The sequence below is a fragment of the Aethalodelphis obliquidens genome, unplaced genomic scaffold (assembly GCF_003676395.1).
Source record: "Aethalodelphis obliquidens isolate GAN/ISIS:26980383/991018 unplaced genomic scaffold, ASM367639v1 scaffold88, whole genome shotgun sequence".
NCBI lineage: Eukaryota > Metazoa > Chordata > Mammalia > Artiodactyla > Delphinidae > Aethalodelphis > Aethalodelphis obliquidens.
Genome location: NW_020838032.1, coordinates 3,782,891 through 3,927,069, shown reverse-complemented (window position 1 = coordinate 3,927,069; position 144,179 = coordinate 3,782,891). Strand labels below are relative to the sequence as shown.

Sequence of the window (144,179 nt, the reverse complement as noted above, 5' to 3'; positions counted from 1 at the left end):
AAATTTATATGTTGAAACCTAGCCCCCGAGGTGATGATATTAAGAGGTGGGGGCCTTTGGGGTTATTAGCTCATGAGCATGGAGCCCTCGTGGATGGGATTAGTGCCCTTTTAAAAGTGGCCGGAGAAAGCTCCCTTGCTCCTTCCACCATGTGAGGATAAAATGAGAAGTCAGCTCTCTGCACTAGGACGAGGGCTCTCACCAGAACTTGACCATGAGGGCACCTTAATCTCGGACTTCCAGACTCCAGAGCTGTGAGAGAGAAATTTCTGTTGTTTATAAATCATCCAGTCTGTTATTTTGTTACGGCAGCCTGAATGGACTAAGACACAAGCCCCAGTGGCCTTACTGGTGAATTTTAAAAAGGATTTAAGGAAAAAATAATAAAAATTCTACACAAACTCTTCCTTCAAAATTGAAAAGGAAGAATAAGCAATACTTTCTAACTCATTCTACAATGTAAGGCCAGCATCACCCTGATCCTGACACCAGTCAAAGGTAACACAAGAAAAAAAAAACTGCAGACCAATATCCTTCATGAATATGGGCGCAAAAATTCTAACATTTTAACAAGTTGAATCCAACAATATATTAAAAGAATAATATAACATGACCAAGTGGGGGTTATCCAGGAATGCAGAGTCATTTTAACATTTGAAAATCAGTTATTACAATTCACTATATTAGCTAAAAAAACAAGAACAAACAAATCATATGATCATCTTAATAGATGGAGAAAAAGTGTTTGACAAAATCCAACATTCATTTCTTACAAAAACTTGCAGCAAACTAATAGTAAAAGGGAACTTCTTCAATCAGATAGAGCACACCTGCAAAAAACCTGTCTGACGTCATACTTAATGGTGAAAGACTGAGTATTTTCCCCCTAAGACCGGGAATAGGACAGGGATGTTTTCTCTCACCACTTTTATTTAACATTGTACTAGGGGTACAGTTGGACAAGAAAAATAAATAAAAGGCATCCAGATTGGAAAAGAACAAGTAAAACTGTCTTTATGTGCACACAAGTGCATCTATCAGAACATTCCATCAAAATATCAGATGGAATTTGAAAAAAGAAATAAACAAAAAAAAACAGTAGAACCAAGAATTTGGCCATTTCTTAAAAAGTTAAACATATATCTACCATATGATCTAGCCATTCCACTACTAGATATTTAAACAAAAGAAAAGGAAATATTCATCCATGCAAAGACTTGTACACAAATGTTCATAGCCACTTTATTTGCAAGAGCCCCAACCAGGAAACTACCCCCATCCGTGGGTAAATGGATAAGAAAGAATGTAATATATCTACAGAATAGAGTACTCCCCAGCAATAAAAAGGAATGAACTATTGACACACACAACAACATGGATGGCTCTCAATTTTTCTGAGTGAAGAAACCAGACAAAAAGAGAATAAATATTTGTATGATTCCATATATATTTTAAAAGTCTACATTTTTTAGAATTGGAATTGTTGAAAGGTGATCAAAAGGTACAAACTTTCAGTTACAAGATAAATAATTACCAGGGCTGTAATGTACAGCATGATGACTGTAGTTAACACTGCTGTGTGATATGTAGGAAAGTTGTTAAGAAAGTGCATCCTAAGATGTCTCATCACAAGGAAAACACGTTTTTCCTTTTTGATTTCTCTTTTTGTTGTATCTGTGTGAAATGATGGATGTTAACTAAACTTATTGTGGTGATCATTTCACAATATATGTAAATGAAACCATTATGCTGTGCACCTTGATGAAATAAAATTTATATTTTAAGACTGGACAAGAACAAATTAAATATAAAATTCTCTTTGTGTGTCTGTTTGGGCCTCCTCCCTCCCTGATGTGCAGTGTGCATCTGCATTACACATTAACCAGCGCTCCTCAGAGATGGGAGAGCCTGCTCAACCGTAAAGATCTTTTTTTCTTCTTTCTTCTGATGCTAGTAATATAACTTAAAGAATAGCGTTCTTTCGCAGCTCTGTGGGGGGTCATGGTGACTTGCTGCTTGCTTTGTACGTGCTTACCTGGACTATGTATCCTTGGTGAACTTTATGTAACATATCAGTATGTCATTTTGATGTATGACCCTTTGTCTCAAAAAGTGTATTCGACTTCCAACAGGTGGAAGAGTTCTCAGAGCTTTCTGAGAATCTGCTTCCTCGGTTATAATTCTCAGTTTGGTTCTAATAAAATTCCCTTTTTTTCCTCTTAACTTCATAGTCAATTGAATTTTCTTCAACAACCTTAAATTTATACTGTGATGTGGGTCAACTCTATCTCAATAAAACCGGGGGAGGGAGTCTCGGAAATGCAATTTATATGGACAGAAAGCACATCGGTGGTTGCCTGGGGTTGAGGAATGGATGGGGAGGGTAGGGAGGGCCTTTTAAACATTGAGGTGAAAACTAAATTAAATTAAATTAAATTAAATTAAATTAAATTAAAAAGTAAACGCCAGAGTGAACTAAGGAGAAGTCCTAGAGGACATTAAGAGATGTGATTAGAGGTAATGCCCATTCCAGGCAAAGGTTTGCCTTTCTTAGCATTTCCTCATCCTGACGTGTTTATTAAAGAGGATGCTAAAAGCTGAGACAATTATATTAATGATAATTATGGGTGTATTTTCTACAAGCAGACGGTTTGTGGGCAAAACAAAAGAAGGGAATGGGAAATGAAGTTTCTCCCTCATGCGCTTCTTCCTAAAATAAAATTCTGCATTATTAATGTGGTAATGCATATTTTGGAGGGTAGCTAGTAATCTTTGCTTTAGTGGAATATGTATTTTCTAGGAGGTGTTTAATAGGAAGATAATTCTTGTAAGCTCCTTGCAATTATAATGCATCTTTATGAAAAATTAGAATTTTTAATATTCAAATACTTTAAATAGCTCTCAAAAAAAAAGAGAGAGAGATATGATTCTGCCACCTGTGTCTGCTAACTGGTGCTTATTGAAGTTGGTTCCTACCCTCCCACAAAGACTGCAAGACAGGGGCCTTATCCTTCTTGATGGTCACATTTCAAAGGAAAGGCTCCGTTTGAGAAAGACATTCCTGGGTTGTAGAAGATACATATACTTCTCAAAGAGACAGGACAAAGGACTTACAATTGCAAGTTTTCTAACATAAATGCTCTAAGAAAAGGGAGATGGGGGCTTATCAGGTCTTGGCTGGAACAAACAGTAAATTCTTTTGGCAGCCTGGGTTTTCCCAGGCAGGAACTTAGGGGGGCTGGGTCAACCCAGGGACACAGCATTAGGCTACTAGGAGCCAAGTTAGAGTTTGGTCAAGTCTCTTAGTGTTGGGGATTGGATGGAGTCTTCGTGTTGAGAGATTTTGCAATTTTCAATACATATGTCAAACATCAAATTATACACTTTAAATGTGTACAGTTTATTGTCTGCCAATCATACTTCGATAAAACTGCCTTAAAAAAGAAAACACAGCATTGTAAATTAACTATATTTCAATTAAAAAAAAGAAAAGGAAGGAAAAGGAAAAAGTCTTGTTGGTTGAGATCTCAGATGGAGGAGGGAACCAGAAATTCACCTTCTTTCTTGATAAAAGAGTTTCTTTGCTTTGGGACCAGACGTGACCACGGCATAGGGTTAAAAAATACCTTGCTCAGATGCAACATTTCCTAATGTTCTCAGAAATAACTTAGTGTCTTTGTAAACAACAATAGCCCCAGGATCCAAACCTTGGCTTAAATTGATCTGATGGACAATTTGACTTTTTTTCTTACCAAAATGGAAGATTTGCAATACTTCCTGATAATTTGCTCTCGAAATTTAGCATAAACTGTGCCTTAAGAAGCGGCGTAAGTGCTTTTGAATTTCATTTTTTGAATAGGTAATACATTCACATGATTCACACATTAAATATGTATAAAGCTCCCCCTCCTGCTCTTCATCTAACCAACTCCCAGCCTGCAAGAAGATAGTAAATGCCATTAGTGTTTTGTATATCCTTCTAGAGTTTTTCATGCATGCGCACTCTACTCTATACCACTGATCATTTTGTCTACCATTACGCCAATACCATGGTGTTTTAAATAGTGTAGCTATATAATATTTCTTGAAATCATGTACCGTTAGTTCTTCAACTCTGTTCTTTTCCAGACTTGTTTTGGCTCTTCCAGGATCTTTGCACTTCCATTTGAATTCTAGAATCAGTTTAGAATCAGAAAAAAAGCATGCTGAGATTTGGATTGAGATTGCATTGAATAAACAGACACACACACAGACACACACACACACACATTTTTGCTTCTCTATACCGCAGATGAAGAACGCTACTCATAGGTGTCTTAGAAATTATTTTAAGTTAAATTCAAAAGATACTGAAAGATAGTACGTTCATACTATAACAAATTCAAAAATAGTGAAAAGTATGTCCCATCCCACTCACCCCCCTCTCCAACTCCTAGTCATGCAGTGTTTGTCCCTAAAGGAAATCTCTGTTACCAGTTTCTTGGGAATGTTTCTGTGTTTATTCTCTGCATATTTATATCCTCTTCCTCCCCATTCCCTGCTTTCGGCATGAATGGGAACACATCATACACACTGTTCTGCTCTTACTTTTGTCAGTGTCCAGTGTGTTCTGGGCTTGCTCCCTGTCAGCACATATGGCTCTGCCTTGTTCTTTTTAATGGGTGCACAGTCCTGACCTCAGTGCTTTAAAGCCATGTATTTCTGTGATTCATCCTCTCTTTGCTTAGCTCTGGAGTTTGTGAGGACACAGGCTTGACTTTGGCAAGCTGGGTATCAGCTCAGTGCCACTTTTCTATTCCACCCCATCTTCTTGTGCACTTGAGGGTCCAAGCGACCGTGAGTTTACTGAGGGCAGGGACTCCAGTCTCCATAGTTATATCCTCCACCACAGGTAATGTTCTACAAAGAGCAGATACAAAGAGAGAACACAGCACAAAGTTTAGATCCAACCAGCTTCAACTTTGTAGAGCAAGCAAGAGGGACTCAGCAAGAATTAGCATCCTTTCAATTAGTGAGAAGGTGGTGTCTTACGGACAGAGTCTGCATACTTGAAAGGCTGCTCTGAGGTCGGTGATAACACCCCTCTGTTTGGGTGTTCATTTATACGGAGTGTTTGTCTTCTAGAACTTCCTCCCAACACCCTTTAGAAAGGATTTTGAAAGTAGTGGAAAAATCAGTATGTGCAGCCACTAACAGGGAAAAAAGCCAGCCACGGTTATTCATGGTCATTTTAACAATCAAGCCATGTTTGCCCTGTGGGTGAGGGGGAGAGAAAACAGGCCTGTGTGAAGCATTTTCCACAGCAGAGCTCAATTGACCTGTCAAAGAAGGCTGGGTCACTTCTCCCGCTGAGCCCCCTCTCTGGCAGTGTGTGCCTTTGTTGGGAGCCAGCTGGGCCCCCAGACTTTGGCAGTGTTCCTTTGGACAGAGTGATGGAACAGCTGTTCATTCATGAAGAAAACTGGCCGTCTCCGTAACAATCAGTGTTAACTTGACTCCGTTGAGATGTCTGAGTGGCCACTGGGTCTCCTGGCCTGGCTGCCATCATGCCTGTGGCTTTTAATTGGGTCCCTTGAGTGTTTGCAGGACCGTGAAATAGGCATGACCTGGGTCAGCTCCCCACTAGAGTTGGGACCCTTGAAGTTAAGGAACCTATGGATGAGGCAGGGCGGTTTTCTGAGTCTCTTCTAAAATGATTTTGAAACCGATGGTGTGTGTGTCTGTAAGATCTAGCCTGGAGGAAAGTGCTGTGTTCAGTTTGTGACTTACTCTCTTGGTGGCCAGCTTTACATGTTGTCTAGCTTTTACCTTTATTACTTTATTAAGTAGCTGTCACAAGAACGTGGACCATTTCCTCCATATTTGGAATCTTGTTTTACTTGATACCTCTAGATATGTGTCCTAGGGGCAGGACAGGAATAAAGACCCAGACATAGAGAATGGACTTGAGGACACAGGGAGGGGGAAGGGTAAGCTGGGACGAAGTGAGAGAGTGGCATGGACATATATACACTACCAAATGTAAAATAGCCAACTAGTAGGAAGCAGCCGCGTAGCACAGGGAAATCAGCTCGGTGCTTTGTGACCACCTAGAGGGGTAGGGAGGGTGGGAGGGAGACACAAGAGGGAGGAGATATGGGGATATAAGTATATGTATAGCTGATTCACTTTGTTATAAAGCAGAAACTAACACACCATTGTAAAGCAATTATACTCCAATAAAGATGTTAAAAAAAAAGAAAAAAATCATTATATGTGACCCAAACTGGAAAATAAAGTGAATAATAAAAAAACTAAAAAAAAAAAAAAAATGTGTCCACTTTAGAGATAAGAGCCTTGAGAATTAAAAAGTACGGACAGTTTTTACCCTTCAAACAAAACTGACATATTTAAACATTGGTAATCAGTAAGATTTGTCAGTATGCCTTTCAATAATCATCATAGTATTTACAATATTTATAAATCATAAACATAAATGCACATTGCATTAATTTATTGACAATGTCCTATAAACCTAAATGCACCATGAATGCAAAATAAATTATTAGAGTTCATGAGCAGTACTTGCACCTGTTGAATTTTTTATGACCTTCAGCATTCAGCCCCCTGTTCAAAGAGGAGAGCAGCTTTGCAGTAGAAGATTTTGCTCTAGCTGAGGACTCAGGTTACTGAAGAATTTCAGTTTAGGCCTTAGTGGATCCGCCTCTTCTTGGTTACTGTAAAAGTCCACAAGACTTTGTTTCCTTGATATGCTAGACATTTGTCTTGATAAAGCTCCGTCAAGGGGGCCTGAGAGAATCTCCCTGGAAAGAAAACTACAATTTGTTGATGATAAGGATGAAGGTGAGGGTGATGATTACAGTGATATAGGCGTTGTGAGATGGCCGTAGCTTGAAGAAGCTCATGGCAAGGGTGACAAGCCACAGCAGATTTATGGAACCTGTATGCACTTACTCAGTGGTATGGGCTGAGTTGAGTCCCCCTCCAACTTCATGAAGCTCTAACCCCCAGTGTGCTTGTATTTGGAGATGGGGGCTTTATGAATTAAAGTTAAATGAGAACCTATGGGTGGGGCCCTGATTTGATAGGATTAGTGTCCTTTCCTTATAAGAAGGGATGCCAAAGAACTCTCTCTCGGTCTGCCATGGGGGGACACAGTAAAAGAGGGAGAGAGAGAACACAAACCTGATCATAACCATACTGGTGTTTGTTTTTAACCAGTTGGTAACATTTTAGTGTTTCTTCTCTTTCTTTTTTGAGAGAAATAGGACTTGAATAGACATATGTCCAAAGAAGAAATACAAATGGCTAACAACTGCATGAAAATATGCTCAACCTCACTAATCATAAGAGAAATGCAAATCAAAACCACTGAGATGTCACCTGATACTTGATAGTAGGATGGCTACTATTAAAAGAAAACAAAACAGAAAATAACAGGTGTTAGAGAGGATGTGATAAAATTGGAACTCTTGCACACTGTTGGTGGGAAGGTAAAATGGTACAGCTGCTAGGGAAAGTAGTATGGAAGTTCCTCACAAAATTAAAAATAGCACTACCATATGATCCAGCGATCCTACTTCTGGGTATATATCCAAAAGAACTGAAAGCAGAGTGCTGAAGAGATATTTGCATACCCATATTCATAGCAGCACTATTCATGATAGCCAAGAGATGGAAGCAACCCAAGTGTCCATCAACGGATGGACAAATAGACAAAATGTGGTATATACAAGCAATGGGATATTATTCAGCCTCAAAAAGGAAGAAATCCTTGCACATGCTACAACACAGATGAACTTTTAGGACATTCTGCTAAGTGAAATAAGTGAGTCACAAAAAGACAAATACTGTATGGTTCCACTAGTTTGGGGTACCTAAAGTAGTCAAATTCATAGAAAAAGAAAGTATAATGGTGGGGCTGGGGAGAAGGGGTAAAAGGGAGTTGTTGTTTAATGGGTACAAGGTTTCAGTTATGCAGGATGAAAAAGTTCTGGCGATCTATTTTACAACAGTGTGAATACACTTAACACTACTGAATTGTACAGTTAAAAATGGTTAAGGTGGCACATTTTATGTATATATATTTTTTAACCACAATAAAAAATACACTTAATCCTGGATTGATGAGCATAATAACAGCTACCAAGGTACTGTGCAAAGTGCTCAGTGTGCAGAATCTCATTTAAGCTTTTGTAGCTCCTGCATAGGAGGTGATAATAACCCCACTTACTGGAGGGTTTATTTGGGGTTGGCATTGTTCTAAATGTTTTGTATGTAACTCCTTTAATCTTCACCACAATCCTAGGAGGTTGTTACCTCCATTTTGCAGATGACAAAACCGAGGCACAGGGAAATTCTCACTCAACCAAGGACACAACAGATGGTAAATGGCCGAACAAGGATTTGGGTTTGGGCTTCTCCTGTTATTTAACCCCTTTCATAGTTGTCATGTGGCTAAGAGAGATGTTGTAATTTGGCCAATGTCATATAGTCGTAGTGACAACTCTGGGATTTGAATCCAGGATTTTAAACCCAAAGCTGATCGCAACAACTTGGTGTTTGTTTTCAACCACTTGGTAACATTTTACTGTTTCTTCTCTTTTTTATTAAGAGCAGATATTTGATGAAATATGCATCCTCAAGAAGTTGATAGGTTGTATATAAAAAGATGTTTGATTTAATTGTTTTTTCTAGGCTTTGAGTTTGTGTATTAACTTTTTTCCTTTTTCTTTCAATGGTGAATTTACCTCATGCTTGTTATAAAACGTTCAATCAGTACTGAAGTCTGCAGGATGAAATTTCTAGTTGTCTTGCCAGCTCCTCCAAATGCCTGTTCTCAGAGGAAATCACCATTAACTCTTGTCCTTCCAGATGTTCTCTCTTCATTTTTCTATATATTAATAGGTAGAATAGGTTTAAATTTTAAGTTTGTGGTTTTAAGGTTTTTAATTTATTATTTGACAAATAATTAAAGAACAAAAAGTAAATATTCATCAATTACAGTACAACTGTAAACAATTATTAAAAGTTATATTTCAAAGTCCTCTTTCTTTCCAAGCAACACTTTTCCCCCAAGGTAACTGTTATTTAAATTCCGTGCATTTTATTCCTATTTTATCCACATGTATAGGGTCAAATTTCTATATCTATCATCTAACTACAAAATTTTATATTGATGAAATATAATTATGTTATATATTTTTATCTTCAACTTGCATTTTGCATGTACCAACCTGAGAAAATGTATTATAGACATGTTCTCAGGTTGGTACGTTTAGATTGAATTCTTCTTTTTTTTTTTAAACTACTTTAATAGGGACTTCCCTGGTGGTCCAGTGGCTAAGACTCCACTCTCCCAATGCAGGGGCCCCCCGTTCGGTTCCTGATCAGGGAACTAGATCCTACATGCCGCAACTAAAGAGCCAGTGTGCTGCAACTCAGACCCGGTGGAGCTAAATAAATAAATAAATATTTTGAAAAAGTAAAGTATAAACTACTTTAAAATAAATCCATAATATCATGTTATTTTACCCCAACATATTTCAATATGCATCTTTAAAACATTAGAACATTTTTCTATTAAAAAGCACGTCTAACAAAATAAGTGGTAATTCCTTGATATCGGGTAATACCTAGTCTATATTCAAATTTTCCTAATTGCATAAAAAATCAGGGATTGCATTAAAAATGTATTTTTATAATGTTTGTTTGAATCAGGACCCAAGCAAGGTCCACATGTTTCATTTCATTGTTCTGTTTCTTTAGTTTCTGAATCTGCAGCATATACCCCCTCCCCTTCTTTATACATGCCTTTGTCCCTCAGAATGTTCTATGACTTATCTGTTTTTTCAGGGTGTTATTTAACTTTTATTGCACCTTCGTATTTCCTCTGCATTGAAAGCTATATTTAAAACTTGATTAGATTCAGGTTCAGTGTTTAAGGTATGACTAGTTCACAGTTGGTGCTGTGCTGTGCAAATCATAATTGCATCCCCTCAGGAACACATAATGTCTGTGTGTTCCACTTTTAGTGATGCTGAGATTGACTGACAGACCCAGTAGCTGAAGGATAACAGGTTTGAAGACATAAACACTTTGTTCTTCTCTGACACTTAAGTTTTGGGTTTCCCTCTGACTTCCTGAGCATTGAATCAATGGTTGTTTGAAAGGCTTGACTGAGAGATAAAGGTCTTTACGAATTTCAAAAGCCCTCTCTTGAAATGGCAAGAACCAAGACCTGGTTGACTCAGATCACTTTAGCCATTGAGATGATATGGAAAGAATATTATGTAAAGCCATTCTCACCCGGCAAGAATAGGGGAGGCCTTTTTGATGAGGGAAGGACTAAGTAGATGGCTGCCTGTGTTAAGGGTGAGTGAGAGGGGATGGGGTGAGGTTGAGGTGGTGGGGAATAGAAAAATCAAATAGATCTGGGTCAATCTGAAGCCTTTTTGGTTAGTGCCCCCTTCCCCCAGGTATAGCCTAAAGAAGATTCAAACTTGGCATTCCACATATTCAGCACAGGAGATGGGAGGTTTCTATTGAGACAGGATTCAGTTTTCATGGTTCATGACTAGAGGGGATCCTGTACTGAGGGCTGGGAGGCGGGGTATGGAGGTTAAATTAAGCTATTTTTGGTTAATGGGAACCCTTCAAGTTGGCTTCTGGTCTTTCAGATATGACTCCTGTAGCTTTGATAACTTCCTTGCTTCCTAATATGATATGATGTTCAGGCTCATCTCGTACATTTCCTGTCTCAGACTTGATATCAGTGATTTTTCCAAGGAGCCCTGGTTCCTTTCAATGGAAGATGATTTGGAGAGTAACCAAGGTGCTGGAGGTCCTCACTGCTACTGGGGTTGTCATTTTTTTCAAAGCTTTTTCAGCAGAAATACATGGAAAAAAGTGGTTTATTTTGTTTTATAAAAAGTATATCATAGTCTCAAAGTGATGTTTCCAATTCAAATGTAGGGTTACAGAGTTTTACTTAATGTCTCTTATTTTACATCTCTATCCCTTCTCTTTTTATTATTATTATTTTTTTTTGCGGTACGCGGGCCTCTCACTGCTGTGGCCTCTCCCGTTGTGGAGCACAGGCTCCGGACGCGCAGGCTCAGCGGCCATGGCTCACGGGCCCAGCCGCTTGGCGGCATGTGGGATCCTCCCGGACCAGGACACGAACTCGTGTCCCCTGAATCGGCAGGCGGACTCTCAACCACTGCGCCACCAGGGAAGCCCTATCCCTTCTCTTTGACCCTGAGAATCCTGGTTCTTGAGAACACTGAAGATGTGGAATTTGGAATACCACAAAATTGCCTATTTGTTTTACCCACAGAGAAAAGTTTCAAAATAGAAACACTACCAACTATATGATATGTGAAAAAAGTTTAAAAATATGTTACAGTTTTCACCTAATTTCTTTAATTCACTCTCCTTCCTGGTCTCCCTCCTTCCCTGTTCATTGAGCTCCTCTCCTGCTTCCTGGGATTAATTGGCAGCATGTAAGCCTTTGCCTCTGGGCTCTGCTTTCTGGGGAATTCAAGCTATGATATTTGTCAGAGAATGTGTATTCTAAGAAACGGTGCCATTTTACATAGGAACCCTGAGCATGACCGAACCGTATCTCTGTCAATCAGATAAATACAAATAATCTCATTGATTTAATTTGCATTTCTTCAGTGATGAAAGAAATTGAGTAACTTCATATATATTTTTTGGTCACCTTTTTTTTTTTTTTTTTTTTTTTTTGCGGTACGCGGGCCTCTCACTGTCGTGGCCTCTCCCGTTGCGGACCACAGGCTCCGGACGTGCAGGCTCAGCGGCCATGGCTCACGGGCCCAGCCGCTCCGCGGCATGTGGGATCTTCCCGGACCGGGGCACGAACCCGTGTCCCCTGCATCGGCAGGCGGACTCCCAACCACTGCGCCACCAGGGAAGCCCCTTGGTCACTTTTATTCTTACTTTTTCTGGTCCTTTGCCCATTTTCCTATGGGGCTGTTTGTCCTTGTTTATTGATTTATGAGCACTTTTTATACTAAGGAAATTAGGCTGTCATGTGTTGCAAACATATTTTTTCAACTTGCATTTTTTTCCTTAGCTCTGCAAAGGATTTTAATTTTCACTTAATCAAATCTGTCAATTGTTTTACTTATTTATTTGCTGCAGGCTTAAATAGGTCTTCTCTCCAAGACTGTAAACATATTCTTAATGTTTACTTCTATTCCTTTATGGGTTTTAGTTTTTACACTTGAATCACTGATATATCTCAGTATTATTTTGATATGAGGCACTCTATAATTTTACCTATTGAGATGCATAAAGTCCAAACTGTATTAAAGAAAAATGTGCCTCAAGATAACACACTGTCTTGGTATAAATTAATTTCTGACCTGCAGTGTCAAAAAATTAAAAAATCAGTGATCTATTTCTTGAAAATTTATTCTAAAGTAATATCTTTTTTAAAAAATAAAAAGTTATATGCATGGGGCTTCCCTGCTGGCGCAGTGGTTGAGAGTCCGCCTGCCGATATAGGGGATGCGGGTTTGTGCCCCGGTCTGGGAGGATCCCACATGCCGCAGAGTGGCTGGGCCCGTGAGCCATGGCCGCTGAGCCTGCGCGTCCGGAGTCTGTGCTCCGCAATGGGAGAGGCCACAGTGGTGAGAGGCCCGCGTACCGCAAAAAAAAAAAAAAAAGTTACATGCATGAACACTTTTCTATACATTTTACTTACAATATAAAAAACTAAAAACAAACCATGTTTAATAATAATTGTGTTATTTTAACTTGAAATATGTTTCCTTTAAAATTTTAATTGTCAAACTATATAAAAATATGAAAAATACATATACATTATTGTAAAGAAAATACATTGTATTTATCCAATGATTTCAATATATAGTGCCTTTATATGAGGGAAAAATGAAAATGGACAGGGTTCACCCTGAAAGTCTGAGGGTTTTTTTCCTGTTTTTGATTTGCATTATTGTTACAATGTTTATTGATGCAATAGTTTTTTTTTAAATCCCATATTTATAATATTATAAATATCTGTAAATCATAACTGAATGAAAAGTTAAAAATGCCTTTTAGGTGACTGAGAAAAGAGTAACCACAATGAGAGAAGCAAGAAGAGCTACAATCCTGCAGCTTGTGGAACGAAAACCACATTCGCAGAAAGACAGACAAAAAGAAAAGGCAGAGGGTTATGTACCAGATGAAGGAGCAAGATAAAATCCCAGAAAAACAAATAAATGAAGTGGAGATAGGCAACCTCCCAGAAAAAGAATTCAGAATAATAATAGTGAAGATGATATAGGACCTTGGAAAAAGAATGGAGGCAAAGATCTAGAAGATGCAAGAAGTGTTTAACAAAGTCCTAGAAGAGTTAAAGAACAAACACCTAGAAGAATTAAAGAACAAACAAACAGAGATGAACAATACAATAACTGAAATGAAAAATACACTGGAAGAGCTCAATAGCAGAATAACTGAGGCAGAAGAATGGATAAGTGACCTGGAAGACAGAATGGTGGAATTCACTGCCGCAGAACAGAATAAAGAAAATAGAATGAAAAGAAATGAAGACAGCTTAAGAGAGCTCTGGGACAACATTAAATGCACCAACATTCACATTATAGGGGTCCCAGAAGGAGGAGAGAGAGAAAAGACCCGAGCAAATATTTGAAGAGGTTATAGTCAAAAACTTCCCTAATATGGGCAAGTAAAGAGCCACCCAAGTCCAGGAAATGCAGAGAGGCCCAGGCAGGTTAAACTCAAGGAGAAACACACTGAGACACATAGTAATCAAACTGACAAAAATTAAAGACAAAGAAAAATTATTAAAAGCAACAAGGGAAAAACAACCAATAACATACAAGGAAATTCCCATAAGGTTAACAGCTGATTTCTCAGCAGAAACTCTACAAGCCAGAAGGGAGTGGCACTATATATTTAAAGTGATGAAAGGGAAGAACCTACAACCAAGACTACTCTACCTGGCAAATATCTCATTTAGATTTGGTGGAGAAATAAAAAGCCTTACAGACAAGCAAAAGCTAAGAGAATTCAACACCACAAAACCAGCTCTACAACAAATGCTAAAGGAACTTCTCTAAGTGGGAAACACAAAAGAAGAAAAAGACCAACGAAAACAAACCCATAACAATTAAGAAAATGGTAACAGGAACATATATATTGATAATTATCTTAAATGTGAATGGACTGAATGCTCCAACCAAAAGACACAGGCTCGCTGAACAGATACAAAAGCAAGACCCATATAGATGCTGTCTACAAGAGACCCACTACAGACCTAGGGAAACATACAGACTGAAAGTGAGGAGAAGGAAAAAAATATTCCATGCAAATGGAAATCAAAAGAAAGCTGGAGTAACAACACTCATATCAGATAAAATAGACTTTAAAATAAAGAATGTAACGAGAGACAAGGAAGGACAGTACATAATGATCAAGGGATCAATCCAAGAAGAAGATATAACAATTATAAACATATATGCACCCAACATAGGATCACCTCAATACATAAGGCAAATGCTCACAGATATAAAAGAGGAAACTGACAATAACACAATAATAGTGAGGGTCTTTAACCCCTCACATACACCAATGGACAGATCATCCAGACATAAAATTCATAAAGAAACACAAGCTTTAAATGACACAATAGACTGTATAAATTTAATTGATATTTATAGGATGTTCCATCCCAAAACAGCAGATTATACTTTCTTCTCAAGTGCACATGGAACATTCTCCAGGATAGATCACATCCTGGGTCACAAATCAAGCTTTGGCAAATTTAAGAAATTGAAATCATATCAAACATCTTTTCCCACCACAACGCTATGAGATTAGAAACAAATTACAGGGAAAAAAATGTAAAAAACACAAACATATGGAGGCTAAACAATACATTACTAAGTAACCAAGAGATCACTGAAGAAATAAAAGAGGAAATCAAAAAGCACCTAGAGACAAACTACAATGAAAACATGACAATCCAAAACCTATGGGATGCAGCAAAAGCAGTTCTTAGAGTGAAGTTTATAGCAACACAAGCCTACCTCAAGAAACAAGAAAAATCTCCAAAAAACAATCTAACCTTACACCTAAAGGAACTAGAGAAGGAAGAACAAACAAAACCCAAAGTTAGTAGAAGGAAAGAAATCATAAAGATCAGAGTAGAAATAAATGAAATAGAAACAAAGAAAACCATAGCAAATATCAATAAAACTAAAAGCTGGTTCTTTGAGAAGATAAACAGAATTGATAAACCATTAGCCAGACTCATCAAGAAAACGAGGGAGAGAACTCAAATCATTAAAATTAGAAATGAAAAAGGAGAAGTTACAACAGACACTACAGAAATACAAAGTATCCTAAGAGACTACTACAAGCAACTCCATGCCAACAAAATAGACAACCTGGAAGAAATGGACAAATTCTTAGAAAGGTATAACCTTCCAAGATTGAACCAGGAAGAAATAGAAAATATGAACAGACCAAACACAAGTTTTGAAATTGAAACTGTGATTAAAAATCTTCCAACAAATAAAAGCCCAGGATCAGATGGCTTCACAGGTGAATTCCATCAAACATTTAGAGAAGAGCTAACATGTATCCTTCTCAAACTCTTCCAAAAAATTTCAGAGGAAGGAACACTCCCAAACTCATTCTATGAGGCCACCATCAGCCTGATACCAAAACCAGACAAAGATACTACAAAAAAAGAAAATTACAGACCAGTATCATTGATGAATATAGATGCAAATATCCTCAACAAAATACTAGCAAACAGAATCCAACAACACATTAAAGGATCATACACCATAATCAAGTGGGATTAATCCCTGGGATGCAAGGATTATTCAATATTCGCAAATCAAACAATGTGATATGCCATATTAACAAATTAAAGAATAAAAACCATATGACCATCTCAATAGATGCAGAAAAATCTTTTGACAAAATTCAACACCGAGTTATGATAAAAAATCTCTAGAAAGTGGGCACAGAGGGAAGCTACCTCAATATAATAAAGGCCATATATGACAAACCCAGAGCAAACATCATTCTCAATGGTGAAAAACTGAAAGCATTTCCTCTAAGATTAGGAACCAGACAAGGATGTCAACTCTCCACTATTACCCAACATAGTTTTGGAAGTCCTAGCCACAGCAATCAGAGAATTAAAAGAAATAAAAGGAATACAAATTGGAAAAGGAGAAGTAAAACTGTCACTGTTTGCAGATGACATGATACTATACATAGTTAATCCTAAAGATGCCACCAGAAAACTACTAGAACTAATCAGTGAATTTAGTAAAGTTGCCAGATACAAAATTAATGAGCAGAAATCTCTTGCATTCGTATACACTAACAATGAAAGATCTGAAGGAGAAATTAAGGAAACAATCCCATTTACCACTGCAACAAAGAGAATAAAATACCTAGGAATAAACCTACCTACACAGGTAAAAGACCTGTACTCAGAAATCTATAAGACACTGATGAAAGAAATCAAAGATGAAACAAACAGATGGAGAGATAGAACATGTTCTTGCATTGGAAGAATCAATATTGTGAAAATGACTATACTACCCAAAGCAATCTACAGATTCAATGCAATCCCTATCAAATTACCAATGGCATTTTTTACAGAACTAGACCAAAAAATCTTAAAATTTGTATAGAAACACAAAAGACCATGAATAGCCAAAGCAATCTTGAGGGAAAAAAAAAGGAGCTGGAGGACAGACTCCCTGACTTCAGACTATATTACAAAGCTACAGTAATCAAGACAATATGGTACTGGCACAAAAACAGAAATATAGATCAATGGAACAGTATAGAAAACCCAGAGATAAACCCATGCACCTATAGTCAACTAATCTATGACAAAGGAGGCAAGGATATACAATGGAGAGAAAACAGTCTCTTCAATAAGTGGTGCTGGGAAAACTGGACAGCTACCTGTAAAAGATGAAATTAGAACACTCCTTGGCACCATACACAAAAATAAACTCAAAATGGATTAAAGACCTAAATGTAAGACCAGACACTTTCAAACTCTTAGAGGAAAACATAGGAAGAATTCTCTTTGACATAAATCACAGCAAGATCTTTTCTGACCCACCTCCTAGAGTAATGGAAATAAAAACAAAAATAAACAAATGGGACCTAATTAAACTCAAAAGCTTTTCAACAGCAAAGGAAACTGTAAACAAGACGAAAAGACAACCCTCAGAATGGGAGAAAATATTTGCAAACGAATCAACGGACAAAGGATTAATCTCCAAAACATATAAACAGCTCATGCAGCTCAATATTAAAAAAAGAAACAACCCAATCAAAAAATGGGCAGAAGACTTAAAGAGACATTTCTCCAAAGAAGACATACAGATGGCCAAGAGGCACATGATAAGCTGCTCAACATCACTAATTATTAGAGAAATGCAAATCAAAACTACAATGAGGTATCACCTCACACTGGTTAGAATGGGCATCATCAGAAAATCTCCAAACAGCAAACGCTGGAGAGGGTTGAAGAAAAGGGAACCCTCCTGCACTGTTGGTGGGAAGGTAAATTGATACAGCCACTATGGAGAACAGTATGGAGGTACCTTAAAAAAACTAAAAATAGAACTACCATATGCCCCAGTAATCCCAGTACTGTGCATATACCCTGAGAAAACCATAATTCAAAAAGAGACATGTACCACAATGTTCACTGCAGCACTATTTACAATAGCCAGGACATGGAAGTAACCTAAGTGTTCATCAACAGATGAATGAAGAATATGTGGCACATATATACAATGGAATATTACTCAGCCATAAAAAGAAACGAAATTGAGTTATTTGTAGTGAGGTGGATGCACATAGAGTCTGTCATAGAGTGAAGTAAGTCAGAAAGAGCAAAACAAATACTGTATGCTAACATATATATGGAATCTAAAAAAAGAAAAAGTGGTTCTGAAGAAACTAGGGACAGGACAGGAATAAAGATGCAGATGTAGGGAATGGACTTGAGGACATGGGGAGGGGGAAGGGTAAGCTGGAATGAAGTGAGAGAGTGGCATTGACATACATACACTACCAAATGTAAAACAGATAGCTAGTGGGAAGCAACTGCAAAGCACAGGGAGCCCAGCTTGGTGCTTTTTGACCACATAGATGGGTGGGATAGGGAGGGTGGGAGGGAGATGCAAGAAGGAGTGTATATGGGGATATGTTTATACATATAACTGATTCACTTTGTTATACAGCAGAGACTAATGCAACAACATAAAGCAATTATACTCCAATAAAGATGTTAAAAAAACCAAAAAAAGACACATGCACCCCAATGTTCATTGCAGCATTATTTACAGTAGCAGGTCATGGAAGCAACCTTAATGCCCATCGACAGACTAATGGATGGAGAAGATGTGGTACATATATACAATGGAATATTACTCAGCCATAAAAAGGAACAAAATTGGGTCATTTGTAAAGATGTGGATGGACCTAGAGACTGTCATACAGAGAGAAGTAAGTCAGAAAGAGTAAAACAAGTATCATATATTAATGCATATATGTGGAATCTAGAAAAATGGTACAGATGAACCAGTTTGCAAGGCAGAAATAGAGACACAGATGTAGAGAACAAACGTATGGACACCAAGGGTGGAAATGGGGGGGGGGGGGGGGGGGGGGATGAACCGGGAGATTGGGATTGACATTATACACTAGTATGTATAAAACAGATAACTAATAAAAACCTGCTGTATAAAAAATAAAATAAAATTCAAAAAAAAAGTACAATGAGATCTTAGTTTAGAAAAAAATGACATGGTAGTGCTACTTGAGGCAAAGAAAATCACATTGATTTTAAGAATAAAATAAAAACACAAAATAGGGCTTCCCTGGCGGCGCAGTGGTTGAGAGTCCGCCTGCCGATGCAGGGGATACAGGTTCGTGCCCCGGTCAGGGAAGATCCCACATGCTGCGGAGCGGCTAGGCCCGTGAGCCATGGCCGCTGAGCCTGCGCGTCCGGAGCCTGTGCTCCGCAACGGGAGAGGGCACAACAGTGAGAGGCCCACGTACCGCAAAAAAATTTAAAAAAACACAAAATATTTTTTAAAATCTCATAAATGTGGAATAAACAAAGTTGTCACTGCCAGTATTCAATCTGGAAAAGGAATTGGCCACAGAGATAGAGAAACAATATGGTGAAGTTTATATTGTTGTCCTTAACTGGCAAACTTTTTTTAAATAAATAAATTTATTTATTTATTTATTTATGGCTGCATTGGGTCTTCGTTGCTTGGCTCGGGCTTTCTTTAGTTGTGGCAAGCAGGGGCTACTCTACGTTGCTGTGTGTGGGCGTCTCACTGTGGTGGCTTCTCTTGTGGTGGAGCACGGGCTCTAGGCATGCATGGGCTTCAGTAGTTGTGGCACGAAGGCTTTAGTAGTTGTGGCCTATGGGCTCTAGACCGCAGGCTCAGTAGTTGTGGCACAGGCTTAGTTGCTCCGTGGCATGTGGGATCTTCTTGGACCAGGGATCGAACCCGTGTCCCCTGCACTGGCAGGCGGATTCTCAACCACTGCGCCAACAGGGAAGCCCTTAACCGTCAAACTTAGTAGCCAAGGCTTTTTGTCCTGTACAAGGCAACACATTTCTTTACAATTTCCAAAAGAAACTGAATGAGTTGTTTTGTTCTGGTCTTAATAGACTGTTTTTTTTGTTTGTTTTTGTAGGAGTTTTAGATTTATAGGAAAATTGAGTGTAAACTACAGAGAGTTCCTATAACCCTCCCTACTCCCAGTTCCCTATCATTAACATCTTGTGTTAATGTGGTACCTTTGTTGTAATTGATGTGACAGTGTTGATACGGTATTATCAGCTAAAGTCCATAGTTTCATTAGAGTTCACCCTATTGTTCTATATTCCTTGAGTTTTGACAAACATGTAACGACACATATCCACCATTATAGTATCATTCAGAGTAGTTTCACTGCCCTAAAAATCCTCCGTGCTCTGTTTATTCATCCTTCCCTCCCCCCAAGCCCCTGGCCATCACGGATCTTTTTACTGTCTCTATAGTTTTGTCTTTTCCAGAACATCACCAAGTTGGAATCATACAGGATGTAGCCTTTTCAGGTAGGCTTAAAACTTAGTAATATGCATTTATGTGTCTTCCAGGTCTTTTCATGGCTTTATTATCTGGAAGTACCAGTTTGTTTATCCACTCACCTGTTAAGAATGTGGGTTTGGTTTTTAATCATAGGTTCAGTTTTAATCAACTTTAAGTGGTTAATGATAAACCTCCAGGTATGCTTGTACAATGAAGATCCGGGGTGAAAGTAAAGGGAAGCAACAACGAAGTGGATTAAAGGTTGGAAACAGCCTATTACCTTTGAAAGTACTATTCTGACTTTAAAAAAGAAAAAATGCCAAAACCAAAAAAAACCCTTCTTATTCCCGTATTCTTTCATCTTTATTATACAATGAAAATGATCAAATACCTGAATATGAATTCATTTTCTGTTTGAAGATGCACCAAATCCATTTTAATAATTACAATTCACGTGATACATAGTTATTATGAAAAAAACTAGAAAATGCACGTTGGCAAAAATAAGAAAATTTAAGATACCATAATTCTATTCATTACCTGTTTGTATAACTGTTTGTATGCCTGTGCATATTCTTGCATATTCTTTCATATTTTTCCATGCATCTGTGTATACGCATACATCATATAAAATTCATTTCAGTGGATGTACTGTTCAGTTGATTCTTATTATTCCCAGTAGTTATGTTCTACAAAGTAACCACCAACACTGAATTCTAGAATACTGAACCATTGCTCCTAGAGGAAATACAGGGTTGGGTTCCTGGGAGCCTTTCATCACCACATTTTCACCAACGGATCAACACATAATTTAGAAGTTACAAATCAATTTTAACAAGCAGGCAGACTCACAAGTAGGGAATCTTCAAATAATAAGGATTGACTGGATGTATGCCAAAATCAAGCACGCTGTTTTTTTTTGTTTTTTTGCGGTACGCAGGCCTCTCACTGTTGTGGCCTCTCCCGTTGCGGAGCACAGGCTCTGGATGCGCAGGCTCAGCGGCCATGGCTCACGGGCCCAGCCGCTCTGCGGCATGTGGGATCTTCCCGGACCGGGGCACGAACCCGTGTTCCCTGCATCGGCAGGCGGACTCTCAACCACTGCGCCACCAGCGAAGCCCTCTTAGATACCTTTTTAGAAGGGCACCTGCAATCTTGGCTCTTATCGTGACGTGCAGTGCAGCCTAACTGCGAGGGGCACAGGGCTGGAGCCAGATGGTGTGGGGTGTCATCCTGACTTGGCCACTTATCACTTTGCCTTAGGTCAACTATTTTGTCCATGCCATATTTCAGTTTCTCATCTACGAAAACGACAGTCATCAGACCTACTTCACTGGGTTGTAGTGAAGACTGTTAATTAGAACAGTTCCTGGCATGTAGCAAGTATGGAATAAATGCTATTAGCAACACTTACCCTATTCTTTTCATTGGTGTCTGTCTCATTTGTCAACGCTAAGATCTTTCAGAGACGGTCTCTGGTTATCTGTGAAGCCTAAGGGATGGCGGAGAGCAGGTGCTCACAAATATGCCTGAAGGTAACTACCGCAGGGAGATGAACATAAAGCTCAGACGACAGAGTTGGAAAAAGCATTCCCTACCGGGAATAACGACATGTGAGGAAGTAAGGATGAAATTTGCCTGGGATGCTGTAGAAGCAGCTTGGATGAGGTGAATGACCCTTATAGTGAAAAAGGGAGAAAGGCGATACAGAAGGAGAAAGGGAATGAGGACTCTGGAGCCCAGAGCAATCTGAAATGGTCTGTCAGTGGGCTGCAAGGGGACCCCAACAACTAAAAGAGTGGATGCAACAGAATCAGGTGGGGTAAATCCTGGCAGCAGGGAGACTGGTTAGGAAAATAGAACATTACTTATTAGTAGCAACAATGGCTGCTATTCACAAACCCTGCTCTCTTAAAAGAAAAGGCAATTTTATGATCACAAAGAGGCTACATTTTCTTTTTATTGGCAACTCAATCTACATATATACAGTATTGCACAAATTATAAGTGGGTTGACAGTTATATTAATACAAATTCATGAGCATTTACATAAAGCTACTGCTCTAGGTTTTGGTGCATTTTGTGCCTGGTATTTTAGTAAATATGACAAACATAAAGGAACTCAGCTACTGCAATTCATAAGAATTGGCTTTCAAAAAAAGCAAATATGTCACCTCACAGAACACTTAATACGTCAAACCCAGGAAAATCAATAACTAAATGACAAAAGGAACACTGTTAAAGAAAAGTTGGTGATAAAATGTCAGGTTAAAGGGCGTCCCTGGTGGCGCAGTGGTTGAGAGTCCCCCTGCCAATGCAGGGGACACTGGTTCGTGTCCCGGTCCGGGAAGATCCCACATGCCGCGGAGCGGCTGTGCCCGTGAGCCATGGCCGCTGAGGCTCACGTCCGGAGCCTGTGCTCCGCAGCGGGAGAGGCCACAGCAGTGAGAGGCCCGCGTACCAGAAAAAAAAAAAAAAAAAAAAGTCAGGTTAAAATATTAGGCTTAAAAATTTTAGCAATTGGACTTAGGACCCAGAGTGTACACATCGTATTGGAAATTATAAGAAAAGATCCCCATGTTCTGCTTCACAATTACTACTACCTTCCAAAAGAACAGTTCTGGGTGGCTACAATGTCTTCTTCCCTGCTAATATAAACGACTGTTCCACAGTCCTGGTGAAACAAGATGGTAATTCACATAAATGGGATTTAAAATAAGATTCTTCTCACCCCAAATAAAATAAAACTAAATATACTCTCCAAATTACAGAGAAATCTCATCCAAATGTTCACCAGATAAAGAAGCCAGACCACCCGTTTACCTTCACTGACTGCCTCGGAGCGCAGGGCTGGCGTGTCACCTACAAGATGGGGAGATGTGGGTGGTCCCGGCTGTGCCCCTACCCAGCCTGCAGTGTGAGGGGGGACAAAAGCCCTTCAGCTTCCCAGGGTATAGAACTGAGGGGATGGGCTAGATGGCTTTTAAGAGAACTTCTGATTAAAAGGATCTAAGTCCGCTTGAGATCCCATATCCGAGCAGACGCTTAGGGTGGGCAAAAGAACTGGACTTAAAAACAGGTGGGTGAAGTATTTACCTTTTGATCCCATCACTCAGAACTATTCTGCACTACAGTTAAGGAAATCTCTGTCCAATACTTTAATGGCTGGGGATGCTGCAGGGTAAGCAAATGAGGTATCAGACAATGAAGTTTTAGATAAAAATGTAGAAACGCTGTGCCCAGTTTGGGTAGAAAAACAATGCACCACCACACCACACCAGGAGTCAAGACTTCCTGCCTCTGAATTTTAAAATCCATCTTGTTGGGAGAAGTACGTTCAATCCTTTCAAAAGATCTACCAATCTACACCTATTAAGAATATGTTTTCTGAAATCCCCCCCAGGAAGGCAACTTCCATGAAACTAGCTCTAACAGAAAGGATGCAGGAAGGAGAATTTAATTGCAGGGTAAAACTTTTTTTCTTTACAGATCAGAAAAACGACACAAAGAGAGCAACAGATTCTCATTTTCTGTCCCCTATAAAGGACACAAGTATCAATTCTTCTGGAATCTAACACACTGGCTTCATTTTCAAATGCATCACTTTATTTTCCTTGTAAGGCAGCCATATGTTACAAACCTTAAGCATGCGACAGTCCTATGACTTCTGCAATAAGCCATAGAGCTTCCACAGCTCTCCTGGGGCCTACAGCCTGAGCAGTCCTGAGGAGTCAAATATTAAAGCTTTCTCCACAGCCACATGTTCCTTTGATGTTTGGGTTATTGAACACAAACTCACTGGATAATTTGTCTTCAACATAGTCCATTTCTGTTCCTAAAAGTGTTAGCTGTGCTTTCTTCTCGATGAACACTCTGACTCCTGGGGGAGAAGAAAACATGAGTCATATAAAGCCTGCCATCCCATGGAACCTGCTGATTCAAAGCACAACTGAACTTTAAATAGTAACCACTAACAAACGTCAAACAAGAGGCTTTTGAATCTGTCTCATTATTTCCTTTAAGGGATGCAGTGCTCAGTTTTCTGTCCCCTTTCCTACACAATAATCTATGTCAAAAACAATTGTATTAGGCTAGACAGTTGTGTACAGCAAATTCCATGACAATTCTGTGTAAAACTAGAATTTGCCTTTCTTCGCTATACTTCAATTTGCTACATGAACAAAATGTGTATATTCTCAGTAAGAGTTCTGTAAAGATGGAGTCAATGAGATTAATGAAAATCCTGAAATGACGTTTGTATACACAACACACTGCCAAGCCTAGAGAAACACAAAGGACTATGATATAATGGGCTAGTTTAATAAGACTAAATCATGAATCAGTACAAGCAGTTCTGTTTTTCTGCTTATGGACCAGAAAACTGACAATAACATAACTCCCTAGTTATCTCTACCTAACTAGTTGGTAGAGGTGGGAACCTTCGTAAATACTAATGGATTAAGAAAGCTTTCTTCCTTATAAAAAACTGCATCATTACTTAAATATGAACTATCTTTATTAGATCTCTTCTTTAAGATGAAAACTTTCAGGTTTAAGATACTTTTACATATTGATTTTAAAAATAATATATTAACAAATGTCTTTATTGATCAGTAACTTAAGTGCAATAAAAAGAATACACATCAAGAACCCATGAAAACTGGCTAATGGCGCACACAAAGCCAGTGCTGCAGAACCCATGCACGCTGAAACTCCCCTGAGGTTGTAGCAGTATTTATTTTGTTTTAAATAGATTTTATCAGATTATTGGGTAGGGGCAGGGACTGGGGGGGAGGGGCAAAATATAATTAAAGCACTGCAATTTTTTTTTTTTTTTTTTTGCTGTACGCGGGCCTGTCACTGTTGTGGCCTCTGCCGTTGTGGAGCACAGGCTCCAGACGCACAGGCTCAGTGGCCATGGCTCACGGGCCCAGTCGCTCCGCGGCATGTGGGATCTTCCCGGACCGGGGCACGAACCCGCGTCCCCTGCATCGGCAGGCGGACTCTCAACCACTGTGCCACCAGGGAAGCCCAGCACTGAAATTTTCAATAAAAATTGGAAATAGACTCTTCTAAAGGAGGAAATGACATTACTTATTTGACATAGATGCTTCACACCAAAGTGGCTGGTTCATTCTGAAGTTTTATCATCTTAAAATCTTTCTGCACACAATGATAACCTTTCATAACTGAAACAAATAAACAAGTTTATCCAATAATCTATCACTTAGTTACTAAGAGCACAGCCTCTGGAGTGAACTTGATTGGGTTCAAATGTTCATAAGGCCACTTACTGGCTGTGTGACCTTAGGCAAACATATTTAATCTCTCAGTGCCTCAGTTTCTTCATCTGCAAAATGGGGACAATACAGTACCATTCTCATTTAGTTGCTGTGTATAAATTAGTTAATATATGAGAGCCTGTCGAACCATGCCTCCCTTACAGTGAGCACTAAATACACCATTCTTACTATTATCATCATTACTCTCCATGCTACACAAGGCCAAACATTTTAGGGAGAACAAAGTGTCCAGAAAAAGTTTGCATAAAACTCACCATCTTGAACAACTTCTTCATCAGAGTCTCCTTTTGTCTTTGTATATTCCAGAGTGTAGGAAAGGCCATTACAACCCCTGGTTCGGACACCAACTTTCACACCAACCTGAAAAGGCATTGTAAAAATAAACTTAGTTTTAATGTAGTACAGATTAAACAGTTATAGTAATAAAAGCCCTATTTGATAATATTTTCTTCAAAAGCTAAAAGATAAATATTAGATTTCTGGCTATAAATAGTCCCTTTAGGAAGTATAAGCAGAATGGGAAACTAGCATTTAAAAAATTTAACTACTGTACAAATATCATTACAACATTGGCAGGGATCCAAAAAGAATAAAAACCAATTATATACGAAGAAAGAAATACAGAGGGAACACTGCACCCTAAAACTACAGTCACCAGTACCCTAAAAATGAGCTTGTGTGTTTTTTCCTATTTTCTTTCAGTCTTTGTCTCATATATAATCTAAACATGGTTTTTTTTTTTTTTTTGGCCGTGCCACGCGGCTTGTGGGATCTTAGTTCCCTAACCAGGGACTGAACCCATGCCCTTGGCCATGAAAGCTCAGAGTCCTAACCACTGGACTGCCAGGGAATTCCCTAAATATAGTTTTTATTAGAGCAGAAATAAAAAATTTATTCTCTGCTTTTTTTCCCACTTAAGACATCATTTTCCCATGCAATTAGCTTTTGTAATTATCATTTGCAACTAATGCCTACATAATATTCCACTACACCTAAAGCATGTTTATTACTTAACCATTACTATTAACCATTTTTTCTGGGAATAACATTTTTAAGGGAAGAGTTTTAATTCCAAAAATGAATAATCACCTTTTTTTTTTAAAAAAAAAAAAGGAAAAAAATATCTGATGGCAGAGATGACTACATAAGAAAACTGGACTTGCTCAAAAATGTTTTTGCTCCACCTCACCATGTGAGATGTTCCCAGGATATTTCCCTATGGTTAGGTTCACCAAGGTTCATAGGTCATCACCTGGCAATCACATTGCCTCTATGTGACATGGGGCCTTAATTCTGTAAACATTCTCAAGTACCAGAAAGCAAAAGACTGCAGTCAACACAGACGTTAAGAAGTTTAAAAAGTGACCAAACAGCACTTTTAAAATACCAATGTCTACCTCAATGTAGTTTTCTAACAATATCTACCCAATTTCTATCTATTCTTGAGTCCTATCTGCTTTTTCATGTGCGTATACAGCATTATCATAAGAAGTATCATTTTAGCAAGCAGATCCTGATTCCCTGAACAGCAGTAACATGTGCTTGCTCCAGGAAAGCAAACATAAAGTGGGAAGACACCTGATGAAGAGCATGAGTTAGATGTTAAGATATTTGGTGGTTTTGATGAGTTGAAGCATTCAGAGTATTCTCTTCTGTCTTCAAACAAGGAGACAGAACTATAGCTTTATTCACCTTCACAGTGACAGCTTAGAGAATGTGTGAGGGAATTTCACATATTCAACATGATAAATAATAAAGTGCCTGGCTGAAATTCTGGAGCACACGTCATAAATACTTGTTTAACTTAGTTTTTATCTTTGCAAATAGGAAGACTCAAACAAGCAGGAAGTCCAACTATTAGGAATAGAGAGACACTTTATTAAAGAGTATGTGAAAATACAGCTTTAGGTACCTGGAGTTTGGAAAAGGGATTGCTTATGCCACAAATGACACCTGAAGAAGTGTTTGCTCAACCCTTTTCATGTCAAAACGAACAAACATCCCTCAACTCTACAAAAGTGAAATTGTGTCAACTGGTCAATTTATACTCTAGTCATTAGTCTACCCAAATTTAGTTGGAACACTGATATACTTAGATTTAATAATTCTTAGGGGGAAGATGATCGAACTCCTGTTACACTGTAATACAGGTTGTACAATGGAACTTAGAAACTACTCTGTAGTCTAATTATTGAATATTAATAGTCTTGGAAGTCATTTACAGTATCCCTTAGGCAGTGAACAATGTGCTAAGATTAAGATGGTTCGCACACCCCTTGCCCAGCGATTCTACATCTAAGAATACAGCTTATGTAGATGAAATAAGCTATGCCTACAGGTCCAGAACAACAGGCCTGGCACACTACAGATGCTAAATATTTGTTGAATAATGTTTGTGGAAGCACTGAATGAGAACAACCCAAAAGACCTTTAATATGAGAGCGTGGCTAGATAAACTTGTTCAACGGAATACATTAGTATATGCAGCCATAAAGAGAATAAGGATCTTTATGTAAGGATATGGAAAGATCTTCAAGCTATACTATTAGGGGCAAAGCAAAGTGCAACCACAGTGTGTGTGGTATGTTCTCACCTAAGTAGGAAAAGAGACACACACGCAAATGTAACAAGCAAAGTCTAGGCCAGCGGTTCCCCTCAGGGAATTAGTTTTGGTTGTCACAACTCCGGCACAGGCCAGAGATTCTGCTAAACATCCTGCAATCCACTCCCAACAAGGACTATACAGTCCAAAACATCAACAGTGCTGAGGCTGAGAAACCTTGGTCTAGGTAATAAAATGCACAGATGATCTGTGCAAGGACACGAAGAGGCAGCCTCCTGGAAGGGAGAATGAATAAAGAATGTGGGGCGAGAGAGTGACTTCCTTTTCATATTTTTCATAATACCCTGTTGTGTTACTTGCATTTAAAAATCATGAGCATTTTTTACTTTTTAAATAAAAACCCCTAATTAATGAAAGCACACTGTTTATCACAAGATAAATTCATTGTAAAAATACAACTTCAATTTTTTACTAAATATTTGTCTGATTGGTTTTACTTACGTGTTCAGGCTTATCTTTAAGAAGCTGTTTTATCTTGTTTACTGCTGAAGGTGTCTGAAAAAAGGGAAGGTTATTAAGTTGTTAGTTACAAACTTTGCCTTCTTCAGCCTTATATTTCCTAGTATTTAAGACAACTCAAGTCTATCTTTAGCAAATTCATGTGGTGAATTTATGTTCCATTCTCACCAGAGTACCTTGTGGATTTCATACACAAGCATATGAACTCGACTCAATTAAAAGCATTTTTAAAAATATCCACTAGCAACATCCTCTTCATCCCCTGCCCCCACCCCCTCAGTCAAGGTCAGCTCCCTGTCATAATCTCTGTGGTACTATCTACTCACATCACAAATATAATTTTTCTAGTCAGCATCTATTTCAAATTCCTACTTTATGCCCAGCAACAAGCACATTGCCTGACACACAGAAGGCACTCGACAGTCAATGAATGATATCAAGTACCACATTGGGAAAGCCAATCTTCAGGCATTTTTCCTATTGATCATTATTAACTCTATTGCTCATTCTGTTTACCCCAAATCTATTTCAGATCCATCAAAATGTACACCTAGAGGAAAAAATGTTACCAGCATCAAATAACCCAGTGTGCCTCTCGTGCCAGTCCCACCAAATGTTCACAGAGATTGATTAATTGATTGATTTCGGCTGTGCGGCACGTGGGATCTTAGTTCCCCAACCAGGGATCGAACCTGCGCCCCTTGCATTGGAAGCACGAAGTCTTGACCACTGGGCCTCCAGGGAAGTCCCTATCCACAGAGATTATTACATCAGCATCTGAGCATCTAGATGATGCTCAGAACTAAGCTAGTCAATAATAGAAACAAGAACATGGAAGAGTTTTCAGGAGAAATGCTGTTTAACCAAGCCCAGTTGTCCTCAAAAATAAGAAAACGTCTCAATGTACTTCATGCGTAGATCAGCATTACAAACCCCAATTTCCTGAGGAGGCTGTTAGGGAGAAAGGCTGTCCCAGGGCATTCCTGGCCCACTTCCTAGCTGTGTCCCAGCCCATTACTTGGCTTAAACAGGGATAAAAGTCCCTCCTCCTCAGGATTCTTGTGAGGATTAAATGAACGAATTCATGAAAAGCATTTAGAATAGCGCCAGGAACAGAGAGCTCAACATAAGCCAGCTATTATTAAAACAATGAGAATATATTATCATGAAGAGATCATGTCCTTCCTACGTTTTGTTTTACTAGCTCCTCTAGCTGGCAATGCTGAGCCGGTCCTCCAGTTTTCTATACAGGCATTTTCCTGGTTTGTGAAATCTCAGAGTGGACATTATGACCTACAACTAGGTAGTAATCGTAGCCAGAACTCAAGCCTGTGCTGGGGGTACAGACCTGATGGATGGCCCGAGTGTGCTCTTTCACCCTGTCTGGTTGGGGCTTGGCCAGATGAAGATGCTGAAGCAGAGTCTGGACAAATTTAGAAAAGTCATGAAACCAATGTAGAAGGTTGAGACTATCATTAAAAAAACAAAAACAAAAACAGGGACTTCCCTGATGGCGCAGTGGTTAAGAATCCACCTGCCAACACAGGGGACATGGGTTCGATCCCTGGTCTGGGAAGATCTCACATGCCACGGAGCAACTAAGCCCGTGTACCACAACTACTGAAGCCCGCGTGCCACAACTACTGAAGCCCGGGTGCCACAACTAATGAAGCCTGCACGCCTAGAGCCTGTGCCCCGCAACGAGAAGCCACCACAATGAGAAGCCCGCGCACCGCAACGAAGAGTAGCCCCCGCTCGCCGCAACCAAAGAAAGTCCGTGCGCAGCAACGAAGACCCAACACAGCCAAAAATAAAAACAAAAATCACAGAACAGTGCACTGCACTTGATAAACAGTGAAACTTTGATTCAGTTATTAACATACGGTGTGTATGTATTTCTTATTGTGTGTCACTTAAAAAAAAAAGTTAAATAAATCACTACTAGTGGGTGGTTTATAAAGGCCGTTTCCCACAGTTCTATCAGAACATGAACCAAGCAGATCAACGACAGGGAATAGGATGGGGGGGGTGGGGGGAAGGAGGAAATTCTGCAGAGAATTATTTTTATTTATTTATTTTTTAAGATCACAGTATATTAACCTCAAATAGTTAGAGAGATATTAATGGGAAAAAAATTTTTAAAAATGCTTAGTTACACTTCTAAATAATTGCCAGTAAAAACTAGCTTTCCTAATTTTCATGGTGATATTTCCCATGTGAGTCCTGAAGAAATTAATCTAATTACTGTCAAATTACAATCAAAAGATTTCCAGTAAATTAAAAAAAAAAAGGCACAGCCATGGGAAAATACTCACTGGAAGTCCAACCTGATGCGGAGTCTTGGTTTATTGCCAGCAGATGGGAGGTGTAAGCTCAGGGCACACATACCATGCTGCCCCACGTGTTTCTTTTCATCCTGACCAGGGACTGAAGCTGGGCCATGGCAGTGAAAGCGCCAAATCCTATCCACTGGACCACCAGGGAACACCTGAGTCTCATGTGACTTTCTAAATTATCTAATTTGGTTTTTACAAAAGCAATATATTTCCTTCTTTTCTCAACTCTTAGTAGAAAACACTTAAACAGCAAACAAAAGCAATTCATGGAGAGTGGTCCACTTACCACAAAGTGGTTGATGTTCAACATTTCATACTGAAAGGGGCTTAAGAGAAAAATTACCTGCGTGCCTGGGAACCAAAACATGTCTTTACAGGAACCAAAACATGTCTTAATTTCCTAGTGTCAGGCAATAATCCAATATACCCCACTGGGAGGAGTGTTACTGATGATGTATAACCCTGCTGAGAGTCCACTTCAGGGTAAAGATATGGTTATTAGAACTTTCCAAGCAATGGATCTGAATTTCAGAACAAGTCAGAATGACTAAACAGGGGAACGTTTGGGACTTAAGATCATTCTGGGAAATAGTATAAAAACTTCAACAAAACAACATGCTGCAAGCCTAGCGGCCCTCCAATTTCAACATACTCCCCCAAACAACTAAGTTACCCATACCCACCCAAGAAAGTTATGTATAATCAATGAGTCTAATTCACCTGAGATTTGGCCAGTGAAATAAATTCAAGAAACTCAATGAAATATTATTTCTCTCATACGTATATCACAGAACAAGACATTCTTTCAAGTGAAAGAGTATCTTTGAGTGAGATATTTTGGCCTTAAAAAAAAAAAAAGACTTCTAGTCTGTTTTTGTGGTTGCAATTATGGGAGAAGGCACTGCAGATAAACGAATCTTTTGACTACTTCATAGCAACATACTTTTACTTTATCCAATGCCATAGCGTTTCTATTCCTTGCAGCAGAAACTTTCCATCCTCAATACTGCATTTCCTTAGTCATTCCCCAGGCAATTTTCATTTTTTGCTGTTTAAGGAAACAAGATTAAAACCCGAAGTTAACTCCACGATTATGTATACTAAACATGAGCCAACAACTACAACCTAGTTTCGTTTCATTGTAAATCTGGTATTTTAAGGTTTAAAAGATGGTAGATAAAGGGCAGCCAATGAATAAATTTCAGTATATTTTGTTTGAGTCATTCTTTAACAGCTATGGCATTATGATGCTGTTTCCCTTTTGTCTTTGCCTATTCCTGTACATGCAGGTAATCATAGTACATATTCACAATTTTGTAGCCTACTGTTGAAAGTTTAACATGCTACTCATTTGATACATAGTAACATACATATATAGTCACTGTTTCTTGAGTACTTTCCAGGTGCTTAATGGTTTATATGCATCATCTTTTTATTCTTTCAGTTCTGTGATTTAGGTATTAAAGATTAAGTAATTTGCACAGGGCTAGTAAGTCAAAGAATTAAGAGTTATGACTCCCAAACCTTTAAAAAAAAATCATTACTTGCAATGACTACATATCTTGCCAACAGGATTTACTCTTACTTATTTAACTGGCCTTTCACTGTTAGACATTCAGGCTACTTCCAATTGTTTCCTGTGTAATGCCCCTTAAATTGCCTCCATATACCAATCTTACAGCTTGGTCACTGTTCCAAAGGACTTCTGGGGCTACTCCTTCAATGAATAAACACCTCCTTGAGCCCCCATGTATTTAACATCATATTGTTTCCAGACCCTTCTCAACCAGGAGCTGCTAGAAATTAAGCCCTAAGGTACCCACTGTATGTAATGAATTAACTTCTCTCTTGTGCATCAAGAATGATGCTGGCTATGTACCATTAATATTCACATCTTTGGTTGAGCTTTAGGACAGTTGTGGGTATATCCCTAGCCCTAATTAGGGCTGCAATGATTCTGCTTTGTACAACAATGGAAATAAAGGCCTCTGCCTGCAGTGTAGTGTTAAATCTTCAAGTTCTTCAGTCATATTTTACTCTGGCTCCTATACATACAATTCCATTCGCAATTCCTGGGCCTGCAGGGAAGTAGGGAAGGGGGATGTCATCCTCCTTGGATGAAGGGTACTGACTTTGATGTGGTGGGTTGAAACCTTATTCTATCAAGGACCCACCCCTGGTTGCATAAAAGTGCCTGTGACCAGTCTTTGAAGTCTTTCTCTCCAGCAAACCATCAATCCTCTCCTGGATTAACAACAGTTAACACAAGTAATTTGGCTCTGAAAACATGGAATCATGCTTTTATTTCATCAATACCTTTTCCTAACCTCTCACTGACTAGACTGCACAGGTACAGCACTTCTCAAAGGTTGCAACGTGTTGAACTCCTGATGTCAAAATTTATATACTTAGCTAACATTCATCATCTCTTCTTACCCCTTTCATTGAACTATCTCATTTCATTTGCTCTCATCTGTCTTCACTCATTAGTCCTTTGATGATTTCACTGCTTTTGCACTTAAATGAACATGGTGTTAAACGTTTGCAAAAACACTTGAAAATTAAGCACAGATATCCATACATGCATGCCAGTGTGTTAAGACTAGGAACACATGCCAGGATTAAAATAACTGCAAGCCTGCTACCACAGACCTTTGGTGGAAAGAAACAGGGATGTGCGTTGGCACCAGCTAAGATCACAGGGAAAGGGACTAAAGTCCGCTAGACAGTTAAGGAGGATAAATTCAGACAATGGACTCCTGCATGCTAATTGGAAATGTTGATCAAAGGCAACACAGAGCCCTTGTGAACTGAGAACTGACATGACAAAGCAGTGCTGGTAGCAGAATTGGCCTGGTAAGCCGGAACAGGTAATGAAGCATAAAGGAGCAAGCACGGATTGAGAGCAGGTCTGAGAAAGTGGGCTGGGTTATTGTTCCTAGTAATTTCTAGAGGTGCCAAAGGCCTGGCCCATGACTGTGTCCCAAGAGGGTGGGAAACGTAGGTCTTAAATGTCTGATGACTAAGTAGGAATGGAGAGAAAGGGTATGACCCATGCCAAATGGTGGAGAAAGAAAAGGCAAAAAAGTGTCTCCACACTTTCTGACTCTTCCTGGCTCTATCAGTACCAGTGGTAGAATTCTTTTGATTTCTGAATAATTTTTACTGAGATTGAAAGGAGACGCAAAGTATGAGTAGTGCTTTCTAGTTCTTATGATTTCAAATCTTGGAGAATTCTAAGATTTGACAGTGTATCTTTCAGACAGGAAAATGGGCTTGATGGTACAGAAAAAAGGAATGTAGAATACAGTATCACATAAAAACACAATAACCTCCTTATGCACCTAAAACAGTGACTCATTATAAAAATATATTCTTCCACCTGATCATGACTTTCTCCTGTTTTGCTGAAACGAATTTTCCGGCAACAGGCCTTCTTATGGCATTAAATTGAACGGAATCCATGATTCAATTTAATCTGTTTTCCCCAGTCTTCAGGAATTTAATGTTTGCACAAAGGCTTCTTTACCAAGAGTGGGGTGTGTGTGAGAAGAATGCTGAACTGATCATAAGATTTCCTATGAAATTAATCTTTCAAAACTGCAAATAGTGACTGCTTAATGGACAGGGGGTTTTCTTTTGGGGCCAGGTGTTTTGGAGCTACATAGAAGTGACAGTTTTACAATACTGTGAATGTACTAAACGCCACCGAATCGAACGCTTACAAGTGGTTAATATTATGTGAATTTAAAACACAAAACAAAACTGTGCAGTACGTCGGGGATCCAGCATGCACAGTAAGTTCTGTAAGTATCTGCAACAAGTTTCCTTTGAGTGTGTTTGACCTTTCACCCAGAGAACGCTGTAAACTCACTCAGGGTGGTAATTTATCCTTCTTTGTCCTTTGTTAGAGCCACCACGGCCTAGGGCCCCTGGAGGCACAGAGTGCGTTTCAAAGCCTCTTCAACCCCAGACACCAGGAAGTAACCCTTTGTGCACTGCAGCCTTGATCTCTGCAAGGGGGTGGGCTTTGTTGTCTCCGCGCTCTCACCGGCGCTCCCGCATCACACTGTGGTCCTGCGGCCGGGCGAGGCTAGGCTCGGCTCTCCCCAAGCGCCACAAGGGTAGGAACCCTGGTTCATTCACCCAGCTGCGCCCGGCACCTGGCACTTCAACCTCTAAGTAACCCGCGACCTCAAGCACTGCTGCCACAGCAAGACCCTCCGCAACCCCAAGCTCCGGAAAAGCGGCGCCTGACCCCCAAGGGGCCCTACTCGCGCCGCCCCTCCCCCCTCCGCACGCGGCGGCGCGCAGCCTGCTGGGAAACGTAGTTCCCGGGCGCCCAGCTCCCGAGGAGCAGCCCCGCCCGGGCTTGTTTATCTCCACAGCAGAGGCGAGTTGGGGGTGGGGACGATGCGGCGGCTGCGGAGCGGGTCAGGGGAGCTGCCGCCCGGCCGTGCTGTGCCCTGCCACCGTGCCCCCCCTCGCGGGGGCGAAGGTGAACCAATATAACGGGCCCGGTCGCGCGCCCCAGCCACTCACCAGGGTGAGGGCGGCCCGGGTGGGCTGCAGCTTCCTCTTGCTCACAGCCCGGACAGTGGCCCGGACTAACGAAGCCGACATCCTCGCCCTCCCGGCGCCCCGATACCTCGGGCCGGAACTCGGCCACCTCAGCCTCTCTCCATGGACACGGCGGGCGCATTGACGCCACAAGCTCCGGCGCACGGCGCCCTAGGCCCCGCCCCTCGTGGGCCCGCCCACGCCGTCGCCATTGGGCGGGCCGTATGAGTGACGGGCGTGGGGCGGGCCGTATGAGTGACAGGCGGAGAGCGTGGCTTGGCGCCCGGGCCGTGGTCATGTGACGCGGGACACAGGGGTCGAGGGCAAGGTCGTAGCTCTGCGGCAGATCCACGCGCGCTGACTCAAGCCGGACTGGGGCACATGGTATGAACTCGGACTTGTGGACTCTGGAGTCGCGCCGTTCCATGCCCTGCCTTCTGGGCAAGGTGCTGCCCCGCCGCTTAAGAACTCAGAGGAGTCTACCGGCCGGGGAGGTGCGGTTCACAAGGGCAGAATGGATTCGAGGCCCGGACAGCTACATACGTTTACATCTTCCTTTTTGGTCCAGCTTGGCAGTTCTTAAGAGCGTAGAATTACCGCAGATTCTCAATAAACATCCTCCTTCTCTCCCCCGCCTTTCCCCAAGCTGCTTGGGATGTTGAAATATGGTACTAACACAATGTTTGCTTTAGGTTGGAATCCAGCTTTACTGTAAGATGTGACTGGGCAGCTCGGGGAATACTTTTATAGCAAGTACCAGTCGATAGCTTGATGGAATACCTGTTGCTTGTCAGATCTTGTGGCTGCTCAGGGACTTCTGTCCTTTAATTCGGCAAACATTCCTGAGCCCCAGGCATTGTGCAGCCAGCACTATACCCAAGGCATACACAGGAAGCCTGGTAAACGGAAGGTCCAAGGAAGAATTGGAGATCCTGGTAGGAGAGAAGTGCAGTAGGGGCAGCAGATGGGAGAACGTCAAGAAAGGCGGCATATCGGACTTCCCTAGTGGCGCAGTGGTTGAGAGTCCGCCTGCTGATGCAGGGAACACGGGTTCGTGCCCCGGTCTGGGAAGATCCCACATGCCGTGGAGCGGCTGGGCCCGTGAGCCATGGCCGCTGAGCCAGCGCGTCTGGACCCTGTGCTCCGCAACGGGAGAGGCCACAACAGTGAGGCCCGCGTACCAAAAAAAAAAAAAAAAAAAAAAGGCGGTATTTCTAAGTGCTAAAGGGAAAAAGGAAGGAGGAGGTTGTGTGGAGTCTTGCTGGGGAGGATGGATTCTTGCTCAGTGTTTTGACGTGGAGAGAACTAATCAGTGAAGTGTTTTTTATTTTTATTTTAAAATGCTGGGCTGGGCTGGGCGAGGGCTTCCTCTCGCTCCCCGCCACGCGCGGAGTGTGAAGTGTTTATTAGAACCCAGTTTATCTTTCATCCTCTAGAGCCTACAGGATTGGATAGTTCAGAATTAGTTAAGTAATTTTCTCTCTGCTACTGAGACGCGATCGCATTGACAGTAAGAGAATAGTTGTTTTCCAAGCCCCGCTGTGCACAGAAGAAACTGTGGGATTAGGCGAGGTAGTGTGGAATCGTCTCTTGGTTTCATCTTTAACTAGGTGGGTGATTTGACTAGGTGGTGATCTGTGACTAGGTGGGTGATCACGTTCCTTCTCATGCCTTGTCTCCTAAAGATATGAAGATTAAATGAAAAGCTCTTGGAAGACTGCACAGCACACAGCAGCACTCCATAAACGGTGCTAATTGGTAATAGATATTCAAAGATGCTATGAATTTTGAAAATACTTCATATGATACAATGTCATTATACATTTGTCCAAAGCCACAGAATGTGCTACACCAAGAATGAATCTTAATGTAAACAGTGGACTCCAGGTGACAATGATGTGCCCATGTAGGTTCATGGATTGTAACAAATGTCCCACTCCGGTACAGGATGTGGACAGTGGTGGAGGTTGGTGTGCTGCAGGGGCCATAAGGGAACTCTCTACTTTCTGCTCAATTTTGCTGTGAACCTAAACCTGCTCTAAAAAGTAAAGTTTATTAATAAAAATGTAAAAAAAAGATGCCATGTATTTTTATCAATTATTGAAAAAATGTTATACAGTTGCGTAGCACTGTTCAGGTTTCAGAAGAACCCTTGAGCACATCATCTCATTGGAGCCTCACTACTTTGAGCCACACAGAGGAGCGCTGGCATGGCTATTTTATAAATGATGCTTAAACTCAAGCCCTTTAGTATAGTGCCTTAGACACTATTTAAAAAATCCAGTCCTGAATTTTCTGATTGAGGATCCTGTGTATGACTAATAGCTTTCTTTCCTCTATTTAATACACACTACTCAGTTTTTAACTTGTTGGCTGTTTTGCATGTATGTGCTCAGCCACATAATCTGCTTGTCAGTGGATCAGGCATACCTAATGTTACTTGAAAATGGTGCAGATCCCTCAAAGAAACTGGCATGTTAGAAGAAAGTGTCTTCATGACTATATAAAAAATGTGTGCTCCTTTATCTCAGAGCAGCAGCTGTTGTGTGGTGTTGAAGTTAGGCGGGTGTGGAGACTGTTGAAGTGGTCCCAAGCTGTAACCACTTCTAGATTTCCACTAATAGGTTAAAAACTTACAATAGGGAAATGTTCAACACTGCACTTCAGGATTTAATTTCAGGGTTCTAGACATTTAAAAAAGTGTTTTCTCAGTAAGACCGCACTTGATCCTCACTACTGTGCAAGGGCAGGTATGGTTTCCATTTTACAGGCAAGGAAAATGAACTGCTAAAAGGTCAGAGGGATTTGCCACACTCTCAGCTGGAATAATGGCAGAGCCAGAATCTAATTAAGCCTAGAATTCCACTCAGTGGAAAGTGTGCTAAATTCTTGACTGCTGCTGTCCAAACAAGACTGCTTTCAAAGAAAAAGAAGTACCGAGCACATCTTTGCAATTTTAGGGAGGTTTGTTAAATTCTGTTTGCTTTTCAACATTTTTTTTGCCGTAATACTGAACCCTACTGACTTATCTACCCAGGATTTTTTCCACTAGGGTTATATATATATATACACACACATATATTTGAATAAACTGAAGTTATCTGAGAACATTTAATAACATCTCTAAGTGTGCACATTCCTGCTACTGTACACACTGAGCAAGAGATTAAAAAGTGTAGATTGGGTGTATAAAAAATGGATTTCATATTTTTGTTCTTGAGAGAAAGAGGAAGGGAGAACCCTGGTGGTGGGGCATTTTTGCAGCTTGTAAGAGACAGACCAGCTGCATCTGCAAGATAGCCACACCCTGGAAACTGGACTCAGCATGGAGCAGATGTTCCTGTCCCCCAGCTGGGGTGCTGAGAAGGGGCTGTGACCAGCATCCAAGTAAAGGGAGTAAAGAGAACCAAGGGCAATACATTATCCAGGTCTGCTGGCAAATACTAGTCACTGTCCCACTGATTCAGTGTGACGAACTGAAAATCAAAAAGCTATCAAATACATTAGGCAGAATCTACTTTAGAAATCAGAATAAAATGTAGGAAACTTTCAACATTCTTCAAAGTATATATGAAAATATGGTTTCTATGAAAAGGAAGATAATAAGAACAAACTAAAAGAATGAGAGGAAAAGGAAGGTGGTGGGTTAGGTAAGTTCAAGAAAGTTACAAGTGCAATAACAAACCTCATGTTAGAGCAAACAGCAGGATGACACTAAAAATCAAGCCAGTCACGTGGAGGTTAAACTTGACAAGCTTTCCTAACCGGAAAGGAAAGAGATGATAGGGAGAGGCATTTGAGAATAGACAAAAGTATTTTTGAGAACTAAAATTATGAATATAGATATTCTCTCAAGTTAAAAAGAAAAAACCTTAGGTGGGGAGAGACATTGGATTCACTTTTGTTTCAGACAAATGTCACTGATACAAAAGTTACAGGGAGAAATAAACACAGAAGCATCCAAGCAGAAAAATAAAACCTATAAGGGAACAAAAATCAGGTTGGCCCCAATCTCGTTACTATGCCAGAAGACAACAGAATGCCATCAACAGTCTTTCCAAAGAAAGTGACAAGAATTACGTGTCCAGTCAACTTTTACGTGCGAAGGCAAGAGAAGAAAAGAGGAGCAGCGGAGGAAAGTCAGGTAGAGCAGTTTTAGCCCAGGGTGCTTAATTCACTTGTTAATTCATGAGTTTCTGTTCATTCAAAACTGAGTAAGGAATAATGCCTAATTCTTTCTACCACAACTTCCCTACTCTAAAGTTCATTTTTTTTTTTCTTTTTTTCGCTGCCCCGCGTGGCTTGCAGTATCTCAGTTCCCTGGCCAGGGACTGAACCTGGGCTACAGCAGTGAAAGCCCCGAATCCTAACCACTAAGCCAAAGGGAACTCCCCTCTAAAGTTAATTTTGATATGGTTCTTTTTTAGCTGGAAAATGTCTCCAAGTAATTTGTTTAAAAGAAGGGCACACAAGGTGTGCTACTTTCTGAGCCCTCTTCTACCTGGGAACGTTTGCCCAGCAAGCACCCCCTGCAGCCCTTCCTATGCATTCACCCCCCATAAATCTGTGCCTCTTACTGGCACACTCTCAGGACTTGGCAGGCGTCGGGTGTCAATAAACACCAGATCGAATGAGCACATGTAAAGGGAACACGGGATAAAGAGGAGCAGATCTGTACTGCCCTTCATCCTTGACCTAGTTTCCTCAGAAAATGTAGGACTCTCAGTGGAAAGTAATATGGATAAAGTTACAGGTTGAAAATGTGATTTTATTTCAAAATGATAAATAAACCGAGGCATAGTTTAGACCATGTACTACTTCTGAAGGGCTTGTGAATTAGAGAAACAGTTCCAGGAGGGCTCCAGTCAGACCAATCAAACTCATGATTGGCAGAGATAGCCTCTTTAATAATCAGGGATTTTAAAAGTCCTCCACCCTAATTTCTGAATATCATAAAAAGTAAAAATTACTTTTGTCATTTTTCCTTTGAAAATGTTTTTAGCAGCAAACAGGACTCTTTTGTTTTCCTTACTTCATTTTTATGACCATAGTAGTTATATGTCAACTTACTTAAAATTAGAGAGGGAAGAAAACTAAAAGCCCCTCAGTGGCACTGCTCATCCACGGAAGGCTCACATAAATAGGTACTCATGTTCACGTTATCACTTCTTCTACAAATATCAATAAAGTAAGGTTTGTAAATCGTAAATACAGTAGTGGCAGTTCACACATATTTGACACGCTTTCACACAAGGATTCAGTCAACAACAATAAATATAATTTCCCCTCTTCAAAACAAACAAACAAAAAGGATTTATAAGGGAAAAAAAGGATTAATTTACTTGGAGTTCATCAGCACACCAATTTTAGTGTGCTTTGAAAGAATTAAAAAGCATGAAATTGTATTCCTGAATACTGGCCCATAATTACATTTTTTTTTTAAACCTGTCTTCAATACATACATCATGGCTTTCTATTAAAATCCTTAAATCTACAGGGATTTGTAGTAGGTAAGACTATATAAAAATTTTTTTTCCTCATTAACAATTTCATTAAGTTAAAAAAAAAAATCGGACATTTCCCTTAAATGTTAAGTTGAAGCCTGATCTATGCTGCTGTGTCCTGTGAAATGAACCTAATTTTCAAAGTGAATAGGAACGCCTGAGTGGCCATTTAGAGTGCGGCATTTTCCTTCCCTCATGATTCCTGCTGGGTCCTCTTCGCTGAGGCTTTTCCCTGAGTCATATATTTACTGGAAAGGCTACCTAGAGGAGGGGAAAAAACAAAACCCAACATAAATGAAACAAGCCTCACTTTATCGTAAACGCCATACAATTACTTCTTATTGTTAATTATTCACAGAAACTTTTCATACTGGTCACTTGTTTTGAATCAAGTAATTTGGCTAGATATATTGTAAAAAGGTATATATAGAACATTATCTATTAAACATAAGCCTCGTCACATTCTTTCTAAATGCAGACGAGTTGCTAGAGTGACGTCATTTTAATACATTTGCATGCTCACTATTTACATATTGGTACAGAAGGCCAGGTGAACTTTTAAAGGCTCTGCTCTGCATCTGCAACCAAACAGAATAGATTGCAAAGAATACTTTGGTCAGAAATATATATCTTGGGTCATTACTCTGACGACACGAAGCTGTGAATGGTGATATTGTAGCCATAAGTCATTGATTTAAAAGAAAAAAAGGAAATTTATTATATTTACAGGTGAAGGACAGAAATAAAGACTGCTAATTAAATGCATACCACAGAACAGTTAATAAGTTCTGTTCTGGAGTCTAAACAAATCGATCAACGAAGCAAGAAAACTGAGAAATTCTTAAGTGATTACTTGTAAGAAAGTAGTATATAACAAAGGTTATACACATTGATTATATACATTTCAAATCAATGGGGGAAAGTATGGATTGTTCAATAACTGGTATTGTGTCAAATAAGTAATTTTGGAAGAAAAGGGTTAGAGAAGTTTCCTCCCTCACATCATACTTTTCCTCCCCACCTAATTCCAAATGAATTATAGAATTAAATATAAGAGAGTCAAAGTATAAGAAGTAGTGGCTATTTATACAATCTTGGGGTGGGGAAACAGTTTCCTAAGTACATCACATTATATTTTATTTATGAAAAAGGCTTTCTGTGCTTAGTACTAAAGAAGTTACAAATCAATAGAGAAAAGATGAACACCAATAGATAGCTGGTGAAAGAAAAAGCAATATATGAAAGAGAAAAAGACAGCACAAAAAAATATTCAATATCAATGGGTAATCAAAGAAATGCAAACAAGATACCAATTCCTAACCACCAAATTGTTTGAAGGAAAAGCAGAAGGACAGGGAAGTGGGTAGAAATTTTGGTAAAGGAATATTCATACAAACCTTACAATAACTTAAGTATGCAAACAACTCAAATGTCCAGAACTTGTGATATGACTAAGTATATCATGAACAAAATAGGATTATTAGGTATGCAGAGGATAATTAATAACATGAAAAAAGCAGTTTATAAAACCACATGAATAATATTTCCATTAAAACTAAAAATTAAAAAAGGAAAAACCCTACCAATCAGCTATTTGGCGCTTCATTTTCCTTATCTGTAAAATAAGGGCAATAACACCTACCCCCTTGGAGTTATTGTGACGATTAAATTAATTAATACATGTAAAGCAACTGAAACTGGCACATAGAAAGTACTCAATAAATGCTAACTATTATCATTACACTGATGTAAAAAGCTGGGAAGATTTTACCTCCAAAACCTAAACAATAGTTAATGCTCTAGAACGGGACAAGTATAAATGGCTTTTATTTTCATTTTGCTTAAACTATACTTTCTAAAATGTCCAAAGCCAAAATATTAAGTATGCAAATATAAACTTATGCCCCCCAAAAGCAAACTTTTCGAAGCAGGACATCTAGATAGTCAACTCACAGTGAAAAATGAGTGCTATGTCAGGAAGATTCAAAGTACTCTGCTTGTGTATAAATACCATATTTATACCACGGAGTGTCTACTGGTCAAAAATACACATCTTTGATATTCTGAACTGCACAAAGTATTGAGGACAGGCTTTTCACTTGAAGGACAAAAATTTAGATCACTGCACCTCATATTCTACACACACTTCGGATGGATTAAAGATCTAAATAGGAAAAATAAGGTTTTAAAGCTAATAGAAAAAAATACAGTTGTATATCTTTATAACCTCAGGCTAGGGAAGAATTTCTGAAAGATAACCCTAAAATCATGAATCACATGTCCATGAAAACTAATCAGGGAAAACCAATCATCTGATTATCTCAAAATTAAAAACTGAAGTGGCAATAGATACAAGGTGAAAGACAAGACATACTGGAGGAAGATATTAAGGAAGTATATAATAATAAATGCTCAGTATTCAGAATGAAGAACGCTTGTAAATTATTAAGGAAATGATAATGCAACAGGAAAACGGGCAAATGATCTGAACAGACCATTTATAGAAGAGGAACTCCAACTGGCCAGTTAACATAGAAAAAGGTGCTTAGCATCACCAGAGTCAAAAAAATACCCATTAGAACAACACCAAAGTATTTCTCACTCATCAGATTTGTAAGAATAAAAACTGCTGATGGGAGTGATAATTGTTTCAACCAATGAGAGGGTATACGACAATATCTAACTAAACTGAAAAGGCACATATGCACATATGAAAATGCGCTATGACCCAACAATTTGACTTCTAGGTACTCAAACCCTATAGAATCTCTAAAACATGCTCAAGAAGACTCACACAAGAATGATCATTACAACACTGTTTATAATAGGAAAAAATCAGAGGTAATCTAAATGTTCACGTACTAGGTAATGGCTACATAAAATATTCTGTATTTGTATGATGCAATACTGTAAAGAAAGAGGCTAAATCTATATACAACAACATATATAAATTTCAAAGTAATTTCGTTAAATAGATATAAAAAAGCAGGTTGTAGAACATTCTTATTATACAGTGTGATATGTCATTTAAATTTAAATATTCACCAAGGATATGTATATTAAAGGATACATAAGTAAGGGCTTAAAAAGAACTGGTACCTGAAGTCATAATAATGGATCCTCTGGGATGGAGGGGGACATGACAGACAGAATGGGCCTGAGGTAGTCACCATCTTAACCTTTTATTAACAAATGATTGAAAAGAAAATGTGAAAAAATAACGCCAATTCTCTAATAGATGGGTAGTTGTTATATTATCTGTACCTTTAAAAAAATTTTTCCCCAAAATGTTAAGAAACCATTCTTTTCTAAGAATAGTACTTATAGTTTTATTACTGCATCACTTAAACATGTAGTCCTATATATATATATATATATATATATATATATACACACACAAAATCTCATCATACCTGAAGAAACTTCATATAAAAAATTCACATGTAAAAAGATAAAACTATGGGACTTCCCTGGCAGTCCAGTGGTTAAGTCTCCACACTTCCAGTGCAGGGGGCACATATTCGATCCCTGGTTGGGAACTAAGAACCCACATACCGCATGGTGCGGCCACAAAAAAAGATAAAACTGCTAGAAATAAAATATGAATTTTTATGTAATCTGGGGGAAGAACATGAAATTCTTAAAATTGTGTAAGCATGACTTGAAACTACCCTAAAGCTGGCTAGATCAAACTACTAAAACAAACAAACAAATGTTATGTATGGCAAAATAAATCATAAATGAGGCTGAAAGAATAATAAACTGGTGGTAGTGGCGAAGCCTACTGTAACTCATTTGACAAAGCATGAATGAATTTCTAAGTAGAAAGAACTAAAGACAAAAATGAATCCTCAACGAAAATACAAAGATATAACATGAAGAAATACAAATGAGAACATGGGAAATGTTAGTGTTTAATGGTAATAGAACTTCAAGCAGACTGGCAAAAAAGGACTACCCTAATGGAGTGAGGGTATGGAAAGTTTGTGAATGACTCTCTGAGATTGTCAACAATCACAACACGGCATTAATTGTATCTCTGTCGAAACATGCATACCTTTAAACCTATTATCCTCCTACATGGGTATTTATCCTGAGGAAATAACTAGACAAACATGCAAATATACATTATAATGTTTAAACAGTGGTCTTCAACCTTGGGTACTTGTATTCCTGAATAGCTTAACAGGACAAGTGCTTAACGTATTCGTTGGGCAATCAGAGAGCTGACCACAGTGCTTCAATTTCTGAGTTCTTTCTGAGAATGCCTTTGTGGCCCAGGCTTTGGGCTGGTTCTCAGGAATCACACCACTTTTTCTTTCCCCTTTCACAAGACAGAGAGGCATACCTTCTAACCATCCACCTCTTAATGTGGTACATTGCCCCAGGGTGAAAAAAAAACTTTGGGAGGCAGGGAGGCACACAGAATGCTGGTATCTGTGATAAAATGTGAATGCCTCTAATAAAAACCCAAATTTTTAGCTTTCATAAAATTACACTGATAGCTGATGACCATCAAAATAATTTCTGATGATGCATTATTATGTGATTTTTGGTCAGTTAATTAAAAAAGGAATGAAAATAACTGAGTGGCACTGTTGTAATACATCTTCCCTTCCCAGACTCCTAAAGGTATTTCTTATTACTTTTAATTTGCTATCATAAAGACTAATGAGTTTTCTCAATGTTTACCAAGTATAAAAACAAAAAGATTAGGAACAGAAATGATTCACTGTTTCAGTCCTGCAGTAAGTAGTACTGATCCAAAGTTGAATGAATGCATGGGGAAAAAAATCCCATCTAAATAAAGGACAGTCATTTTCAGTAAGTAAACATAAAAAGCAATTTTTAATCAAAATTTGTAACATTTGTTTTGGCTAATTATATTATTCTTATAACTATAAAAATAATTTAGAAGAAATGTTTACACTTTGAGATTTAATAAAAAGCTTAAAAATTCAATTTATATAAAAAAATTCAATCTATATAAACACTTCTGTTGCAGATAAGTATGATAGGCTGGTCAATAAAATGCTTGAAATATATATGATTAAAAGGTACCATCTTAAGATAAAATTCCATGGAAGTGAAACAAAAGAATTCAAGGCGGAAAAAAAAAAGATGTAAAATTTCTGCAATAATATTTACATTTCATTTGATACATTTAAGCTTGATTTAAAAGTTTTGTTTTTAAAATGCCAATATTTACAAAAAACCTCCAGAAATTACATGTTTTGCAATTATGATGAAAAATGGAGATATAAACTTAAACACATACAAGGAGATATATTGGTGGTTCAACATTTTGGGGGAGAGTATGCGAGCAAGAAAGTTTTGAAGACACTGACATAACAAATGTTTGAAAAGAGCTAGCTCATTAATAAGGAATGGTTAAATAAATAATGTATATTCATATACTGGAATATCAAGAAGGGTATGAAAAAGAATGATCTATATTCACTGATACTAAGATCTCCCCATATGGTTTCTAAAAAGTGCTTCTATTATTTTGAATTTACTATCATAAAGAGAACTGTGTTTTTGTTTTTAATAAGTAGGCTTTAACATTCTGGTTAAGGAAAAAAGTATACATCATCATGAAGGAGAAAAGATATCCACCAATCTCTTACAGTATCTCCAATTTTTAAGATTTCAAATCCTGGGATTAAAATGGAATAAACGAAGAGACAGAGGTAGTTTCTTTGGAAAAGTAATTTTCTTTGCAAAAACGGTAGAGGATTAAGAAATAGAAAAATGTTAGTTTTCTGAGATTCTCATACTGAACAGTTTATGACTATGGTTCTCCAATCTCCACATACTCCTGTTTTGTTAAAAATTTCCATTATATATTTGTCCTAGAAGTTAGAGAGAAGTACAGCATGGTTGGAGACTTTGCGTTAACCACAGTAATAAGAGTAGTAATAATTTATTGAGTGATGTGTGCCAGATGCTGTGTTAAGGGCTTTACATATATGAAATTAATCCTTACAATTGCCCTGTGAGATATCATCCCCAATTTATCGACAAGGAAACTGAGGCACTGAGAGGTTCGATAACTCGACAGAGGTAATGCAGCTAGTAAATGACTGAGCTGGATTTCAGACTCAAGTAAGTCTGATTTTAACACTCGTATTCTTGATTATTCTTCCAAACTTACTGAATATCTAAGGCACTGTGTTGGCTGTGTGTATGTGCTGGAGGGAGGAAACAATGAAGATCAAGGAAATTCATGGAATTTTCTATCTACTACTATCACATTTGAGAGTTAAGAACTATACGTAGCTTAGTGGAAAGGAATGGAGGGAGGTATCAGGAGAGGAAAAGAGAACTTGGTTGAGTGCTTACTACTGAATGGGTGCTTTAATCTTCTCAGCACCCGATGACACAGATGGTGCTACTGCCAATTTTATAAATGTGACATCTGGAGCTCAGAGCAGCTAATTTCTTCTAAGGTCAATATAACTGATGTGTGAGAGCAGGGGCTGTCCACACCAGCAGGCTCTTGTTAGGAAACTACCCGTGCATCACAGATAAATAAGCCTGTGAAAAGGAAGAGCTTTTTGGAAACTTAATACTACTTACAGTTGAGACATATTTCACATCTATAACAACATAGATAACTTGTATAAATTTACCATGGGTAAATTTGACAGTATTAACAGTTGTCAATAAATTAAACTTGAAGTTTAATTTATTGGAAAGGATAAATTTTAACCACCTATGTTTTCTTTTCTGGTATAAAGTAAACCTATTTATTGTAATAAACTTACTACAGGAAAAAAATAAAGTTTTACAGTTATTCAAAAGATTTATAAATATGTAAGTCTTTTACTCAGAAGAAAATTTATTGAAATCCTAACTTACTGTCAATTGGTAATGCCATTTCTAGGCATATGTCTAATATCTGTATTTCTCCCCCACTTAAAAAATTATACAATTATAAAGTTTTACTCTCAAGATGTGTAAAGCCTTTAGCAGAAGCAATGCCGACAGATGCCCTGCGGGAATATCAACCCCATCAGCACCCCCTGTCAACCTCCGCCCTCGCTGCATGCAGCTACTGTTCTAAGTGCTTTTATGAGGGTTTCTCAACAGCCATACCAGGCAAGTGATAGTAGTGCTATTATCCCCTTGTAACAGATGAGGAAACTGAAGGAAGTGGAGGATAAGATCACAAAGCTAGAAATCACACCATGCGATCTGATGGCAAAGCCGATATTCAGAAACACCTTATCCTTGGCAAAACAAATATCTCAACTAAGCAAGGATCAGTATTTTCTTATGTAAAATGTTCTGGAAATGCCTGTTCAAGGCTGAAGCTTGTAAAAACAACGCTCTTTTGCCTTGCTTACATCTGGTAACCTTGTGATCCTCAAACTCTCAGAGGATCTACGGGAAACAATCCCACAAACTGCAGTGGAGTCTGTTTCCCAAACACTTTCATCTGTTGAAGTAGCTTTCAGAGGCAGCCTGTCAATCTCATCCATCTTTCATGGCTGCTGCCATTGTCAATCAAATCCTCTCACGATAGGCCCCATTCTCTTTTCACACAATTTCATTTTGAGTGTTTTCCCGTAGAACTTTTCTTATTTTTAAGTCCATGCATTCCACTGACAGCAATTACAAGACCTTCCCAGGAAAGAGGTGCTCTCGCCTGTTCTTACAGAGTCTCCTATGTCTTTACCTTTCATGGACACCATATTCCCCTATTGGGTAAGGGTGGCAATTCTCTGAAGATTTCTGTTTCTCTTTGAGTTGTTCTACCTCACTGTGCACACCAACCTCAATACTCAGGCCTTTTAAATTTTGATTGTAAAGAGATTTGATGCCATTTCAAATGTTTTTTCCAATCATTAAAAAAAAAAACCCAACTGTAAAATTAGCATATCATAAAAATAAATGCCTACTTCTATGTAGATCATTTTATATACTAGAGATAAATCATCGTGGTACTGACAGAAACGGAAGTACTTAAATAATTTAATAATTCAATTAATTTTTCTCTTGTTAACATTCAAAGTAGAAACAACCAAATACTCTTTGCCTGGAGCTCTCAGCTTTCCCAGGGTGAGATCACTGTGCCCTGGCTTATTTCAGCCTGGTTTGGTGAAAGCTGGGAAGAGTTCTCTCTACGGTGGGACTCTGGAGGCTGCTGAGGCTCTGAGAGCGCTATCTCTCAGAAATAGCGCTGATGCACCTGATGGTAGCATACCTGATGGTATCTACACCTGATGGTAGATACAGATTAGCCTCTTCACTCTCTGTAAACTAACACAGGCACCTCTCCAATCTAAAAGCAAACATTCTTTGCACATTAGCAATAAGACACAATATGTAAAAGCTGAGCATAAAATATGTGGCTTGTTTTACATTATATATAAAAATGTCAGGTTATATCAATGAAGCTTTAAAATTTCAAAAACTTAACTTTTCTCATCAACTATACAATCAAGTTAAAAAGAGTACACATGCTCTATTTGCTTATAGAATGTTCCTCCTTTAACTCTACTTTATTGAAGATTAGAGAGAAAGAAAGAGAAAGAGAAGGCCTTCACAGCCTCCCATTTCCCCCTCCCTTTTAGCATCTTTCCTTAGGCCTGGGGCCTGGGTGGGGATGGGGCACTAACCCCACCTGGCACTAACCCACAGCTGAAGTTAAGCAGCCTACAGTTCTTCTAGCACTTCTCACCACAACTCTCTACAATCAGGTTTTTCTGCCCTCCACTCCAAAGAAATGGCTCTTTTCAAAGTCACAGTGAGTGACTTCTGTGTTGCCAAATAAAATGCTGAATTCTCAGTCTTTGGTGCACAGACCTATGAGCAGCAATTTGCATGAAGTCAATTCTCCCTCTTTGAGGCACTTTCTCCATTTGGACTCCGGGACCCAACTTGCTGCTTCTCCTTCCCCATGAACCATTTTTCCTGTGTCTCCTTGGTTTATTTTGCCTGAGCCTCTACATGCTTTTTCTCTTTTCTAAGTGATCGCAGCCAGACCCAGGACATAACTACCATCTATTATACATTGAGCATGCTCAAATTTGTATCTGCAGCCTGGATTTTGCTCTAAATGCCAGGCTCCTATATCTACTTGGCTACTCAACATCTCTACCCAATATCTAGCAGGTCTCTTAAAACTTACACGTCTAAAACCGAACTCTATTTCTCCCCATAATCTGTTCTCCCTGACGGTTCCCCGGCACAGGAAATTCAAACTCCATTCTTCTAGCTGCTCAGAGCAAAAATCACAATGTCTGCTCTGATTCTCAAAATCTCATGATCTTCTGTCATGCTTTATCATCTAACCCATCAACAGATCATGTTGGCGCTACCTTTAAAGTCTCCAGAACATTAGCAGTCCTCACTTCCTCCACCCCTTCTACCTACATCTAAGCCGTCCTCCACTCTCCCCTAAACTGTAGCAGGAGCCTCCCTGTTGGTTTGAATTTTCACCCTTGCCTCCTCATAATGAACCTTTTAAAACAATTCAGATAATACCACTCCTTTGCTCAAAACCTTCCAACAGTTGCCCATCTCATGTAGAGATAAAAATCCCATCCCTACCATTGCTGAAGGAGCTGCATGACCCACACTTGTATACCCTTGACTTCCCCTCCAACCAATCCTCCTCACCCTCATCCCACTTAGTGTCACCCACTCAGGACAAAACTGTTCTCAGCTCTGTTGTAAGAGTCTAACTCCAATTTCCTCTTGGCTTGCCTCTTTCTTTCACTTGATTCTCTGCTTAAATGTTACTCTATCAGAGAGGCCTCCTCCCTCCCAACATTCTCTTTCCCTTTTCCTGCTTTATATTTCTTAGCATCTGTCCCACGTGAAATATTTGTCTCTCTTCTGACAAGAATGCAGAGTAAATGAGAGAAGGGGCTTTGCTGATTCACTGCTGTATCTTCAGTGTTTAGGCCCACACCCTGAACTTAGAGGGGGCGGGTGGGTGGGAGGTGTGGCTTAATAAATATTTGTTGAAGGAATGAATAAATGACGCAGCTGAGAGAGAGAGTGTTCAGGTCAATGATTACTTTCTTTCCTTACTTTGGTGCATGGTAAATAATCTCCATGAGAATACACTGCTGACAAGACAGTGGCAATTTCAAAGCAGAAACAAAAAGTATAGAAGAGGAACAAATAACTAGACTATGGTTCCTACTCAAGGATGGTATAAGAATCACCTAGAACATTTAAAAAATACACAGGCCTAAGCCTAGCCCCTGAAGCATCTGATTTAAGAAATGAAGGTTGGGCTTCCCTGGTGGCGCAGTGGTTGAGAGTCCGCCTGCCGATGCAGGGGACACGGGTTCGTGCCCCGGTCCGGGAGGATCCCACATGCCGCGGAGCGGCTGGGCCCGTGAGCCATGGCTGCTGAGCCTGCGCGTCTGGAGCCTGTACTCAGCAACGGGAGAGGCCACAACAGTGAGAGGCCCACGTACCGCAAAAAGGAAAAAAAAAAGAAATGAAGGTGGGGTCAGGGTAGCTGTATTTTTAAAAGTTCCCCAAGTGATTCTGATGTCCAATCCCTGTTAAAACCACTTATTCAAAGGAAGTGCCTCAAAAGGCATGTGGTACACTATGCAGTAAATAAAATAACACACATTTTTTTTTTTTCAAACCCACATACCTGACTGGGGACTCAAAAATATAGATGTTTTTTGTTTCTTTTGGTCTTCATGTAAAAGCACTGCCTAAAAAACGAAATAGACTGGTTTACAAAGTCGAAAGGAACAGCATCCGAAACAGCCTGAAAACTGTAACTAAATCCAAGGAGAGCTGAAATTAGGCATGTGGGTGGCAGAACTTTGCAAGTTAATCAACAAGCAAGACACATCTGCAGGACCCCTTAAAGCACACCCGGTGAGCTGGTGCACAGCAAGCTCATCACAACCTGTGCCTCGGGCAGAGCAGAGGAGCCACGAGGATGGAGACAGGGCCTGGGGCAGCCCAGCACCTCCGAGCACCTGGCACAGAGCTGCTAGCACTCAGTACGTGTTTGCAGGAGAGACAGAGGATGGGAGGGTTTCCTGCTCAGGCCTGAGCTAGGTTTACCTGAACAAATGTGCCAGTTGGTCTCAAAGGGCTAGGTGAAGAAGGGGATCCAAATACACAATCAGATTTAGACAGACCTGAGAAAGAAATCAGCACTTTTTGTTCCTACTTTAAATCCAAAGTAGTAGCCCTGTTTCAAACTTTCACAGAATGATTTTCTGTTGACGTGACAGAAACTCTACTCAGTATACTGTGTGGACAAAATAATAACATATTGGAAGAAATGAGAGGGAGCAACATAATTTTTAGACAGAAAGAAGCTGATTATTTTTAATTGCTCTTGGAGGAAATTCACCATACTCTAGCCCCACTCCTCCCCTTTTTATTTTACTTTTATATTATGACTACTTGATTTAATGTGAAAACACTGCAGTCTGAAGAAACCAAGATTCTAGTGCTTTCCGTAGCTTTGATAATACACCATCCCTGCCCCAGGATATCCCATCTCTCTTTGATTTGCTACTGCCCCCTAGGCAGCCAGAATCACCACTCTAACTACTTTTTTTTTTTTAAATTTTGGTCAGATCTTAGTTCCCCGACCACAGACTGGCCCACAGCAGTGAAAGTGCCCCGAGTCCTAACCACTGGACGGCCAGGGAATTCCCTGCTCTAACTATTTTGAGAGATTCACTAGCAGGCAACTTGAAACTTGCTACTAGCTAGAAAGAAGAGATCATCCAAGCTGCGGGAGGACAGGGGCATTCCTTCACCACTCTTGTACCGAAGAGGAACGCAATGCTCCTGCTCTGAGTAAACACAACACCTGAGTTTTCTGAAGGGTAGCCTACAAAAGGAATTTTGGTGAGACTATATTACATCTTATCTATACCGTTTATAGTTTCCTCATCTGTAAACTGGAGATATCAATAATACCACATTTAATGGGGCTGTGGTGAAAATGAGATGAAATTACCCATCATAAGTGCTCAATGAATGTTAGCTATTGCTTTTAATTTCTTTTAAACATTTTACCTCTTATAATTATAAAAGAAGATCATTTTATTCTGGTATACATCCCTTGTTAGGGCAAAAAAGTTTGAATCTGAATTCCTTAGAAGTAGGACAAGCTGAAGCTGTAACTTTCATAAACATTTAAGTCCTATTTTAAAATCAATAATGAAAACAATTTAAAAATATACTTCTTTTCATATAAAGCTCATTTAAAAAAAATAAGGATAGCTGATCTAAAAAGTTTCTACCTTAAGAAAAAGAGATACTATATTGCTGATATGATATCATAGAATGGAAGAGAGGTATTAGTGTTCCAGGAACAACAAGGACTAGAGTGAGTATTTTAAGGAAATTGTCAGTGCTGACATTTTTTTATGCTGCACATAAACATCATTTACAATCGAGGACAAGAACGAGGTTACCACTTTAATCAAAAACATTATTTCTCAGGGTTTCATTTCCATGCTAATCAAATTTCATCCACTTTCACAGGTTTGTTCTGAGAAAAGAAAGTGAGAGCATATAAACTGCTTTGTAAACCATAATTTATCCCCCCACACACAAAGAACGCTTACTCTTAACAGTCTGTTAAAAAGATGCCCATAACGGACACTTCACCCATTTAATAGAAAAAGTGGATTAAGATCTGACAACTCAAAGGGGCAAGATCTGTGGATGATTTTCAACTATGGACTGATAGTATCAATATATTTTTCCTCATCATAAGAATAATCATGCTCACTGCAGAAAATTATTAAAATGATGAAATGCAAAGACAATCCGCTGCAGGTAGAGGCACCATTAACTGTGTAACCCTTCTACTTCTAGTCCCCTTTCTAGGCCTGTGCGCACATGTATTTAAACAACAATACAAGCGGCTCCTGCATGAACTGTATGGTGTCCTGAGATCACTCCCCCATGGCCCTGCAGCGCTTCCATTTCAAAAGTGCACACACTGAGTAGCAAAGCTCAAGTGGTAGCTTGTTTTCTGGTCACTTAGGTTACATTTTTTAGGTACTGGGGATTACCAGGTCTTCTATTCACTGATAATCTTATCAGAAAAGTCAACCAAATGACTCTGATAAGCCTCTCAAAAAACCAGCAATAAGTGTTCAAGACATAGAGAGGATCAGAAGTAAAGGCAGGAGAGGTGGGTTCACCTTCTTAAAAACAAAATCTTTTCCAGTAAATAGATCTGTTAAAGAAATAAATATAAATAAAATAGTTAAGAACTCTAAAAAAGAGATTTCCCTTGAGATGTGAGTGCAAACATCAAGGTGTGATGGGTGTGCATACCTGAAGAGCCTTTAAACTGTGGGCATTCCTTTTTAATATGCCCTTCTCTTCCACAAATAAAACAACGTTTTTCTCTTAAGTCTTTGTCGTCTTGTCTCTTCCATTTTTCCACTGGTGGCCTGAGAATTTTCTCTCTCCCCAGGTCAACAGCTGCTCTCACTGGCTTGGCTTTCTGAAGTGTGCACTGCATGGGCTTATCTTCTTTTGTTGATACCTCCCTCTCTGTGTACTTGTTTTGAATTTCTTTGTCTTCTTTGCTTCTTTTCTCTTTGTTCTCGGGGTATCTTTGGTTCAGTGTATCTTCCTGATCTCGCCGTCGCCTCACTCTGTAGAAGATATAATATTAGTAGGAAAAATCTGAACAAAAACCTAAATAAATTCCTAAGACCACTTCAGGTTTAGGAGACAACCAGATATAGGCGGCATCAGAGGGAAAAACAAGAATTTAACAATTTAAGTTCATCTTCTCTATTAAGAAGCAACCTCAGGGCTTAAGGGTGTAGTTTTTTTCATTTTCACAAGTACTCCAGTGCTATAAAACCAGTTTTTGCAACTAGTGGAACTCCTTAATATAATACCTACTCTGATACTGATGCAATGAAACTCAAATTATCCTTGGAGTGATTTCTTAAACCTTTCTGGCCCATGAGCATTCTTTACCAGCACTGGAAACTTGAGACATGAAACTTTAGGTTCACAAGGAAACAATGGTTATAAGGAGATTTATGTTCTTAAACTGTCAAAATTATTTCTTCCTTGACCTACATGATCAGTGACTATTATCTGAATAAAAATAAAGTACTAAATAAGAGCCTTGAATTCCAGATGGTGACTTATTCTAAGTGGCAAGTTTTTAAATGAGAATATTATCGTCCAGTTAAAAATACCACCACCACCCCAAAATAAGAATGTGTCCCAAGCAACCTAACCTAACCTAACCTAACCCGCTCTGCCCTCCTGCAATCATTATCGTAAGAAAGCATGGGGCCCAAACTGAGTAGGTCACCATAGCAATTATTAAGTACACCCCAGTTATTGTACACAGAAGTGTAATTGAGATCCTAAAAAAAAAAAAAACCCATTTTACTTTTCATTGACTGAAATGATTCTGAACTCCTCACTGCTGTAAAAGGGAAGAATTTCAGTCTCCTCTTTTGTTCTTATATCCCTGCTGGAGAGTGTGATAACCAGATGATCCAGTGATGACTAGGGCTGTGCCCCAAATCAGGAAAGGTGACGGGGCCTGGAAGACTGTCTCCTGCACGCCCTAGTTAATCCTCGTCATCTGCACTTAAAGCCATGTTTTAAATCACTTCATTTTCATGGTAAAAAAAAGCTCAAATTTATCTGAGAACTGCTGGATTTAATACAAGTTTATTTTGTTACAAGAGAACCTCATTTAAAAACTGGTACAGCAAGAAAACAAAAACAAAACCACCCCTTTTGAATATCTGCTTACCTTCTCCTCATAGGACAGTCCTTCATGAAGTGTCCAATTTTCCCACAAATTCGGCAACATCTATCATTTGGGGCCAGCTCGCCTTCAGTTAGCACATCTGGATCAAAAAAGTACTCCTAGCAGAATATAAATACATAAAAATCTGAACTATTAATATGAGATCCAAACACAAAAACTAACCAATATCAATCAGGAATCCCACTGACATACCAACATCGATATATTAATTTTAATAGTTATTATTATATTGCTTAATTCCAAAATCAAAACCATTAAGAGGTCTAATTCAGGATAGGCTTACCTAAATTCATTTTTGTTTATTACTATTCGTCATGCAGGACACTGTTTAACCATAAAGGTAGCTTGTTCCCTTCCACACTTCTGAACAAAAGCATTACACATCCCTGTGAGTCAGCTTCCTAGGACTTGGGAGAAGCTGAGGCCAGGTACAAAGACTTCATTTTCTCATAAAATGAAAAGGCCAAAACCTAAAAAGAAAGAAGCTATGTGCTGTTGCTTTGTTGTGGCTTCTGAAGGAAAATATCAGAGGAAAGGAAAGACAATGGTCTGGACTCTAGCCTCTTTGCCACCAAAATTAAGGTGGGTACCAGCAGAAGTGGCATCACCTGGGAGCTTGTAGGACATACAGTCTTGGGCCCCACTCCAGACCTCCTGAATCAGAACCTACATTTTAACAAAATCCCCAGGTGATTTGTTTGAACAAGTTTCAAAAGCACTGGTGTAGAAGACCACCACAGCAGTATCTAGCAAAAAATAGATGTAGAGATGTAATCAAATGCTGAACATGCTTATACACCCAATAACTTAAGGTTCACTTAAAAAGTCTTTATTAAGAAAATTAATGCAGGAAAAAAAACCCTTTGTTTTTAACATAAAACTCTCTAGTTCCTAACCCCTTCCCGTTTTCTCTCACTGAAATGAATTTTTATAATGCAGTTTTGTTTTGTTTTTAATGAGTGTGGTTCCATAAAAACCTGATTATTAGGTTATATGAGAACAGACAGATCTTTAGCACAGGCAGCACTGACTCTCTCTTGTCCCATTAAGGGATTTATTACTCTTTGCAAGCAGACTGGAAAAATCTAGACGTCATATGAGGGGGTGGGGGATGTCCTTAGATATGTGCAAACTGGGTTTGCAGAGGCTGGTATGGAGCTGAATGCTTGGTGGAACAGCAGTGCCACCAATGTGTGTTACCGACGAAAAGCAGCAGCAACAAAATTATTAATTTTCCCACCCAAACTCCACTTCCGGCTATCTCTTCCTGTTCTCCTGATAAATGGCTTCAAAACAGGGATGTTTATTAAAAGGTTTTTATCTTGGCTAGACTCACCAAACTTCCAGAGTATTTAGATTACTATTGAAGTAATGTATACAAATTAGCTTAAATGGCTTTTAGAACTGTTTTTTTGTATTTCCAAAACTTACCATTTTTGAGGGGTAGTCCTTTGGAAATCCTTTGACTGGAATACCAAATACTCTTCTCCCATTTATAAATGCTTTCATTATAAAATTTGTCACTAAGGAGAAAAGAGTAAAGGCTCAATTGGAGGGATTAAAAGTAAAAGAGATGGCATTAATATTTATAAATGAAGTAATAACTTACTTTTCCTTGATAATCCAGCTCCAAGATTATGATTCAAATCAAATGGATCTAAGTAAAGAAAATTAATGAAAACATAAAAAGATAATCAAATAGGAAATACCAGTATTCATACATTAAGTGAGGTCTATATAACAAGAAGAAAGTGTTACATACTTTATCATTAATAAAAGTATTAAATGACTGCCTTTTTAATGAGTTTTAAGTCTATAATACAACTAAGTAATATATATATATATATATTCCTAAATATAAGGCAAGTTTTCCCACAAAAGTATCCATCAGAAAAGAGGGTATTGCTTTATATTTGAATCCTTAAAGAGTCCTTCATATTATGAGAAGGTGCTTCATTTTGAACAACAAAATACTGTTTGGAGAAGACGTATTAGTCTGATATTACCTAATCATGCTAGTTTTAGAGGCATATAGAAGTCACAAATATATTTAAAACATTTTAGTACTGAATGCTCCTGCTAATTAACAGCCTTTAAAACATCATTTTAGAAAATAATTTATCATGAAGCTCATAAAACATAAGATAAATGAAAACACACACAGACACACACACCTGTCCCAGTAGCATACCAATGGCTATCTGGATCTCCATTTCCAGTAAAAGCTTTATATAAAGACTCCTGGGACTTCCCTGGTGGTGCAGTGGTTAGGAATCTGCCTGCCAATGCAGGGGACACGGGTTCAATCCCTGGTCCGGGAAGATCCCACATGCTGAGGAGCAACTAAGCCCGTGCACCACAACTACTAAGCCTGTGCTCTACAGCCCGAGAGCCACAACTACTGAAGCCCACGTGCCTATAGCCTATGCTCCGCAATAAGAGAAGCCACTGCAATGAAAAGCCCGTACACCTCAACGAAGAGTAGCCCCCGCTCGCCACAATTAAAGCCTGCATGCGCAACGAAGACCCAATGCAGCCAAAAAAAAGACTCCTGTATGATCTTTTTTTTTAATCAAATGGCTTGTGTTAGAATTTTATTTATTCATTTATTTATTTATTTATTGGCTGTGTTGGGTCTTTGTTGCTGTGCGCAGACTTTCTCTAGTTGTGGCGAGCGGAGGCTACTCTTCGTTTCAGTGCACGGACTTCTCTTTGCGGAGGCTTCTCTTTGTTGCGGAGCATGGGCTCTAGGTGTATGCGCTTCAGTAGCTGTGGCGCATGGGCTTAGTTGCTCCGCGGCATGTGGGATCTTCCCTGACCAGGGCTCAAAACCGTGTCCCCTGCATTGGCAGGTGGATTCTTAACCACTGCGCCACCAGGGAAGTCCCTCCCACATGATCTGAAATGTCTGCATCTCAAATATCTTAGATAGGTATATAAACATGATGTATCTGAAATATTATTTGTTAGATGATCCAAAAAGTGGTAGAAATGATGAAAAAAATGCTGATGTCAAAGATGTATGTGAGATCTGAATAAACTGGTTCATGAAATAAATTCAGGTAAAGCACTATTTCTAAGTCAAAATACTATTTTATATTGGATTTAAAATAAAAATATACAGAATAATTCACAATTTAAACATTATGTATAGATATTTAATTATTTCCAATAAATGTCCAGAAACATATTCAAGAAAGCGAAGGAAAAAATAAACCCAAAACCTTTTTTGGGGATCATCTCATTAAGAAAATGGAGGATGTATATGGTACATACAAAAGGAGTAAAGGGGGCTTCCCTGGTGGCACAGTGGTTGAGAGTCCGCCTGCCGATGCAGGGGACACGGGTTTGTGCCCCGGTCAGGAAGGATCCCACATGCCACGGAGTGGCTGGGCCCGTGAGCCATGGCCGCTGAGCCTGCGCGTCCGGAGCCTGTTCTCCGCAACGGGAGAGGCCACAACAGTGAGAGGCCCGCGTACCGCAAAAAAAAAAGAAAAAAAAAGAGTAACGAAGTAAAAAGAGGCATTCCTTCTGGTTGTCTGTTGTGCTTCTAATGTATAATAACTGGGGTATACCATTTGGGATTTAGACCCACTAAGAGTTTACTGGCGTATAGGACCCTTTACTCAGTATAACCCTGTACTAATAACTGCTATGAGAAGGTTACCTTTCTAGTAGATTTGGTCATGCTTTCTTCTGGTGATTTTTATGTGTGTGCTATGTGGAAGTATTTTTGGTTGTTTGCTTGGTGTAGCAGAGATACTACGATATTAGCTATCATACAGACACTACAAACTACCACCACTGAAATTTCTCAGTTCTAGAATAACTAGTTAAAAGTCTTCCTTCTAATATAGCCTATTACTAATGGCTCATTTGTAAATAATGTAAAGTTAAAAGCAAAAGATAATGAGGCTTCAAAAAATTAAGAAAAAAATATTAATAATTGGCAGACCATAAGAACCCACTCTAATAGCGGAAAGGTTTAAGACAAAGTTCTATGTTTTTGACATATCAGATACCAAAAAGTTAAAACTGTATCTATAACTCATTGTCATCTGAATTTAATTTTACAAATGTTCACAGTATTTTAATACTGTCAATAAGCAGAAGTAATGATAAAAGCATAACCTAAAGTAATACATTATTTAGGTGATATGATTATATTAAAAATAAATTTAAAAAGACCCAAATCAACAAAATATTTAAGCCATTTCTCAATTCATTTTTAAACATTTAAACTCCATTTTGTCTTTAAAATTAAAAATCCCACAAATTTATCATTTGTGGAATGTGTGGAATTCCACATTTATCATATGTGGAATCTAAAAAATAAAACAAACAAATGAATGTAATGAAACAGAAACAGACTCACAGATATAGAGAACAAACTAGTGGTTACCAGTAGGGAAAGGGAAATGGGGAGGGGCGAGATAGGGGTATGGGATTAAGAGACACAAACTACTACATATCAAATAGATAAGCAACAAGAATATACTGTACAGCACAGGGAATATAGCCAATATTTTATAATAACTTTAAATGGAGAATAATCTATAAAAATATCGAATCACTATTTTATACACAGGAAGCTAATATAATATTGTAAAACAAGTACACAACAATAAAAAAAAACCAGTACTGAGCAACCACTGAAAATAATTTGGTGAATATATAAATATATATATAGTTAATAAAAAATCTACAAAGATAGAAACAAAAATCTCCCAAAGTGGAAATAAACAATCAAATATCAATACAAACACAATGGCCCACGGATCTTAGCATTCAAGGAAGGCTTCAGCACAGGCGAAATAAATGGCAAATTTTATATCTAACTACTTATAGGTAAACTTCTCCATCAATAAACAGCAAATAAGGACCTTGAAAACTGACTTTCGGAGGTACTCTTCAAACCCTCACTTAGGAAGGTTTTAAAAGTCCCACTATTTTGAAGCTGGCTTACCTCTATAGCAACCTTATTCTCCAGTACCTGTTAAACACAGGTAAAGGGCTTGTCATGGTGAACAAAGACTTTTGGATTTGTGAGAGACCCCATGGGAGGGCATCAGCCATTTAAAAATAAATCTTTAAGTTGGAAACAGACAAGTCTGCCTGATGTGGACAGTAACGGGATGGCTGCAAGGCGCACCCCGATCAGTGGCTCATGGCTGCTCTGGGAGAGCTCTGCAAGGATGAAGAACACCCTCACAGTTCAATCTCTATATTCTATTCAGTTTTAAGTTTGATTTTATTTGTACCTTCAATAACAATGTATTTTGATGTCCACTGTTTCTTAAAAGTTGTAAGCAGACTTTTTCTCCTGATGCTAATAACATGTTCTTTAAAATCAAATTCCTCTGTGTAGAAACGAAGAAGTCCCAACCATAGCTGCCCAACAGATTCTGTATTTTTTCCATATTCTGGCCAATAGGTGGGCTAGAAATAGAAGGAACAAGAGATATCATGCTCTATAGTAAAGTGTTAATATCAATAGTCATTTGTATCTTAGGGAGTAAATCTGGGTTTATTTTAATTAACTAGAGTTTAAATACATAAAAATATAATTATATAACTTTTCTTTTATATTTTAAAATATCATTTACATGAGTTTATTAATCTCTACCCTATGACTTGGAGACAGAAAGAGCTCAGGGTTTTAAATGCCAAACCTCAGAATGCATGTTTGTGGAAGAATCTGGAAATAAATTTTAAGAGCCTTGGTGACACCTGGTTATTATATCTCTGTAACTGAGAGTCCTTCCAAACTCTCTGTAGGAAACCATAGAGCAAATATTTGTTCATTTGGAATAAATTTCTTGACCATTTGGAATTATTGGGCATTAAAGAAATCCTGGATATAGTCCCTAGAAACTCACCTGGCTTAAAAAAAATGTTTTCAACTTCAAAGGAATCATCTGTATGTGCTATTTTTTTTTTACTGTCATAATATAAATAAATATTACAAGTGATAATATAGTTGTTGACCATCTACACTACAGCATAGGATAGGTAACTTTCAGTCAAGGATGTAAAAATTCTTTACTATTAAAATACGTACCAGTTCATCTATTTGATCAAAAAAATAAATATTCCAGCCATCAACAAATATTTCAGGTTTCTTTTCACCTTTGTATATCTGAAATTAATTTTTAAACTATTAGTATGGATTACAAACTTAATGCATTGATACAAAAACTTGTAGGAAAATAGTAAAAATTTTAACTACAGAACCACAGAATTTTAGAGAAGGAAGAGGGCTCAAAGATCACCCAGCTCTACAGATGAGAAATACAATTTCTTTTACTAATACCTCTTGAAGGACAGGAATGACTGGTGGGTTCCTCTGCTGGAGAAAATATAGCACCATAAGCGTGTATGCATATGACGATAAGCTGCCTCTAGAAGCATCGCCAATATCGCACATCTGGGGGGAAGGAAAAGGAGGAACAAAGGAAAGACCACCAATGTCTTCTGCTACACTTGCATCTATTCTATTGTCACTAAGAGTAAGGTGCTTCTACAGGGCACTAATATAAAAATTACATTTTCAAATGCTAAAATATGCCAACAAAACCAAATAAGACCAACCAAATAAATAAATAAATAAATAAATAAAAATCAAAGCAAAACAAACCCCAACAAAGCTGTGGAACTATCAGCCAGAAGCAATATTAGGTTACCACGTAAAATTTAAGCAACAAAATTTTAGCTTGCTGAGTAGGGCTTCTCAAATAGTTAAAAGAAGCATTTGACATGGCTATGGTTCTTTAAAAATACACACTTATCTTTTCTTTTTCTTTTTTTAATTGAAGTATAGTTGATTTACAATATTATATTAGTTCCAGGTGTACAACATAGTGATACAATATTTTTATAGACTATAGTCCGTTTAAAGTTATAACAAAGTAGGGAATTCCTTGGAGGTCCAATGGTCAGGACTCTGCACTCTCATTGACGAGGGCCTGGGTTCAATCCCTGGTCAGGGAACTAAAATCCCACAAGACGTGCAGTGAGGCCAAAAAAATTTTTGCAAAATAATGGCCATATTCTCTGTGCTGTACAATATATCCTTGTTGCTTATTTACTTTATACATAGTACTTTGTGTCTCTTAATCCCATAATACCCCTATCGCTCCACTTCCTCTTCCCACTGGTAACGACTAGTTTGTTTTCTATATCACTGAGTCTGTTTCTGTTATGGACTTATGTTTTCAACAAGGTTGAAGATGTAATGAAATTTCCTGATAAATCACAAGAGGAAGCATACTCACCTTTGTAAATACTTTCATGGTATAGCACAAATATTTCACTCTGGGATCAATGGCTGAATAAGCAGATAAGAGCCTTGTGTTATGAAGGGCCTGTTAAAAGGGAAATTACACTATAAGTCTACCAGTTAGAAGAAAAAGTTTTAAGATGGAATATTCTGAAAAGGTTTACACTGTAATTCATTTTAGGATGAAGATATTTAGGCTGAAACTAATATTTTTCCCCTGAAGACAAACTTCATTAACTTACTAGATAAGAATTATAAGTGACATCTGATCTCAGGCCTCCTTAGTCTAAACATTCCTAGAAAATACAGGCTATTAAAATAATCAGTTCCATTTAAGTCAATGTAAGATCTGCACCCCCCACTCCCTGCCCATTATTCAAATTAAATGTCCTTATGGGCCAGAGAGGTCCCATAAAGCCCTGAAATAAACCAGGTATGAGACCAAAGACACACACACACACACACACACAAACACACACACACACATACACGCTCCAAAATTAAAACAAAGTTCAAGCCAAACAAAAAGCACTTGCCACTCTGACTTCATTTTAAATGAATACTAATATTAACTCAATTCTATGTTATATCCCCAGCCTCAGAACACTGCCAGGCACTTAGCAAGCACTCATAAATAACTACTGAAGAATGAACTGGATGAAATGAATGGCTTAATTTTACTGAACGATTGTGTAAATTAAGAGATACTTGCTCCCCTTCATCTCCATAAAGAAAAAGTCTAAAGAAAATCTTACCAATGTGTTATACAAACTGATGTCCACTTCCAGACCACTTCTCAAATGGAAGAACTTTACAATTGGCACCTTTGCTGTTGTAATAGGCAAGATGTTTCTCAGCCCTAGGTTGGGAAATAAGATAGTGTCATTAAATACAGCAGCAGGGGATATAAGTTGCTCTTATGTTAATGTGAGTCACTAAGACTAGTCAAAGAATTCTCTGTTATTAACAAACATTGTGGGAAGACTCTTCTGGCAAAGTTTACATTTGTTAAACACATCAATATCTGAAGTACAAGAATGAACAAGGCAGCCACTGCTCTTCAGGAACTCAATGGATCATGTGCATGTGTATAGGGCTGTCAGTCTGATAAACATCACAAAAGAGGAAACTACTACAGAATCTGGACTATGTGGGCCCTACCTATTCTCTCCATATGACTACACGTATAATATGGAGAAAAGCCCATAGGGGTAATCATCAGAATCTTCAAAACAAAAATTACTCATCCTGGAGCTAGAAGCTATGTCAGTAAAAGAAAGGAATCAACTTCAACAGAGAAGTAAATTGCTTGAGCTAGGCTTTGAAAAAGAACAGGCAAAAAAAGAGAAGGCTGATGGGATTTACCAGGCAAGGAAAACTGCACAGGGGAAGGGTAGATGCCTGAAGCAGAACGGCATGTTCAGGGAACTTCCATGGAATCGTTCAGGCTACAGAGTGGACTTGAGGGAAAGAAATAATGAGTAATAGGAGATGTGGTAAAAACTGGGAGGAGTCCAAATAGGGAACATATACATCCTTAGAGGCAAAGAAATGCCAATGCACTGGTGTAAGTTGGGGAGAATCACTGACCACATCTATTTAGACAAGGTCCCTGGCAATGGATAGACTGGAGGCACCCAGAAGAGAGACTAAGTGACCATTATAAAAACTGACCCAGGGCTTCCCTGGTGGCGCAGTGGTTGAGAGTCCGCCTGCCGATGCAGGGGACACGGGTTTGTGCCCCGGTCCGGGAAGATCCCACATGCTGCGGAGCGGCTGGGCCCGTGAGCCATGGCCGCTGAGCCTGCGCGTCCGGAGCCTGTGCTCCGCAACGGGAGAGGCCACAACAGTGAGAGGCCCGCGTACTGCAAAAAAAAACCAAAAAACAAAAAACAAAAAAACTGACCTGGTAGAGAAGCTGTAAGACATGTGTGAGAGCATCCATAACTGGATGGGTTGGGGAAGTAGAAGTAGGGGTGATAAGGAAGAAGGAGGACTGTAACAGTTAAGACCATTTCCTGAGTACCTAGATTCCTTTACAAACATTACCTCCTAAGACCATTCACCCTTACCCAAAAGATGAGGAAACAGAGATCCTGAGAAATGAACGTGCTTAGGAATGTGCAGTTGGTGAACTGTGGAGCTGGGATTCAAATCTAGGTATGACTGAATCTACTGAACCTAGTCTAGGACAGGCTAATTATCACTTCATTCATTTTGGTGATTCCAAGGAAGCCAATGTCAATAAGCAAGAAAGAAGATTCAGAAGGACGAGCCAGTAGTGGTGGCTGTAGCAGAAGGGAGGCAGTAAAGAGAAAGATGAGCTCAGCCTGAGATGTTGGGGTTTGAGCTCCTTCTGAGAGAGTTAAGTGGTGATGGCTAGAGGGCAGAAACCTAGCGGTCTGGAATATAGAAAAAAAAGTACACAGATGAAAGAAATTTCAGCAAAAAAGGTCTGTGTGGGAGATAGAAGTCTAACACACTGATAGGGAGGAGAGGCAAGGAAGCTCGTACTTACTGAACACTTTGTGTTATGTCAGGCCATGTAGTTTAATGTATTGCCTTGCTTAATCTTAAATGCTATTTCTGTTGTTCCTGCTTTATAGATGAGAAACTGAGTGCTCATAATGAAGTTGAGTGACTTTTGGGGTCACACAGCCAGAAAGCAGGGACCCAAGATTTAAAACTAGAGAGTCTGATTCTAGAAGCCCCATTAATTACTTTGCTATACTGGCTCTAAATTAGATATCCTTTTTCTCAATCTCCTTCCCATTCTAGAATTTGACCCTGCTAACCACTTCTAAGCCTGTTCTCTAGGATTTATTCATAGCACATCATCCTGGTTCCTATTTTACCATTCCAATAGCTCTTTTTTCAGTGTCCTTCCCTAATTTCTACACTCAAGAATTAAAGCTTGGTCCTCAACTTCTCTCAAATGATCCATGGAATTCTGTTTTATTCTTGGCTTCTGTCTCTCTTTCTTCCTTCAAGCATTTCAATACAAAACTGTTTCATTTTGTTCTTCAATCCTAACTGACAACTCCATATTTCTAACTGCTTGCTGTACTGTTAACTCTCGGAGATTATAGCTTCATGGCACGCTGGTGTTCTCTGCAAACATTCTCATTTCTCAAATACCCAGACATCAGCCTGAACCCTTATTTCCTACTTGTAGGTTCCAATTATAGGAAATTTCCCTTTGGAATCTCTCATATTCTTTTCCTTTTAGGATCACTGGCATCTGGTTAAGGTCCTTCTGCCCTGTCACTTAGATTATATCTTCCCTAAGAGTATATCAGCTCCCTAAAAAAGTTTAAGTTTTGCTTTTATGGGGTTTGTCCCCTCTGAAGAAAGTTCAGTGGCTTCCAAATATCTACAGACTTTACCTTATCTCCTAATAGTTCCCACTTGAAATTCCTCTCAAAATGTACCAATCTTCTCACTGTCCTAAAAAATATATTACAGTGATTCTCGCACTCACATCCATGCATCTAAAAATGACTTCTCTTCCTATCCTCTTCAAATCATGTTCATCATCACCTGAGATCAGAAAAAGCCCATCTCTTCCATGAACCTCCCCTACCCAACTCTTTTCCCAGAATCTCTCTCTCTTCAGAAGTTATTTAATACTTGCTGTAGTTTCTACAACTCATTTTAATAAATGAATACTACCACACATTGTTACACAGCCTGTGAGATTATCTTATGTTTGAGATCTGAAAGCTGTCAAAGACCTATACAGACTTATTTTTCTACCATCCCTAAGTGCCCAACACAGTGCTGAGCACATAACAGGTACCCAATAAAATACATGGGGAGACTGCTTTCCTAATCATAGTCCTGTAGCTATTATTCCATTTTTGTTCCATGCAATCTGCATTACATTGTAATCTGTATGTAAAAGTCATTTCTAGTCTAAAAATGACCTATTTTTAACATGGTTCATTCTTAGGTATTCTTAGGTATTTAGGGGAAAGGGACGTGATGTTTGCAGCTTAATCTCATATGGTACAGAAAAAAATTGTGAGCAAGCAAGAGATAGAATGATCAATAAAATGTGGTAAAATGTTAACAACTGGTGGATTTGAATGAAGGATAGACAGAGTTCTTTATACAATTTTTGCTGCTTTCCTTTAACTTTGAAATTATTTCAAAATCAAAAGTCAAAACCTAGCTCAGTACTAAATAATAGTCACGGAAGCTTAGCAATTTAGTTTCTTTGCATAATCTTCAAAAATAAAAATAAAAAAGCATATGATCTTTAGAGGTAAAATTCCCAAAATGCTTGTTTCAATGACCAAAAAAATCATATCAAAACATATTAAAAAAATACTGATGCGCTAGGTTTTCATTAGGAGTAAATCAAAATTAAGTTTTTTTCCCCCGTTACTTAAATAACACAGTATCCTCTTTAAACTCCTGGAAATAAAAAATGCAACAGGGACTTCCCTGGTGGCGCAGTGGTTAAGTATCTGCCTGCCAATGCAGGGTACACGGGTTCAAGCCCTGGTCTGGGAAGATCCCAAATGCCGCGGAGCAGCTAAGCCCATGTGCCACAACTACTGAGCCCGCGTGCTGCAACTACTGAAGCCCGCACACCTACAGCCCGTGCTCTGCAACAAGAGAAGCCACCACAATGAGAAGCAGCACGTGCACCGCAACAAAGAGTAGCCCCCGCGTGCAGCTACGAAGACCCAACGCAGCCAAAAATAAATAAAATATAAATAAATTTATTTAAAAAAAGAATGCAACAAAAAGGGGCATTCCGGGTGCATATTTATGTGTATGTATGTATGTATGTGTGCATGCCCACGCTGTGAATTTAGGTCTACTCTTTTTTTTTTTTTTGCGGTACGCGGGCCTCTCACTGTTGTGGCCTCTCCCGTTGCTGAGCACAGGCTCCGGACGCGCAGGCTCAGCGGCCATGGCTCACAGGCCCAGCCGCTCCGCGGCATGTGGGATCTTCCCAGACCGGGGCATGAACCCGTGTCCCCTGCATCGGCAGACGGACTCTCAACCACTGCGCCACCAGGGAAGCCCTAGGTCTACTCTTGACTAAGATATAAGAAAGCTTTCCATGGATGGTGCACGGATTTTAAGTTCCACAAAGGCAACGACAATATCTTGCTCACTTTCATTTTCAACTCTTAGCACAGAAGTTGGATGAACCACAGTTTAAAAGAAGACTCTCACTGTTAACAGCATCCATAGCTGCCTCTGACAAAGAGAGGCAGGAGAATGTGCTAATGGCATTTCAGCTCTGTGCACAATTTACAGAATCTGTACATTTTACAGCTGTAAATACTTGTTCAGGGTCACACACAGCTAAACAGCTGTAAGTACAATCCATCACCCTAGTCCGTGGTGCTTCCCACTATACTTCACATCACTGCGAGCAGCCCCTACACTTTGATTTACACAATGCTGATAAGGCAAAGCGATTCCCAAAATTTCCTGCGTGGTATATACTTTGTCTTGAAATAAAACTGACTGAGGCAAAAACATGCACACACATATTATAACCAATTCCTCAGTTTTTCATACTTAATCACATAAGATTTTTTTAAAGACACCAATACCATAAATGTTATGTGAGCCACTACACTGTTTCGTTGGCATTCATAAATTCTAAGTATGCAAAACACTAATAAAAAAGACAAAAATATTTTTTAGAAAAAGCTTACAGAGGTACCTGAATGTTTTTTGAGGACTCTTGCCAATTCTTCAATAGTTCTTACACAGTCCAACCCCTGCAAGAAAAATGGCACAAACAAACAAACAAAAAGGCACAAACTACTGAATCAGAAATGGAGGACAGGTTCCTAACCTTGTTATAGTTTCCATTTCCTCCAGAAATAACAAAATTAACTTCAAATTATTCTACATACATTTTTCCCTTTTAGGTGAGCGTTAATCCTCATTCATAGGAATATCCTAAGGATGTGGAAACCCTCATTGGGTTGCTCTTGGAGGCACAAGAAAGGCTGAAATCAGTGTCTCCAGAAAAGTCTCTGAACCAGCCAGGATCTCCATATTTCCCTGCTATGTAATTATGTCACTCAGAAGTACTCTCTATGTGACAGAATTAATAAGAGGGAGCTTCTGTGGCCCGTCTTATTCATTCTGGGTAGACCTTCATTATACTTTAATTAAGAGCTGATGAAATGCTGTGGAGAGTAATTAAGCTCAGATTATTTCTCCACAGAACTAGTAAAAAATATAATGCACAAAAAGAAAGTCATACAGGAAATATGAATAATATTTCAAATATTTAAAAACATTTGGGCTGAAACATTAAGTCCTTCTGATGGCTATATACTTCCCAGAATATATTTGGAATTTAATTTAAAAATGCCCTCAAGACTAGTTTATTAATCATGTAAAAATTCAATCCACATTACAGGAAAACCCGAACGAACTTTTTGGCCACCCGATATAATCAGGTCATTCCATATATTGGACCCAATCTTGCTTAGCCACCTATTCACCATAGTCATGCTAGATAACTTTTGACTATTTTCCCAAGTCAGATACATCCTCAAAGGATAAAAACCTGAAACTCAAAAAAGGCATAAAAAGATCCTGAGCAACAGCAGCAATCACTCCTTTGGATATACAGCATTTGGACTGTTACAAATAAAAAATTCAGTACTTCTCAGACTTTACACCTTTTCAAAAGTATTTTACATTTTATAAATGCCTTCATATCCATGAGGGCTGGCAAACCTTTTCTGCTTTGTGGACCATGTGGCCTGTTGCAAGGACTCAACTGGTGAAGTTACAGAGTGAAAGCAGATGTAGACAATACATAAATGAAGGGGTGTGGCTGTATGCCAATAAAAACTGATATTTACAACACAGGCAGTGAGCCATAGTTCCCTGACTCCTGACATACATGATCCAAGCTGATGAGCACAACCATCTCCTGAGGCAAGAGGATCTCACTTCCATATTAGAGATTATCAACCAAAGACCACATGTTTAAGGACTGATGAACCAAGTCTGTCTTGAATTCAGTTTAGCACTCTCCTATCACTGCACCACATTGCCTGCCTACTAAAAAACTTCTCAGAAAACCTCACGTTGGTATATTTATGTACCTGAGTCAGCCTAGCGGCTACGCCACTGGGACACGGGAGAGGCTGGTTTAGCTTTCTAGAATTCCCAGATGTTGCTTTCAAATCTAGTTTGCACTACAAGTTGCAAGCAGAAGCCTTTCTACTCCTCACATTCACTTCTCAACTTCTAAGTTATCTGACCAGATTGTGCCAAATGGCATACTCCATATGATACACCCTGATAAATCTGGAAAATACCATGCTGTATTGTCAGTCAAGATTGTCAAATCATACTCCACAGCAAATGGAAGTTTTACGTGGTCACTGTACCTCAGCAGTTTCAAGTCCATTAATTGTCATACAGACGTCAAGGTCACTCTGTTTGAACCCAAATCCATTTTTGGAGGAGCCAAACAAGCTCAGTTTAGTTCCTGTTAGGGATATATGAAAAGTCATACCTAATTACCTGAGTACATTTAATCTTCTGATCGAAACAACTCTCTCATGAATCAAAAATACCCAGTTGTTAACTGTCCTATAACAATCTCATTATAATTATGTTCTTTTATTAACTAGTCATTTATTATAAATTATTTTCTCTCAAAATTTACTATAAATAAATAAATACAAGTTATAGAAGACATGCAAGATTATCAAATGCCACTTTCTTCTTAAATGCAAGGACATTTCAAGGAAAATGTGGATCATCTCAGAACATTTAATAATGTAAGCTTACTACTTTCTAAATAAATTCACTTTTTACAGGTCTGAATTTTGACTCTAAACCTAATACTAAATGAAGTTCACTTGTGGTATCTGCTAAGCAAAATACTACACTGCGTCTGTCTTTTCTATTGGCAAACTAGGATTGGGAAGACCAAAAGCCACCCTAGGTATATCACAGAACAACTGAAGCCCTGTCCCCCCCATCACTGTAACACTGCTTTCTTAGTCTCAAAATTAATGTTGTTGTAACACATGTACTCATTCTGAAGGAAAGTCACACTATCGTTCTTTACTTAAAGGTAAAAACTTATTTACCTGGAAACTCTTGTCTTATGAAACTTTCTAGGTTTTGCCGAATATGTTCACGTGCCTGATCTTCTAAAATTGTTGGAGAAAAATCCTCTGTTTAAAATAAACAGATACATTCAGAAACAAAGATTGTTCACATTCTCTGAAAAACTATATTTTTAAATAAAATCTAACTGGCTTAAAAAAAAATAAACAAAACTCTAAATTTTGTGTGTCTTCTCAGTAGACAGCATTAAGCAATGTAAAATAAAGACGCCTTTTGAAAGAGTCTATCACCAAGAACTGCTCCTGAGATGTAAAGCAGTCTGAACAAGGGTTCTGCTCCTGGGTTTCAGAGAGACCCAGAGCCCTATGAAGGCAGCCTTCAGGGAACTACACAAACTCCCGCACCCCCGCCCCCGCCAGGGTGAACACAATAGTTTGTGAGCATGTGCATATGTATGTATTTTTTCTAAAGAGAACCAATAGTTTTCTTTCCTCACTTATACTCTCTGAAGAGGTTTAAAAAAGAAATCCCTGATTCAGGATAAGTGTCTTCTGGCACAGACAGACATCTCAAGGTACAGCAATGTGATGGATCTTTCACTCTAAGCAGCTGCCATGCCTCTCCATGTAATGTTTTTCCTTGTAGAGCTTTATACCTCAGTATACCAACACTTCCCCAAACTGGTGTTCCTTAAAGGGCTGTTATAAAGGTTATTAATTAGCATTAATTAAAAAGTACTCTACGCTCAAATTTTGGAAAAGGGTTACATAAGACTAAAGAGTTAAATAAGTTCTTTACCATAGCATTTCTCAGAAGGCTTTATTATGCTAATGTGCCCTAAAAACCTCTACGGGAGGGGGCAGGATATAGAGTTATTCCCTACTTGACCTATGGAATACTCCTTGTGACGAAATACGATTAATGGCAGGCACCTAGAAAAACATTTCAAGGAATACCAGTTAGGAAATGATAGTACTCCAGTCTTAAGACTTAAAAATTCTCCCTCTGTGTCTTTCTTTAACAATTTTTTATTGCATGTCCCAAATGGAACAGGATACACAGAGCACTGTGGATACAATGGAGAATGGAACAGACTTAGCCCCTATAATGAAGCTAACAGGTTAGTGATTCAGATAACTCTTGAGAAAACGCCAATTTAATATTTTGACAAATCAAAAGAAATGTTAATAACTTACTATAACACTGAATGCAAACTTGATCTAAGATATTTGAAAATTTGGGTGTTAATGGTGGCAAAGGTTCCAGCTGGATTCTTTTGAAGTCTTCGGGACAGTCCTTCTTTAGATGACCCTCTCGTTTGCATAAACTGCATACTACTGTAGGAGACTGCAGGAAGATGGCAAAGCAAATAGTAAAAGATTTAAGATAAAACTTTATTTACCAAATAAAGGGGTCTTGAATCTCTTTTCCAAAGTACACATTCTACTTCTCACATTCCAAAGGAATGAAAATATAATGGTGTGGCCACTCCAAAGTATCTGAGATGGGGACACCCTTTTGGTACACGCAGGAGCAAAAGGCAGTTATTTTTACTACCAACAGCATTACTTTTCTCCTCTGCAAATTCCTAAGAGATTAAGGAGGGAAGTGGACCTAGTGGTTGCACTGGAGTGAAAGAGCAACTTGTTAACCACTACCGAGAGGGGAGAGCCCTGTTTTAGTACACAAAAATCGAAAGTACATGCATTAAAACTCTTTCAAGTCTCCTAGTGCCATGTCTAGGAGTGGCACTGATTACCTTGCCTTTGGTGAAGATGAGTTTACTAAATTCATAGAAGAAATCAGACTGATCCGCAGTTGAATTTTCCTCGCATACATTTTCTTCTTTAAGACTGATTTTATTAAGTTCCATTAGTAGATTTCCATCCACCTGGTGTTTTCCACATTCTTTCAAGTCTTCATACTTAGCAGATCCACCTAATTCCTCATCCTCTTCAGACAGGGCATCCTCATCCCCTGATCCAGTGTAGGTGTTGTCTAACTCATCTTCGTTAGCAACATCATCCTCATCTTCCCTTCGGGAAATGGAGAGCCTGGGTTCTTCCTCCTCCTCCTCTTCCTCCTCCTCTTCTTCATCAGAGTGAATGATTCCTGATGTCTGACCCTGTTTTGAAGGGGTAAAATGGCTTAGAGCATCTCCAAGTTCATCTGTACCTTCAATGCTTTCTTCATCAACATCAGCCTTGTCATCTAAAGTAGCAAATTCGTCACACTCTTTAGCTGTAGGATTTTCGAAGCCTTTTAAATGCAAAGTGCCATGAGTCTCGTCACTTCCTGGGCTGCCACAGATGACAAGCTCTCCAGGTTTGCTACTACTTAAAGCTTGATCATCAGCAGTCAAAGGATGCTTGCCCTCCATTCCACATTGTTCTTTCTCATCTTTACTTCCTGTTTCTTGATGATGTACTTTAACATCCTCAGAGTCATCGCAAGTGACCTCTGCCTTGATATAGTCTGAGTTTTCCAGGTGGACACTGATGTGTGTGTTTCCCATTTCCTCTGTTGATGGGCTTTCAAAGCTTTCAGCAGTCTCTTTAAGAGTAAGTGATGGTACCTTGCAGGTGCTCGCAGTTAAACTGGCAGCACCAGGACCTTGAGCCAAAACTGAGGTTTTGAGTTTATCATCTTTTGCTTGTACATCTGGATCACGTTTTGCTACTTCTTTAGAATGTTTGGAAGTACAGGTATCAGTACTCAGAGGCTTTGGAAGGCTGGATTTTGTAATTTTGTGTGGAAGAGCAAAATATTTATACGTTGTCCTTAAACAATGAAGTATATATTCAAACACAGGTTGATTATTTAGGGTCCTTGCCACATTTCTTTTAACAGAGTAGGGATCTGTAATGAAAAAAAAAAATCTGCTACTTCATACACTTCTATTTCATGTTTTAAAAATTAGCCTGCTATAGATAAAGACAACAAGTAAGCAACAGTAAAATTTATCATGTATCATATGCTTTTTAAAAAACTGGGGATGGGGAGTAAGAAGATACAGTTTAAAAACGAAAAGAAATGCTTTCTTAAACATCTGCTCTCTGAAGAGAACCCATTCTGTTCAGAACCAGTACCCCTTCCCTATTCTGTTCTGTGACTGCGGAGGTTAAAAAAAAAAAAAAAAAAAAAAAAGATGTCATCAGTGTGGCTCTTGTGCCCTCGGGAAGCGAGGTCTTCCCGCCAGGCTCTGCTGAGTGCTCAGCCTCCCCACTCAGCCAGGCCCTGCGGTTTGTAGAGCTTACCTCCACTCTTCTGCCCTGGGAAGCCCCATCACTGAACTGGCTGGACTGAATTCAGGGGCGAGAGGGAGGCACCAGGAGGAGACACCACTTCTCTCAATCTTTTCTCCTCCCCTAGAACTCCAGCAGGTTAGGCAATTGGCCAGAAGAGCTGAGCCAGAGAAACTGCAGGGGAGGGTTTAAAAATGTGAGATCCCCATGACTGCACACAGAATTTATGCAAAATGCAAAAAACCCTCTTATGCAATATAAGGCTTGAAAAAAATCAAGCAAAAATAAGAAAATTCCATTTAGGAGGTTCTTTAAATTATCTGAAGGAGGAGAATTAAGATTTCTAGTGGGGTTTCCACCTCCTGACTTTGTAAAGTTGAGATCTCATACATTTAATGAAGTCTACAGGGCACATCAGTATGTCTTTTATACAATGGTTTCAGTTAAATGAACCTTAACTCATTTAAGAGTTTAAGTGTTTTTTTAAGAGAAAAGGTGTTTTCATGAATAAGTTCTAAATGTTATTGCAAATATTCCAAAAATAACTATCCTTTTTCTCTATGGAGAGGAATTCAATAAAGAATGTTATTTTTCACGAGAAAAGGTATTTTCCTCAACCTCTGTAAAACTAAACAACATCAACAACAATCCATGAAAGGAGTGAATCTAAAAATCCAGAAATGAGAACAGCAAAGAGGAAAGTGGGATTTACACATCACTTGGAAAAGACTTTTTAAGCATTTCAAGTTGTTAAAGCAATTTACAAAGAAAATAAGGACACAGCCAGCCATTCTTTTAGTTGCTTAAGTGATTAAGATGTTTTATTGCAGCACTTAAAAAACCCAGGATGAACAATTTGTTCCCTTGGGATGACTCACTGTAACACATGCAAGATTCTAGCTATCTATTTCACTTTTGGGGTCAGGCCTACCTTACATGTAGGAGCTGAAAAAAGACTGAAATAAAAAGCATGCTGTTAGACTGACACCTTAAAAAAAAGGTGGGGTGGGGAAATTAAAGATAAACATTTTGAGGTACCTTCAATGGCAATGCGCTTTTTGGGCCAATCCTTTGATTCACGAGATACCGATTCTTTGACACGGATACTTATCACTAAATCAGCCAAATTAAATTCTAAAGCATAGAATCGAAGCAATTCCACCCAGAGCTGCCCAACCGGTACTGAAGGCTGGTGTTTTAAATCAAATATTAATGATACCTATTAACAGCAAAGAGAAAATATACAGGTTATTTCAGATGTCAGTACAATCTGAAAAATAAGAGATCATTCAAGCATCAAATAAAAAAAATCTGAAAAACCTTAGCAAAGATATGAATTTGACAGCCTATCTAGATAACCACATTCTAGGTTCTATTTCGATTGTGGGAAAACGGCATTCCTTCACTGAATTCCCAGGATTAAAGTATGTTAAAATCTAGTCATTATCATAGGAATAGACAGGCAGTTTTATGTAACCAGGCAGCACTCCTTATTTTGAAGTCTTAAGGGCAGGTGGAGAGAACTGTGCCCTGATTGCTACTACCCTCAGCACTGAGCTCTCCCTGTTCCTGCCTCTGGAGGGTGCCTTTACACAGTTACACACAGAAATGGGCTGCAGCTAGAGGCACAGAGCAAAAGGAAAAACACTCCTCTCACTTGCTCTGAGAAGCTACATTAAGTTCATTGAATCTGCCAGTAGCAACTGATTTTAAAGTCAAATAAATAACTCTTGATATCAGAAATTAATACTAAGTTTTCCACTCACAGACTCATGACAAGTTGGGACATACTGTGATGGAATATAGTGGAAAGTACAAAGGACTTAGAAAAGAAAAAAATGGGTCCAAATACAATTTTGCCACTTCACAGATCTTAACTGCTCTGTGACTTAGCTTCTTCTTTCTTGGATTGGCAGTATAGCACAGAGGCTAAGAGAACTGGCTTTGGAGTGGGACATGCTTAGCTTTCAAATCCAGCTCTGCCATTTACTGGCTGTGTCTGATCCTGGTGAAGGTATACAAGCTGTCTAAGCCTCAGTTTCCTCATCTGAACAATGGGGATCACAGTACCCACCTCATAGGGTTGTTGGGAGGACTGAGTGAGAGAGTGTCTGTTAAGAGCTTAGCACAGTGCCTGGCACACATGTTCAAAAAATGGTCGCTACCATTATCTGCAGAGTAGGGATGATACCACCTATAACACAGGATAGTTATGAGGATTAAATCAGAAAACAAGGGAAAGCATCTGGCAGACTGGTTGCTCTCTGTATTTTTTCATTTAGGTATAGTCTTTTTAAATACAAGAAATCCATATACCATTGAAACAATATCACAACTGTAAGATGCTCTTAAGAGGTAATCTAGTTCAACTCCCATATGCTACAAGAGAAGGAACTGAAGTCCAAAGAGTGACTTGTCAAAGGTCTCAATGCTTGTCAGGAGCAAAGTGAGGACAATGTCTCCTGATCCCAGTCCAGTGTTCTTTCACCACACCATGCAATTTCGACACTGTCGAGGTCTCAATTTCAGAAGTGGCAGCATGATTTATCTCTCCAATTAGCATTCAAATAAAAAGATAAAGTATTTAATTGGACTTTCAGCAATAGCTTTTCCTTCTAGGGTATACAAATTTGTTTCCAATCACACTTTACTATATCAAGCTTCAAAACAAGTGGTATGGTATTTTATTAATGCCACATACTTATTCACTAAATCTTAACCACAAAGGTTCTGTGAAATAAGATAAAGTTATTAGGTGGGCTTACAAAGCAAAACTGATTAAAAATGGAAGTTGTCTAGGTCCCACACACTATAGTCGAGGACACAAAGAAAACCCCAGAAATGGAAAGCTTCATTAGATCTCACCTCTTTATCCATATATTCAGCATTACTAAGGATTTTTAAGCATCTCACTGAAATGACTTGATTATATCATAACATGGAACTTAAGAGACCTTTGACATATCTAGACTAGTGGTACTTACACTTTTTGTTGTTGTTGTTGTTATTGTTTCTGCTTTTTTAACGTAGAGAACACTTTCTTTCTCAAATAAAATAAGACTAGCAACTAGCATTTACAAAGTGCTTACCACATGCTTGGCACTGAGTGAAGCATTCTATAAATTAGTGACTATGAGAGGGTACCAATATCATCCCCATTCACAGGTGAGGAAACTGGGGCACAGAAAGATTAAGTCACCTGCCCAAAGACACACAGCTAGGAAGTGGGAGAGCTGCATTTGTGTTTGTGAATTCAAATATTCTGGCTCCACAGCCTGTGCTTTTAGCCACTCCTGGAACTCCAAATAGAAAACTGATACCAGCAGCGTGCTCCGGCGGCAGCAGGGGTAGAGTGCCACCCCCACCCTCTTCCCCTCAACTCTCAAGGATTCCAGAAAACACACCTGGAGAACATATGATTCACCATTATCTCCTCATTTTAGGCATGAGTAAATAAGGACTAAAAGAGTGACATGACCTGTTTGCGAAGAGCTAGGATAAGAATCCAGGTCTCAGAAGTATTTTGTGGGTATTACTGTCATTTTACCCCAAAGGGTTATGGGGAAGCTCATGGAGTCAAGGACCATTTACCAATTTGGGTCAGAATCCTACTGTTATTACTAGTATAATTACATTGTTCAGATTTTTGTTTGAAATTCTAATGGTAATTCTTTCCTTTTGCATAAATTCTCCTGCCCACCCCTAATAGTATGGATATGGACAAGTACACTAGACCACAGACTTATTCACTGTTATTTTAGTAATTTGAGGTTAGTTAACTTTTCATATATTTAAACCTCATAATACTGTCTAAGACCTAAGCTCTTAGAGGACAGATGGGAATTTATCTCTGAATTCTCAGCCTCTTTCACAGCACCTTGCACACAGAAGAAACCACATAAGTAACTGTGGATTCAATGATTTGAATTTTACCTTTTCTCATTACTTGTCTATTCAAAGGACTGAATAGACTAGGAAACCAAACAGCCACAAAATAGTTAAGATAGTTGAGGAAAGAAGAGAGGAAGAACTGAGTAACTCATAAACTGCACAATTAGCAACAAATTAAAAATAGACAGTAAAACTAGAAACAAGGGAGAACAGACCTGTCCCCTTTTAACGGGCATTTCTTTTGGTGCCTCTTCTTTTGCTGAGTCTGCGTCCCCTGCAGCATTATCAGTGTACTCCCAGGCCACAGAGTCTTTCTGAATTTCTTTAAGGTTGAAATTCCCTAGTTTGTTTAATGAGAATCCTTCAATCTGGGAAAAATTAGACACATACTATTATAAGGCAGAAACGATTTTATATCAATCAGAGCATATTAATCCTGGAAGAAATGAAAAGTAACATACTTTAGTTCACTGAAAATATAAAAGGTATTTTTTATAAAAGGAGTATCTTTGAGACATCTGTAAATTTAAAGGAAAAATCAAGGTTTTGATTTGCAAAAGAATTGGTGATTTTTGGAAATAATTCTTTAGTAAATACTCTAAGAGAAGGCAACATGGCCTAGGCCTAAGGTCATGGTTCTGGAATAAAACCACCTGCGCCCAAATCTCACTCCCTCATGTACTAGCTGTGAGACCTTCAGTAAGGTCCTCATTTTCTTTAGGTTTCAGGCTCCTGTAAAAAGGGATAACACCAGAATCTCCTTCATGGGATAGTTATGGAATAAAATAATGGACACAAAGCATTCAGATACAGGGTATGGCACATAGTAAGTGTTTAAAAAATATAAAGTGTTTCTTTTGACATTGTTAAGATGCTAAAGAAAAGTCTAGGCTCAAAAGGTCTAAGAAATGTGGAACAAATGTGAACAGGTTTCTTTACTGCAGGTACAAAGGGATGTATCACAGCCTTTTAGACAGGTTAATGTACATAGTGAATTGTGGGGTGGGGTGTGTCTGTGGTAGCCCCAGTTCCCCAATGTATTTCCACATCAAATGGACTACTTCTTTGGTTTAACAGACAGAGCAATCCTAAAACAGAAGACATCATGTCACTCCCCTGCTCATGACAGTTTCCTTCTTACTCAGGATGAAATTCAGTCTTTTCTAGGGCCTAGGTAATCTGGTCCTTTGCTATTACTCTGACCCATTTTCTCGATCTGTCCTCCTGGCTTGGAGCTGACATCTGCTACTCCCTCTGCTTAGAAGGCTCTTCTCCCTAAATCAGCTAACCCATGCAGTGAGGAACACATTCAGGCTCTGCTCAAATATCTTTGACTCTAAATAACTCCTCCTCTTTCACTCTGTCCTTCCTACCCTGGTTTATTTTTCCTCAGAGAATGACCACCACTTGATATGTACTTATTTCCCTTTCTCACCTTATGTAAGGTGTTTCTCTGGCTGCTTTTGAGTTTTGCTCTTTAGTTTTGGTTTACAGCAGCCTGACTATGATGTGCTAAGCATGCTTCTCTTTGAATTTATCTTACTTGAGGTTTACTTGGCTTATTGAGACTGTAAGTTTGTCTTTTTGTCAAATTTGTGAAACTTTATGTTTTTCTATCCCCTTCTCTTGCTCCTCTCCTTCTGGGGCTCAAACTACCCATAGGTTAGATTTTTCTGAAATTGTTCCACAAGTCCCTGAGGTTTATTTATTTATTTTTAAACTTTTTTTCTTTTTCTTCTTTAGATTAGTTTCTACTTATCTATTTTCATATCTATTGACTCTTTCCTATGTCACCTCCACTCTGCTATGATGCCCATCCAGTAAATTTTTTTAATTTAAAATAACGTATCTTTCACTTCTAAAATTTCCATTTGCTTCTCTTTACACTTCCTAATTCTCTGGCTGATATTCTCTATCTCTTCAAATTATTGCAAGTGTACTTCCTTTGTCTCATGGAGCAGTTATAATAACTGCTTTTAAAGTCTCTGGTATCTTATCTTGGGCTTGGCATCTGTTGATTTCTTTTCCCTTGAGAGTGTGTCCCATTTTCTTGGCTCTTTGTATTGTTGAGTATTTTTGGATTGCATTCTGGATATTGTGATATTATAATGTATTGTGAAAATTCTGGATTCTTTATGTTACTCCAATACGTGTAGCTACTTTTGTTTTATAGGTAATTAACTGCTTAGACAAAATGCAGATTGTCACCTCTCTGGTAGACAGCAGCTCCGACCTCAGCTCAGTTTAGTAAGCCTTGGCTCTTAACTGTTTTCAGTCTGCTTCAAATGTATGGTTTATAAGTCTGTAATTTATTTTAAAAATTCTCAGTCATTATTACTTCAACTTTTCTTCTGTTTCTCTTTCTTCTTTTCCAGGTATTCCCATTATACATACATTACAACCCTTAGTAATTGTCCTACAGTTCTTAGCTATTCTGTTCCATTTCTTTTTCATTCTTTTGTTCCTTTTTGCTTTGCAGTTTGAGAAGTTTCCATTGAATAAAGCTCACTGATTTTTTCCGCAGCTTTGTCCAGTTTCCTGATGAATCCGTCAAAGGCATTCTTCATTTTTGTTAGTTTTGATTTTTAGTATTTCCGTTTGATTCTTTCCTCGAGTTTTCATCTCTCAGCTTATATTACCTATTTGTTTTTGCATGTTGACCATTTTTTCCTTTAGAGCCCTTAGCATATTCTTGTTTTTTAAACTCCTGGTCTGATAATTCCAGTGTTTGCTCTGTTTCTTCACACTATGTTATTTGCCTTTTAGTATACCTTGTTATTTTTTTGTGGAAAGCTGGGTAAAGTATAGGCCTGGGGTGTGAGGTTTTCTTTTACCTGGCTAGGAGTCAGGCTATGTACTGTTTGTTGTAGCTGTACATGTCAAGGGGCTATAACTTATGCTGGTATCCTTGTTTTTGTCTCCTGTATTGCTTTTGGGTTTCCCAAGAGATTTCTTCTTATATGAGGTCTGTCTGTTGTAATCCCATTGTTACACCGGAGGCCTAATGATGCTGTAGTAAGGTGTGAGGGGAGGGGAAGCATTCTATAGTCCTATGTTCAGATCTCAGTCTTTTAGTGAGACTGTGACCTTCACAAAGTGCTTCTCAGTCCTGCGCACCTGAGGTGAGACAGGAAACTACAGAGGGTTGGAGTTGGTATTTTTCCTTTACCCAGGTCAGTTAGGCCCTGATAAAACTCAAGGTGGTCAGGCTCTGGTAAAACAGTTTCCCTTGAGGGCAGGTTTCTGTTTCTAACAGCAGAATGCTCCAGGCAATTTCAAAATGGCTAGCTTTTCCCTCAAAGGGGATTTTTCTTAGATCTTTACCCTGACAACGTGGTGGGCATTTTTGCAGATAAAACTCATGAAATCAGCCCCCTAAGACTGGCCCCCTTATTGTTTTTCACTTTCAAGCTTATCCAAACTGAGCCTCCAGAATCAGAGTCCATGTTTTCCTACCCTGGTGGCCGTTCCATGGGCAGGATTCTGGGCTTATGCTCTGACAACTTATATATTTGCCTGTCTCTCCAATTTTGGGGGCAGTGGTTTTCCTCATGACCTCAATTCTCTAATGGATCTAAAAAGAGTTGTTGATTTTCAGCATGTTCAGTCTTTTTCTTTTTGTGAGGATAGAGTATTGACTTCCAATCTCCTTATATGGCACGCTGGACTGGTTCAGAAGTCAGTCAGTGATGTACTGAGTTCCCACACAGAATTAAGGGTTCCACTTCTCTATATCTTCCCTTTCTGGTTTTTCTTCCCCTTATTATCTGGTGGCCTTAGTTCCTCTGGCCAGAAAGAGTACTGGTTTTTCTACCAGGGTTGCCTTCAGGGGTAAAGCCACTGAAAAACAGAAACTCACTCTGTGTTGGTCACTTGTTACAGGTTTTGACTTCTCTCCAAAGTCTGTTTGCATTTGTTCAGTCTCCAGAGCCTTCACGTTGTTGTTTTATGTATTTTGTTGAGAATTTATAGCTGTTTATTTCCAGAAGGATCACTTGTTTTAGGAGTTCACACCTACATACCGTAAGTGGAACTTGCCTTTCTATTGAAGGGGGAAAGGACTACATCTGTTCTCCGACCTGTAGAGTTCCAGGAACTCTACATTCCTGATCTCATTTCAAAAATTTGCAGATGAGTCTTTCACCAAGGCTCAGAGATTAAATAACTTGTTCAAGGTCATAAGGATTTAAGTGGCAAATCCTGGGTGAATCTCAGGGCTGCCAAACTTTAACACTACTCTTCTTTCTACTATATTATCTGGCATTCTTAAAGTGTAAATAACTATTTCCTAAGGGTTACGTTTACATAATCTAAAATAAGGAAGATTCCAAATAATATCTACTAGGAGACTAGTAAAATATTGTTGTAGGGGATAAAAGATGCCAAGAACACAGGGTTAAGCCTATTCATCATTCACAACTCACATATCAATATCTAATGATAATAAATGGGAATTTTAATTGGGAGTAAAAGGTCAGAGAGATAATCTCCAACATGGAAGAAATCTGAGTAGGTTGGGAGAGAATGGCTGAAAGATTTTCGAAAACACAGATCTGAGCACAGAGATACAATACTCTAAACTTCTTGACAGAGAATTTAGTCTTACTCATCTGTGTATTACCTTCAGGGCCTAGTACAACGACTAACATACAGAGTGCTTTAAAAATTTTGAAGGAGTTAACAGTTTAGATACTTTCATGCACGTAATTTTGAGGTTCTCAATAGATTTTCTGCAGAAAGAGTGATATAAAATATCTGGCATGAACAAGGCACTGAATTTCTTTTCTCTCACTTGCTTCACATTTTTGACTAAAAGACCCTAGCAGAAGCCAGCACACTGATACTCGACTAGTTTAAAATGCTGAAAGCTACAGATCACTTTGGTTCAGGCAGCAGAGTTTGCCATATTTGACACACAGAATTCAATCTAGTATTTGGCCACCACATACTTGTTTTTGTTATTAATCTTGAATAGGCGGGAGGGTAAGTTGGCGGAAGAGTAAGACGCAGAGATCACCTTCCTCCCCACAGATACACCAGAAATACATCTACACGTGGAACAACTCCTACAGAACACCTACTGAACGCTGGCAGAAGACCTCAGACCTCCCAAAAGGCAAGAAACCCCCAACATACCTGGGTAGGGCAAAAGAAAAAAGAATAAACAGAGACAAAAGGACAGGGACGGGACCTGCACCAGTGGGAGGGAGCTGCGAAGGAGGAAAAGTTTCCACACACTAGGAAGCCCCTTCGTGGGCGGAGACTGCGGGTGGCGGAGGGGGACGCTTCGGAGCCGCTGAGGAGAGCACAGCCACAGGGGTGCGGAGGGCAAAGCGGAGAGATTCCCGCACAGAGGATCAGGGCCGACCGGCACTCACCAGCCCGAAAGGCTTGTCTGCTCACCCGCCGGGGCAGGCGGGGTTGCGAGCGGAGTCTCGGGCTTCGGTCGGAGCGCAGGAAGAGGACTGGGGTTGGCTGCGGGAACACAGCCTGAAGGGGTTAGTGCACCACGGCTAGCCGGGAGGGAGTCCGGGAAAAGGTCTGGAGCTGGGAAGAGGCAAGACACTTTTTCTTCCCTCTGTGTTTCCTGGTGCGCGAGGAGAGGGGATTAAGAGCGCTGCTTAAAAGAGCTCCAGAGACGGGCGTGAGCTGCGGCTAAAAGTGCGAACCCCAGAGACGGGCGCGAGCCGCGGCTAAAAGCGCGGAACCCAGAGACGGGCGCGAGCCGTGACTAAAAGCGTGAACCCGGGACGGGCGCGAGCCGCGGCTAAAAGCGCGGACCCCAGAGACGGGCGGGAGACGCTAAGGCTGCTGCTGCCACCACCAAGGGGCCTGTGTGCGAGCACAGGTCACTATCCACACCCCTCTTCCGGGGAGCCTGTGCAGCCCGCCACTGCCAGGGTCCCTGGATCCAGGGACAACTTCCCTGGGAGAATGCATGGCGTACCGCAGGCTGGTGCAATGTTACGCAGACCTCTGCCGCCGCAGGCTCGCCCCGCACCGCACCCCTTCCTCCCCCCAGCCTGAGTGAGCCACAGCCCCCGAATCAGCGGCTCCTTTAACCCCGTCCTGTCTGAGCGAAAAGCAGACGCCCTCCGGCGACGTACACGCAGAGGCGGGGCCAAATCCAAAGCTGAGGCCCTGGGAGCTGTGAGAACAAAGAAGAGAAAGGGAAATCTCTCCCAGCAGCCTCAGAAGCAGCGGATTAAAGCTCCACAATCAACTTGATGTACCCTGCATCTGTGGAACACATGAATAGACAACGATTCATCCCAAATTGAGGAGGTGGATTTTGAGAGCAAGATTTCTGATTTTTTCCCCCTTTTCCTCTTTTTGTGAGTCTGTATGTGTATGCTTCTGTGTGAGATTTTGTCTGTATAGCTTTGCTTCCACCATTTGTCCTAGGGTTCTATCCGTCCGTTTTTAAAATTTTTTTTCTTAATAATTTTTTTTAATTTAATAACTTTATTATATTTTACTTTATTTTACTTTATCTTCTTTCTTTGCTCCTTCCTTCCCTCCTTCCTTCCTTCCTTCCTCCCACCGTCCCTCCCTCCCTCCCTCCTTTCTTTCCTTCTTTCTTTTTCTTCTTTCTTTCTTTCTTCCCTCCTTTCTTCCTTCCTTCCTCCCACCGTCCCTCCCTCCCTCCCTCCTTTCTTTCCTTCTTTCTTTTTCTTCTTTCTTTCTTTCTTCCCTCCTTTCTTTCTTTCTTTCTTTCTTCCTTCCCTCCTTTCTTTCTTTCTCTTTCTTTCTTCCTACTTCTACTAATTCTTTCTCTCTACTTTTTCTCCCTTTTATTCTGAGCCGTGTGGATGAAAGGCTCTTGGTGCTGCAGCCAGGAGTCAGTGCTGTGCCTCTGAGGAGGGAGAGCCAACTTCAGGACACTGGTCAACAAGAGACCTCCCAGCTCCACATAATATCAAATGGCGAAAATCTCCCAGAGCTCTCCATCTCAACACCAGCACCCAGCTTCACTCAACGACCAGCAAGCTACAGTGCTAGACATCCTATGCCAAACAACTAGCAAGACAGGAACACAACCCCACCCATTAGCAGACAGGCTGCCTAAAATCATAATAAGGCCACAGACACCCCAAAACACACCACCAGACGTGAACCTGCCCACTAGAGAGACAAGATCCAGCCTCATCCACCACAACACAGGCACTAGTCCCCTCCACCAGGAAGCCTACACAACCCACTGAACCAACTTTAGCCACTGGGGACAGACACCAAAAACAACGGGAACTACTAACCTGCAAAAAGGAGACCCCAAACACAGTAAGATAAGCAAAATGAGAAGACAGAAAAACACACTGCAGATGAAGGAGCAAGATAAAAACGCACCAGACCTAACAAATGAAGAGGAAATAGACAGTCTACCTGAAAAAGAATTCAGAATAATGATAGTAAAGATGATCCAAAATCTTGGAAATAGAATAGACAAAATGCAAGAAACATTTAACAAGAACCTAGAAGAACTAAAGATGAAACAAACAATGATGAACAACACAATAAATGAAATGAAAAATACTCTAGATGGGATCAATAGCAGAATAACTGAGGCAGAAGAACGGATAAGTGACCTGGAAGATAAAATAGTGGTAATAACTACTGCAGAGCAGAATAAAGAAAAAAGAATGAGAACAACTGAGGACAGTCTCAGAGACCTCCGGGACAATATTAAACACACCAACATTCGAATTATACGGGTTCCAGAAGAAGAAGAGAAAAAGAAAGGGACTGAGAAAATACTTGAGGAGATTATAGTTGAAAACTTCCCTAATATGGGAAAGGAAATAGTTAATCAAGTCCAGGAAGGACAGAGAATCCCATAAAGGATAAATCCAAGGAGAAATACGCCAAGACACATATTAATCAAAATGTCAGAAATTAAATACAAAGAAAGCATATTAAAAGCAGCAAGGGAAAAACAACAAATAACACACAAGGGAATCCCCATAAGGTTAACAGCTGATCTCTCAGCAGAAACTCTGCAAGCCAGAAGGGAGGGGCAGGACATACTGAAAGTGATGAAGGAGAAAAACCTGCAACCAAGATTACTCTACCCAGCAAGGATCTCATTCAGATATGATGGAGAAATGAAAACCTTTACAGACAAGCAAAAGCTGAGAGAGTTCAACACCACCAAAACAGCTCTACAACAACTGCTAAAGGAACTTCTCTAGGCAAGAAACACAGGAGAAGAAAAAGACCTACAATAGTGAACCCAAAACAATTTACAAAATGGGAATAGGAACATACATATCGATAATTACCTTAAATGTAAATGGACTAAATGCTCCCACCAAAAGACACAGATTGGTTGAATGGATACAAAAACAAGACCCATATATATGCTGTCTACAAGAGACCCACTTCAGACCTAGAGACACATACAGACTGAAAGTAAGGGGATGGAAATAGATATTCCATGCAAACGGAAACCAAAAGAAAGCTGAAGTAGCAATTCTCATATCAGACAAAATAGACTTTAAAATAAAGACTATTAGAAGAGACAAAGAAGGACACTACATAGTGATCAAGGGATGGATCCAAGAAGAAGATATAACAATTATAAATATTTATGCACCCAACATAGGAGCACCTCAATACATAAGGCAAATACTAACAGCCATAAAAGGGGAAATCGACAGTAACACATTCATAGTAGGAGACTTTAACACCCCACTTTCACCAATGGACAGATCATCCAAAATGAAAATAAATAAGGAAACACAAGCTTTAAATGATACGTTAAACAAGATGGACTTAATTGATATTTATAGGACATTCCATCCAAAAACAACAGAATACACATTTTTCTCAAGTGCTCATGGAACATTCTCCAGGATAGATCATATCTTGGGTCACAAATCAAGCCTTGGTAAATTTAAGAATACTGAAATTGTATCAAGTATCTTTTCCGAACACAACGCCATGAGACTAGATATCAATTACAGGAAAAGATCTGTAAAAAATACAAACACATGGAGGCTAAACAATACACTACTTAATAACGAAGTGATCACTGAAGAAATCAAAGAGGAAATAAAAAAATACCTAGAAACAAATGACAATGGAGACACGACGACCCAAAACCTATGGGATGCAGCAAAAGCAGTTCTAAGAGAGAAGTTTATAGAAATACAAGCCCACCTTAAGAAAGAGGAACCATCTCAAATAAACAACCTAACCTTGCACCTGAAGCAATTAGAGAAAAAAGAACAAAAAAACCCCAAAGTTAGCAGAAGGAAAGAAATCATAAAAATCAGATCAGAAATAAATGAAAAAGAAATGAAGGAAACAATAGCAAAGATGAATAAAACTAAAAGCTGGTTCTTTGAGAAGACAAAGTAGATAAACCATCAGCCAGACTCTTCAAGAAAAAAAGGGAGAAGACTCAAATCAATAGAATTAGAAATGAAAAAGGAGAAGTAACAACTGACACTGCAGAAATACAAAAGATCATGAGAGATTACTACAAGCAACTCTATGCCAATAAAATGGACAACGTGGAAGAAATGGACAAATTCTTAGAAATGCACAACCTGCCAAGCCTGAATCAGGAAAAAATAGAAAATATGAACAGACCAATCACAACACTGAAATTGAAACTGTGATTAAAAATCTTCCAACAAACAAAAGCCCAGGACCAGATGGCTTCACAGGCAAATTCTATCAAACATTTAGAGAAGAGCTAACACCTATCCTTCTCAAACCATTCCAAAATATAGCAGAAGGAGGAACACTCCCAAATTCATTGTACGAGGCCACCATCACCTTGATCCCAAAACCAGACAAGGATGTCACAAAGAAAGAAAACTACAAGCCAATATCACTGATGAACATAGATGCAAAAATCCTCAACAAAATACTAGCAAACAGAATCCAACAGCACATTAAAAGGATCATACACCATGATCAAGTGGGGCTTATTCCAGGAATGCAAGGATTCTTCAATATACGCAAATCAATCAACGTGATACACCATATTAACAAATTGAAGGAGAAAAACCATATGATCATCTCAATAGATGCAGAGAAAGCTTTTGACAAAATTCAACACCCATTTGTGATAAAAACCCTGCAGAAAGTAGGCATAGAGGGAACTTTCCTCAACATAATAAAGGCCATATATGACAAACCCACAGCCAACATCATCCTCAATGGTGAAAGACAGAAAGCATTTCCACTAAGATCAGGAACAAGACAAGGTTGCCTGCTCTCACCACTCTTATTCAATACAGTTTTGGAAGTTTTCGCCACAGCAATCAGAGAAGAAAAGGAAATAAAAGGAATCCAAATCGGAAAAGAAGAAGTAAAGCTGTCACTGTTTGCAGATGACATGATACTATACATAGAGAATCCTAAAGATGCTACCAGAAAACTACTAGAGCTAATCAATGAATTTGTTAAAGTTGCAGGATACAAAATTAATGCACAGAAATCTCTTGCATTCCTGTACACTAATGATGAAAAATCTGAAAGTGAAATCAAGAAAACACTCCCACTTACCAATGGAACAAAAAGAATAAAATATCTAGGAATAAACCTACCTAAGGAGACAAAAGACTTGTATGCAGAAAATTGTAAGACACTGATGAAAGAAATTAATGATGATATAAATAGATGGAGAGATATACCATGTTCTTGGATTAGAAGAATCAACATTGTGAAAATGACTCTACTACCTAAAGCAATCTACAGATTCAATGCTATCCCTATCAAACTACCACTGGCATTTTTCACAGAACTAGAACAAAAAATTTCACAATTTGTATGGAAACACAAAAGACCCCGAACAGCCAAAGTAATCTTGAGAACTAAAAACGGAGCTGGAGGAATCAGGCTCCCTGACTTCAGACTATACTACAAAGCTACAGTAATCAAGACAGTATGGTACTGGCACAGAAACAGAAAGATAGATCAATGGAACAGGATAGAAAGCTCAGAGATAAACCCAGGCACATATGGTCACCTTATCTTTGATAAAGGAGGCAGGAATGTACAGTGGAGAAAGGACAGCCTCTTCAATAAGTGGTGCTGGGAAGACTGTACAGGTACATGTAAAAGTATGAGAGTAGATCACTCCCTAACACCATACACAAAAATAAGCTCAAAACGGATTAAGGACCTAAACATAAGGCAAGAAACTATCAAACTCTTAGAGGAAAACACAGGCAGAACACTCTATGACATAAATCACAGCAAGATCCTTTTTGACCCACCTCCTAGAGAAATGGAAATAGAAACAAAAATAAACAAATGGGACCTAATGAAACTTCAAAGCTTTTGCACAGCAAAGGAAACCATAAACAAGACCAAAAGACAACCCTCAGAATGGGAGAAAATATTTGCAAATGAAGCAACTGACAAAGGATTTATTTCCAAAATTTACAAGCAGCTCATGCAGCTCAATAACAAAAACACAAACAACCCAATCCAAAAATGGGCAGAAGACCTAAACAGACACTTCTCCAAAGAAGATATACAGACTGCCAACAAACACATGAAAGAATGCTCAACATCATTAATCATTAGAGAAATGCAAATCAAAACTACAAAGAGATATCACCTCATACCAGTCAGAATGGCCATCATCAAAAAATCTAGAAACAATAAATGCTGGAGAGGGTGTGGAGAAAAGGGAACACTCCTGCACTGCTGGTGGGAATGTGAATTGGTACAGCCACTATGGAGAACAGTACGGAGGTTCCTTAAAAAGCTACAAATAGAACTACCATATGACCCAGCAATCCCACTACTGGGCATATACCCTGAGAAAACCATAATTCAAAAAGAGTCGTGTACCAAAATGTTCATTGCAGCTCTATTTACGATAGCCCAGAGATGGAGACCACCTAAGTGCCCATCATCGGATGAATGTATAAAGAAGATGTGGCACATATATACAATGGAATATTACTCAGCCATAAAAAGAAACGAAATTGAGCTATTTGTAATGAGGTGGATAGACCCAGAGTCTGTCATACAGAGTGAAGTAAGTCATAAAGAGAAAGACAAATACTGTATGCTAACACATATATATGGAATTTAAGAAAAAAAAAGTCATGAAGAACCTAGAGGTAAGACAGGAATAAAGACACAGACCTACTGGAGAACGGACTTGAGGATATGGGGAGGGGGAAGGGTGAGCTGTGACAAAGCGAGAGAGAGGCATGGACATATATACACTACCAAACGTAAGGTAGATAGCTAGTGGGAAGCAGCTGCATAGCACAGCATAGCACAGGGATATCAGCTCGGTGCTTTGTGACCGCCTGGAGGGGTGGTATAGGGAGGGTGACGCAAGAGGGAAGAGATATGGGAACATATGTATACGTATAACTGATTCACTTTGTTATAAAGCAGAAACTAACACACCATTGTAAAGCAATTATACCCCAATAAAGATGGTTAAATAAATAAATAAATAAATAAGAGTAGAGAAGAAAAAAATCTTAAATAAATAAATGGTATAATCAAAAGCAAATTCTGTGTCACCTTAGAGGACTTCCAGTACTACTCCCGAGGAAATAATACACTGGCCACAGGAAAGGGTATTCATGCTTCTCTTAAGCAAATCCTGAGGAGAATCCCAGCAGCAGAATAGAAGCACTTTTTTTTTTTTTTTTTACTGCATCCTCACATCAGTGACAGATGCCTACTTTAGAGATGACGAGGACACAAGAAAAGGCAGATTTCACTAAGACATTAGTGAGCATGGCAATGCCTCAACCTCTTCTAAGGCTTTTTGTTTGGCATAGGAGTCCAACTGGTTTGGTTCCATCTTAAACTCCTGTTTCTCTTGGATCAAAGTGAAAAGAAAACTTCAAAGACTTTCACAGAATCCTATTTGGGTCTGATGAAAAGGGTTATTTATCAACTAAGGGTTGATTTTGTTCTCTCACCCTTTTTTCTACCAGGAGAGCAGACTAGCAAGGATACCCTGAATTTTTTCATTTCAGTACCACAAGCACAAAGAGAGCTCCCTTTAGGCAACTGGGTCACAGCACAGCAGACTGCAATCCCTAATGCCAAGACAGAGTTTATATAGGACTTATTCTGCTTTAGTCTTTATTCTCAGGGCCTGGCAGACAAAGGTCCCTGCTTAATTCTCAACTTATTAAGTATATAAAAATTCCTTAAAATCTTATTTTTTTTATAGACCCATAATTAAGGGCTACTGCTCTAGAACATCTCCTCCTTAAATGACAAGAATCCTGCATATGCTAAGAAGACTAGTTAAAATACTGATGTACCAAAGTAAGCTCTCACCCAGTGACGCTTTTTATAAAGTAAGTGTACACGTAAGATTTTTATCAAGATAAACACCTAGGGATTAACAGTGAGGTTTCCAAGAGAATGAGAATAACCTCATTTTGACTTTGAGGTGGCTTCTTCTTAAATCTTACTATTTGAATACATCAGCTCAACTTTAACTTATCCAGAAAGAAAGAACAGTCACATCACTGAAGTCTAATTCATCTTAAAGATTATAGCAATATATTATTCAAGAGGTGACTGACTGCTAAGTTCTGCATCTTGTGCTATAGGTAGCAATTTCAGCACTTATATTTTCTTTTGTTTCACAGGGAACGGGGCATAAAGAGAATCAAAAGACTAGAAATAGAAAGTAAGTGATAGCGAACCAAAAGCTTCCTACAGTCTGTCTGGAGGTGATATATAAATTCAAGTATCAAATTATAAAACTGTACCCAAAGAAAGTGTGTACCAAATGATAATATATTCACATTCTCTTGTCTGAAAACCTCAAGATCATGTGTTCCATAAGTCAAGAGTTTTTTCAGTTTAGAAAAGTAACAGTGTCCCTAAGCAGAGTACAGGGCAGCATCCTGAGTCAAATACATTAATACTTCAGCAGTGAAAGGTATGAATATTCACAATAGTAGGATAAATAAATTCATGTCAGTTCTGGTTAGGTTTTTACACTCTGAAATTATACACAAGGGATTGTGGCCCTGTAATAAAATCAGTATCAGATACATAAGCAAAAAAGTTTTATACCCATGATCCTAGATAAACAGGCAGAAGGGGTTCTTTCCTCTGTTGAAGAAAGAAAATGGCCATCAGGGCAAACACATAAGGTGGCAAACCTCCTTCTTCAGGGCGATCTATACTGCAAAGCTACAAATGAGAGAAAAGAGGATAAGCATTCTTTTGTACTTGTCAAAAAGAGGATAAGCATTCTTTTGTACTTGTCAAAAAGTACATTCTTTTGTAAACTTGTCATTTACGCAATTTGGTCTAAAACCCGTTACTTCATTTCTGTGTCTCACATGATTTACCCCTCCAAATAAAACTCCACAGTGACAAAATACTTCCTTGTACTTTTGGAGTAACCACAGATTGTGGTTTTGAGTGACAGTTTCAATTTCAAATTTTTCATTTTAACTAAACTCATTTGTGAAGGGCCCTAAAAATAATATTTGCTGTTTTATTTTTTTGATATCCATGGTAACTCCATTCACTTGGTTCAAAAACTTGTTAATGGAGTCAAAATAATGGTTCAATTCCAACTGTAAGACAATTGGCTTTGCTCAGTTTAATGGTCCCCTCACCCTTAGCTACTACCTTGAAAATGCATGCTTTGGTCAGAAAGGTGATTAGGCTAGAATGTAGGCAAACTCATTAGCGCTAGCAGAAATAACAACTTAGAAAGCATGGCCTACTTAGTGATGAAGTAGGAGGCTGCTTTCAAAAGACAGCACATTGTGATTATCAATTCACCCAGTTAAGAGTGGGACATCCTCTGTCCCTGTTGGGTCCTGGACCCAAGCAACAGGAACTACGTATTGTTACTGCCATGTCTTAATCGGTAAAGCTTTGGCTTTTCTCTACACAGAATCTCAATTTTATAATCATGATAAGACCTTACATTTTGGGGAAATGTTAGATGCTCTCATGATTATTTGAGCATTTCAATAGGATACCATATGTAAAACACTGTAGAAATGTAAAGCAAGATCAGATAGTGGCTTTCATTTTTTGGGAGTCTCTGGGTATATTACTGGAGATGGTATGAGAAGCTTCATTTCAAACTTTCCTGTGCCTGAGAATCACTTCTGGAAACTAGTTAAAAAGTAAACAGTTGGTGGGTCACATACTATCGATGAGATTCATCTTATGAAGCTGCAACTTCATTTATAAATGCTTTTAGACATTGTCTTTTCCTCAGCAAAGACCTGGTTTATTTACAGTGTATTTGATTCATGTGGTACAAAGGTAGGAATATTGTGATGAGTATATTTTCTAGATCTGCAGAAAATGACTTAACCCACTTGTGGGAGTCCTGCACTCTAAACTGACTTTTCACTGATGGCCATAATTCGCCTTAATCCACACACATGTTTTTATCAGGTTTTCCTGACAACCCACATCAAGAATCTTTAAGCAGTGTAATTTTGTCTCTCTTAATTGAGCAGGACAACGTGAACAAGATCCAGCCCCAAACTGAGACTAAGGGATGGGGGTTTTAGCTAGTGAAGCTGATCAAGCACAGACAACCTTATAAATTCATGAAATAAAGTGAACTTGCTTCCAAGGATGTCAGCTGAGAAATCCATAAAAATCCCTGCTACACAATTAACATGGAAAGAATTATGGTTTGAGATAGACTTGTACAAAAAAATATGATTCTGGGAGAGTTGCATTTTTCTGAGGGTAATAGCTGTGCCATTCTACCACTAGAAAGGGGGAAACGGGAGAGGGACTGACAGAATTCTCTTCTGCTGTTATTCAAACTATGTGTTTTTGAATTTGCCTCCAGCTGCTGAGAGTAATGTTAGATTTAGGACACATCACTGAAATGCCAGCTGGTTGCTTCCACTCACAAATATATGGAAATAGCTTTCGAGGTCTTTTTTAAAGCATCAAAATTTTACTTTTGTTTGGTGAGGGATCAGAACTACAAAGAAAAGAAAAAAAATGTAAACACTTGGGCCATAACTCTGGGATTTGACTTACAAATCTAATTTTTTTTTTTTTTTTTTTTTTTTTTTGCGGTACGCGGGCCTCTCACTGTTGTGGCCTCTCCTGTTGTGGAGCACAGGCTCCGGACGCGCAGGCTCAACAGCCATGGCTCACGGGCCCAGCCGCTCCTTGGCATGTGGGATCTTCCCGGACCGGGTCACAAAGCCGTGTCCCCTGCATCTGCAGGCAGACTCTCAACCACTGTGCCACCAGGGAAGCCCCCACAAATCTAATTTTTAATAAGCATCATAAAGCATTTTGATCTTTTGAGCAATATGTCATAGTGAAATAGAAACTGAGTTTTCCTTTCTGTACACATTAAACTTTCTGTTCTAATACTCAGATGCCAACTCCCTTGATGTCTATAAATATGCATCCAAACATTTAAGATTAAATGAACCATGTAAAAATCAAAGCATACTGCTTATGCACACACAGAATGTGCATTCATTTAAAGAACTCAAACCTACCTTTGCCCAGTACCTAAATGCAATCACCAAAGGAACCAGCTTTGATTCTAGTTTTCCAAGGGCAGTTAAATGATTTGTTGTCAGACAAGCATTTTCATTTCCTGCACTCACTTTACAAAGAAGACCACTGGTGGGGGTAGAGGGTGAGAATGGGAAGGAAAAAGAGAAAGTATTATACAGGTATCAGGTGTCTTTTACACCACCACCAACTAATTTACACTGATAATAAATACTTCTAACTCACTAAACCTTTATGGGTCATCTCAATATTGTATCAAAAAAGATAGGGCAGCTGTCGTCGGAGTAAACTTTATTTTTCAAGAACTAAAACTTCATGTTTTCATATATTAAAATTATTTTGGGGGTAAAATGCAAGTAAGGAGAATACTGTAAAATCTTTCGAATGGGAGTATGAATTCATCTTTATAAGGGCAAGAGTGTTTTCCCTAGTTGGAGGAATCTGCCTAATGGCAAATCATTACAGCCTACAAACTACCCATTTACAGTGGTAATGGTAATGCTTCCAGATGGAGAGACAGCCGGGTGAACTGTTACTCAGCACTGTTTAAAATGCTTCTAAAAAGGATGGCAAATAAAGGTGATTAGAGCAAGTAACTATTTGACAGAGGTGTTTTTTACTGAAATGGGTCAAAATGCTTCCTTCCTATATTTTTTCTTTTTAAGTAATTTTACTTTTAAAAATAAACCACTTTTTCCTCTCGTGTTAAACACCAACAGTAGAGGGAGAATGCTAACAGGAAGCTTGTGAAATTAACCACATAGGAGCTTACAATTCTAGAAACTGGACATTAAGATGGAGTAAAGTACAAGTGCTTTTGGCAGGTTGGTACTTAATAAACAGCTTAAAGAAGCAGAGACCTTTGCTTTTCTCTGCACACCACCACTGGCACCCTAGCGTGGAAATCTGCGTCAACATCAATAAAAGAGTCTGGAAAAAGAAAAGAATATCAGATAGGTTAGTTAACTAAGCCTTTGTTTAAAAGCACAGCTAGATAAAGTACAAGTACCAGTTGTGAATTATCTGTTTGACCTTTTGAAAGACCATTACAAAATAAGGTTCTCAAGAGATGATTATGAAATAAAAGTGACTTGAAAAGGAAAAAGTATTATATTCAAGAATCAAGTAATCACATTAATTTAAAATCCTTATTTTGAAAAACTAATGTCTGATTAGAAATGACTACATTATTGAATTAGAACATTTAAATGTTACGTGGGTAACATAATTAGAAATACGAATAGGACATTAAAAAAAATTGCTGCAAAAGCTACTAAAATACACGGGGTCAAAATACATACTGACTGAAATAAGAAAAAATGTTTAAATGTTTCATTCAATCAAAACAAAAAGGATGGGAAAGACTAATTCAAGGGATGAAACAATTGAATGAGGCCTATGGAAAGCACATAAGCCGTCAAGCCTCGGTTGGACATTACTCTGGACAACTGATAAACCTAACTGGGAACAATGATTTGTTGATTCATTCATCTGGGCTGGGCCACACTATTTATTATTTGTAAAGTATTAATTTAAACCATAGAATTAAAAAGATTATCCTTTAGTTTTTTACCCTCAAGAGTAAATTTTACATATTTTGATTCCTTTTACTCTCAGCCTAGGGCTAATATAATCTTTCTAAATTATGACATTATCACCAAGCTAAAAGCTTTACTTACAAAATAATTATTCTGCATAGTAGGACAACTAACAAGACTCTAATTAACTTGCTAATAATTCATGGGCATTTGCTTTAGTTTTTTGTTTGGATATTACCCATATAAGTAAATCAAAAAACATGACTTCTTATTTTCAAAGTTTGAGAAATAAGATATTCAAATTATAGACAAAAGAAAAATTTAAGAGCAAAATGTGGAAAGAATTTGGCCTTACCACTGTTCTTTAAACATTCTTGGACAAGTAAGAGAACATCTGGCTGAGACATCTAGGAAATAAATCAGTGAATATATCAAATAATCCAGAAGTACTTTTGCTTCACTGAGATAATACACAGTCGTTTGAAATTACCCAAATTCTTTCCCAAATTAGAAAGCACCTTGCTACCAGAGTAAAGGAATTAATCATTGTGCTGTGTGCACACATCAGTCAGACACAGAGAGATGAGCAAAAAGAGGATGAGTGTGGGCAAAAAGAGACCTACTACGCAGTTAACTCCTGATTCACTAATTCCCGAGGTAGTTAGCCTCTCAGCAAATCTCAAAGTTGTGGCTAGAGGTTGTCAAACTGTTAACAATATTACTTCTCACTCTGTGAGACTACTTCAACAGATTGCTTACCCAGGTCTCCACTTTAGTCTTGCCTTTCTCTATTAATCTTTGCTCCACACAGGAACCAAAACCACTTAAAATCATACATTAGATCTAGTTGTGACCCTCCTTAAAACTCTCAGTCTGGCTTCTTAATGCCCTTAGGTCAAAATGAAATTCTGGCTTCCTGTACGTTGGGCCCCAGACTACTCTTCTATCCTAATCTTAAACTATTCTTTCTCAAGGTGCCTTCACCACAGCCCTTACAATTTTCCCTTTAGCGTGCCTTGAATAGGCCAAACTCACTGTTTGCAAATGATGTGCCCTCAGGCTGAAACACTCTTTTACCCTTTCACTGTCCCCACCCATTTTCATCTTTTAGAGTTCAGTTTAAATGTAATCCCTTCAAAGGGGCCTTCAGGACAGCTATATCTACACTCTTTTATTTTCTCTCACAGAACCTTGTTTCCCTGCATAGCTCTCATTATAATTAATTATACATACATAATTACTTATCTCCTTCCTAGTATGAATTCCAGGAGGGAGGAATGGTATCTGTTTTGTCCTCTGGAACCTAGTATGGTGCTTGACATATACTCAAACTCACTGAATATTTGCTAAATGAATGAATGACATGAAATCAAAATAACTGCTATGCTGGTAAATTATTAAGCAGAATTTAAGGTTAAAAGAACAGTAAAATCTATTGGTCAGCTGACCAGGTAGCTATAGCAGTCAGGGATGGCAAGGAATGAGAAGTTGTGAAACAGAATATCTGGGGGAGGAGACTAGGGATCATTTTTATTTTTAAGTAGCAAGACAAGTAAATGGGCATAAACCATTTGCAAACTGTCCTGCAGGAACCACCAGTAAGTAAATGGATAATCTACCAAAGTGCCTTCCAGTTTTAAAGTTCTGACTTATCAACATCTTTTTGAACCATGTTTAAACCAGAAATCTAGGCTAGGTGTAGTTCTTCAAAAGCATAATTATTTTTACAAGGTGGGTGTATATAAGGAAACTCAGGAACAAATTAAGCGTGCAGGTCATAAATGTTTATATAGATACACAATTTGAAATCTGAAACCCTTTCCTGCCATTGGAAAGTTGACTTATCAAGATAATTTAATCCTTTCAAGTTAACAGACCTAAATTACCCGATCAGATTCACATGGTTAGAAGACCAGTGTCTCAAGAAAGTATGAAAGATCTGTAGAATAAAAAGAAATGCTCTAAAATTGAAGGCATGCAGAAGAACATAAAAACAGCAATTTTAGGAAAAAAAATTATACTTTTAAAAACAATGCAGTTTTAGGAAAAAAACATCACACTTAAACTGTCTTCAAGTGTCTAAAATATATCCATATATAGCTCACATTTGGGAAAAAAATGAATTTCTGTACCACTCTGTGAAAATTCTAACATTTCACTTTGTACTTACAATGGCTGGAAATTGAATGTCAATGTTTATATCCGAATTTTTGAAACCCAGTCTGCTACAGGATGACCCATATAATCTCAGAGAACAATCTAAAACAAAAAAAATTGAATAAATACAAGTCATAAATAAAGTAAAATTTCTCAAAAGTTATTACAAGACACTGCTATTTCAGAAATGTAACCATCAATTAGAACTACACACAAAAGAAAAACAGTGTTCAAGTCTGGCATAAGCAAAGGACAAGAATGGGTGACTCTTTGCTCTTGTCTTCATTTTATTTTATTTAAAAGGGAAGACTGTATTGACTGCAGTTTAGTTTAATAGCCACTCTTTTCATATCAGTTGTAAAACATGTTAAAACTTACTTTACTATTTCATGCTTTGTGCAGAAAATACTATTTGAAATGATTTTTTAAATGTGGAAGTCGAAAAGGGATGCCTAACTTTGTCATACGTTTGTAAACCTGATAGTATGTACATACTGAAGAGTTAATACAAACACTTCACCTTTTTGAAACCGTACATAGGTATAATTTACTATAAAGATCATGTTTCAGTAAAACAATAATCACAAAAATCAGCATAAAGTTACTTTTCAATATGAATACTCATTGTATTATGAACAAAAAGCTTAATTTAACATAATATAATCCCTTTAGGAAAAGTTTAGAAAATAATTATAGTATCACTGATATAACTTAAAATGTTAGGCAGCAAGAGATTCACAGTTCAGAGGAAGACGTGTGTATGTGTACCACCTATATTTATTTTACAGCATTTTCCCCAATGTTTTACTATTGTTGTGCCAAAAAATTACCCCTTCTCACCAGGGGACTTTGTATTTTTTTTTTTTCCAGGTTTGTTAAGTCAAACAACTTCTTTGGGTTTTAACAGGTTTTCCATGACAAAGCACATTCAATTTTACAATGAAAATCTATGGCAAAAATCAAAATTACAAATGACTTCTCAGGAGCTTGTCTACAACATAAAGGATAAGACACCTATACAGGGGGATGAGCAGAATCTTGCCCTTTATTTTTTTTAACAGATATATATTAATATGAATCATATACTACATGAATGATCTTTCAGTAGAACAAACAGTTTTATGGGTAGTATGGAGATAAATTCAAATAGTGATTTCAACCCTGGCTGTGGATCAGAATCACTTGTGGAGCTTTCAAAAAAAATAGTTTTCCATGGCTCCACAGACATAACTTGGAAAAAATCAATTCAACGCTGCACAAAATCTCTTACAAATTAGTTTTGAAAGCTCATTTTAGATGGTGCAATTCTTTTAAGTGCGGTTAAATAGAACCTTTTATGGACACAGATAACCTGAAAATGACTCCAGGATACTTTTCTTTATTTTAACTCAAAATATTGTGTCAATGTAAATAGGTAGAAAGGTGTGGTGATCATTTTGTAATGTATAAAAAATACTGTATCACTATGTTGTACACCTGAAACTAATATATTGTATGTCAATTATACTTCAATTAAAAAAAAAGAAACTGAACTTAGAGATAGAAAGTAAATAAATAAATAGAAAGGTAAACAGATATACAAGAGTCCCATGGTGCTCTAATAATACAGGGCATGTAAATGGACAGACACAATGAAACTCACAATGAAGACAGGTTAATGACAACATATGTAAAAGTCTTTGTTACCTTAGGGTAAGCCAGGAGAAACAAAAACATACAATAAAATTGAGAGCTTCAGGACATGGCAAATCAATTTCTATTAGGCAAAAATTACTGCTGGTAGGAAAAATGAATGGGGTACTTTTAGGTAGCTAAAAAGAAAAACGAATCTAGAAAGTACCTGGTAACTTGTGTTGGAACACATTTTCCATGATACGTTTAATTTCTAGTCTCTGTTCCAAGTTCTCATTGTGTAAGCCAAACTCCTGTACCACTCTGTCAATGGCAATACCAATCGCATTTATCTGGGAGGGTGTAGGCGGGGGTAACGTGGTGAGCAACTCTTCCTCCTGCTTCTCCTTTTAATATCAATGTTGAGATTAAAAATGATTCACACAGTTTTTACCTTCTACCATTCACAGAGACAACACCCTGTACAGTATTCTGGAATATTTTTCTTAGCCCTCCTTCTCACTTTAGCTGTTTTAGTCTTCATCTTATCAAACACGCACACATTTCTTTATGTACATAAAGTGATAATAGAGGGAAGACAGGAATAAGGAAAAAGTGTAAAGAAAGAACTTTAGAAATAGCAATGGCAAATTATTTACTTTATTATTACTGACCTAAGGACATATATCTAGGTCCTACCATTGGCTTCATTCATCCTGATACTGTTCTAAGGAAATTCACAAGACTGCCCAGCAAACATATCTGACCAATATAAAATATTTTGGTCAAAATAAATTCAGCAATATAAGTAGCAAAATTACTAATACCATAATCTTAAGGAAAGTCATAAAGATGACAAGTAATAACTGACAAGTAAACATATTTGTTTGGGTTATAGTAAACTTACCTTAATGTTTTTCTTGTGTCTCTTCTCTTTGATATGCTTATGAGCAAATGCAATGGATTCAATTAAAACATCACAGAGTTTGCAGGTGTACTTTGCTGTAGGGTAGTTTCTCGGTCGCTACAATTTGAATAGATTTATAGAGACATACACATAAGCACGTATTTATAGAGATATATATAGAGAAAGATGTACAGAGACAAAATACAGGTAAACAAAAACTGGCCAGGAGATGATTTCTCATTCACTTTAAAAACTGTTAATATAGTACTATCACTCTTTATCACTATGCTAATAATCATTTTTTAAAAATAATTCTTAAAAAAAAAAGTAAGTCTATTAAATCAAACAGTATCACTTTTGACTTGTAGTGCTTAAATACCAAAGTAGGATATATAATTCATCAAAGCACATGTTCCCAATTACTAATAGATTAAACCAAAACAAGGATTTTAACTAACAAATTTTAACCAACAAAAGGCTGTTACCCTTTTCAGCCTGTCAATGCAGTCTCTTTTCAATCGCTCCTCAGCCTGCTGTAAGCCCAGTAGCTCCTTAGTTGAAAGCACAGACTCATCAATCACAGGGCCTTCCAAGTCTCCATCCTGTTCATTTTCCTCATTTCTAGTCCTCCGCGGCTTCCTAGGTCTGGACCTCTGCTTCTTGTTTTCTTAAGTTAGTGGGAAAATATTATTGGCAATACTGAATAACAGCACTCTGAGTGAAAAGCAGAACTTACATATTTATTAATGAAATCATGTGATATCTGAATGGCATCTGAACACAGAGCAAAAGGAAAGGTATACCTCTCCCATGGATAAAATGCTTAAATACTCTTAAGCTCCTCACATTTGGACACACCAATCCACAGAAACCACCTTTTTGGAAAACTTAAAAGAATTCTACTTCAACCATAAAATTTGATTTTATTATCTCTTCCTGGTATACTGCTGAGCATACTCAAGCAATAGTAAAAATTATCCTTTGAAGTACACCTGTAATTCTAATGTAATTAATATATCATAATATATAATGTACATGTATCTAACGCTTCCTAGTACACCTGGTATTCTAATGAAAACTATCCACATCTGTTTTCATTTTTTATAAGTGAACAGTCTCAATGGAGCAAAGATGGACAGTCTATCTCCAAAGAACTCAGAAATCAACTACATTCTTATCTGGAGTGAAAATCCATCACTAAATTGTAAATTTAGCATTCATATTATTGGGCCCTCCCCCACATTAATATCAAGAAGTCCAAGCCAAAACTGTATTTACCGAGGATAACTATTACCCATTTTATCTTTACTTTCATTTTAGCTTCTTTGAACGGCCTGCACACTGAGCATATTTCAAAGGAAAAAAACAATTAGCAGTTGAAATAAAAGTTTTCTACAAGTACAGACTAATTCATTTGTTTATAAACCCTGCTGTTAGTTCTACAGTCCTTATAACTAATAAATGAATCTATTCCTTTTTTAAACTTATAACTTTTCAACTTCAGTAAAACTGAAGATGCTTGTGGGACTGATCTACAAAAAATTGTTTTTAATAGCTTTGGTAATTTCTATCAAGTTCTGAAAATGAAGCTACTAGTACCACATAAGAGTAAAATGAAATTCATTTCCACAATTAAAATTGTGATAAGTGGACTGAATAGTTTTTAAATGGCTTACCAAAAATTACTCTCTGAAAATATAAACCTACTGAAATGCTCTGCCTGAGGCAACTGCCATGTCAAGTTTTCAGTGGAACTCATTATTTGTATAGCAAGTATGATGAATCAGTCGACTGAAAAGAAATTATGTCAGGAAAGGGACGTATAGGACCTCTAATTTTAAAAACAGCTATCGCCAACAGCTCTAAAGGAAAAGCAGCAAGCACTGTACTCAAACTACCCTAAGATGAATATAATGAAATTCTGCAAATACAGCAGCAATTAAAAAAAATTAAACAAGTATTAGGACAAATACAGTTGTCTTTTTTTTTTAAAGCAATCAAAATGGGACAAATAGAATACTAAAAGGTAAGTAGTCAAAAATGGTCTATTGCTTTTTAACACTCCCCCTACCCCAATTAAATTATCACAGTCTTTTAAGGACAGTACTCCTGGTCCGCATAAACCTTTGAGATAAGCAATTCTTTTAACTCAGAGGTGTGTCTATTCTCATTTAATTTGCTTATCGTTACAAACTCTAAATAACTGCATCTGACTTCAGTTTTCAGGGCAAAGTTTCTTAGGCAAACACTCATTATGTGCAACATCATCAGAGAAGTCCATTGTTAGTTCACAAAACAAAAACTGATATGAAACCAAATTCCTTTTTTCATCTCCTCTCTCTTGATCACAAAGGCTTCTTACTATATTTGCTATCATTTTTCTAGAAAGAGTGACTTTAATTTCCCTCCAAAGAGCACAGTTAACTCCTTATTTTATACACAGAAGTGGATGGCTGCACAAACTGTCTGATGATGACAGTAACTGCAGCTACCAATACTGAGTATTTTATCATGTGACAGATGCAATGTAAGCACTTTATGTGCACTGCCTCAGATTAATCCCTACAGTGATCCTGTCATGGATGCTAATATTATCCCCATTATACAGATAGGGAACATGCTGGTCCAAGAAAATAAGTAACTTGTCCAGGGACACATGACTAAATCCAATAAAGGGATTTAAAACAGAGATTAGAGCATGGATGGAATTCTGAAATTCATTTTTCTATCTAACAGTATAAGAAAAATCCCTTCTTGTAGCAAACCCATTCACATCTAAAATAGACCAGAACTCCCTACCACTTAGTTTGTTAAAAAAAAAAAAAAAAGGCAGGAACTGACAAGGCAATACAAACTTCTGAACTGAGTTTCATAGGCCTGCATGGTAAAAACAGTTAAAATCTCATTGAAGGGAATCTAGAAAGGCAAAGCTGGGTATTGCTAAAAAAAATTCTCATAATTACTTAGAGGAAAACTACCTGGCTCATCCCAGGCTTTTTGTAGTAATATGAATTCTCTATATACAGTACTCCAAGTTTCTCATATTTCATTTGCATATGGTCCATTACTCCATTCACAAAGGACAAGTGCATTTGAGCAGATATTTTCCAGCTAAGATCATTAATGGCATTGTCCCAAATATATTAAATTGGCAATCTAGGATATATGAGGAATGAAGTAGGGGCAGTCAAGTAGAACTGAAAAATAGAAAGTTAGCATTAAAAAACAAAGCAACTCTAAGATAATTTTCATTATATCTTCTTGCATCATTTAATAAGATGATTAAGATATAAGTTTGATTTAAGGAATATTAAGATATTAAGTTTGATTTAAGGAATCAAACTTAATATCTTCCTTCCTTATTAAGATATAAGTTTGATTTAAGAAAAATTTCAGTCCCTTTAGTGAGATCCTTTTTAGGATCCTCTGAGTACAGTGTAAAGTTTATACTTTAAACTGAATTTCTCACTACAGTAAGCAATGTTATGCCAAAGCTTAATATTTTCTTCATGAAGATTTTTCAAGGGATAGAAACTGAACAGTCCTTCATTTGGAAACTGAAAGCACACACATATAATTTCATATATCGCAAACACAGGACTTTTGGATTGACTTCAACAAAAAGATAGTAAAAATGCAGGTCCTATTCAAAATCACTTAAGCTTTGCTTTTAAGACTAGGCAGAATATAGAATAAGAATATAGAATACAGAATACAGAATAAGAGGTTTTTGGTCTGTAAACAGTCTCTTTTAATATCTATCTGGTTGCAAACTTTTGACCTATAAATCTTTCTTTTGGTAATGCTGCTTAAGATCAACTTTTTCTTTTCTGAAAGACCAACAATTGGTAACTAAATTAGAATGTCCATGTCTCGCCTGGACACAGTAATGAAGAACTACTTAAATATACACAAACTTTTAGAATCGAAAGGCCAGAAACTATGAATACGTGTTCAGTTCCCTCTGTCAGATTCCAGGCCGAGTTCATGGCCAGAGCAGCACAGTACTTGATTTCAGTTCCACTTCCTCATCTACCACTCTGCATACGCAAGCCTGGATAAATTTAACCTCTCCAGAGACACAGCTATCTGCTTTGTATTGAATAAAATTGTGATTCTACCTTTGATACACCATGACAGAGCACTGCAATTCCTTCAAGTTCTTTTTAGCTTAAAGATTTACGAGGCTGGTTGATTCTTCTGTTCTTCTGCTACATGGACAAAATCTATTCACCTTTTAGAAAAAGGTATAAATAATAACTCTGGGGCAATTATTATCAAGCACATAGGGTGCTTAGAAGGCTTTTGGTTTTACTGAAACTAAAAGGACAAGCTTTTATCTTATCTGAATTTCTGACTTTCTAAACAATGTTTTTCAACCTGTTTACCATGTTCACTTTTGAGAAAAAAAATCTTGCACTATCCTTCTCTAGAGATTGAGATCCACACAAAAGACACATATCCCTCTGTAGCAGGAGATATATGCAGTCTACATCGTGTTTTTACATAGAATAAGTTTTTTTTTAAGCTTTATATTCTGTCATTTATATTACAGATACATTCATTATTCAAGTACAAAATTAAAATACATAATTTAGAAAACACATACATACCCCTCAGAAATTACGATATATCCCCAGGGGGATATCATCACCCTCTTCTGTAAAAAGTACCAATGGGAAATATAGTTTTACTAAAGTAAAATAAGCCTTGTGGCAAAGTAAACTTTTAAAGGGAAATACATGCAACATATTGAAGTTGCCCAAAAAACATGATTACAATCCTTAAAATAATCACATTAAATAAGCAGAAACTATGAAAAACTGGAACTGCATTGCTGAAAATAATAAAACTCATTTGAATGAAAAATAAAAGACATTGCTGACGTCAGGGTTGTAACTTGACAAGTTGGAAACATTACCAGGGCTTCCTGCTTCCATTTCTGACATAGTTTCGAGGCTTGCCAGGTCTTTATGAAATAGTCGTCTTACAGTTCTGCACCCTCTTCCATCTTGCCACCTATACCCATCTTCACTTTCTTGAAAAGAGTCTCTTCTTGGTCGGTTTGTAACAGGAATTCTAGGTCCAGGTTTGAATTCTCTCCAACTGTCTGAATTACCAGCAAGTTCATCAGATAGCCATCTTTTACTCTGATCTTTGTGGTTGTCATTTATCCAAGCGGGTTGACTGTAAATTGGGTTCTTAAATGCATATGGATTGCTAGAAACAGCATATGGTCCTTTTCTGGGGGTATTCCCATAGTTCCCTGGTGTTCCTTTTTTTTTTGGAAGGCCTTTTTCCATTTTACTGCTATGCCCTTTAGCATAATCATCCATTATTAAATAATCTTGCTGGGGGTGACCCCTTCTGAAATCCTCATCATCTGTAGTCCCTCGCTCTTTAGCACGCCTCACAAAATAAGGTTTTGTGGCATCTCCCATGATCTTTGACTTCAATTTTCTTACTCTTCACCTGGAAGAAGGCATTTTGGAGACCAACTATAACAAGGTATCATACTAAGTTCACAAAGTACCACACATTTATTGCACAGATGCTCAAAAGCTTGTAAGAAACCCTTCTTTTCCTAATTTCCATCACGTTCCAATAATTAGTGCGTTATGCTAGAAGTTAGGAGGCTTAATTCTATAGTATTCTTCATAGATATTATATAGATATAACAAAAGCTCTTTTCTTCAGAACCCCCCAAAGCCCCCCAAAACCAAATACCTCACCCCAAGCCTATACTTTAGAGAACTCCCCAGTCTTTTAAAAACAAGCTGGCAATTACTTTTAAGTGTTACTACAAAGTAACCGAAACTTTGTAAACGCAGTACATCTCTCAACTCCACTTTTCAGTCCCTTCTACGTACCCCGGCACCTCGGCTCCGCTTGAGACTATTCAGAACGACAGGCTTCGATCTCTTGGGCTACGGAGGGCTCCCGACCAAGGCTCCGCTCCGGTCAGTGGGGCTGGCTTTCTGACCAAGGGACAACTCAAGCTAATCCCCCCAGTCCTCATCCTCCCACCCCAAACAAGTTTGGTTTTGTCACGAACAGCAATTCTCCCTCTTCGATCCCCATGGGACCGCCCCACCCCCGATCTGCCTCGTTTTCCACCCTTTGGGTCGGAGGCGGAGAAACAGGAGGCGTCTCCGCAGTTCTGGCCAAGAAGCCACCGCGGGGACCAGGAAGCAGGAAGTGACCTGCCTCCTCGATAGGGTTCCGGGGTCTCCCCGGCCGGACAGGGGGCTGGGGCCGAGTGCCTCCACCCAGATCCCTTCTTCTCCAGCCCCCGCAGGGTCTGACACAAAGTGAAGACGCGGACTCGAGCCCGACAGCTCAGTCCCCACCGGCTCGGGGGTTCCCTGGACCTCGCAACTGGGGAGAGGAGGCCGGCGGAGGATGCAGCCAACGTATCTCCTGGGCCGGACCCACCCGCGACTGTGCAGACCGGAGAACCCACCCAAGACCCTCCCCGGACGCGAGTCTGACAGGGACACGGGGGGAAACGGTGCCCGTGAGCACTCACCACCTCCGCCGCGGCCCCCCACCTCTTCCTGTCCCGGCCGGGCTCCCTCTCCGTGTTTTCCTCCAGCCCCACTTCCGGCGCTCAGCGCTGTCTCATTGTGCGCTATTAGATGCCGGCCGTGCCCCAGTCCGAGCGCTCCGCCGCGCACGCCGGAAACTCCACCACCCCGCCGCTCTCGTTTCCGCCGCCGCCGCCGCCGCCGCGCGGGCGCATTTTCCGGCAGTCGGGAGTCGGGAGTTGCGTCGGGGTCGGAGTGTAGGCTCTCCGCTCTTGCTCGCTCGGAGCTGTCCTCGCCTGGGCTCCTCTCTCTCCTGGGCTTTAAAGGCACTGGGGAGGTGTGCGGAGGAAGCCTCTGGTTCTCTGCGAGAGAAGCGAAGCCCGCGGTGAGGCGTAGCCGTGTGCCCGGGTCGGGTCGGAGACTCGCTTTGCCCCTGGATGCTCCACTCCAGGGCAAGTTCAGCGTGGGTCTGAGGCCTCGTGGCGCTCGTGCTGTTTTACTGATAATTCGAGTGATTGAACGTCTCAGTGAGGTCTTAATGGCCGACCCTTGCTTTTAAGCCTCCGCTGTTCATCCGGATCACAGTATGGCTTAGAGAAAGAAATGCTGTGCTTTTTTCTTGGATTGTGTACGGATTAAAAACAAAATCTGGTTTCGCAGAAAATGTGTAAATGCAAAGGATGACCAAGGAGGGCATTCATACTCGAATTTTCAAACGGAGACTTTTAGTGCAACTAGCAAACAACTGGGTTCCTTTTTTCTCTCTCTCTTTTCCATTGACTTTACCTTCCATGCTATCTGCAGTGTTCTAAATGCTTGGAAAGCCTCGAGCAACTAATAAAATTAAGGAGCTTTGAGAAAATGCAACAGTTTTTGATTTCTCTTTAAGGGTATTTAAATTTAAAGCCATGAGATTCTGTGGGGATAATGGTCTTAAAATGAACACATTAGTACCGGCTGTTGCCAGGCACTGTTATGAGGGCTTTGCAAATAATTACTTATTTAATCCTCACAACAGTCCCACTAGGAGAATAGCATTATCCCCCTTTTAAAGATGGTGGGCGAAGTAGCGTTTATTGTGAAGTAAATGGAACCGCTGGAATCCAAACCCAAATGAGGCAGAGTCTGTTTTTAACCACTGTCTATACTAAAGGTGATTTAAAACAGGTAGGTACAACTTTTGTACAATGCTTTATCTAGATACTTTGGTTCTGAAAATACATGACAATCAAGGCATTAATCTGACAGGCAGACAATGGCCTTTTATGGAGTCCAAAGGGAGTGTGATGATACATTATTACATTTATTATATGGAAGAGCAGCACCACCACACCCAGCCGAGTAACTCTGTATGGAACAACCGGTTTAGGAAATGTCACTCTTGACTGTCTAGAGTTCTACAGGAACAGTAGAGGACACATCTTTTTAAGAGTTTAAAATATTTTTTATTTGCATTTTCTTCAGTGTGTTTCCCAAAGCCTAACTTCTATTCAAAATGTACTTTTAAGATTCATCTTGAGGATAAATGAGGCTCTCTAAAACAAGATGCAATACTAATCAACAGATATTGACAGGTAAGATACCTCTTTCTGTCAATATTGTACTGTAATGGGAATTTAAATTGGTCATGGAGTTCATAAAATCCAGTTGAAAAGTTTGGTTTGATTCTTTTTTGGATGTCACTGGAGGGAATACTGATTTTCTCAGAATCTTTGCAGTGATTGTGTCATGGTCCAGACATATTTCCAACAATTTGGAGCAGAAATATGGGGGCTGTCTGCCTTAGAGATCATTAACAAATTACAGAGGGCTAACAGGATCCCGTTTCTGCCTGCCGCAAAGTCTCTTAGTTTAAATTGTTTCAGGACCTTATATTTATGACCTAAGAAGTTGTGTAAAGTAAAGGAATTTTATTTCCAGTGCTTGTTTTCAAACCTTAGGAAAATCAGTGAGCTAGTATACGCTATGAACTAAAACCTAGACTGTGCTGTTCCAGAGTTAGCCATTTATTTAGGGTCATTCATCCGTTTCATTTTTTTCAACAGATGTTGAATTCCTGATATGTGCCTGATATATGAGAGAAATAGTCACAGTCCCTGTTTTCAAAGTGTTGAAAAATATGGTAAAGGTAAAAAATGTCCTGAAATTGAAAATTTAAGACTTCACTTAGATGAATGTACTTTTTTTCCTCCTAAATTTGAGCTAATGTTACTCTGGGGCTCTACTTCCCTCTGGGAACTATGGGAAAAAAAATTTAACTTGCCAGTTAACATATCTCAAGTCTTTGCTAATTTAAATCATATCTTTGATGGTTTGGTCTCTTGGGTATACACCCTATTGTTCAGATTTCCTTCTCCACTTCCTTTGCATGCTATCTGGAGATGTGATGATCTGGAGTCATATGATTGGAAAGAAGTGTGCCTAGATACACATCCACAGGCTCTTTGAGGGAGTCCTCTTGCTTCTTTGGTCTTTCTAGGCTTAGTTCTTTGCCTTGTTGCTGGATATCTGATGCTGAGGTCTGAGACTCATGGACTCGTGGTTAGTTCTGTCAGCTTAGTCCATCTCCAGTGGTTCGCTGTTGCCAGCTTGGACCCATCCTACTACACGTGATGGCATCATGCATCCCTCTTGGGATCTAGCTGCAACTCCCAGGAGATTTTCATTGTGGGTGGTCCACTACTTCCCCCCAGTTGGCAATCTCCTGGCTACTTTGCTGTCTGTCTTCCTTGGCATCAAAAAGAATCCAGAGGGGCTTCCCTGGTGGCGCAGTGGTTGAGAGACCACCTGCCGATGCAGGGGACACGGGTTCGTGCCCCGGTCCGGGAAGATCCCACGTGCCGCGGAGCGGCTGGGCCTGTGAGCCATGGCCGCTGAGCCTGCGCGTCCGGAGCCTGTGCTCCGCAACGGGAGAGGCCACAACAGTGCGAGGCCTGCGTACCGCAAAAAAAAAAAAAAAAAAAAAAAAGAATCCAGAAACATCTGGATTCTTTTCAAGAACACAAGGAATCTCAAGTATACCTGAAAGTGCCAATTTCAGTTCTCTGCTTGACTGTGTCCTGCTGTTATTTTCACACTCCTGAAATCATCCCATGTTTCTCTTCGGTAGTCTACTTCCCCCATGTTCCAGTCTGGGGATGGGCCACATGTTTCAAACTTTTCCCTCAACTAATCTTACTCTCTGAGTGATGGAAAGTTCTGCTCCCCTCCCTGTTGCCACGGAGACTAGCAGCCCCATCTTTCCTTCCTCTCCCTACTTCCAAGTTTCAGCTGCCCCTTTTCCCATGGAAACTGAATACCCAACTCCCAGCTCTTTCTTAGGTCCCGTTGCCTGCTTCTCATCTTCACAATTATCAAATGCTGCACTCTAGACTTTTTTAGGTTCCCCACAGCCCTGCCCCCCACGGCTTTCCTGGGGTCGAACTTCCCAAGAGGCCTTTGAGTATCCACTGGATCAGGAACCTGAGAATATCCCTGGGCTCATGTGCTACCCCCTAAAACCTGCAGCCCTTCCATTGCAACTGAAAGCTGAGGGTTACCTGAGGCTTTTAGAAGTCATCTCTAGGCCATCTTCATCTTTACAGACCCAACCCCCAAAAGACACCAGGAAGCTGCTGCCTCTCTCCTTGCCAAGCAGCCCAGCACAGATGAAGTCCTTTCTCCCAGCACTGGACACAGGGCAATGATGGAGAGAAATCAGGACTGGATTATTCAGAAGAAAAAAAATCCATATCTCCTTCAAAAGGAGATAATAGCTAGTGGTGGGTAGGTCTGTGGCAGTGTTGGTGATACAAAGATGGGAGAGGAAGGAAGGAAACTTCTACTGATTGTGTAACCACTGGGCTGAGCACTCAGTACTTGTGTCTGATTGTCTTCTCGCAGTTCTACAATTTGTGAGTTAGTCAGAAAACCGAGGTTCAAAGAGTAGTCATAGGCTTATGGTAACATGGCTTTACCGGCCTATTCACAACGTGACCACAGCCTTGTAGACTTCAGTGTTTATATTCTTTTTACTCTACCATGCACCAAGCTCCTGTCCCCTGACTGAGCCCTCACACCGTCAGGAGCTGGTGTTCCTTTCTGAATTCTATTTTTGAGACCACTCTCTGCAACTGCGGTTCATTAGTCTCAGGCTATAGATCCAGCTCTGCCTCTACTTTGTTTTGATCTTCAGCAAATTACCTTCCCTCCTGATATTCAGTTTCTAACTGTAAGCCCAAGACAGGGAACGTGATGCCAAACATCCAGTCACTATTCCTGACTGATCCTGAAAAGCTCAGTTATTCTCGTGAGTAATTTATTTTGGGGTGTGCATTTTAATAATTTGTTTATATGTTAATAATTTGTTTTATTGATTATTTTAAATCTAAGTAAAAAATTACATTTTATATATTTTGAGGTTTTATTTTTAGATTTATCTTCTATTTATGATATTAAATTCCTCTTTATAGTTGTGGTATAAAATCTTCTTTTAAAATATATAAATTAGGATAACACAGAGAACTCTACTTAATGCACTGTAGTGTCCTAAATGGAGGGGATATATGTATACGTATGGCTGATTCATTTTGCTGTGCAGTAGAAGCTAACACAACATTGTAAAGCAACTGTACTCCAATAAAAATTAATTAAAAAGATATAAATTAAAACATATCCGGGCTTCCCTGGTGGCGCAGTGGTTGAGAGACCACCTGCCGATGCAGGGGACACGGGTTCGTGCCCCGGTCCAGGAAGATCCCACATGCCGCGGAGCGGCTGGGCCTGTGAGCCATGGCCGCTGAGCCTGCGCGTCCGGAGGCTGTGCTCCGCAACAGGAGAGGCCACAACAGTGAGAGGCCCGCGTACTGCAAAAAAAACCCATATCCATTTAAAGAAAACTAGTAATAATTATTGAGAGATGTCAAAAATCATGAAGACGATATACATATGATTGAACTTCGGGAAGCACTGGACCCAAGGGAGAGAAGAGATAATGCCCAGAATTAAACACTGAGGCTGTCCAGCATTTAGACATTAAGAAAAATAAGAGAAGCTGATAAGACCAAAAAAGGAGCTTCAGTGATAAGAGGGAATTTTTTTAAACATCTTTATTGGAGTATAATTGCTTTACAGTGTTGTGTTAGTTTCATTGTGAATCAGCTATATGTATACACATATATTCCCATATCCCCTCCCTCTTGCGCCTCCCTCCCACCCTCCCTATCCCACCCCTCTAGGTGGTCAAAAAGCACCGAGCTGATCTCCCTGTGCAATGCACTAGCTTCCCACTATCTGTTTTACATTTAGTAGTGTACATATGTCAGTGCCACTCTCTCACTTCGTCCCAGTTTACCCTTCCCTGTCCCTGTGTCCTCAAGTCCATTCTGTATGTCTGCATCTTTATTCCTGTCCTGCCCATAGGTTTATCAGAACCATTTTTTTTAGATTCCATGTGTATGTGTTAGCATACGGTATTTGTTTTTCTCTTTCTGACTTACTTCACTCTGTATGACAGACTCTAGGTCCATCCACCTCACTACAAATAACTCAATTTCATTTCGTTTTATGGCTGAGTAATATTCCATTGTATATATGTGCCACATCTTCTTTATCCATTCATCTGTCAGTGGCCACTTAGGTTGCTTCCATGTCCTGGCTATTGTAAATAGAGCTGCAATGAACATTGTGGTACATGACTCTTTGAATTATGGTTTTCTCAGGGTATATGCCCAGTATTGGGATTGCTGGGTCATATGGTAGTTCTATTTGTAGTTTTTTAAGGAACCTCCATACTGTTCTCCATAGTGGCTGTACGAATTTACATTCCCACCAATAGTGCAAGAGGGTTCCCTTTTCTCCACACCCTCTCCAGCATTTGTTGTTTGTAGATTTTTTGATGGTGGCCATTCTGACCAGTGTGAGGTGACCTCATTGCAGTTTTGATTTGCATTTCTGATAAAAGAGAATTTCAGAGAGTGTAATATATAAAACTTTTCTCTGAGCTGCTCTGGCCTGATGGATGCCAAATGTACCAAAAATGCTATGTCAAGACATCCAGGGGTTCCACTGGGAGGGGAGGATCCCCAACCAGCCTAGGTCAAGGCATTTAACTAATGACATTGGGTGGGGTTAACACAGTGACTCAAATTTCCAGAAGCAGTCTCAGCTAAGTATCATCTATTGCTTTGAAACTATTCTCTCTTGAGCCAAACAGGTAGAAATTGAGAAGGGAGAAAGGTAGTGAAGAGGATGGGAAAGTAGTATTTAGAAGTCAAAGGTGGTGGAAGTGGGGGAAAGCTTCGCAATGCAGAGAGAGAAAATGAAGCCTAAATTAGGGCTGTACCAACCATATGTAAGGAGAAAATATAGGTTGAAGAGTAGTCTTCATTACAGAAAATGGAGTAGACTTTGATTAAATAAAAATAGTAAATAAAAATTACCAATGGCTCTAATCTTGAATGGTTCTAGTATTCTTGAACTGTTGTACTTTATCCCCTGGGCATGGAACAGACCACAGTGCTTCTCTGAGTGGGGCTGCCAGATAAAATGCTTGGGACATACTTATACTAAAAAAGAAATTGCTCGTTTATCTGAAGTTCAGATTTAACTGGGTGTCCTGTATTAACTAGTTAATTTTGTTGTTGCTAACTTTGGCTGTCTCCAATATCTTCCGGAGGCTTTCTGCTGGAGCTTGAACTCTTGGCAAGGATTCACGCAACTAAAGAATACTTACTGGTTCTCAGGTTATCTAAGTATCTCTAACTATGCTGTCTTCTTGCAGTGACCATATAAAAAGCTCCCTTTCTCCCCCAACCATATTGTATTTTGAAAAATAGAAAACCTATAGAAAATTTGCAAGAAATGTACAATGGATATCTATATACCATTTACATAATTCAACAATTTTAACATTTTGTCACATTTTCTTCCTTTCCCTCCTCCCTCTTTTCCTCCCTTTGTGCATATGTGTGTTGTTTAGCTGAACCATTTGATAGTTAGTTGCAGATATCTAGACACCTAGGCCCCCAAACTCTCAGCATGTATCTTTTAAAAATGAGGATATTTTCCTCTGTAACCACAGTGCAATTATCGCACTCAGGACATTTAATATTGACATAATACTACTTTCTAATATGCAGTCCATATTTAAGTTTCTGCAATTGTCCCAGTAATGTCCTTTAACATTTTTTTTTTTTTGTATTCTAGATTTGAGCAAGGATCATGCATCGTATTGTATTTATTTTCATGTCTCTGTTCTTTAATGTAGCACAGGTTGACAGTCTTTTTTTTATTATTCATAATATTGACATTTTTGAAGAGTCCAAGTGCATTCTTTTGCAGATGTCTGATTGTTTCCTCATGGTTAGACTTAGGGTAAACATTTTTGGCAGGAATACTAATAGGTGATATATCACACGTCTGAGTGTGTCACAACAGAGAATATATGATGTGAATATGTCCTTTTAATGATGATCAGTTGGATTATTTGATTAAGGTGTTATCTACTGTATTTCTCCATTATAAAGATTCATTTTTTCCCTTTGTAGTTAATAAGTGACTTGTGATGGGGTATTTTGGACTGTGTGAAGATCCTGTTTCCCCATATTTCTCCCAATGGTTTTAGTATCCGTTGATGATTCTCTCCTGAAATCAAATATTAATACGGTAGTTGTGAAATAGTGACCTTTTATTTCTATCATCTCTTTTATGTTTATTAGTTAGCATTCTTCTATAAAGGAAGGCTTTCCTTTCTCCTCCTAATTGCTTTAAAATTAAAAAAAAATCAGTGTAGACTCATGGATTCTATTTTATTCAGTGTGTTATAATCCATTCCTGTCATTATTCACTTTGATGCTCATATTGTCCCAAATTTGGCAAGTGGCAGCCCCTTAAATGGGTTCTTATATCTCTTTGACATATCTTCCTCAGTATTGAGTACTTCCTTAATTTCTGGCACTAGAAAATGCTCCAGGCTTACCTTGAAATTATGCATTTTCCCAAAGGGTTTGGGGAATGGTGTTTAGAAAACAAGCCCTGGGTGCCATGTGTGCTCATTGCTCTGGGGTGAAATTGCTTTTAGGTCCTCTCAATGGACAGTACTAGAAACACTTCTTAAAATCCATGAGTTCATAATGATACTCTAATTGATATCCCATCCAGTAGTATAGAATTCTACCTCCATTCCATATTTGTCTCTTTGTTTTCCCACAGTGAACTCCCTGCTTCCTCAAAACATCAATATATTTACTCATTTGCTCATTTCTATAACATACACAAAACAGTTTCAGAATTACTTCACCAGCATTATCCAAAACAAGCTTACCAAGTAACGTTTGAGATTTTTTTTGTCCTTGGAATATATCCCACTGAAAGTGTATAGTCAGAATAATTTGTTATTATGTTCAGATATTTTTTGGATTAATTCTTTTTTCTTTGTAATTGTATTATTAACGTGGTTATAATCAAGGTAATTCATTTTTTTCACTTTCAGGGCCTCCTACCCACCCATTCTTGTTGATTTAATTTATTTTTTTAATATGTGAAATGCTTAACATGGTTCAAAATATGAAACTATATAAAAGTTATATTCAGACAGGTCCTGTCCCCTTTCCATCTCTTCAATTTCCCCCAACCCCCATAGATAAGCAAATTTATTTGTTTCTTGTTTATCTTTTTTTTCTTTTTTGTAAATATAAATGATACATGCAGCACTATTTACAATAGGCAAATATGGAAGCAACCTAAATGTCCACCGACAGATGAATGGATAAAGAATATGTGGTACATTGGGACTTCCCTGGTGGTGCAGTAGTTAAGAATCTGCCTGCCAACGCAGGGGACACAGGTTCGAGCACTGGTCTGGGAAGATCCCATGTGCCACGGAGCAACTAAGCCCATGCACCACAACTACTGAGCCCACGTGCCACAACTACTGAAGCCCGCACGCCTAGAGCCCGTGCTCCTCAACAAGAGAAGCCACTGCAGTGAGAAGCCCATGCACCACAACAAAGAGTAGCCCCCACTCGCTGCAACTAGAGAAAGCCCACATGCAGCAACAAAGACCCAATGCAGCCAAAAAAAAATATATGTGGTATATATATATATAATGGAATATTACTCAGCCGAAGAAAAGAATGAAATAATGCCATTTACAGTAATGTGGATGGACCTAGAGATCATCATACTAATGAATCAGAAATAGACTCACAGGGACTTCCCTCGTGGCACAGTGGTTAAGAATCCGCCTGCCAGTGCAGGGGACATGAGTTCGAACCCTGCTCCAGGAAGATCCCACATGCCACAGAGCAACTAAGCCCGTGCACCACAACTACTGAAGCCCGTGTGCCTAGAGCCCATGCTCTGCAAGAAGAGAAGCCATTGCAACAAGAAGCCCGTGCACCTCAACGAAGAGTAGCCCCCCCTCACTGCAACTGTAGAAAGCCCGTGCACGGCAACGAAGACCCAATGCAGCCAAAGATAAATAAATAAATTTATTAACAAAAGAAATAGACTCACAGACATGGAAAACAAACTTACGGTTACCAAAGGGGAAACGGGGGAGGGATAAATCAAGAGTTTGGGATTAACATATACACACTACTATATATAAAATAAATAACCAACAAGGACCTACTATATAGCATTGGGAACTATACTCAATATTTTGTAATAACCTATAAGGGAAAAACTTTTCAAAGAATTTTGGTGGTTTTATGTACACAAGTAGTTTTGTAATGTATTAGAGGGCAATGACCTTAAAGATAAAGCATTATTTTGTAACAATATTGCAAAACAGTTTGATATGTGAGGTTAAAAAAAAAAGTTATCTGATTTGAATAAGTCGTGTATTTGCCTTTGCAATTTGGAGAAAGGTTAATAATAATCTCTTTATTTGGTGTTACAAAAGGCTCTCACTTTAACCTGTGAGGTACGTTGGGCAAGGGTTATTACCCTATTTTATAGATGAGGAAAGTTGAGACAGAGAGGTTTGGGGAATAGCCCAAAGCCCTGTGACTAATAAGTGCCAGAGTCAGAATTAAAACTCAGGCTGGGGGCTTCCCTGGTGGCGCAGTGGTTGAGAGTCCGCCTGCTGATGCAGGGGACATGGGTTCGTGCCCCGGTCCGGGAAGATCCCACATGCTGCGGAGCGGCTGGGCCCGTGAGCCATGGCTGCTATGCCTGCGCGTCCGGAGCCTGTGCTCCACAACGGGAGAGGCCACAACGTGAGAGGCCCGCATAACGCAAAAAAAAAAAACCAAAAAAAAACCCTCAGTCTGTTTGATTCCTAATTCAGTATTCTATAAGTAATGGAAGACTAAATACTGAATTATGAATTTACATACTGGGCATTTGTGTTTTGATGGTGGTTCAGAATTGAGAGTTTTTTTGTATGTTGATGGAAAATTCATTTAAAAATACTAATTATTTAAATGAAATCACTAGGTTAACAAAGTTAATTAAATGTTTACTTTTCTGATTTTGGGCATGCTATTACACAAGCTGTCATTGATTGGTAGTCAGTAGAGATGCCGAGGAAAGTGGAAATAAAGTGTAAACAGGGGTCTCATTTGCCATTTTCAGACTTTCTTGGGGTTCCTGTCAACTTCCCTGTGATGACTTCCTCCTGCCCTTAAGATAAAGACTGACACCATCACATGGTCCGCAGTCTCCGAGGAGCCTGTACCTTCCCTGCCTTCCAGCGTCATGCTGCTGATTCTCCCCGGGGTCTCTTTTCCCTAGCCACACTTTGCCTTCTCTCAGTCTTCAAACCTGCCACCCCAGGGCCTGTACACATATTCTTCTTCCTGGGCTGCTTTCCGCCCCTTTCTTCACCCAGTTAACATCTCATCACGCAATGCTCAGATCAGTAAGATCAATAAGATCACTTATTCAGGGAAGCTTCTATGATCTCTCTGGCTGGGCCAATCTCTCTGTTATATTCTCTCATTGTATCATGTGCTCCTCCTCTATAGCACTCCTCACGATCATAATTTTACCAATGTTTGTGCAATTTTTTTTTAAAAGCTTGTTCTGAGGATTCTTTTTAAAAAATATTTATTCATTTGTGGCTGTGTCGGGTCTTAGTTGCAGCATGCAGGATCTTTGTTGTGGCGCGTGGGCTTCTCTCTAGCTGTGGCACGTGGGTGGCGCACAGGCTTCTCTCTGGTTGTGGCATGCGGGCTCCAGAGCACGTGGGTTCTGTAGTTGCGGCATGCAGAATCTCTAGTTGTGGTGCATGGGCTCAGTAGTTGCAGTGCATGGGCTTAGTAGTGTGGCGTGCGGACTTAGTTGCCCTGTGGCATGTGGCATGTTACTTCCCTGACTAGGGATTGAACCTGCATCCCCTGCATTGGAAGGTGGATCCTTAACCATTGGACCACCAAGGAAGTCCCTTGTGCAATTACTTGATCAATGTCTGCCTCTCCCACTAGTGTGCAAACACCAGGAGAGCAAGAACTCTGGTTTTGTCACCATGGTGTTCCACAGCCTAGTGCGGTGCCTGGCACACAATAGGAGTTCAACCAATAATGATGCATGAGTGATGGTGTGCATGGTTGCAGGTATGCATGAACCTAGGCAGTTCCCTCAGCTTGGCATGCCACTTTCATACATTCTCATTTTCTCTAGGTCTTTTTGACCTTTCCATACCTGCTCATGACATTTTGAGCCTTTAGTAGGTACCTGTATGTTTAATCACATTGCCTCTCTAGCTCCTGATTCTGCATGTGTATTCTGTTTTGTAACCTCTGAACTCAGTAAGTTTTCATGGGTTTAGTGGTATTCGTGAGAATTTGAGGAGCTGTCTCCTCCATTGCTACCCAGCCTCCCATCATTTCACTGACTCTTCTTTCTTCTCTCTCTCTTCCAATTTCCTCTTCTCTCCTGACTCTTCTTCCTCTTCCACTCCAGGAGTGTCACAGGCATCTTACCCCATGCAGGATAATTTTGAAGAAGCCATGGTACCAGCCAACATCTGTGACCCCGTAGGTATTCCCCTTCTCTGAGTGGACTGACCCAGGCCTTTTCCCAACAAAGACAGACCTCGTGGAAGATGAGGTCTAGTACTAGCTACTATAAGTAATAACAAAATAATACATCATTATGTTACATTACAATGGTATCATTTCTGGTCAAGTTTGAAGACTGTCCAGTGCTCTAGGCCATGGCATTGGGGGAGAGATTGGTGAAAGGGAGGATGAGAGGAAAGGAGGGTAATGAATAACTTTCTCACACTTCCTAAGGTGTGTTCTTCCTACTGCTGTCCTATCTCAGGTCCTTCCTACAATTACTTCCAGCCACCATCTGTCTCGCCATTTCTTCCATCAGATAGAAAAGATCACATTCTCAAGTGTTCCTCTGAGGACATTTGGGCAAAGTCAGATTGAGGACAGACCATTTTAGTATCTGGAATCACCAGGTAGCGCCCGTGGCCAATTCAGAGAGTCCGTATCGTAATGTGCCATCTTCCTCTTGCAATCACTTGAGCCTTTTAGAGTTTTCAAAGTGGGTATTTCTGGCATCCTCAGTTCTTCTTTCAGGTTTTGTTGCATTTCCTTACCCAGAGCTATTTTGTACAAGCATTTCTCGTGATGTTATCACTTTAGGGTCTGAGGTTTTCGTGCCTACCCTGGAGAACAGGTGTTCATAAGTGTGAGCCTTTATCTAGATAAATCAACGACAAACGGCCATCCCATTCCACCCCAACAGTTCTGGAGCCCTTTTTGTGTGCCAGGAGCTGCACTGTGGCGGTTACCTGCATTATCTCCTTATATTCGTACAGCTGCCCTTCAAGACAGACCTGACCATTATCCTCATCATGTAAGTGTGGAAACTGGGACTTAGAGGGGGTAGTAAGCTTGTCCTAAGACACCCAGCTATGAATAGCAGAGCCAGGATTTGAACCTCCTACTCACACCAAAACCCCTGAGCCTAAATGTCAAGCTATTTACCATGGCTGGGGGAGGAAGGTGTGAGGAATGAAAACCAGTGTTTTGTTAGGTCAACAGATTTGTTTACACTCTCTGTATAAACAGTGAAATTTCCCCATAGGAGTCACATCAGAAGAGACAGTAACGCCTAAAAAACACATTGGTGAACTTGACTCTGCCTTCACTGCTGTTAGTTCTTGTTTTCACTCATCAATGTCTTACTTTTCTCTTGCCATCATCTTTTTGTTATTCATTAATCAAAAAGGCTTAACCAGCTCTCTTTTGGAATAACTCTTTCTATAGTTTTCTAGAAAAAAATCTGCTTCCCTTTTCACTTTTTCCTAGGATCTCTTTCCACAAAAGGCCGTATCCCTGAATTTGTATCATTCCAGGCATTAGAGAATCAAGGTCAGAAACCTGTGTAGGTTTTTAAGATTATTTACTTCCTTCTCCTCCCCAAACACACACAGACACACACATGTTGCTTTGCAAACTCATTATTAAAAATACAGACTTAAAAACTCTCAGAGGCAGGTGGTCAATTAATTAAGATGACTTCAAAATATGTTGAGTTTGTGTGTGTGTGTCGGGGGTTGGGAGCTCAGTTGCGGTCTCTAGATCTAGATCTAGCACACGGTGAACCAGCTCTGGGGCCCACTTACAGACCACAGAGGTTCATGCAGCGGGAGGGCTAACGACATCCTCCCTTCTAGAAAAATGGAGTGACTCAGAATACAGATGTTTCGCCTACCCTTGCATTTGCAATTAGGAGCTGGCTCGGCAGTTCCCAGGGAGTCTTTGAATCATCTGTTCTTGTATTTTCTCATGCCGCTGTTCTTTTTAGAACAATCTAGGACGTGTCAGCTGAAAAGAAAATTACTTGCAAAGAGAGAATGGCTTTTTATGTGGGGGTGGGGACAGAGAGTTCTCTTTCTCCCTCTCTACATGGGAACGTGGTGGAGAGAATGAGCTAATAATTGTCAGAGAAATAGATGAGTTCTCACAAACCCAAATACCTGGAGAACTTCATGGAATGAAGGCAGTTTAAAGTAACTTTTAACTTTACTCCTGGTGTGTATAAAATGACAAAGACATGATCATTTCACTTTAATAAATAAATACTAACACAAAGGAGATGAACCAGAGAAACCTGAATTTTCGGGCAGCCTCATGAAGTAAAAATAAACTGAGTACCTATTTTGAAATCTTTTTTTTTTTTTTTTTTTTGGCGTATGTGGGCCTCTCACTGTTGTGGCCTCTCCCGTTGTGGAGCACAGGCTCCAGACACGCAGGCTCAGTGGCCATGGCTCATGGGCCCAGCTGCTCCGTGGCATGTGGGATCTTCCTAGACCGGGGCACGAACCCGTGTCCCCTGCATCGGCAGGCGGACTCTCAACCACTGCGCTACCAGGGAAGCCCCTGAAATCATTTTTGATGCAGTGTGCCCCAGAGCTGTGTCACTGCTGGTATTTTTTTTTTTTTCCATCTACATAAGAGTGTCCCAGTCCAAGCAGACCCTGGATTTAGATAAACAGATGGTTTGTTTAGATGAGGTCCTGTATTGCCCTGGCACAGGAGAAAAGACCTTATTTTTTTAATCTGTCAAATATTTATCTGCATAAAGCATTTTGTAAGGCATTAAAACCTGGTTTCCACGCTCATATTTTATTACCCCTTCATTTCCTGGGATTCTGGGAGGCGTGGTGGAATCAGAGACAACAGTAATAGTATCACAGAATTTTAGAGCAAAATGTACTTCAGAGGAATACTCCTCAAGTGTTCCTCAGATGTATGTTCATGGACTGATGATAATTAGGACACTTTCAGCATACGAACAGAATGAAAAACAAAGAAACAAAGTGATTTTTGCATAAAGCAAAATGTATTCAATTTAAAATGAGATTTTAAAAAAGAATATCTGTTCTACTTTTCTGATTTGGAGGGGAATGAAACCTTCATTCTCTACCTTTTCTTTGCTGCCCCCTTTCTTGTGAAGAAAACCAGAATATGTCACCCCAAAACATGTCTCTTTGACAGAAAAAGTTGTTTTGAGCTGAAAGCAATTAAGAAGCAGCAAATGTAGGAAAAGCTCCCTGCTTTCCGCCTAAAGCCAGGGTATAAATTCTTTTTTTTTTAATTTTCAATTTTTTTTACTTTTTTGGCACAGCTTGCAGGATCTTCGTTCCCTGATCAGGGATTGAACTTGGGCCACAGCAGTAAAAGCCCAGAATCCTAACCCCTAGGCCACCAGGGAACTCCCTATAAATTCTCCTTTTACTGGAGATAGACTCTTATCAGCCCAGAGACACCAGAAGAATCTGCAAACAAATCTTACTCCACTAGTGTCCTCCCATATGGTTACCTCCCCACAGTTTGCTACTCTTGGAAGTCTAAAACTGCTTTCCTTTGTCCTATCATTTCTCTAGAGATTTATTGTTCTTGGTTGAAGATGCTATATAAGCTAGAGTTCTAAGCCACCACTTTGAGTTATTCTTCATTTAGATTTCTCCTGACTGATGTGAGCTGCATGCTTTGTTTTTCTCTTGTTAATTTGTTGTTGTTGTTAAGAGCCCCAGCTGAAAGCCTAAGACAGGTAAAGGTAAAGTTTTGCTTCTCTTGCCCCTGTTGGAGGAGAAGAGGCTCAAGAAACTGAGACCCAGATGGGGATCAAACTATCACTTTGGTCCTGGGCTGGGCAAGGGCTCAGCAACACTCTAAATCCAGTCCAGAGGGCAGTCTTCTCCCTCCCTGGCAAACAAATTCAACCGGGTCCACTCCACAAGGCTGATCTGACTCACACCCAGTCACAGGCAGAGAAGGTGGAGCAGAGATAGAATTCTGGATTGCTAGACTGGGCTGGGCTTAGCCTGCTTAACTGCACAAAGAGACATACAGGTGCAGTGAACTCTCACCCAGACCTTGCCCACCGGTGAACTACACCCTGTGAATGTCAGCTCATCGATCAGATTAGGTGCTTCTCTTCCTTTTGGATGGCAAGAGCATGGAGTGGAAGCTCTCTTCCCAGCATAGGCCTAGACGTGGAAATATTGGAGGAAGAGCCTTCCTCTATGAATCAAAATGGAGAGTTCAGAAGGGCTGGGTTGGCTATAGAATTTAGTAAAAGAGCCTCAATGCTTTGACGGTCTCGTTTCTGGCATCACTGAATAGCTAAGGGCTGGAAAGAATCATGGAAGAGAATCGTACAACGGTGTTTGTAGTTCTACAAGCAGGCTAAGAGATTTTTTATGATTAAAAGTTTTAAAATTGTAGTAAAATACATATAAAATTTGCAATCTTAACCATTTTTAAGTGTACAGCTCAGTGATATTAAGTACATTCACATTGCTGGGTTACCATGACCACCATTCATCTCCAGAACTTTTCCATCTTCTCAAATTGACACTGTGTACCAATGAAACAATAACTCCCTCCTACCTCCAGATCCTGACAACCACCATTCTACTTCCTGTCTCTATGCATTTGACTATTCTAAGTACCACATATAAGAAGAATCTTACTTATCCTTTAGTGACTAGCTTCTTTCACTTTTAGCATAATGTCTTTAAGGCTGATTCACATTGTATCATGTGTCAGAATTTCCTTCTTTTTTAAGCTTGGCTAATAATTCCACTGTATGTATATAACTGTTCTCTATGGGAACTTGAGCCAGACCCTCAACGTGACAGCTGGTATCCGTTGTACCAGTAGTTCTGGGAATGGCCTAAAAATGCACAGAGAGTCCTAGCATCTTCCTGAGCATAGAGCTGGGGAGTGGAAGAAGATGTGGGATACATTCTTCACCTCAGCTGAGAAGCACAGATAGGGCAATCAAGGAGATACAGGAGTGCCACAATTTCCATGGCTCCTCTCTCAGGATCCATCCCATTGGAAGCCTGCTTGTGGATGGTACCTCTAACCTCTGGCTTGCTCCTAAAAGTGCCTTTTGTGCCACTGGGATCCATGAGCTTCTGTCTGTAACACTCATGAAAGAGACAGTTCTGCTATCAGGATTGTGTTCTTGAGAAGATTTGTACCATACAGCAATCTGAGAGAGAGAAAATGTTGAACCTTAATGTCTTTGGACTTTAATTGACCCAGATCAAAGGATTTCCTGTTTGGAATTCAACCTCTCTTTGGAAATGGAATCATTGATGTAGGTTTAGGTTAAAATTTGGGCGTTTATGTGTTGCTGGCTTTGTGTTATTTAGAGTGTTTTAGACTTTTGTCTGGTGTGCATTGCAAGGTCTCTGGTGAGTGATGTTGAGTATTGAATGGAATCTCATTTGGAATGGAAAACAGAAAAAGCAATGACTTTTGGCCTATAGTGTATATGGCCTTAAAGTTATCTTAACATTCTGTTTTGACCTGCTTCAGAGTCTTCTGGGGCAGTAGCTGAGCTGCCCACTTCTCAGCCCCCAGAAGCAGCCACCAGGACGGGTGTGGGGAGCACAGGCCCAGCTCCTCTAGGCAGAGGAGTCACCTTCCCTGACAGGCTGCGCTGCATGACTGGCGTCAGGCGTGGTTGCTAAACCCAACTCCTCCAGAGATGCCAGCTAGCATCCCCTTATTCAGCTTTCTGAGGCACCCTATTACTCTGTGGAGCACTTGGCACTTGACCAACCCCGTGACAAAGTGGTTTTGGGTCCTCATTTGGATCTCTGTGTCAATTCTTCACTGATTGTAGTGAGGGTGAGAGGAGGGGTGGGGTGAGTAGATGGTTGTAGTTGTCGACGTCTTGAATTTATTTTGCACATAAAGGGTTGGCAAGCCTATGTTAATCCTTAAAATTAAAAAAAAATTTTTTTTTCAAACTGACCCATGGACTCATTGTCTGGAATCCACTACCTTAAAGACCACACAGAACTACATGATCACTTTATAAATGAGGAATCCAAAGCCTGAAGAGTTTACTTGCCTGTGGTCACAGACAGTGACCAAGCTGTGCCAGCTCTTTCCTCCAAACTATTTAGAAGTCCCATCTGAGATGTAGAACCCCTTGTGCATTCACCCACTAGGATGCACAGCGCCATGATATTTGCTCCAGGACACACAGTGGTCTGGTGGAAGGTGGGAGAGACCTCTGGTCCTGGGCTGCCATGACTATCATGTCCACGACATGGGAGGCTGAGATGGGAAAATAGGGTAAATCCAGCTTCCCTCCTTTAAAGCCACAAAACGGTGCAGCTGAAGATAATACCTGGTCCTATCTATACCACAGACATATTGGGAGGACCAAATTTAAGATAACGTATGCGTGAATGCTTGGAAAATTTTGATGTGCGATCTGAAAGCAATGTTAGTGTCTGGCTGGTAAGACCTATTTGTGTGAGCACTTGTAGAATCAGCAGCATTTTACAAACGTCCTTCAAGCACCAGATTTTAAAATCAGCCTTTGTATCTCCATCTAGTGAAGACCCATCCATGAGATACTTGAAAACATTCCTTTTCATTGATTTTTGAGTACTGAATTCAGCTGCCACTAATGTTTCCAATTATGTAATGAAGTGTGCCATTGTCACACAGACATTTTTCAAATTTCAGATAGAGAAACGTCTTCCTTAAGCTTTCCCTTTCTATAGCCCTTCTTAAAGATTTTGCTATCTTTTCATGTCATCTTCTAACTCCTAAGTAATTTTTTAAATGAGTTTTCAGAATCTTTTATTATACTGATAAGGTTCAATAATTCAGTTATCATTTTATCTGTTTGAGCCTGGTATTGGAAAGATAAGACATCTAGTATAATTTACAAGGAGGAAAATGTAGGAAAAGGAGAAATTTTAAACATATTAAATAGCAAGAAACAAAGCAACCTTTTATAACTTGCTTTTCTTGCTCTAGAACATTCTTTCTAAGATTTAGCCTGAAGTGAGGACCTATCTCTTCTCTAGTTTGCTTTGTCGTCTCTAAAACGTGATTTGATTCTATTACGTGTTTCCTATCGGTACCTTTGTTTCTGATGTCAGAATTTGACTTTCAGAACCACTGTTGAGTTGAGTGCCAGTAACAAGTGCTTGTCTCCTCGGAAGGGAAGTGTCGTAGTCCATTCAGACTGCTGTAATGAAATACTGCATGGCTTATGAAAAATAGAAGTTTATTTCTCACTGTTCTGGAGCTGGAAGTCAAAGATCAGGGTGCCTGTGTGGTTGGGCGAGGGCTCTCTTCTGGGTCGCAGACTTCTCCCTGTGTCCTCACATGGTAGAAGGCCCGAGGGAGCTCTGTGGGGTCTCTTATATGGGCACTAATCCCATTCATGAGGCCTCTACCCTCATGACCTAAGCACCTCCCAAAGGCCCCACCTCCTAATACCATCCATCACATTGGGCGTTAGGTTTCAATATATAAATTTGAGGGGGACACAACATTCAGTCTGTAGCAGGATGTGTTGAAAACCAGCTGGTAACCTGCGAATAAAAATGTGATCTGCCCAGGAGAAAAGGTATCACTGTCATAAAGCAAAACAAACGTTACAAATACATCTTCTTGTCCATTTCTAGAGTGCCCCCCATGCCTTCATTTATTCAATAAATGTTTATTAAATGCATGTCATAATGTACCAGACATTGCTCTAGACACGGGATACATCAGAGAACAAAACAGGAAGAAAAAAAAGGCCAAGATCTCTGCCCTCCTTGAGCTTACGTTCCAGTGCCGGTGGACAGCTTGTGTAACAAATACCCTAGTTGTCCTGTGGGAAAGGAGGTGGTGGGCATCAGGGAAAGGACGAAGCAGGGCTGGGGAGCAGAAGTGTGTGTGCAATGGGGTGGGATGTGAGGTCAGGGGGGACTGAGATCTCTAAACTGCCCAAGGTGTGCGGTCCTGGCCTGGTGGTCCCTCCCAAGGCTGATCAATGAACGACCACCTAACCCTGGCACCCCCTCACCTTCCCCTTTTCTTTTCTTTCCTCTTTCTGCCTTGGTTCCTTGCATCTTCCCCTATATTTCCCTGTCTTTCTAGGCTCTGTGTCTCTTATTCTAACATTGCACTGCTTTCCCTCTCCATTTTCTTTCTTGTATCTGTACCCCATCTTTAGTCTTTTTAGTGTCTTTATTATTATGTTTGCCATCATCTATGACCCTCTCTCATTCTCCTCCTCTTTCCTTTGAATTTCTCCTTCTTTCCCTCTTTTCTCCACCCTCTTTCCAACCTATCACACTGGAAAGAAGGAAAATACCACCTTAACGACCTGAGTATGTGATTGGAGTGAAAGGGCCACGTGGGCCACAGGGACGTTGGGAAAACCAAGCCTTATCTCCTACCTTGTTTCACAATAACGTGAAATATAGTCTAACTTTTGAAGTATGATTGTTTTTCTTTTCTTTTTTTTTAAATTTATTTATTTATTTTTGGCTGTGTTGGGTCCCTGCCGCTGCTTGCGGGCTCTCTCTAGTTGTGGTGAGCCGGGGCCACTCTTCGTTGTGGTGTGCGGGCTTCTCATTGCAGTGGCCTCTCTCGTTGCAGAGCACGAGCTCTAGGCACGTGGGCTTCAGTAGTTGTGGTGCACAGGCCTAGCTGCTCCGCGGCATGTGGGATCCTCCCGGACCAGGGCTCGAACCCGTGTCCCCTGCATTGGCAGGTGGACTCCCAACCACTGCGCCACCAGGGAAACCCAAGTATGATTGTTTTTCGTAGAATTGTTACTTAATGCAAAGCAAGAAGACCATGGTGGGTGTAGTTCCCAAGAGTTTATTCTGCAATAAAACAGGCTTTGAATCCAGATAAGTAAGCAAATATTGATAGTACACATTCAAGTTTTTTTTACAGAGCCCAGAATTCTTTTTTCTCCACACAAGGTGGCAGTGGAGTCAAAGAAAAACATTCAAAGCAGCTTTGGTGAGTTTTCCCACAAAGCTGGATGAGGATGGAGACAGAGCAAAATCTGTATAAAGAGAATTAAATTACAACAGAGGTGTGATATGACACTAACACGTCACATTCTCGTTTTGGAAAAATGTGTTTGGGGCTGTGTCTCTTTACAGAGTAAGTAAAGCATTAGAGATCTAACTCCTGATAATACATGATGTAACTTTTTGTTGGCAAAGTGAAGATTTTAATTTGAGTTTGTCCTTAAAAATAGCTACTAGGTTTGTTAATATATATGTATATTTCTGAGTCTTTTTTCTGCCACTCAATATCAGTTAGGTCTCAGAGGACATTTACTGTGAAAACTGAAAACCCTGAGGAAATCAGCTCTTCAGTGGTTTTCAAATATTTTAGTAAGAAATTTAAGAGTAATATACTCAAGATTCTCAAAATAACAATAATAAATATACAGAGGGGAGATAAAACAAATGTGTTAAACTGTTAGCAATTGGTGAACCTAGGTGGAAGGTATATGGTGTTCATGGTATTGCCCTTGTAACTGTTCCAGAGCTTTAAATTTTTTCAAAATAAAAAGTAGAAAATGGAAAAAAAGCTAAAAAATTCTTATTTGTGTGGGTGAAGAACTGGAAACACACTGAATGTTCAATGGTTGGGAAATAGTTAAGACATCTTAAAACATTTGTTCAGTGGAATATATATGTCCATTATATGATGATGACATGTGAAAATGCTTATGAATCAATGGTGAATGAAAATGGCAGGCTATAAAACTTTATACGGAGTAGGATCTCATTATAGTCGGAAAAAACACACCTTCCAAGAACTAAAAATAAAATCTACCAAGATGTTAATCTCTATCTACGTACTTGTATTGTGGATGATATTTATTTTCATTGTGTTTTTATGTGTTTGTATTTTCCCCAAGTTTTTATTATGAAATTCTTCAAACATTCAGAAAATTTGAAAGACTAATACAATGAACATCCACGTGCCCTCTACTTAGACTCAACAGTTGTTAGTTTTCTCATATCTACCCTATCTATATCTATCTATATGTATCTATGTATCTGTCTATCTACATTTGGAGTTGGCAAACTAAGGCCAAGGCCAAATCTTGCTTATCACCTGTCTTTGTACAACACTGATAAATTAAAGAAGGGTTTTTACATTTTTAAGCAGCAACATTTTAACTAGTTATACAGTTATCTACAAAATATCCTTGATTTTGTCTTTTGGTCTATAAAGCCTAAAACTGTTACTGTCTGGCCCTTTACAGAAATATTTTGCCAACCCTGGATCTACACACACACACACACACACAGACACAGACACAGACACATATACAGTTTTTGCTGAATCATTTGAAAAGCAAGTTGCAGACATTATAACATTTCTCCTTCAATTACTTCATTAATGCATCTCCTAAAAATAATACTCTTACTTAAACATAATACTGTTATCTCACCAAAAAAATGAAGAGTTATTTCATAATACCATAAAATACCCACCCATATGCAAATTTGTGTGACTGTGTTTGCAAACTTTACAAAATGAAAATGCATAACTTTATAACAATAAAAAAATTTAAAAACATCATATGTTACAGTCAACGTGAATTTTTACCATCAATTTTATTATACAAGGAATTTAGGAAAATTGCTCTATGCAGCTACTCCCCTGGGCACTTTAGGGTCAAAATTTAATGTGTTTGCAGGTCAAACAGCTCATATTCTATAACGCATTCAGTGTTGGTGGTCATATTATTGTTTCTGTAGTTGTAGGCAGGAAAAGGTATGATGCTGTGTAATTTTTTCTTTGCATTTAAAAATATCTCTAATAATTTCTGAAGCTGGGTGATTGGTATATGGGAGTTTGCTGTACTATTTCTTCTACCATTTTGTGTATGGTTAAAAATTTCCGTAATAAAAAATGTATGTATATACAAATCACTACAGTAATAGCCTTGACTTGTGACCTGAATCTGCTAAGGCAAAGTTGCTTTTAAAATATGTCAGAATGCTAAAACTTAGATGTGAAAATTGTGTGTGTGTTTGTATGAACCTTTTATTTTAGAATAGGAAACCTGGTAGTTATGGCAAGCAAAACATAGAAAGATTGGCTTAAAATTTTGAATGGATTTTGAGAAAAGGCTACTTTATCCTTTGGGAGCCTTGTTTTTGTAAACATTTCATTTTTTGTGGGATGTGAATCATGTGTTGGAATCACCTGATTTAGCTGTGGTATAACTAAGTCTGGAGGGTTTGGGGGACACTCTGTTTTTAAACTTCCCCACCACCAATCATGATTATGGTTACATGAGATTTGTGTCTTAAAAAAAGAGATCTGTGTTCCAAAGCTCTGGAATTATTTAAACCATGTACTTTGTAAGCTCATCTTTGTTCTGTTTGAGCCATAATGTTATGTCTACTTTTACCACAATCATGTGTATAAGGAACTGTCAGGTCAGGTCCTCTCCCATCATGCAACAGTGTAGAATGTGCTTTACAAAGTCAATTGAAAGCTCTCTTCTCCTTGCTTTATGAAGAGGTCAAAGATAAATATTCTAGTGCATTTTTAATAAATGGAGATAATCACATTGTGTTTTTTAGTAAGGAAAAAGTATTAATAAAAATTTGGAAAAGAGTTACAGTGGGCCCTTGAAAACCTTTGTGGTTAAAAAATGTGGTGCTATTATATTTTTGCAAATGTAAAACATACAGATTTTTAATGTGCTCAGTGAGATACAGAAAGTTATTAATTATGGAGTGTTAAATTCACAGCAGCCAGATGTGCTTGAATTTGCATAATAAATATTCATTCTTTTGGAAAGAAATTGTCACAGAACATTTTCTTCCCATTGAGTAGGAAATGTACATGTATTACCCCTTCCCCTTTGCATGTTCTCCTTATTACAGGATAATCTACTTTCTGTCACTTCTTTATCATATTAATATAAAATCTATTTATGTATATTTGGCTTCATGTGGGTTCATAAGGCAACTTTTCCTCTGTTAATGTCATTTTTCCAACAGATGGCTTCTTTCCTTCATCTTTTCATCATATATTTATTTGTCACCTACTACAGTTGATTCTTATTACTCACAGTATTATTATTTTCTACAGTCACCAGGAACACTGAACTACCAATACTAAAGCATTACTCTTAGGGAAAATACAGAATTAGGGTCCTAACAGTCTCTGCTCACATTTCTGTAAATTGGTCAACACATAAACTTGTTTTATGTATGTTTTTGTTTAAGGAGACTTTATTTAATATATAGTTGACTTATTAACATTGAACTCACAGCCAACAGCACTAAAACTCATGCCTGAAGGAAGCTTATCTGATACACATACTTTCTCAGTAAGGCACATCACAGCCTTCTTTCACTTAGGAATACTGGACAGCACTTCAGCACTACGCTTGGGGGTCATTTTAAACAGTGAAATCATCAATAAAAAGCACAAAGTTGTGAAAAATGTGGCACTAAATAGACCACGGAAAGGACATAGTTTGTATTAGGAGAGCTGAAATAAGAAGGCATAGCCTTCTTGAACTGCTCTGAGGAAAGCATGTAATACTGTGCTTGGCAAGTAGTAGGTTCTCAGGTACGTAGGGTTGGTGCAGGGATGGGTAGCTTTACAGAGAAGGTAACTTTTTTTTTTTTTTTAATTTATTGGCTGCGTTGGGTCATCGTTGCTGCATGTGGGCTTTCTCCAGCTGCGCCAGTGGGGGCTACTCTTCATTGCGGTGCGTGGGCTTCTCACTGCAGTGGCTTCTCCTGCTGCATAGCACGGGCTCTAGGCTTATGGGCTTCAGTAGTTGCGGCACGCGGGCTTCAGTGTTGTGGCTTGCGGGCTCTAGAGCACAGGCTCAGTAATTGTGGCTCACGGGCTCTAGAAAGCAGGCTCAGTAGTTGTGGAGCACGGGCTTAGTTGTTCCGTGGCATGTGGGACCTTTCCGGACCAGGGCTCGAACCCATGTCCCCTGCATTGGCAGGAGAAGGTGACTTTTGAGCTGAGCCTTGAAGTGTGAGAGAGGTGTCCACGGTGAACTGCTGGTGGGGTGTGTGTGTGTATATACTGGGCTTCTAAGCCCTTTGTGGTTTTGTACTTTTATGCCCCCTTCTAGTCAAGCCTGGTGCTGGGAACATAATAGTTACTCAGTTAATGAATGTCGACAGGTTAGTTGGGTGAGTGAGTAAAAGGCGAAGGGTCCCTTTATGATCTCTTTGGTATCTGCTTCTTTGCTAAGCCACCTATTTTCATAACAACACATATCTTTGGCACGTTATACACCAATCTTTGGAGATTTAGTCTGTAGTAATTGAACAAGAGATGGTACATACTTCAGCTAAGAGTTGTATACTTCCAAATTGATTTTGAGTAAGAATGTGGCTGGAAAATTGAAGACAGGAAGAAAGAAAATAAGAAAATGTGTGTGTATGTGTGTGTGTGTGTGTGTGTGTGTGTAGGTTGGTGTGTGTGTCTGTGGGTGGGTGTGGGAGAGAGAAAAGTGACATGCATCAATGTGGGTGAGTCTTAACAGTGTGCTATTAAGTGAAATAGTAATTTTCCAAAGAATATATGCAAATATGTCATCTAGAGAAACAGGGTAGCACCATAATCAAGGGATCAAAGCTAAAGTCACTAATGAGGGGCCTTTGGATGTGATTTACATAGCACATAGCATCACTTCTGTGGTATTCCTGCCAAAAAAGTGTATCCTGAATGCAATAGAAAGGAAACATCAGGAGAACCCAAATTGAGTGATGTTAACAAGATACCAGACAAATATTAAATGTCATGAAGAGTAAAGAATTGTGGAGGAAATGTTTGAGGTTAAAGAAGACTAGAGACACACAACTGAATGTCATGTGCAAATCTGAATCAGATTTTTGTACTTGAAAAAACTGCTGTAAATGCTGTTATAGTAAGTCCCCTACATATGATCGAGTACCATTCTGAGAGTGCGTTCGCAAGTCCAATTTGTTTATAAGTCCAATAAAGTTAGTCTAGGTACCCAATTTTTACAGATAATGCCAGACACTTGAAGTAAGTTACATGATTGGACATGAAAATGCACATTTACATCTTTGAACGTTCGCAAGTTGAAGGTTCACATGTGGGGGACTTACTGTATTGGGATAGTTAAAAATGGACTGTTGCTAAAGTATAAGCATAGTATCAATGTTAAATTTCCTCATTTGTGGTTATGTAAGAGATTTTCCTTATTCTTAGGAAATACACACTGATGTGTTAGGGCAGTGATCCCCAACCTTTTTGACACCAGAGACCGGTTTCATGGAAGACAATTTTTCCATGGATCAGGCAGGGGTGTGTGGGGGGAGATGGTTTCGGGATGATTCAAGCACATTACATTTATTGTGCACTTTATTTCTATTATTATTACATTGTAATATATAATGAAATAATTATACAACTCACCATAATGCAGAATCAGTGGGAGCCCTGAGCTTGTTTTCACTTGCCACTCACTAATAGCGTTTTGATATGAGTCTGCAAGCAATTGATTTATCATGGCCTCTGTGCAGTTCAACCTCTCTGCTAATGATAATCTGTATTTGCAACCACTCCCCAGCGCTAACATCACCCCTCAGCTCCACCGCAGATCATCAGGCATCAGATTCTCATAAGGAGTGCGCAACCTAGATCCCTCACATGCGCAGTTCACAGTAGGGTTCGTGCTCCTATGAGAATCTAATGCCGCTGCTGATCTGACAGGAGGCGGAGCTCAGGTGGTAATGCAAGCGATGGGGAGCAGCTGTAAATACAGATGAAGCTTCGTTCACTTGCCTGCAACTCACCTTCTGCTGTGCAGCCCGGTTCCTAACAGGCCACAGACTGGTATTGGTCCATGGTCCAGGGGTTGGGGACCCCTGTGTTAGGGGCTAAAGAAGGAAGATGTATGCAACTTATTTTCAAATGAGTTGGAGAATAATAACTCTCTCTCTACAAACAAACAAATACATAAGTAAAATATAAATAATATATATCAGTAAGGCTCTATGGGAGTTATGTACTATCCTTGAAACTTTTTTGTAACTTTGAACTTATTTCAAAATAAAAAGTAAAAAGAAATCTATAAAGTAAGGCTAAAACAAAGAAAGAAGTAGATAAAAGCACCATACCTTTCATAAACTTAAAAAACTAGAGTAAGACATTTTTTAGAACTACATGTAGAAACAATAAAACTGTATTAAAATAAAGGAAGGAATGATGGCCAGGATTCGGCATGGTGGATACCCTGTGTGGGGGAGCCAGGGCTTACGATAGAAGGCTACCAAATGTTTTGCTGTAGGATATTGTGAGATCCCCCTTTTTGTTTCAATAGTTGTTAGATTCATTGGTGCTTAATACATTATTAAAAACAAGAAATTAGAAAAAACATGAACCAAATAAAAGAGGGCCATGCATGGAAACTGCTGAGTGTTATGAAATATACAATATGATTAATCTATTGTTTTCATCTGAGGTCAGTTTAGAAAAAAATAGAAAGACAGGAAGTGAGAGAAGGAGGGAGGAGGGCAGAGGGAAAGAGAGAGAAATGGAGAAATCAAGGAGCAGGAAAAGAAAGGGACATCAGGTCTTTTGAAGGAAAAGAAAAAAATAAAATAAGTCTGAAGAAAATAAACTGAAAAAACGAGGGAGGAAAGACTGAGCGTATTTCTGAGAGAAGCGAAGAACAGATTGGAAGAAGTCGAAAGAATGAGAAATGGGAATGCTGAGGCAGAAGAAAAGCCTACATGGTATTTCTGAACCACAAAAGGGACACTCTGTCTCCACAGAGGAGTGTCAGCCAAAGGGCCAGATTCCAGGAAAGGGTGATGTGGTTAAACAACACACCAAGGTTTGGTCTAACTGAAAGCTGACACTCAGCCAGCTGGGCTTTTCCAAAAACTTGGAGAGTTGTGGCCACTTCTGGCTTCTTCAATACTCCAAGCTATCAATTAGGAGGAACTGCTGGATTAACCTGTGGCCATAATCACCTATGCTGGGGGCTTATGCCCAGATGCTTGTTGTGGGTAATTGAAGGCACTCCTCTGGGAGCTGCCATCTTGTTTCAACCTCCGGTGCCCAATGTGGGAGTAGTGCATGCTGGGAGCACGCAAGGGAAACTGGGAATTGTGCAAAGTACAGATGCATTTATCAAGGAAAACTGTCACTCCTGATAATTGTCCTGCAGCCTCTGGGTGCTCAGTGATGATCAGCCAACGAATGACTGGCTTTGTCAGCATTGACATCACCAGAACACTCTGGAAATACTCAAGCTGCCTCAAAGGTTCAGTCTTTCCTCTGTTTTGCTCTATGACCTTTGGAAAGAAAATCAGCCAAAGAAAATGACTCTGCTGGAGTGGGGGAGGGGTGATTCCCGCTTGCCAGGAAATTCAGTCTGCCCTAGTGAGGGGGAAAACAAGGACTTCTACGATCCGGCTCCTGCTTCCCTAGCCTTTTCTGTGACTGCTCTCACCTTGGATCTGTTCTTGTGTTGAGTTAATCACAGCCCCCTGAAAAAATGATGATTTCCTTTTATCACTCCATCCATTTGGAATGTCCTATTTCCCTGTTTCTCTCAACCTGGGGAATGAATACTTTTTTTAAAGTTAAATAAACGTTCTGTTCGAGTGGTACTTCTTCCATAAAACTTTTCTTCATACCCTGTGCCTCTGACCATCCACATACACACAGAGCCTCTCACCCCTTGGGAACCCCTCTTGTGTTCTTTGGATGTCTTTCCAAGCGAGAGCACTTCACTGCATTGATTTGTCTTCTACTTCTGTCTTCTACTTGTCTTCTACTTCTGAGGGCAGAGCATTAAAATCAGTGCTCAGTGAATGTCGAGCAACTCTACGAATGAATAATAAGGCCATATTAGTACTTTACACCCCTTGCCTCATTTAAGCCTCACACAGCCCTGGAAGGTGGTTACTATCAATATTATCATTAATCCTGTCCTTACTGATGAGGAAAATAAGGCTCACAGAGGTTAAGTTATTCATCCAAGGTCATACCATTATTAAATCATAGAAGTTGGATTTAAACCTAGATAGTCTGACTTCAGAGTCCTCCCATGACAGCATGGCCTCCTTAACAATCATGAGTTACAGGTGGATTAAGATGCTGAGCATTTTTACCCACTGTAACTATTTCCAGGCTAAGTGTAATCATTATGCAAGGTCTAATAGTGGTGAATGTTCATGAAATTTAAAACATGGGCTTTGCCTCAAGGAGTTTGAATCCCTTGAGAAACTCCAACTAATATTTGGGGCATTTTGTGAACAATAATATGCATTCATACATGTATGTATTTTTGGCGCTTCTATGTACAAGGCATCTTGCTATAAATTGTGAGGGCTAGAAAGAAAAATGAATATAATAACTATGCCATCCCAATTTTCTAGGATGGACTGGATTTTTTTAAATGACGGCTTTATTGAAATATACCATACATCCATATACCATAAAATTAACTCTTTGAAAGTGTGCAATTCAGTAGTTTTAAGCAGATTTACAGAGTTCTGCAACCGTTACCAGTAGCTAATTTTAGAACATTTTCATCACCCCAAAAGGAAATCCTGCACCCATTAGTGGTCATTTTCTCTTCCCCCTGACAACTCATTGAGCCCCTGACAACCACTAATCTACTTTCTATCTCTATAGATTTGCCTATTTGCAAAATAGATTTCATTTCTATGAAATCGATTCTATTTGTGGAAATGGCCGAGCTGATGATCCTAAGAGTCATGGAAATGCAAGGGACCCAGGACAGTGAAAATATCTTTAAAAAGAACAATATGTGATCTTTCATGTCTGGTTTCTTTCACTTGGCATAATGTTTTCATCCATGTTGTAGTATATATCAATACTACATTCCTTTTAATGACTGAAAAATATTCCATTGCATGAATAGTATACACATTTTGTTGATTCATTTATCTGTTGAGGACAACTGGATTGCTTCTACTTTTTGGTTGCTATGAACATCTGTGTACAAGTTTTATTAGTGTGGAAATATATTTTGATTTCTCTTAAGTTTATACCTAGGAGTGAAAACCCTGGGTCATATGGCAACCCTGTGTTTTATTTTTGAGGAACTTCCAAGTTGTTTTTCAAAATGGCTACACCATGTTATATTCCCTCCAGCAATGTATGACAGTTCAAATTTCTCCACATCCTTGCCAACACTTCTTATTATCTATCTTTTTGATTATAGTGATCCTAGTGCATGTGAAGTGGTATCTCTTTGTGGTTTCAGTTTGCGTTTCCCTGATGCCTAATGATGCTGACATTTTCTCATGTGCCTTTTGGCCATATGGCTTCTTTAGGAATCTGTTTATTCAAGTCCTTTGCCCATTTATAATTGGGTTGTTTGTTGTTTTACTGTTGAGTTGTAGGAGTTCATTTATTCCACATACTAAACCTTTATCTGATGTGTATGTATATACTTTTTTCTCCCATTCTGCAGGTTGTCTTTTACTTTCTTAATAATGTCCTTTATGCACAAATGCTTTTAATTTTGATGAAGTCCAACTTATCTACTTTTTCTTTTGTTGCTTATGCTTTTGGTGTCATATCTGAGAATGCATCGTCAAATCTGAGGTCATGAAGAGTCCCCTCTTGGAAGATTTTCTTCTACGAGATTTATGGTTTTAGCTCTTTAGGACATTGATCTTCTTTTAGTTGATTTCTGTGTATTGTGTGTGGTAAGGATCCAACTTTATTCTTTTGCCCATGGATATCCGGTGGTCCAGGATCGTTGTTGAAGGGACTATTCTTTCCCTAATGAATGGCCTTGGCATTCTTGTCGAAAATCAAATGGCTATAGATATATGGATTCATTTCTGGTATATAAACCAGGCCATAGATGTATGGGTCTATTTATCCCATTGATCTATATGTTTAGCTTTATGCCAATCTCACATTGTTGGGTTCTAAAAAATTAATTATTTAATTTTTGGCTGTGTTGGGTCTTTGTTGCTGTGCGCGGGCTTTTCTCTAGCTGTGGAGAGCAGGGGCTACTCTTCTTTGCAGTGTGCGGGCTTCTCATTGCAGTGGCTTCTCTTGTTGCGGAGCATGGGATCTGGGCTTTAGTAGTTGTGGCTTGTGGGTTCTAGAGTGCAGGCTCAGTAGTTGTGGCACACGGGCTTAGTTGCCCCGCAGCATGTGGGATCTTCCTGGACCAGGGCTTGAACCCATGTTCCCTGCATTGGCAGGCAGGTTCTCAGCCACTGAGCCACCACGGAAGCCCTCACATTGTTTTGATTACTGTATCTTTGTAGTAAGTTTTTTTTTTTTTTGGCCTTGCTGCATGGCTTGCAGGATCTTAGTTCCCCAACCATGGATTGAACCGTGCCCCCTGCAGTGGAAGCGCAGAGTCCTAACCACTGGACCACCAGGGAATTCCCTGTAGTAAGTTTTGAAATTGGAAAACATGAGTTCTCTAATTTTTTCTTTTTCAATGTTATTTCGGCTGTTCTGGGTCCTTTGCATTTCCGTTTGAGTCTTAGGATCATCAGCTTATAAATTTCTGCAAAACAAGGTAGCTAGGATTATGAAAGGGATTATGTTGAATCTGTAGATAAATTTGGGGAGTATTGCCATCTTATAATATTAAGTCTTCTGATTCATGAATGCAGGATGTGTTTCAATTAATGTAGGTGTTCTTTAAGTTTTTTAAATGATGCTTTGTAGTTTTCAGGGTATATTCTTACACTTCTTTTACTAAATTCATTCTTGAGTATTTTTATTATCTTTTATGCTATTATAAATTGAATTGTTCTTTAAATTTCATTTTTGTATTGTTCATTGATAGTGTATAGAAATACAATTGATTTTTGTATATTAATTTTCTATTCTGCAACATTGCTGATTCAGCTATTAGTTCCAATATTTTTTTTTGTTTGGATTCTTTAGGATTTTCTATATACAAGATCATGTCACCTGTGAATAGAGATAATTTCACTTCCTTTCCAATCTGGATGCTTTTATTTCTTTTCCTTGCTTAATTGCTCTGGTTAGAGCCTCTAGTACAATGATGACCAGAGGTGATGAGAGCAGACATTCTTGTCTTGTTCCTGATCTTGGTGGGAAAGTATTTAGTTTTTCTTCATTAAGTATGATGTTAGCTGTGGGATTTTAGTAGAGGACCTTCATCAGATTGGTGACACTTCCTTGTATTAGTTTTCTGAGTGTTTTTATCATAAAAGATGTTATCTTGTCAATCTCTTTCAAGATGATCATGTAGTTTTTGCTCTTCATTCTATTAATGTGGTGTACTACACTGGTTGATTTTCATATGTTGAACCAATCTTGCATTCCTAAGATAAATTGCTCTTAGTGGTGGTGTATAATTCTTTTTATAAATGGCTGGGTTTGGTTCGTTAGTATCAGGTGAGGGGTTTTATGCCTATATTCATGAAGTATATTGGTCTGTAGTTTTCTTCTCATGATGTCTTTGGTTTTGGTATCAGGGTAATACTTGCCTTATAGTATAATTTAAAAGTGTTTCATATTTTCTATTTTTTGGGGGGGAAGAATTTGAGAAGCATTGTTAATTCCTCTTTAACTCTTTGGTAGAATTTACTAGTAAGGCCATTTGGGTCTTGTCTTTTCTTTGTAGGAAGTGTTTCAATTACTAATTTTATAGCAGAATCTGTATTCAGATTTTGTATTTCTTTTTGAGTCAGTGTTGGTAGTTTCTGTCTTTCTAGGAATTTTTCCATTTCATCTAGGTTATCTAATTTGTTGGCATATAATTGTTCATAGTATTTTCTTATGATCCTTTTTATTTCTATAAGGCTGATAGTGATGTCCCCTCTTTCATTCCTGGTTTTAGTAATTTGAATCTTCTCTCTTTTTTTTATTGAACAGTCTAGCTAAAGACATGTCAATTTTGTATTTCTTTCGTTATTTTTCTAGTTTCTATTTCATCTATTTCTAGTTTTGTTATTTTTCTAGTTTCTATTTTGTTATTTTTGTTACTTTGTTATTTTTCTAGTTTCTATTTCATCTATTTTGTTATTTTTCTAGTTTATTTTTGTTTTGTTATTTTTCTAGTTTCTATTTCATCTATTTCCACTCTAATCTTTATTGTTTCCTTTCTTATTTTTGCTTTGGTTTTAGTTTGCTCTTCTTTTTTCTAGTCTAAGGTGGAAGATTTGGTTATTGATTTTAGATCTTCCTTTTAAATGTAGACATTTAAAGCTTTAAATTTTCCTCTAAGCACTGCTTTGTCTGCATTCCACAAATTTGCCATGTTGTGTCTTAATTTTCATTCATCTCAAACTTTCTTCTAATTTTCTTTGTGATTTCTTCTTTGATACACTGGTTATTAAAAGTGTGTTGTTTAATTTTCTCATGTTTGTGAAAATTCCAAATTTACTTCTATTATTGATTTCTAATTTCATTCCATTATGGTCAAGGAACATACTTTGTATGATTTCAATCATTTTAAACTTATTAAGGCTTCCTTTATTCCCCTAACACACAGTCTATTCTGGAGAATGTTTCATGCATGCTTAAAAAGAATGTGTATTGGGCTTCCCTGGTGGCACAGTGGTTGAGAGTCCACCTGCTGATGAAGGGGACACGGGTTCGTGCCCTGGTCTGGGAAGATCCCATGTACCATGGAGCGGCTGGGCCTGTGAGTCACGGCCGCTGAGCCTGTGCGTCCGGAGCCTGTGCTCTGCAACGGGAGAGGCCACAACAGTGAGAGGCCTGCGTACCGCAAAAAAAAAAAAAAGAATGTGTATTGTGCTGGAGCTGGGTGGAGTGTTCTATCAATATTTGTTAGGTCTAGTTGGTTTATAATATTTTTCAAGTCTTCTGTTTCCTTTTTGAACTTCTGCCTAATTGTTCTACCCATTATTGCAAGTGGATTACTGAAAACTCCAAATATTATTGCTGAATTGTCTATTTCTTCCTTCATTTATGTAAATTTTTGCTTCATGTATTTTGTGACTCTGTTGTTAGATTCATATATGTTATAATTGTTATATCTTCTTGATGTATTGACTCTTTCATCATCATAAAATCTTCTTCCTAAAGTCTGTTTTACCTGATATTAATATAGGACCCCAGCTCTCTTTTGGTTACTGGTTGCATGCTATATCATTTTTCCATTTTTAAACTTTTCATCTATTTGTGTCTTTGAATCAAAACAATGTCTCTTATAGACACCATATAGTTGGATCATTAAAAAAATCTAATCTGCCAGTATCTGCCTTTTGATTAGAATGTTTAGTCCATTTACATTTAATATAATTACTGATAAGCTAGGATTTTGCCTGTCATTTGTTTTCTATATATCTTATATCCTTTTTGTTCCTCTGATTTCTTTATTGCCTTTTTTCTCATGTTAAATAGATACATTCTAGTATGACATTTAAATTCTCTTGCTGTTGTTTCTTTCACTATGTTTTATGAATTATTTTCTTAGAAATTGCCCTGAGGATTACAATTAACATCTTTTAAAAATTTTTATTTATTTTTAATTTTTTGGCTGCATCGGGTCTTAGTTGCGGCACGTGGGTTGCGGCATGCAGGATCTTTCGTTGCAGCATGCGGGCTCTTCGTTGTGGCACGCAGGCTTCTCTCTAGTTGTGGCGTGTGGATTTTCTCTCTCTAGTTGTGGCATGTGGGCTCCAGGTGCATGGGCTCTGTAGCTTGCGGCACGCAGTCTCTCTAGTTGAGGCGTGCAGGCTCAGTAGTTGCAGTGCGCGGGCTTAGTTGCCTCGTGGCATGTGGGTTCGTAGTTCCCCCACCAGGGATTGAACCTGTGTCCCCTGCATTGAAGTTGGATTCTTTACCACTGGACCACCAGGGAAGCCCCTAAAATTAACATCTTAACATGAAAAAATCTAATTTTTATGAATAACCCGCTTAATTTTTACAGTATATAAAACTTTGCTGATGAACTGTATTTAATGTAATATTATTCTTTTCAAAACAGATTGGTTGTTAATATGATTTTATTTTTATATCCTTTTTAAGATTTCTTATATAATTCTATGTCAGGTCATGTATTTCTTGCTTCAAAGAACTTTTAATTTAGTTGAGGAAAAACCACAGATATATGTGAAAAGTCAGATGGCAATGAAATCTTTAAATACTAATTCAAGGCAATAACAGACATGAATAACATCTAATTTGTTGGCATACAGCTGTATACCAACCCATGTCTAGATAGGAAATGTGTAGTGGCTTAATAACAGGACATTTCAGAAAAATCAGAGTTGGTGTGAGACTCATGGCCCAGGCTGGTCAAAGAAGACTTCACAGAGTTAGAATTTGACCAAGTATATGTGGAGGTGTACAAACTCATTGAAAGGTAAGGAGAATGAATGGGAACTCACTAAGCTGGCTTCTGTCTTTTCAATGAGAAACAGGGGATGAGGTCACTTGTTCACTCTTAAGTCCGCAGCACCTAGAACATTGCCTAACACATTATAGGTGCTCAGTAAATATTTACCAGATGACCAAATAAGTGAATTTGCTTGAATACATCAGTTAGGGGTGTAACTGCAACCTTGGAAGAGAGACGATACATTCTGAAACATCAACTTTGGACTACTTGCTACGTAATCGATAAGGGGGAAATAGCAATTAAGCCATCCTGTAAGGGGAATTCAATTGCTGGCATCTTTAGACCATTGCCATTATGCCTATTAGTTTTCAATTACCAGGGACACTGGAAGATTTTCACTTTTACTTAAAAAATCTGTACATCTAAACACTTTTCTGGGAATTCAGAAAAAATTGAAGGTGGACACTGTATATGTTTGTACATTTCAGTGATGGAAGAATGGGGTGGCAAAAGTTTTGCAAGTATTGAGAAGAGAGATAATAGGAAATGTGTGGGAACATTGCTTTGAAACATCTGAAATGGCTGTATTATTATTTTCCTTTCTTAAATTCGTTTTCTGGTCTTTGACTCTCCAGGGTCATCAACATCAGAAAATTTCAATAGTTCCAGCAAATATCAGTAAAAATAACTGAATAGAATTTATCTTTAAGGGTTTGAACATTTTTTTAACATCTTTATTGGAGTATACATGTTTACATTAACTTGTTAATATGATGTTTGGTAAAGGTTCTGTAAATCTTTGGTTAAGGTTAACTTTAAGCAACCTAAGTGTCCATCGACAGATGAATGTATAAAGAAGGTGTGGCACATATATACAATGGAATGTTACTCAGCCATAAAAAGAAACGAAATTGAGTTATTTGTAGTGAGGTGGATGGACCTAGAGTCTGTAATACAGAGTGAAGTAAGTCAGAAAGAGAAAAACAAATACTGTATGCTAACACACATATATGGAATCTAAAAAAAAAAAAAAAAAAGGTTCTAAAGAACCTAGGGTCAGGACAGGAATAAAGACGCAGACGTAGAGAATGGACTTGAGGACATGGGGAGTCGGAAGGGTAAGCTGGGATGAAGTGAGAAAGTGGCATGGACTTATATATACTACTAAATGTAAAATAGATAGCTAGTGGGAAGCAGCCACATAGCACAGGGAGATCAGCTCGGTGCTTTGTGACCACCTAGAGGGGTGGGATAGGGAGGGTGGGAGGGAGACACAAGAGGGAGGAGATATGGGGACATGTGTATGCGTATGGGTGATTTGCTTTGTTGTGCAGCAGAAACTAGCACAGTATTGAGAAGCAATTATACTCCAATAAAGATGTTTAAAAAAAAAAAGAAGCTTGCATCATCCCTCTATTTCTTGGTCACTGGAGAAAGGAATCTTGCTAAAAGGCTAAGAGTTCTGAGGTTAAATTCATCTTTAACTGCACTTGCAAAGCCAGTAGAGGGAGCAGTGTACCTATCCTTTGATTTCTGGGATTGAAAATAAGTGCATAGGCTGGTTATCTAGGCTCAAAAAGAGAGAGAAAGGAGTCTGAGACTATGATTTGGTCTTTGGGGATCATGATTTTATGTTAAGGAATTAGCAGAGTTATAGAATTGTTTTATTACCATTGGAGAATGTTGATGAGAGTGGTGTAT

The 144,179-nt window shown here is 39.0% G+C and overlaps 3 protein-coding genes and 1 long non-coding RNA gene across 20 annotated transcripts; 1 reads left to right on the top strand and 3 right to left on the bottom strand.

The window, feature by feature from the left end:
* Positions 1-3,381: 3,381 nt before the first annotated feature.
* Positions 3,382-5,967, bottom strand: LOC113613494 (uncharacterized). The gene is made up of 3 exons (XR_003430276.1): positions 4,588-5,967; positions 4,099-4,172; positions 3,382-3,936 (listed from the first exon to the last, which is right to left on the bottom strand). It is a non-coding gene; the product is annotated as an uncharacterized LOC113613494 (long non-coding RNA).
* A 17,757-nt stretch (positions 5,968-23,724) lies between these two features.
* Positions 23,725-35,488, bottom strand: ISCA1 (iron-sulfur cluster assembly 1). 2 transcript variants are annotated; one of them, XM_027094180.1, is made up of 5 exons: positions 35,404-35,488; positions 31,805-31,909; positions 28,508-28,561; positions 25,698-25,803; positions 23,725-24,020 (listed from the first exon to the last, which is right to left on the bottom strand). In XM_027094180.1, exons 2-5 carry the CDS (start codon positions 31,823-31,825, stop codon positions 23,872-23,874), a joined length of 330 nt encoding a protein of 109 aa, XP_026949981.1. In that variant the 5' UTR covers positions 31,826-31,909; positions 35,404-35,488; the 3' UTR covers positions 23,725-23,871. The 2 variants fall into 2 exon arrangements, with proteins under 2 accessions (XP_026949981.1, XP_026949980.1); XM_027094179.1 differs by lacking the exon at positions 35,404-35,488 and adding an exon at positions 29,874-29,948 and having other exon boundaries at positions 31,805-31,887.
* A 4,680-nt stretch (positions 35,489-40,168) lies between these two features.
* TUT7 (terminal uridylyl transferase 7) lies at positions 40,169-107,535 on the bottom strand. Of its 13 annotated transcripts, none has more exons than XM_027094221.1 (29): positions 107,426-107,535; positions 105,818-106,368; positions 101,382-101,563; positions 100,897-101,013; positions 100,219-100,396; positions 98,392-98,480; positions 96,577-96,628; positions 95,544-95,613; positions 94,665-94,791; positions 92,230-92,349; positions 78,414-78,566; positions 75,346-75,526; positions 72,822-73,921; positions 72,259-72,409; positions 71,083-71,169; positions 70,372-70,472; positions 68,676-68,733; positions 63,739-63,842; positions 62,979-63,068; positions 62,018-62,131; positions 61,766-61,843; positions 60,966-61,143; positions 57,314-57,361; positions 57,136-57,227; positions 55,687-55,802; positions 54,228-54,553; positions 51,981-52,057; positions 51,556-51,619; positions 40,169-41,186 (listed from the first exon to the last, which is right to left on the bottom strand). In XM_027094221.1, the coding sequence occupies exons 2-29, from the start codon at positions 106,335-106,337 to the stop codon at positions 41,119-41,121; spliced, it is 4,641 nt and encodes a 1,546-aa protein (XP_026950022.1). In that variant the 5' UTR covers positions 106,338-106,368; positions 107,426-107,535; the 3' UTR covers positions 40,169-41,118. The 13 variants fall into 13 exon arrangements, with proteins under 13 accessions (XP_026950022.1, XP_026950021.1, XP_026950025.1 ...); XM_027094220.1 differs by lacking the exon at positions 107,426-107,535 and adding an exon at positions 106,767-107,287; XM_027094224.1 differs by lacking the exon at positions 107,426-107,535 and adding an exon at positions 106,767-107,287 and having other exon boundaries at positions 105,926-106,368.
* Positions 107,274-130,981, top strand: LOC113613488 (WAS/WASL-interacting protein family member 3-like). 4 transcript variants are annotated; one of them, XM_027094235.1, is made up of 3 exons: positions 107,274-107,808; positions 108,932-108,997; positions 109,469-110,267. In XM_027094235.1, the coding sequence occupies exons 1-2, from the start codon at positions 107,299-107,301 to the stop codon at positions 108,950-108,952; spliced, it is 531 nt and encodes a 176-aa protein (XP_026950036.1). In that variant the 5' UTR covers positions 107,274-107,298; the 3' UTR covers positions 108,953-108,997; positions 109,469-110,267. The 4 variants fall into 4 exon arrangements, 3 of the variants coding, with proteins under 3 accessions (XP_026950036.1, XP_026950035.1, XP_026950034.1); XM_027094234.1 differs by having other exon boundaries at positions 108,888-108,997; XR_003430274.1 differs by adding an exon at positions 128,122-130,981 and having other exon boundaries at positions 107,543-108,997; positions 109,469-109,551.
* The last annotated feature ends 13,198 nt before the right edge of the window (positions 130,982-144,179 follow it).

Bases quoted from the DNA above. Each gene is read 5' to 3' on its own strand.
- LOC113613488 (XM_027094234.1), top strand. From the start codon at position 107,299: ATGCAGCCAACGTATCTCCTGGGCCGGACCCACCCGCGACTGTGCAGA. The intron at 107,809-108,887 runs GTGAGGCGTAGC...CATTTTCTTCAG, and splicing joins CGAGAGAAGCGAAGCCCGCG to TGTGTTTCCCAAAGCCTAAC.
- TUT7 (XM_027094221.1), bottom strand. From the start codon at position 106,337: ATGGGAGATGCCACAAAACCTTATTTTGTGAGGCGTGCTAAAGAGCGA. The intron at 61,844-62,017 runs GTATTAGTAAAA...AATTAATTTCAG, and splicing joins TCATTCCTGTCCTTCAAGAG to ATATACAAAGGTGAAAAGAA. The intron at 57,362-60,965 runs GTACAAATAAAA...TTCTTTACTTAG, and splicing joins AAAATACATTGTTATTGAAG to ATCCATTTGATTTGAATCAT.
- ISCA1 (XM_027094179.1), bottom strand. From the start codon at position 31,825: ATGGCATTGGATAAAGTAAAA. The intron at 29,949-31,804 runs GTATGTTGCTAT...AAATTTGTCCAG, and splicing joins TGGCATTGGATAAAGTAAAA to ACTCTGCTTCAGCATCTTCA. The intron at 28,562-29,873 runs GTCTGTACCCCC...CCCTTTTTTCAG, and splicing joins ACACTCGGGCCATCCATCAG to ACACCTTCAGCAGTAAACAA.